Consider the following 125,427-nt stretch of genomic DNA (forward strand, 5'->3'; position numbering starts at 1 on the left):
TTTCTAAGTTTTAGCTATTGGATTTGTCCAGTCTTGTGGAAAATTTTAATTTCACCTGTGTTACAGCTCTTCCTAGTATCCAGCAGAGTAGGCAGTGGCAGGGCTTGGGAGGAACAGACATGACTCTTGTTATGCATAGGATGTAATTTCATTGTGTTCCTCCCAGAAATGTGATTGGAAACATGGTCCTCAAGCTGACACAATTGAGAGTTGTCACAAAACATGTAAGATCCTTAGTCCTGGCCATCTCTACAAAAGTATTTGCTAGACATAATTGTCAGTATCCACACCAGACAACCCCACCAACATGATTCCATTGGAATCTTTTTCCCTTGCTTCAGAGAGAACATAAGACACACTGCAGCCCTGTGCTTTGTATTCCTCTGTTTCCCATGTTCACAATCCTCTCAGCACCATGTTCTCATGTTTCTGCTAGGAGGACTGGGTTGGGGTTACAGGAAGGTGGCTAACACTAGGCATGCACCTTATCTCTCAGGAAAGCCACAAAAGGAGTTCCTGGTACTGGTAGATCAATCTTGGCACCTCCATGTTCGGTATTTTGTGTCTCTAGCACAAGAGGTCCCAAGACCATGCTGAGACTCAAGAATTTGCTGCAATGAGCCCCAAATCTCAAGAAAACTATTGCATATATCATAGATGGGATAAAGATTAGAACTAGTAATGAGACAGCTACAGAAACAGATCAGTCAGTAAAGAGTTTGCTGAGCAAGCACAAGAAACTGAATTTGATCCCATGTCAAAAGCTGAGTGCTGTTCCTGAATTCCCAGAGCTTGGAAGGAGGAGACAGAAGGATTTCTGTGGCTTACTGACTATCTAAGCCAGGGCCATTCAGAGACTATCTCAAAAGCAATTAGAAAAAAGACACCCAATGTCAGTATCTGGCCTAAACACAAACAGGCACATTCGGGGACACACACACACACACACACACACACACACACACACGTTGACAATATAAAAAGGCTCAGGGGTGGAATCTAGAAAGTTCCAGGCACAAACTTCCCATCATTTCCTTGCTCAGAGTTCTGTAGGCAATGATTATTATTCAATTGTGTAGAATATTACAAGGTAAATACACATGAGAGTTGATGGACAAGCTTTGTATAGAGGGTTGGTCATGGAGAATATGGATGGTTTTTACCTCCAATATCTCTAAATGTCAAGATTATAAGGCCATAGTTCCAATTATCAACCACAATAAGTACCTGTGCTGTGTATGTACACTGTACACATGTATGTGGAGGCCAGAGGTTGATGTCAGCTCTCTTCCATTATATTTATTTATACACCTCCATTTTAGTTATTCAGGCAGTTTCTTTAACTGAACCTGGCGCTCACCAGTTCCATAAGACCAACTGGTCAGTCACTTTCATGGATCCTCCTGTCTCCCTCACGCCCTGCACTAGGATTATCGGATTATCACGCTAGGATTATTGGTGTTCACAACCATGCCTGGCAGTAGCACTTCACCCATTCCACATCCACACACTCAGAATTCTTACTATAAAACTTGGGAGAAACTAAAGGCTTTCCACTCAGAACTGATCTCAGCCCATTCGTAGGCTCTGCAATGGTGCCCAGCCCATTCCGGTGTTTGAGAAAAGCATCTGCTTGCCATGTCACCTATAAGGAAAGGAGAATTCACTGCAGTTATCAGCCCAAACTAATCCATATAAACTGATACAAGAAGAAAAAGACAAGATGTGCTATACTGGTGATAGGAGCATCATGTAAATGCCCGAATACCCTGTGTCTGCAGCAAAGCAGAACATGTTTATGTTTCCTGGGAGACGGGTACCTGGGGCACTTACCAGGGCCCTGACATTAAACTAGCTAAGTGGATGCAAAGAGCAAGCATGTAACAGTCTCTGCCCTTGGGCTGTGCTTAGAATTATAAGCCACAGACGAGATAAGAGGAATAAGAAAACAAATTCATGTTCTAGACAAATATTCCAAGAGAAGTTAGGAGAAGTCAACACCACCAGAGGCAATGATATCTCAGAGGCAGTGATCCTGTTTTCTGCTTCTCATTTTCCTGTGAAACGAAGGCTAAGTACAGACTTTCTTCTCCGCTGCTCAAAACTGACAAATGCCCAGAATCCTCCAATAACTAATCCTTTTCTATTTTAAATTCACTTAACTGAACCCACAGCATCTCTACTTCAACTTTTCTTCCATATTTTTTTTCTGATCTCATATTTTCTGCAGACCCCTGACAATTTGCAGGCAGTGTCTATTAAACTGACTTCCAACTGGATCTCTACAAGTGGCATTTCTCCTGCAAGTTTTCATAAGCTGCACTTAGTTTATTTTGGACCATATACTTTCTCCAAAACAAAACGTTCTTTGGGGACTAGAGAGATGGCTCAACAGTTAAGAGCACTTGCTGCCCTTCCAGAGGTCCTGAGTTCAGTTCCAAGCACCCACATCATGTAGCTCACAACCACCTAAAACTCTAGTTCCACTGGATACTATACTTTCTCTTGACGTCTTCAGGCACTTTCACACAAAGGGCACACACACACACACACACACACAGAGAGAGAGAGAGAGACAGAGAGAGAGAGAGAGAGAGAGAGAGAGAGAGGGCACATGTGTTGTTTTTAATTTAATCTTCTAAAAATGTGTTCTCATCACTGCTAATCAAAAGAGTCAGTCAGAACTCTGAAAATTATTTTAAAGTATAGTCAAAGATACAAAGGTCTTGAGGATGAAAGTCAGATAGTAAATGCTTTCTTTGTATGAAGGAGTGAAGGAGGCCCTGGGTTCACTCCTTAGCACTGTCTAAACCTGGATGTTGGCACATTGATCTGTAACCCCAGCACTTCAGAGTTGAAAGCAAGAAGACTGGGAATTCAAGGTCATCTTGAGCATCATTCAGTCCCTGGACAGCCTGGAATACATGATTCTCTGTCTCAAACAACAGAAACAAAAGATCCAAAGGGCACTCTCAACTCAACACTATAAGAAGCTGCCATACAGGGAACACTATTTGCCGCTGGTATTTTACAATCTTCCTAAAGCAAGCCAGTTACTCAACAAATATCTATTGAAAGCCTATTCAATCTTAATGAGTAATCTGATTATTGGATATACATGAATAAAGCAAAGAGAGACTCTATTGTTGATGATGTCAATAGCTCCTCATTGAAGGGGTCAGAAAATAAGGTAAACAAGAAAATTCACCTCTAATAATAAGTCCTAATAAATGTCACAAAGCATGGTTGTATAATAGAGTTGACTGAGACATAGGACTGCCGCTAAAGGTCAGGCTTTGAAAAGAGCTGTCAGCGGACTCGGTCTCAAATAATGAGAAAACTTGGTGAGATGCTAACGTTGATATCATATCGATAGTGAATAGTGAAGTAATGTTCTTGCCATGGGGAAATTGAGTCTGAGCAAATGAAGTCAAAGCAACAAAGCCAGCAAGTGCAGGATCTACAGTGGAAAGGAGCCATTAAATCTAAGGGACAAAAACCCATTGTGTCTAGGACACATAGAACAAGAGGGTGGTGACATTACAAAGCAGGCAGAGGGGAAAAGGAGGTGGTTTGGTGGGTAAAGTGCTGGGCCCATAAGCATAGGTAGGGGCCAGTTACTCTAAGGCTCACAACTCAGGCCAGCTTAGCCAAACCAGTGAGGTCCAGGAGAGAGGCTTCCATCTCAAAAACTGAGAATGATTGAAGAAGACTTTAGATATCAACCTGTGGCCTCCATATGCACACTCATTCACATACATGCACACCTTTCACACACATCCACACACCCATATGAATACAAGCATACGAGAGGGAAGGGGAGGAGGAAGGGAGGAGGAGGGAAAGAGGGAAGAGAAAGACAGACAGATACACAGGGAGAGATTGAAAGAAAGACAGAGAGAGGGAGGCATGGAGGAAGGCAGAGAGAGAGAGAGAGAGAGAGAGAGAGAGAGAGAGAGAGAGAGAGAAAATAGGCAAAGACCACCTCACTGAGCCACCCATAGGAATTGGAATTTGTCTTTAGGTACAAAAGAACTTCAGTGGAGAGTACTGCACTGAGTACTTTTTTGGTTAAGTTCCCATTTTCTAAAGTAACTCTGTGGAAAACACAGCTTTGCATATTAGTAAACCCAGCAAAGTAGAAGGCAGAGACAGGAAGATAACAAGGTTTTTCTGGCTGCCAGCCTGGCTCCATGTTCAGTCAAAGATCTGTCTAGAGGAAATGGGATGAAAAGTGGTAGATCAGGACACAGGACACCCTCCTCTGCCCTCTTCACTCACACAAACATGTACATTCACACATATGTGCATACATTCATTATACACATGCTATACTGCATGCACAGATAAAAAGACTTGTGGGAGGGAGAATTTAGTTGGGCAAGAAATTAAACTGGAAAAGTGTTTTATTTTAATTTGGTCGTTTCACCTTTGGTGTTCATTTGTCATTGTAAATCTGAAATGTCAAAGAGATGACCAATGGGTGAGCCACAGACACATGGGTCAGCATCAGGCTGAGGAAAAGGGACATGAACTGAAGTGGTCCCAATGCAGACACTGCACTCAACAGCTGTGGGATGAAGCAGTACCTACTAGAGTGTGTGTGTGTGTGTGTGTGTGTGTGTGTGTGTGTGTGTGTGTGTTTGAAGGCCAACAAAGACCACCTTGGATGCCGTGTCTCAGGAGTCTTCCTATTAATCCTGATTAGTTTTAGATATGGTATTCTCACTGGAACTGGAAATATTGGATTTGGCTAAGCTACCTCGCCAGTGAGCATCAGAGATCTTCATGTGTCTACCTCACCAATGCTAGGGATTGCTCACACTTCCCACCACACCTGACTTCTTTACATGGGCTCTGTGGCTCACATCTAGGTCCTCATACTCATGTGACAAGGACTTTGTGTACTTTTTAGAACTATCATAATTTGTAATGAAGGCCTGGTGACAAGTCTCAGCAGATAAATATATTTATGAACGAGCCTCATGAATTGAGGTTGGTTCTTGAGATCTCCATGGTAAACAAACTGACTTGAAATTTTTCTTTCTGACCTCTTCATACATGTTGTAGCATGTCTCCCAAAACATACACACACACACACACACATACATACATACATACATACATACATATGTGAAAAATTTTTGAAAAGTCCCATAAACTTAAACTGCTTTCCAATTTTGATCATAAGACTTAGATAGGCTTTAGTCTGTTTTAAATCTTTGCTTATTGCCTTAAGTGATAGATGACATTTAAGTGAGAAAAGCAACAGAATTGGATCATCACAGACTAAGCCTTACAAGCTTTTCAACTTCTTAAAGTTTCACTAGTCTTATTGAGGCTTTCAAGTTTATGAGAGACAAAAAAATGAGACATTTTCATTAGCAGAATTACATTTTGAACTCAAATTCCCTTCAGTTTTATTCATGAGCCTTTCCTCATTACAGCAATGTTTGCATTTGAGGTTTGAGGAAATGTAACAACTGCCTTCCATACTCAAATTTATAAATCACTGGGAGATAGAAGCATGAAGCATGTGTTACAATGGATGTCAAGCATGTTCTAAAAGTCTTATCCCATTCATCTGTCTGTCTGTCTCTGTCTGTCTATGTCTCTCTCTCTCTCTCTCTCTCTCTCTCTCTCTCTCTCTCTCTCTCTCTGTGTGTGTGTGTGTGTGTGTGTGTGTGTGTGTGTGTGTGTGTGTGTGTGTGTTGTGTGTACTCAAATGCTGGTGGGGTTCAGGAGATGATGAGGGATCACTGAGCCTGTACCAAGGCTGACAACTAGCAATCTTCAAGAATCTTGTTTGTCTCAAGCCCTCAGAGTGCTGGGATCACAAATATATGTGACCATGCCTTGCTTTTTATACGGGTTCTGAGAATTCCAACTCAGGTCCTTATGCTTTTGTATCCAGTGCTCTTAACCACTGAGCCATCTCCCTAGCCAGATCACCATTCTTAAATATGAGGAACAGACGATGTGCCTATATGCTAAAGCTAATCTTTGTTAACCCAGTTGTATGGAGAAATGCATTAAAAGTTCAAAGAGGTATGTAGACTGTGTGTTATTTATTTCGCTGAATGATTTTTTGAGTTGTAGATAATAAAATTTTAATAAAACTTTAAAACATAAAAATAGAGAATCTGTCATATTGAAAGGTTTAAAATGATGTTTAGAGTTAAGGGCTATGAACTCAAGAGGCACATGTAGAATCCACAGACCATGAAGATAGAATGCAGTGTCTATATCTGGCCAAGAGCTCCAAGACCAATAGCTACACATATAATGATGGGCACTGTTTCCTGGAGTTATGCAAATGAGTGAAAGATTGTCTCAAAGTTTGGACACCCAAGAAGAAGGCATGTCTATCTGTAAAGAGAGGCTAAAACACAGCTTTAGAGAAGAGGTAAATTTGCTGCGTGGATAGCTGATTCTTAGCGTAAGGGGAATAAAGGGTTAAAAGCCTTCAGGAAGAAAGCAGGGATGCAGAAGGAAAAGGAAAATTGAAAGGTTTTCAAAATCTTCACAGGGGTTTGGGATAGATGAAACAGAGATGGGGGGGGGAAGAAACAGACTGTTTTTAGGTTCTAGATCACAAAGAATATTTGCATGTGATATGCCAAGGGTACAGTGTATCTGATGGGAACAGGACCAGTGGTGAACTTATTTTACAAACAGCTAAAACAAAAGACCCCATAAATGTAGCACTCTGCTTTAAGTTAATGCATTCAACAAAGATTAGTAAATATTTAGGACTGTCTTTGGCAAAGCCTACTACATACACAAGCTTCACAGGGAGAATAGTGTCCTAAAGTCATTGTCAATCCAGCTGCATCCTGCCCCATGCAGCATCCTCATGCAGACATATCAAGGGAATACACTCAGACCTTTCTTTGAGAGCGATTTAAGGTTCCTGGGTATCAGCCTGGTTGTTTTCACTTCATTCTTTTAGCCTGGCAGAAGTAACTGAACATATGGGAGAGATGATCACTAGGCATAAATACGTGAGGGAGCTGAGAACACTCCGTCAACCCACCTGGTCCATGGAGTCTTCTCATGTGAGTGGAATCTGGAAAGATTTATGAACCAGGGCAGAAAGGTGGCTCAGAAGATAGGAGGATAAAAGTGGAACTAGGCTTATCCCTCACTAAAGGGAGAAAAGGAATAAAATGCCTTGCTTTTACACTTTAATATGTTCGAAGGTGACTGGCCTACATAATTTCATTTGACCCTTACATTAACATTATGCAGGCCTCTTTCCATGCTTATTATTTAATTCATTCATTAATGAATATTTATGGAGTGACTGCTACACTCCAGGAAATGAGCCAGGCACTAAAGAGGAAACAATAACAAGAGCAGTGTGTTCCTGCCTCAGGGAGCCTTGCTACTTAGACAGGAAACGACACCAAGAATGGATTAACGGGTCACTAAGTTACTGTAATACAGTTATTATAACAACCACAAAGAGAAAGGAACCCTGAGATGGTGGTGTGTATATGGATATGGGAAAATACCCCTTTGAAGAGCTATGCTCGGGCAGGAATCTAGTAGAAAACTGGGCTGGAAAATGAGTCCTGTATAGGATTCTAAGTCAAGAGAACAGAACGTGCCAGAGTCCTAGCGTAAGTGTTAGGTTGAGGAGGGTCCAGGAAGTAAACATGGATCCATGTTCCTGTGAAGAAGAGTACAAAGAAGGGTCTGCACCATTGATTATGTTCAAAGCGTAAGGTACAGAAATGAAGATCAGTGGTGATATTTGCTATGTTTACATTTTTCCAAAGAAATAATAAAGGTGAAATTACCAGATAACCAGGAATATTTCAAAGTGATAAGTAAAATTTGATCTTAACAAGGACGAATGGCAAGAGAAGAAGAAAGGATGGGGTGGGAGCATGGAGATTGGAGTGAACAGAGAGGAGCTGTGGAGCGCAGAGTGAGAAGAGGGAGCTGATGAGACAGGGATGGAGCCAATGATCAGGACGTGCACAATGTGGCACACAAGAAAATTGGTCTGCATTTATCCATCATGCCATACTCTCGGGAAGGAATGCCTCCTTGGTGACAATAAAATATAGATAATTGTGAGCTACCTGTGTCCTCTGAAAGAGGAGTGAACACTGCTCAACCACTAAGCCATTTATCTGCCCATAAACAATTTCTTGATGACAGCTGAGACCCAAAGAGAAGCAAAAGCAAGTGAGAAATGGAGGCAAAAGTTCTATGACTCAACCAGGATTGTGTGGGCAACAGAAGGAGGCAGCTAAGACTAATCTGGGCATTACCATGTCAACTCAGCTACTCTTTGGACCACCCTAAACTTTACTGGAGAAACATCGCCATCTCCAGAAAGAAGCAGAGAGGTTGTATAAGCAAAATATGTCATTCTTTATGAGATGCTAATATATGTGGAAGTTCAGTGAGGACAAAGCCTCTTCACTTGTGTGTGTGTGTGTGTGTCTGTCTGTCTGTCTGTCTGTCTGTCTGTCTGTCTATTTTACTTTAGCAGTCTAGCTGGTGGTCATCCAGTTCGTCAAAGGGGAAACTGAGGCATAAAACATTGAATACTTAGCACTTCTGTGTTCTGAAAATTGTTTTTAGAAATAGGAACAATGATTGTTTGTGAAGGCTGCGCACTTGCCAACAAACAAAGTGGGTGAAATAAAATGTGAGGAAAATTAGTTTTGCTCTGCACCCTTGCCTGGTAATGAAATATCCAATTAAAAGAAATTATGAGTCTTTAAGGATGATTGCTCTTGCACAAAGTGAGCTGAAATGGAAATTCATAACCACACGCCATCTCCATCCTAGAAGCCTATTAATCGGAACGATTTTCATAAAAGCTTAGGTTGAACACTCTCATTAACAAGGCATACCTTTGTGGAGCAGTATCCAGCTTTGAGCTTAGAAAATGGTCTCAAGCTCTTTGTCCTTTAAGCCTTAGGATTCAGAATTACATTTCAGCAACTCATTGAAACAAACAGCTGAGCTTTCCAGGCCTGGTCCTATAATATTTCTGTAGATTTTTGTACCATGAACATATTGCTTTAAAGACCACAAGAAAGGAAATAAGGTGATACATGTCTATGTTTAGTAAATGCATTTTTAAATCTCTTTGTGTGTGCGCATGTGCCAATGCACGTGTGTGTGCACACAGGTGCATACCTGCCACAGCATATGTGTGGGAGTCAGAGAATAACCTGTGTGTGTGTGTGTGTGTGTGTGTGTGTGTGTGTGTGCATTGTGCATGTGTGCACACACACGCAGGTGCACACCTGCTGCAGCATATATGCAGGAGTCAGAGGATAACCCCAAGTATCAGTCCTAACCTTCTGCCTTCTTCAAACAGGGATGTTCTGTTGGTTTACTCCTATATACTCAAGGCCAGCTGGACCGCAAACTCCCAGAGTGTGATGACTAATCTTAGTTGTCAACTTGACACAACCCGGAAGAGAGAACCTCAACTGAGAAATTGCTTCCATCAGATCCCTCTGTGAGTTTGTCTGCAGAAGCACTTTCTTGATTAATGATTGAAGTAGGTGGGCCCTACTGTGGGAGTTACTATTCCTGAGCAAGTAGTCCGGGGCTGGGTACGAAAGTGAGTCAAGCATGAGCCAGAGAGCAAGCCTGCAAGCCGTGTTTCTCCATGGTTTCTGCTCCAGTTCCTGCCTCCAAATTCCTACCTTGAGTTCCTACCTCAGCTCCCCTTGATAATGGACTGCAATCTGTACACAAATAAACTATTTTCCCTCCAAGTGAATTTGGTCAGTGTTTTATCCCGGCAACAGAGAGGCAAAGTAGAATTCAGGGATTTCTGCCATCTCCACCTCCTATCTTTCCCTAGGACTCCTGAGATTACAGACAATGACGCCCAGTTTTATGTGAGTTCTGGGAAACTGAACCCAGGTGCTCACTCTTGTACCAAAAGTGTTAGTACCCACTGAGCCATCTTCACAGCCACAGTACATGCAATATAATCTCTGTCTCTGTCTCTCTCTGTACAGGACTTTCAGATAGATAGATAGATAGATAGATAGATAGATAGATAGATAGATAGATAGATAGATAGATAGATAGATATGCACAGCCTTAAAATAGTTCTGGATCAAAGTTTGCTAACACAATATCCACAAATAAGCCATGAAATTTCACTTGGAAGCTCTAATATGCTTCTGGAAATCAGTGAAAATGTAATCTCTGTTTTTGTTCACTGCAAGCAGGCAGGATGTCTGAAACAATATGGATACTGACCTTTAATCTTTCCACTCATTTTTCTGAGCACCATTTCTACATACAAATGGTATTTGGTAATTAATCACTAATCCAGACATTATTTGGAGAGGATTTTGATGTATTCTCCGGCAGCCAACAATGACAAGGGGAAAATGCATGCCTACTTCTAAGTGTGTGGACACTTGCTGGGGAGTGGCTCAGGTTAAAAAAAAACTGTACTTTAGTATTTACTTACTTAACTGAAGAAGAATGACTACAAGAAAGAATGGTAATTAACCACCATTTTTGGTGCTGATTGGTCACTATGATAGTTGAGATATAGATATAGATAGATAGATAGATAGATAGATAGAGATATAGATATAGATATAGATATATAGAGAGAGACAGACAGACAGACAGACAGACAGAATATATATATATATATATATATATATATATATATATATATATATATTGCTGCTTTCTGGAGCTGGGAAGATGGCTCAGAGTTTAAAGTATTTACTAAGCAAGCATGAGGATCTGGCATTAGAAGCCCAGCATCCACACATAAAGGAAAGCATGACAGCATTCACATGAAACACCAGTGCTCAAGGTCTGACACAGGAGGATCACTGAGGCTTGCTGACCAGCCAGTCTATATAAGTCAGTGAGCACCAGGTTCAGAAAGAAACCCTGTCTTCAAAAATAAGGTGAAGAAGCAACTGGAGAAGATACATGGCATCAATCTCTGGCCTCCATATTCACCTACATACATGTGCATGCATGTATACACTAACACGAACACCTACACACAAAATAAATGAATGATAGATGATACATAGATAGATGAGATAGATAGATAGATAGATAGATAGATAGATAGATAGATAGATAGAGATAAACAGAATAATTGATGCCCAACTCTTTCGGGAGCTCTTCTTACCTTGATATATATTTGTTAAAACTTCCTGGGGATTCAACATTTGCAAGATATTTACAGACAACCCACAAGCTCTGTTGCAGTTTCTGGCACTCATGAAGTTTATGGAGAAGTTGTAGAATCCATCCATTCTATTACTTACAGTACTGCAAAAGTGTAGCTTCCATGGTCACTGCTAATCCCAACTAGAGTTGGAAGAGAAATTTGCTACAGGGAATGGCCAAGAAGCACTTAAAGAAATATTCAAAGTCCTTGGTCATCAGGAAAATGCAAATCATAATGACCCTGAGATCCCACCTTACACCAATCAGAATGGTTAAGATCAAAAACTCAAGTTACTGTACATGCTGACAAGGATGTGGAGAAAGAGGAACACTGCTCCATTGCGGGTGGGATTGCAAACTGGTACAACCATTCTGAAAATCAATGTGGAGGTTTCTCAGAAAATTGGAAATAGTTCTACTTGAAGATCCAGCTATACCACTCTTGGGAATATGCCTAAAAGATGCTCCATCATACCACAAGGACATGTGTTCCACTGTGTTCATAGCAGCCACATTTGTAATATCCTGAAGCTGGAAAAAAAAAAAAAACCTAGGTGTCCCTCAACCAAAGAATAGATACAGAAAAATAAGTTCATTTACACAATGAAATACTATTCAGCTATTAAGAACAAAGAAATTTTGGATTTTGCAGGCAAGTGGATGGAATTAGAAAATATCATTCTGAGTGAGATAACTTAGATACAAAAGGACATGCATGGTGTGTACTAGCTGAGAAGTGGATATTAGTCATAAAGTACAAAATACCTAGGCTACAACCCACAGACCTTAAGAAGTGTAACAAGAAAAAAGTACCAAGTGAGGATACTTCAATCCCACTTAGAAGGGGGAAGAAAATAATCAAGAGAGGCAAAGAGAGGGGAGGACCTGGGTGGGATAGGGAAGGGAGTGTGGAAAAGGGGAACAGGATCAAGTATGGGGGGAGTGTGGAAAAGGGGAACAGGATCAAGTATGGGGGGAGTGTGGAAGAAGAGAAGCCCAGATGGCCAGAAGAATGAGTAGAAATATGCAACCTTTGGGGGTGGGAAATGGGGGACCTTCTAGAAAGTACCAGAGACCTGGGAGGTGAGAGACTCTTAGGATTCAATGGGGGTGACCTTAGCCAAAATGCTCTACAATAGGGAGAGGAAACTCAAAGAGTCCACTCCAGTCAATAGACAGGACCTCAAGTCAAGATACCCAACTATTGGGCTGAAGTCAGGGGCCCCTATGGTTGAATTAGGGAAAGGATTGAAGAAGCTGAAGGAGAAGGTGACCTCATAGGAAGACCAACAGTCTCAACCAACCTGAACTCCAGGGAGCTCCCAGAGACTGAGCAGCCAACTAGGCAGCATACATGGGCTGGTCTGAGCCTCACTCTAACCTCTGCCCTGGAAGATATATAGAAGAGAACTGCCTGGTCTAGCCTCAGTGGGAGGAGAGGCACCTAATCCTTGAGAGACTTGAAACCCCAGAGAAGGGGGGGGGGGGTATGGAGGAGGGGAACAACCTTTCAGAGGCAAGTGAAGGGGAGAAATGGGATGTGGAACTGTGGGAAGGGAACAGGAGGGGGCAATGGCTGGAATGTAAATAAATAAAATAATTAATTAGAATTATTTCTTCTTTAAAAAAAAAAAAGAACTTTCTCTACTAAGATCCTAAGTCTCAAGTAGCATTAAAATCTCACAGTGTACTTGCTAAATAGTTAATGTGCAATAGGGTGTCAGGGGCACTGGATTCTTGAGGAGCAGTGCCAGGATAAATGAGTTGAGCAATACATCTCCTCTTAGTGGACCTACACAATTCTTTATTTTAATCGACACACTTGTGCCTTGCTAATATTGAGTTCAGGAGCAACTTGTCAGGATGAACTTGCATCCCAGTACAGCAAACAGAACATGGGCACTCTCAAACCCCTTCCATGGAGGAGAGAAGAAAGTCTCATCTGTCTAACCAGGATGGAATGGTGAAAGACCTCCTGTGAAAAATTTTGTAAACAAGAATAAAGAGAGACTATTAAACCAACTCCTAATGACTTACCATCACACCCATAGATTAGGTGATGAATCAGAGAAAGATTTGACAGAATAGGCTCTGGCCAACTCTCATGAGAAGAGAGAGGAAAGGAAGTTATGTGAGAGAGCAGTGCTGAGAAGAAGGCAGTTTTACCAGGAGAGTTTTGCTGACACAGGTTACAGAGAGAACAAGCTAGACATAAGTGAAGACAGAACAAGCCAGAGAACAAGGAACTAGAAGATTATAACAGATTGCCAAAGTTAGTATGAGGCCAAGCAGAGCAATTCAGTCAGAAGCTGAGAGAAGCCAAATTGAATCAGTCAGCTTGGAGAGGAGTTTTAAACCAGACAGCTCATTTTTACCAGCCAGCCAGAGTTTGGAAAGAGCTAGAAAGTATGAGGTTATTCAACATTAACTCTCAGAAACTGGAAACATTCTAAGCCTACATTACATTAGAGGCTAAAAACTTCCAGGAGTAGACTGTAAGCCTCAGAGATGACAATTACATCAGAGGAATAAAAGTTACTTTTCCAAGCTTCCCCCTGCAACAAATGGGAACAAATACAGAGAACCACAGCCAGACCTTATGCAGAGAATAGAGCTTGGAACACTCAGCTCTAAGTGGGAGGCAACTGTCAACTCCTTGCCCTCAGGGCCCTGGGAACCCCTCTCAGAAGAGGAGGAAAAAAGAATTTGGAGATGTGAACTCTCAGCTATTACTTTTGGCATACCCTTGCTCTACCATCATGGATTCTAAACCCTCTGAAACTGTAAGGTCAATCAAGCACTTTATTTTATAATTTGCCTTGGTGATGGTGTTTTATCATAGCAATAGAAAAATAATGAAGGCAATATACCTAGATGCAATTTGACTAGCTGCCGGGGTGGGGGTGGGGGCTGTTACTGTGAATTCTCTCACAACAATGGACTATACCTTTGCTATGAGCTAAAACAAACCCTTTCCCCTTTGAGGATATTTTCTAAGAGTATATCACCCAAGCAACTAGAAGAAAAACTAAGAAACTGTTACTAGTCCTTATAAGTGGAGATCTTCTCAAATAACATATTAATATAAAGGTATATATTATTAAAAGCACATATTAATTGTGCAAAAAAGCAGGCATTATAAAAACTCTATTTTTCTTCTATATCTACACTGGAATTGGAATTAGGGTTTTGTGTGTGTTCCTACAATACATGTACATATGCTAACACATAGACACACATACATGTAGTAAAGGTATGCTTCTTTGTGTGCATTTCCAGGTCTTATGTTTCATTTTCAAACAATTTTAAAAAGTAGAAAGCTTCACAGTGACAAGGAGGTTATCACAGTGTCACAGGGTGGTACTGATGGGAGTGGAGGTTAAAAGTCAGGAGACATCCAAACACATGTGGGGAAAGATGCCCAGAGATCTGTCCTCTGCTGCACCTAACAGGTCCATAAACACATAAATCCCTGCTTAACCACCAGGCAGCACAGTGAGGTTGGAGGAAGACACCCAAAAGACCTGCCTACCAGCATGTTGTGGGGTATGGGCAGGGAAAGATGACCATAGACCTGCCTGAGATATCTAGATGCCCTCTTACCACTATGCCATGTGTTGTAGACAGGGAAGGTCACCCAACCATATGGCTTGCCTACAGAAGGAACCACTACAATCTTCAAATGTGTGGTGGCCAAATGGGGGAGAAAGAAAGGCAGAACAGTTTGAGCCTTGTGAAGGGAAATGAAACAGGAGAGAGGAGAATGAGACAAATAGCCTGTTTCAAGTAGCCAACAGGCCACCTGAGGTTATACTGAAGACCCATCCTAGTACATGCTGCCACTGAGGGCCTTGTCTGGGTTTGTAGCTATGGGACTGCAGGGGTTGGTATCAATGCCTGTTCCTCATATTACCACTAGAGACCATGAGGACATCACTGGTTTGGGCAGCTGCCTAGGACCATATGGATGTCCAGGTTCTGAGCAGAAGCAGAACTGGCCCCATCCTTCACTGGCTGTGGCACTTTGGAGAGATGGCCCCATATCTCACTACCAGCAACATTAGGGAGAGTGAGCCTTTGCCTCAACTGGGCAACACAGTAGAGCTTGCCCTGATGTTGAAGGCATGGTGAGCCAGTCTGTCTAGAGGGTGAGAGAGTGGGAGGGTGGCCCATCACCTCAGAGACAGCAGCACCTGGGAGAGTTGGCCCTGCACCTTGACTTGGCAGCACAGTGGAGATCACTGTGGATGCCTGGGTGTGGGTAAGCTGGCCCAAGGGCATGAGAGCAGAAGAGCTGACCCTGCCTCCTGCCGAAGGTAGCATTGGGTAGCCAAACTAGAACCGTGCTGGGGAGGTCATGCTGGTAGTGCCAATAAGGAAGATCCAGTGTGCTGACCAGCTCAGCTACCATCCAAGCCCAAACTGAGGGCTTTGAATTAGTCCACCCCACAATTGAGATCATCTGTGAACTCTTGGAGTATGTGAAAGGGCCAGTCCTGCTTATCCAAAGGTACAGGATCTCCATGACACAGGGGAACCATAGGATAACCAGGAAGAGTCCCAGTGAGGATCCAATATTAATGATGTCATAGAACACAGAGATCTTGAACAAGACCAATGACTCATTGAAATGAACATTTATAAGTGAAGATGTGTGGACAGAGAATACTCTGGGGCACACTGTGACACCCTACAGCTTCCACGATGAGATGTTTTCTATGCTTTGTTTTGTTTTGTTTATTTTGTTTGTGTTGTGGTTTTTTTTTTTTTTTGAGATGGTTGCAAAGGCAGAGGGCAGACATGAGGGGATGGGGAGTTGAATGATATTAGGGTGCATGATGTGAAACTCACAACGAAATAGTAAAAGGTTTTTTTCTTAAGATAGAAAACTTGATGGATGAATATAAAATGCTATTAAAGTTTAACTTTATAAGAATAAAAGTGTATTTACTCAATAAACTTCTCAGTTTGTCAACACATAGGTGACAGAGCAACAAAGCCACAGAATTCTGATGAAATGATGGTGACAACCAAAGGTGCTGTACCTAATGCTGTCCCCAAACTTTGCCTTTAATCTCTAAGCTCACGCTTGCTGAAGTATGGATTTCTCCCCATTCTCCCAGGCTTCCCTGCTCTATTAATCACCTTTCCTATAGCCACGTCAAAGTATCCGACAGAAGCAACTTAGGGAAGAAGGCCTTGCTTGACTCACAAGCCAAGAAGGGATGCAGTCCATCATGGTGGAGAAGGCCATAAGGCCACTGGTCATAACTGTACCTGCAGTGAGGAACACAGAACTGAATGCTTGATGGCACTCAGCTGGTTTGCTCCTTTTTCCCTTCTCAATCTGCCTGGAACCCCAGTCCCATACATGGGGTAGGTCTTTCAATTTCAGTTAAACCTCTATACAAATGCCCTCAAAGACATGCCCAGAGGTGTATCTCCTATGATGAAGCATCACACCCACCCTTTCAGCAGCAAGCCGGGAAGTCCTGCTAAGTGCAGGAGCTCCCTGCCTGATCTTCCTGTTGCTGTTTTGTCAGGTTAGTGATCAATGAATATTTATTTGTAGCCTTTCAGACTTCCTGATACATTATCTTCAGTTCTTATATAGAAGGAAGAGGACGCAACTGGCATTGTTATTCTCTTCTACAGATGTGCATGCTGTCGTGGTCAAATTCCCAGTGTAGCTTCTATCTGCATCTTCAATAAACCTGCAATGGCAGATTTTAAGTGAACAAAATTGTTTACCACTCCTCCCTTCGAGATGGCATCACACTCTCCTTTTTTCTTTCCTTTTCTTTCTTTCCCTATTTCTACATAACTTCTTTTCTTTCTCCCTTATTTTTGAGATAGGTCTCACTTTGTAGCCCTGGCTGGCCTAGAACTCTCTATATAGATCAGGCTGACCTTGAACTAACAGAGACTCTCCTACCTATGCCTCTCTGGTGCTGGGATTAAAGGTGTGTGCCACCACCATACCTAATTTCATTATCCCTTTCTTAAATCTGGCTGCCCTTAGTTACTTTATTGACAAAAAGGATTCTATAGGTATGACATTAGTGAATGTCTAAGCTAAAAAAAATCATTTAAAAACTATTATCATTATTATCACTATCATCATCATCCTCATCCTTATCATCATCCTCATCATCATCATGTTCTACTAAGTGTGTTGTATAAGAAGAACATATGTGTGTATACCAGAGGACAACTTTGTGGAGTTGATTCTCACTCCATCTTTACATGGATTCCAGGAATCGGACTCATGCTATGCTACTTGCATAGCATGTGCTTTAACCTGCTGAGGTGTCCTACTAACCACATTAAAAATTATAGTCACCCAATCACAAAAGAACACAGATGGTATTTACTCACTGATAAGTGGATATTAGCCCAAAAGCTTGAAATAGCCAAGACCACATGAAGCTCATGAAGAAGGAAGACCAAGTGTGGATACCTCAGTCCTACTTAGAAAGAGTAACAAAAATACTCAAGAGAGCATATATGGAGACAAAGTGTGGGACAGAAACTGAAGGAGGGGCTGTCTGGAGACCATTCCACCTGGGTATCCATCCCATGTGCAGTCACCAAAGGTAGACACTGATGTGAATGGCAGGAAGTGCATGCTGACAAGAGCCTGATATAGCTGTCTCCTTAGAGGTCAGCCAGAGTCTGACACATTCAGAGGCAGATGGTTATAGCTAACCACTGATCTGATCAAGGGTTTCTCAATGAAGAAGTTAGAGAGAAGACTGAAGGAGCTGAAAGGGTTTGTGGCCTCATGAGAAGAGCAACAATACCAACCAACCAGAGCTCCCCAGGGGCTAAACCAGCAGCCTGGGAGCACATAGGAAGGGACCCATGACTCCATCTGTACATGTAGGGGAGGATGGCCTTGTCAGGCATAGGTGGGAGAGGAAATCCTTGGTCCCATGAAAGCTGAACACCGAGTTGGGGGGGGGGATTCAAGAATGGGGAGGTGGGAGGTGGGGGGAGGTGGGGGCACATCCTCATAGAAGCATAAGGAAGGGGGATGGGATAGGAGATTCCTGGGTGGTGGGGGGAAGGGGGTAAGGGGATAAAATCTGAAATGTAAATATAATATCCAATAAAAAATTTAAAAAAACTATAGTACCCACTTGGATTCTCCAAATACATGTTTTTGAGATAAGATGTGACATATTATACAATGGCCACTATGATGCAGGAAGGACCAAGAAGCTGAATGCGGAAGCTGTACAAAGCTAGAGTTATGTCATCTATAGCAGCACAGGTGCCAGTATGCAGATGAGAAAATCATACAATTGGGACAATCATATCAGGTAGGATATGATCTACCAAAGAGTTAAGCTCGGGCTTTACCTCCATTGAGCCATCTCAGCTAACTTCAGGTGCCTAACTCCTCCCCTTCTCCTCTTCCTCCTCCTCCTCCTCCTCCTCCTCCTCCTCCTCCTCCTCCTTCCTCTCTCTCTCTCTCTCTCTCTCTCTCTCTCTCTCTCTCTCTCTCTCTCACACACACACACACACACACATATCCCCATATCCCACCTGACTGTTGAATAAAGGACAAGCCATCTCCCATGAGCTCTGCCCAACCTTCTTACCTACAAATTAGTAAGTATAATAAAATGGTTCTTTTACTCTGCCAGGTTTCAACTGTGGCTTGTTATGTAGAAACAAATAACGGAAACAAACCTCATCCTCATAAGCACACACATGGCTGTTTCTCAAAATGTTTAGAATTACCCATATTTCTGTGGAATCTCACCCATAGGTCTCCCACAAAGCATTGCATTGCCAGTAGATCTCCAAGCATCTACATTTGCACTCATAATTATCCATTTTGTAAATAATTTTTCCTTCACTGCATATACACAAAAGGAAAGAAATAGTCTACTGGCAAATGCCGCAACAGAAGTAGAATCCCTCAGTGGCATAAAAATGCCACCGATAAGACCATAAAGGGCTAAGACGGGGGCCACTGGATGGCAGGAACGTCTATTGGCAGACATCTAAGTGGAGGGTGGGGTCAGGTGAAAAAAGAATCTAAATTTCCAAAAGCTATAACTAAAGCAAATTGCCAGAGCATAATAGGTGGTTTGAGACCTAGCTATTTCCTGGGATTTTCTCTGTGCTTCGAGCAGAAAAACAACAATCTACTTTCTTGACCTCCTTGCCCAGTAAGTGGGTGTTTCTTTTCCAACTAGTCAAGGAAGCAGCTAAGTGCTCCAGGAAAAGTCATAAGAGAGAATATGTTCCTTTTAAGGTGCCATCGAAGCTGAAACTTCATTTTGAAAATTAAAAGCCAATTATGGAATAGTTTCTGACACACTGGAAATGTGACCTGGCTCTATGTTTTAGAGCATGTATAAAATAATAGAAATGATAATGCAATTAGGGAAGAGTGTAAAACTGGGTTATCTTGTGATCAGAATGTCAAGCAGCCCTTATATGCCCCCGTGTTTAAACACTTGGTCTCGGGTTAGGGGCGCTTTTGTGGAGCCCTGAGGAGGTAGAGCACAATTAAAGGAAGTAGGCCAGAAGGGAGTGGATTTTAAGGTTTTATAACTCGTCCCTGCTTCCTGTCCTACACTGCTTCCTGAGCTACACAAGTGTGAACAAGCAGCCCCACACCCATGCAGTTATAGCTGAGAGCCACATCATGCCTTCCCCACCAAAATGGTCTGTACCTTCAGGCTATAACTACAACAATCCCTCCCTCCTTTAATGGCTTCTTCTTGAGTATATAGTCATGGTAATGAAAAAATAATAATTAGTTATGATGATATTTCAATTATTTCTCTCTTTTTTCTATTTCTTTTTCAGGAATTTCTTTGCTGATTCTCATTTAAGGCAGAGAATTTATTGTGAGACTATGTGGATTTGGGATAAGGCTGAATAAATGTATGGCATGTAACATAAACTCCAATGAACTTGGCCAAGAAATGGTAAGTACCAGCTGGGCAGCAGTTTGGATATCTGATTTTCCTTGGCTAATATTAGTAAGCTTATACCAGACTTCAAGAGCAATGACACATGGTTGTCTGGCATTGGACAAAATGTTAGGCCACCCTGCTGGCTATTTGAACACAATCATGGCAGGACAACAGCCCCCAGTCTGACAAAGAGCAGGCTCCTGACTAGTCAGTGAGTGGGTAGCATAGACAGCATGGAAAAGGGATAATTCACATTCCTGGTTGGATCTGGACGATAATGTGAGACTTCATCTCACAACATACAGGGCTGTGAAGTATAAAACTGACAGCATCCATGTTTCTGAAACTTTCTATTTACCCTTTTGGCCACATATAACTGCATAGTGGTTGCCAGATGGTTGGTGTTGAGGAAAATTTTGGAACTAAGTCTGATACCTAGCAAGGGTCACCATGTGTTTCTGGTTGTCTCCCTTTGGGTAATCACCCAGGCTTTATTTCCAAACAGATATCTGTCCCTGAAGAGAACAGTGGTCTCTCCCATTCTAGCCTCTGCTTTATTGTTTAGATAGACAGATGGTTTTTATGTTTTTGTTTTTTGTTTTTTGAAATTGTATGGGTTCTTTTTCACTTTACAAGAGCAATATATATTAAACTTTATTTGTATTTCTTGTTTTCATTTTATTACTTTAGGAGCTGTTACAGTTCAGATGGAAATGTCCTCCAGAGGCTCATGTGTTTGAATACTTGGTACACTTATAGTAGAGCAACAGAAAGAAAACAGAAGCATTCCTCTAATTATCTAAGGACACCATACTAGGTTTCACTTCTCAAAAGCCTCACAATCCTCTACTGGTGCTAAACTATTGACCATAAGTCTTGATGCTTGATGGGCATTCAAGTTCTGCATCTTAACATGCTGCCCCAGATCTCTCTCTCTCTCTCTCTCTCTCTCTCTCTCTCTCTCTCTCTCTCTCTCTCTCGGTTTTTCAAGACAGGCTTTCTCTGTGTAGCCCTGGCTATCCTGGAACTCACTCTGTAGACCAGGCTGGCCTCGAACTCAGAAATTCGCCTGCCTCTTGCCCCAGATCTCAAAAGGTTCATGTCCACATCACCATACAAAATATATCCATTCCATCTCAAGGGTCAAAAAGTCACATTGTCCCAGCCTTGCTCAAACTCACATTCCTGGTAGGATCTGGTAAGATAATGTGAGACTTCATCTCACAATATATAGGGCTGTGAAATGTAAAACTGTCCAAATTCAAAGTCTGTTTTGAAAGCAGGTAAAAGTCAACTGTAAACCATCACAGAAATTAAAAAAAAAAAAATGTTATTCCCACAATGCAATGGTGTCACAGTATAGAATATATATTCCCATTCCAAAAGGAAGGAACAAAAGACTTACAGGCCCAAGATAAAGTCAAAACCAAGCAAGCAATTTCCATGTCAGGTATTCAGAACATTCTATACCGTTGGATGTTGACTCCCCAGCCCCAGATTAGGTAACCCTACACCCTGTAGCCTTGTTGGTCACAACTAATGTGGCTACTCTATTAAGCTGGGCAGGTGTTGCATGCTTCTTATCTCTCGCTCTCTTTCTGGAATCTCCATGGTGGCTTCAGCTTCTCTCAACAATTCCAGGCATAGCCTCATCAAGGGTTTCTTGCAAAGACCCACACTTTATGACATGCAGCCTATTTTTCCAGGCTTTTCTGTGAGATCTTGGTAGGCACCTTCCTGACCCTGTCACTCTAGCAGTTCTCTTTCCCAAGGCCTTCTAAGAAATCAGAAGCCATGTTAGAGATTTCTGAACACTTAATGTCACAGAATTCACCTGTCTTTGATCAGGTCTAAAGCATTGATAAGTTCCAGAGAGAAACTTCTTCAGGCTGTTCTTTGTTCTTCTTCTTTTTTATCACACATTCTGTCTACTAGAAACTTCTTTAGAGGAAACTCAAGTGTGTATTTTCCAGTTATAGAATCTGCCTATATAGAATTTCTTTAAGAACCCAGAAAAAGGAAATAATGTTCAATTCCATAGTTTCAAAAATCTTATCATGTTCAGGAATAGACTGGGTCTACTTAACAAAGTTTGTTTAAACAAATAAACACAAAAATTAGACTGAAGACCACTGAAATCCAGCCTATGAACATTCTCAAAGACAAAATAAAATCATGAATGAGAACATCCAATAGCAGAAAGATGAATGGATGACACAGAGAAAAAAATAATTTTATGTGCAACTGTTTCTCAACACTTGGTTTGCATAACTCTTGACCCATCTAAAACAAAAGTAGGAGTGGGATTTTATCAATTCCCCTAAACTAATAATTTTCTCCAGGCTGCTCTGGGTATTCTTTGTGTCTCTGGGACCTGAATGTTTTCCTTAGAGAAAGCCTTGACTTGCTTTATATTTTGTAGACAGATTGTATTACCTGTTGGAGTCTGCTTGAGCATCGACACCTATTGAATCAATCCTGAGCTGCTCTACAAGGTTTATTAAACATTAATTTGTAACCACTTGACAGTCTCTCTGTTCATGATATACCCTGAGATTCATTTCTACATTAATTCTCATTTGTAAACTACATTCGTCTTTCCTGAAGGCAAGAATAGATTGGGGAATCTAATGTGTTTGTGATTTAATGGACTTTATAATAAAGAGAAACTGTATACAGGGTTGTGGCAGGTCAGAGAGTATATTCCCAGAGAGAAAGAGGAAAAAGGAAATTAGAATGCAGCCAATACTGAATTCAACTCTTTCACCACAGTGAAGTGAGATGGTGACAGGTAGCAGCTAACACAGAGTAACAACAGAAACTCAAAGACATCCAATGATGCTGAGCCTACATGAGTTTGCTGGGCTCTTCTTAAAGGCATATGATAAACTATGCATGCCACATTTAAAGATGGACATTTCAATGCCCCAGGAGACTATGAAGAAATGAATTGCCATCCTAAATGTCCACCTAAAGCAAAGAGAAAAGTATTATGAGGTAAAATGTGTCTCCTCCCTTACCATGAGTCACAGGAAGTACCAGGGCTTTACTACAATACTGGTTAAGTGATGAAGAAAGATGGTATCTGGTTGGGAAGGACCCATGAGAAATGCAAGATCATAAAACAAAGAATTTTGATTAAATATCAGGGATTTCTTGTGTGCCTTAAAAAAGTAGACAAATAAAAAGTGGCTTTAGAAGCCAGAGGGCTGGCTCACTGACTAAAGGTGCTTGTTGCTAATACTGGCCAATCTTAGTTCAATACCTGTGCCAGAAATAAAAGAATCAGCTCCTGAGATCTTCTGATTTGCATGAATAAGGTCTCCAAATGATGAGGTGTGGAGGGGCAGGACCTAGGATGAGAAATAAAGTAGACAAAAGCAAAAGCTATGCAATTTGATAGCTTATGCCAAGCAAGTTTATTAAGAAGTACAACACACACACACACACACACACACACACACACACGTTGTTTGTAGAGAGGAGATAGGCCAACATCAACAGAAAGCTAAACCAAGCACTGTTGGCAATGAACACAGGATACCTCACATGCAGCTGCCGTAGAACTGATAACCACAACCCTTCAGAGGAGAAATCCAGGATCCCTGGAGCCAAAACTTTTAACTCCTCAAGGACCTGACCCCAGACACATGCCAGACATTTTGAAATCTGCCCCTGAGCAAGGATACAGAACTAACATACTCTGTGACCTTTTTCAGGGCCTCTGAGAAAGCCTTGGGTCAGTCTGACTCTCAACACTCTGACCTCCATATGTGTGTGCACACAAAATAAATATGTAATAAAAACCTTAGTGGCTTCTGTTTGAAAACCTCAGATTTCATCCTTTAGAAAGAACCCTGTAACAGTGTATGTGACTTTCTGCTCAGGTGATCGTGTTGGGATATAAAAGGAAAATAAGCTAGCTACATCCATGCCAGAATCTGGCATATGTAACATATTTTATTTGTTTCAATTTTGTTAATTCTCTAGCCACAAGGGAAAATTGCATCTGAAAGCCCTGTTGGTTCTTCTGACTGAGGACACAGTGAGCCCCTGTGTTTAGTGACACTTGTGTTAGCAGCTTATCTCATTGCTTTGGTCAAACACTTGGCCAGAATCATGTCAGGGAAGGATTGATTTTGACTCATGATTTGGGTGTACAGCATTAGGACATAGAAGAGGCTCCAGGTTCAGTCAGAGGCATAACATTTACTTTCTTTATCCTATTCCTATGGACTATGAAGTAGATAGTTTTTCACTTAGAAAAACTCAGGGTTCACCCTCTGGAGCTTGTGTCCTCCAACAGTTACACAACACATGCACAGTCATAGAGATCCCGTCTCCTTTGCCAAAGGCAGCACTATCTGTAGTGAATTTATAACCTCCTTGTTCCTCCTAATCCAGCAGCACAGTGTGAATGTGGGCACAATGAAAACCAAATACACACAGTGATGGGGTAGGCAAAGTGAAAACTAGTGTAAATGACCAGGTTCAACAATTACAAAAAAAAAAAAAAAAAAAAAAAATGCACCACACAAGCAGAGATTCCACAAGGAACAGGAGGGGAAAAAACTAAAACAAAAACAAAAAAAACAACAACAAACAAACAAACAAACAAACAAAAAACTTCCTAATTCTTTTTGTCAGATACATTTCAGAGAGCTTTCTACTTGTAGATGAAAATCCGGGACTCATGAAACAGGGTGGATGAGGAGCCAGCACTCATGGGCCAAAGCAGACCAAGAACAAACACCCATGGAACAAGGTGGACCAAGAGCCCATGGCTCAAGTGGACCAAGAGCAAGTACCCTTGTAGAAAAGTAGACCAAGAGCAAGTACCCATGGACCAAACTGGACCAAAAGCAAGCACATTTGGAGCAAGGTGGAGCAAAAGTGCAACCACTCATAGAGCAGGATGAACCAAGAGCAAGCACCCACGAAGCAAGATGAGCCTAGAACAAGGGGAACCGGATGTTGATGAATATTGCTGGAAGATGAATAACATACATGGCAAAATGAGTATTTTAAGAAAGATCTAGTTCAAGAGAATGTTGAATGGCGAAGTATTACAGGATTTGACACAGAAACTGGAATGTAAACATGAATAGTTCCCTGAGAATGTGGAAGAGAGGTGTGGTTATGGTGCCTTAGAGGTTGTAACAACACAAGTTATCAAATGTCCTGTCTTTTTAGATCCTTTTTATGAATCTGTTGAGTTTTGAAATCAGCAGTGATATTTTCTCCCTGAGGATGTGCTATCTTTTGCTTATACATTTATATTATCTTTAACAACAACCCTCAAAATCAATCTTCAGGCTGGGGATGTGGCTCAGCTGATAGAGCACTTGCCCAGCTTGCACAGAGCCCCAGGTTCCATCCCCAGAGTCACATAATCCCAACACTACAGAGGTAGAGGCAAGAGAATCGTGCTTGGTGGGTTACAGAGTAAAGGCAAGGCCAGACCATTGCACCTGAAATCTAGTCTCAAAAAAAAAAAAAAAAAAAAACAATTTTTATGAAAGTGTATTTTTCTTAGCTTGATTATCATTTTTCCTTCAGTAAGAAATGGAAATGGAGACAGAGATCAACATAAAGGGTAACAAACACAGAAAGGTAAAAATGCATGAAGATTGTGTATGTGTGTGTATGTGTGTGAATCAGATAGATAGATAGATAGATAGATAGATAGATAGATAGATAGATACATACATACATACATACATACATACATACATAGTTACTTAGATACATAGATAGATACATAGATAGACAGATGATAGATACATAGATACATAGATACATAGATAGACAGATGATAGATAGATAGATACATAGATAGATACATAGATAGATACATAGATAGACAGATGATAGATAGATACATAGATACATAGATACATAGATAGATAGGCACATGCAACACAGGTGTGTGTGTGTGTGTGTGTGCATAAATCTATATGGGTTATTGCTTTTCTTCTGCTGACTCCACATGCTAACAAATGCAGGTGTGCTGTGCTGTGTACACATGTGTGGTTTCCAAAGGAAGTAAAGAAACTCAGTGAGACTCTAAACACTAGAGATAAAATTTCAGTCCTCTGAATGTATTGCTGGACTTAGGAAGGGCATCTACAGTTAGAAATGACCCTCCTCCACCTGCTAGTTCATACCTAAGAGCTTATCATAAAGGTATTCATTGAGATATTATTAATGAAAATGAAAGGATATTCTCGCTAAATACACGAGAAGAGGATGTTTCTTGAACAGCCATGCCAAGGAGGTACTGCTATGCAGCCGACTCAAAAGGACAGGGCTGGTAAATGATGCAAAAACGAGTGTACATTTTATTTAACAGAACACACTGCAGAATAAATAGAATGGTTTTTATATTAAAGTATTGGAGTTCTTAAGGTTTTAAATTTCTCTTTAATTTATTTTATGCATATGGGTGTTTCCCATTCATGCATGTCTGTATATTGTATGTGTGCCTGGTGCCTGCAGAGGGAGGCCAGAAGAAGGATTGGATCCCTTGTAACAGGAGCTACAGACAGTGGAGTAACACCCTCTGGGCGCTGAGAATCAAACCTGGATCTTCCGGATGGACAGCCACTGAGCCATGTCTCCAGAATCTTTTTTAAAAAATTATGTTATATGCATGTGTGCATGAGTACACTGCTCTCAGAGGCCAGGCAAGGGCATCAGATGCCCTTGGAGCTGGTTGTGAACTCCATGACATGGGTGCTAGCAACTGAATTCAAGGCCTCTGCAATAGCAGAAAGCACTCTTAACCACTGAGCCATCTCTCCACCCTACTTCGTAGTATTTATATATGTGTATTATACATAGATGTGCACAGGTAATATTAAAAAGATAGAAATATTTTATTGTCATTTTCTCTGAGAACTAAGGTTCAATGTATCTATGTTTCTTTTTGTTCCTTCATTTTTAATTTCTAATTTCACTACAATGTATTTGTCTTTCTTTTTAAAACAGGATCTTGTAGATCCTCAGCTGGACTCAAACTTGTTATGCGGCCACAGATGACCTTGAACTTCTGATCCTTTTACTGCCTGCTACTGTTGGGAGCCGACTTTACCAGAAAGCGGCTAGATCAACTTTGCAGCCATCTGGAACCATATACCCTGATGAAAGACTTGGTTTTCAAAAGCCTATAACAGCTGAAGCACACTCTGATAGATATATTGTTTATCCCACATAGCTTGTTTTGCTATTTAGTGACCTCAGCTGTATGGTGCACATGGTAAAGTGTTTTCACCTGTGTTCTCCTGCTTGTGTATATAAATACCTCAGAATTCCCTTCAATAAAAGAGACTTGAGAAAGAGAGACTTGGTAAGAGACTTGGTCACACCCTGTCTTGTCTCCATTCTTCTCGTCTCCTGCCCCTGCAGCCCCACGCTCTCTCTTGACCAGAGCACTTAGCCCTAAAGCGTTGAGGCAGAGCACGGGCTGCAACATGCTACCTCCTGAGTACTGGAATGACACTTGTCTATCTCCAATGCATGCTACACCTAAGCCATACCCTCAACACACACACACACTCTATCTATCTATCTATCTATCTATCTATCTATCTATCTATCTATCTATCTAAATTTGCTCTAGGAATACAAAGTGTTCAAAGGTACAAACACTACCATGGACAAAAGGCTGGACTCCTGTGTCCTGCTATGTTTCGTCGGAACAGTCAGGCCCCATCCCCCTTCCCTACTCTGAAGGGCAGCAAGGCGAAGCAGGGAAGACGCGAGCTTTTTCGAATTCTTTTCAATGTAACTTTTTCTTTTCTTCTTGACACAGGTGCTTTGTGCCGCTGTCTAAGAGTAAGCAAACATTTTTGTTCTTGCCAATTTTATCTTTCCTTCCCACTTCAAAAGTCACGGGAACTAAGACTTAAGAGTCGCTGGTTGTCATGTGTTGTTTTCTTGAGTGTCCCCCTCCACCCCCGAATTCCACTGTTCTGATCATATCCAGCAGAGCCTCTCAAAGACATCTTATATAATTCAAAAGCCTCATGCGACTCAGACGTCAACACAGCTTCTCCATAAGCCCTCAGCAAACCAGTGTCAAACACGCTGGCGCCGCAGGATAGAGAGTAAATGATTTTTACATGTTGCCTGCGCTTTCATTCCGTAACAAAAGCTAAGAGAGGAGACCATTTCCTCTCCTTCCCCTCTCCCCTTCCCCAGACATTTTTCTCTTTCTTCTGCCTCCAGTGCCCTTGAAAGCTGTATTGAACCTGACAAAGGATAGACTAGCGGGGAGTGGAAGAAACTAAAGATACCAAGGGGGTTCTGACTCCCTGTCTGAAAGTCTGTTTAGACAGCACCTGGGTCACCCTCTTCTGATGGACTTTACTCTGCGTGTTATTGTGTTTATGTCATAAGGGGGGAAGAAAAGGCTACTCCCTTGCTATGGAGTGCTGCTCTATTGAGTTCCAGTGCATTCCCTTTCCTCTAGCTAGCTCATTTTGTTTGAAGGGACTGCCTTTCCAGTTTCATCTGTGATCGCCCAGAACAGTCTCCCCTTTGTTCACACAGTGACCTTTCCGTTTGAGGAAGGGTGAGACGTGTCTTGAAACCTAAACTAACTTTGGCAGAGAGGTCTTTAACAACAACAACAAAATAAAAAGGAGCAGAGGCCTCCCTGCACAGAAATAAATACTGCTGGTTTCATTGTGATGCGCTGCGTGTTTCACTTTGCATTCTGCTTGGGGATTTCAAAGGACAATGCCAGTGTTGAGAAATGAATGCGACATCACAGGCTGGAGCTTCCCTGGGGTACTGTGGCAGTCCAAGCCTGGCCTTGGAGTTATTTTTATTTCTTGGAAGAGGGTTGGGTTAAGAGGGAGGCTTTCGATCCTGCCAACATCAAGTGGTTTCAAGAGTGAGCAGCTGGACAGTCACCTTGGGAGCAAAGGAGGACAACAGTTTGGCCCTGAGACTCGATCGTGAGGACGCAAAGCTTACCAGCATATCACATACCTAGAGGAACCCCCCCCCCCCGCCCTTCCCAGCCTTATGCTGAAGCTCAACCCTAAAAGAAAGAATAAGGATGTTCAGAACAGAGAATTAGAACCCTTTTAAACAATGGAAAACCCTTCCTTTTCCAAAAGTCCCTTATCATCGCCACTACACACACCGCATGCCCCGGTAGAGACAGCACAAATTGGTTGTGGATGGACGGTCAAAGGGGGGGACTTTCAAGGTTTTCAGCAATGAAATTTGAAAGGGCAGCTACAAAGTCTGACACTTCCTCCCACCTTTGCTCCCTGCAGGGAAGCTCTCAGATGTCACCCTGGGCTAGGACTTGGCCTTTGGATGGGTTCCTTTCTTCCCAGGAGCATAAGGAGACAACTTGCTGAGCACCCCATGAGTTAAAATAAAACATTCTATTGAGGATGTTAAAAGCATGTATTGAGATTGCTAGTCAAAGGAAAATATAAATCAAGATGGCTCTATAAAAACCACTCCAGTGTATGCATAATAGAGCGCTCTGAATAGCATTGAGAAAATGTATTGTTAGATGTCTTTCCACCTCAAATGAGCAAATTCCACCACACGAAGAAGAGCCATCTAAAAATATAATTCTTTTGTTAAGTTCTACAGTTTTCTGTGAATACAGAACTATTTGGTGTTTAACATGTGCCCCAAAAATAACAAAAAAAAAAGTCAAATCAACATAACAGGTAGCCCTCAAAGTTCAAGTGCCATAAGAATTGTAGCGCTCAGTGTAGAACACATGTGCCCCATATTGGTCATCATCATCACCATGGTTTCACAGGGATATAAAGGGGCCTGGAGAAAGATGAGGGAGTAGGACTTCTCCATTCTGAAGATGGAAATCAAGGACTCAAGACAGGGTTATTGTATCTGCTCTGGGGCCCAAGTGATCACCTCTTTCAACACTTTTCAAAATAACTTACACGAAAATCAAAGCATCTCAAACACTGCAACTGAGGCCTTCTGAGACACCATGTAAGTGGAAAAAGGTTCTGGATTATAACCAAAGCATAAACTAAACAGCATAAACCTCCACTGAGATAAATAAATGGTTGTACAAACAAAAAAAAAAACAAGAGAGGTCAGCAAAATCTTCCATGTAGATGCACCACAAATAGTATAGGAAAAACTCCCCACTTCTGAAGAATGGACTCTCTATAGTTCTCTTTCAAGAACACTGTAGAGAAGCAGACATGGGGGATTGTGGCTAGGCTGGAAATGCAGAAAGTTCCTCCAGGTGGGAAGTTAGGTGCTGCAGCTGTGGCTACAGCAGCTCATTAAAGGCCTTCTCCAAGGTTCCTCACAGCAGAGCCCCAATGATAGGAGAAAGTCCATGAGTTTTACAGGCTTTATTTTCATGGCAGATGGTAGCTGGATCTGGATGCACACCCCCCTCCCCTGTGAAACTCGGGGGCAGACCTGAGTTAAATAGGGAGGGAGAAAATGGGGAGGATCTGGGAAAGAATGCTTAATTGGCTATGGCCTATGGCCTTCAGGTATCTCATTAGTATGTAAATATCTTGAGGCTGAGGCCTGTAGTCATGCCCTCTAGGGAGGGGCTGTATTGCCCTATGTGACTGGACAGTGCAAGTTAATGGAGTTCTATGCCACGTGTTAGGAGCCTGGATTCTGGGAGCTCAGTGGAATAGATGCCTGTCCCTTGCAGGGTCTCCAGGCTACTTCCAGCCAGTGCTTCTACCAAAAACCAAGACCCCTTTCACGGCCCTACAGGGGATGGGTTACTTGGTGGGGATATAAGGGAGATACCACTTCAGCCAACCAGGTCATCATCCATAGGACTGAGTCATGCTGGTAGCATGTACAGCTAGCTCTATATGTTACAAATATACAAATAACATATGGCTTCTTCTCATGCTTTACCCACAATCTTTTAACTCCAGTGTAACCATGAGAAAAACCCATCTGATAAATCTCATTTGAAGTTAACAGCAGGACAGCTCAGCAGGTTGAGGTATTTGTCACCAAGCCTGACAAGCTGACTTCTGTGAGTTGTCCTCTGACTTTGACATGCATATTTTGGCACCCCCCCCCCCAACACACACACACACACAATGAATAAGTAAATAAGTGTAATTTCAGTTTTTAAACCTCAGATCAGAAGTTATCTGCAACATATCTGAGCAATACCATCCAAAAGCAAGGATTATAATGACTTTAGCAGTGTAGCAGAGCTAAGGAAAAGTAACACCTGGGTGCACTGTGATACCCTAGATACCCTGGAACACAAGGGGTCCATCCTGGGCAAATAGGAAGGAAATCAAATGATAAGTGTTGGAACATTTTTAAAGGATTTTCATAGGTCCCCAAAGTAATTTTTGTGTTCACGCTAACCATTTTCATTTCAGAGAAGCTTCTATCTTACTCGGTTGCATAAGTCCTTTTGATGAGAGGCTTCTATGACCTAATGGTGTTACCATTTCCATGAAGACTCTACCTGGTGAATGAGAGGCCACGTCCACAATGAATTCAAGTTTCAGAGATTTTATCATTGCTAAAAATTATTATTCAATTTTTTTCATATTAGCAGGCAAAAAGTCATTTTTCACAGCTGTTTTAATGTAAGTGCCTGGTTGTAAATAAAGCTAAGCATTTACGTCTTCTATTTGGGGCATTTTCTAGTCTTTGTTGTGGAATTACTTATGTGAGTCTTTGTTCGTTTTTCTTCTGCTCATTTACATTAGCTCATATTTTTAGGAGACTTTTTATGTTTCAGTGCAGATTAAACTATTATATATGCTGCAGTTTTGCAGAAAATATTTTAGTATATGGGTATTGAATTTTACATATAATTACAACATTTTGTCTATGTGCTTTAGTTTTATTTATCTGTGGAGTTCATTAGCAGGCTAAACTTTTATAATATGTAGTTGATCCATTAAACTTTGCCCTGAGGGTTTCTGTCTTTGATGTAGGTTTAAAAACCAATCAATAAAAAATTCTCTGTTGTATATATTGCTGTGGGCTCCTTATAAAAGACAGGAAGAAAGGCTGGGGTGATGGATAGAGAGGCAGCAATGTAAGAAGAGGTCAAAGGACAGAGAAAAGGGGGTACATAAGGATGCAACAGTTGGTTTTGAAATGACATGGCCAAATAATGCTTCCAAAAGAAAAAGGCATATAAATTCCAGAGAGAGTATATATAGTCCTCAAAAACCACAGTGACCTTTTTACCTAAGAACCATAAGGTAATACATTTGTGTTGTGTTAAGTCACTAAATTCTTTGTAATCTGATTGCGCAAATATGAGAAATTAAATAAATAGATGAATGACAAGACACATAGATGACAGGTAATAAAAATATGATAGGTAAAAATATGCATAGATAGTAGATAAATGATGTATGGATAGATTGATGCTATATAGACCACAGTGAAACAATAGGTGGTGTATGAATAAATAATAGGTAATACATATGTTGATACATGAATAGATAATACATATATAGATGATAGATGATTGATTAATAATAGATAGATGATAGAACACAAATAGGTGATAGACAACAGACAAATAGTACACAGATAGATGATAGATAGATAGATAGATAGATAGATAGATGATTGATTGATATAGACAGTATACATTGATAGTAAGTACACAGATAGGTGATAGATAACAGAGAGATAGACATTACACCCTACACAGATAAATGGACAGATAGACAGATACATATATGATAGATAGTACATAGACAGGTGATAGAGAATAAACAGTAGACAGATGGTGATGTTAGATAGGTAATCAGATAGATAGATAGATAGATAGATAGATAGATAGATAGATGATAGATAGTAAATAAATAATAAGCCATAGATATATCATAAATATATAAAAATATGACAAATGTATAGATAGATGCTATAAAAGTATAGATTACAGGCAATGAATGAATAGATGATATAGAATGTAATGATAGATATATAATATACATATAGGTAATTGATAGTGTGAGAGACAGATGTGCCAAGGTGTATAAATGTCAAATTGAAGAAGCAGGGGTGAGGTTTTCAGAGAGATTTAACTGATGAGTAAAGACCATGGGATGGGATTCCTGACTGAATAAAAAACTAGAAGAGAGAGTGTGGAGCTGCAACACAGCTGTCTGACTAGAAGCAATGTGACAGCAACCTCACATTCCTACCCGTGCCTCCCCCTGCATGATAGACAGACCAGCAAGCTGTGAGCCAAAATAAGCTTTTCCTCCTTACATTGCCTTCTGTCTGGTATTTTGTTAGGGATATGAATCAATTAACTGAGATAGTACCTAAGAGTTATCTGTTGTGACTGTGTGGTGGTTTGAATAGGAATGGCCCACAGAGAGTCATGTGTTTCAGGGCAGCAGTCATAGGAAGTGGGATTAGGAGGCATGGCCTCATTGGAGGAAGTATCTACTATAGGAGCAAACTTTGAGGTCGTATATGGTCAAACTACACCAAATGTGGCACATAGTCTCCTTCTGCTGCCTGCTGATCCAGATGTAGAATTCTCAGCTTCTTCTCCATCACCATTCTCTGTCTGCAGACCACCATGATGATATGGACTAAACCTCAACCTGTTAGCCAGTCTTATTAAATGTTGTCACTTATAAGAGTTGCTGGTCCTGGTGTCTGTTCATAGAAAAAAAAAAAAAAAAACCTAACTAAGACAGGATTTATTATATTTTCTTTAAAACGCATTTCCCAACTTTTCTACAAGAGTTTTTGATAACAGGTTGAGTAATGAGCTAAAAAGTCCCAGAATTTATAAATGTCATTTGTTGGGAAAGGGAATATAATTACCTGCACAAGACTAGACCCATTGGTGTTTCAGCATAAATAGAGAAGAGACCCATGAGGACCCACCTCCCTGAAGAACAGTTACTGATTGCTGGCTGCTGAGGCATTCCTAGTCATGTTCACTAACGATGTCGCTGTTGGAAAGCTGCCACTGTTCTCATAGATAACTCCCACCCATGTTCCTGTAAGCAACGTTAAATAAATGCAGTGGGCCACAAAAAAAAGACATGAAGGTAAAGGGGGTACGTGTTGGCAGGAGGAAGGGGTCAGGTGGGAGATTTGGCACCGAGATAAGAGTGGCTAAAGTGGGAAATACAAAAATAAATATAGTATATACATCTGAAATTGTAAAAGATTCCAAACGTTAAACGAATCTCGAGGAGACAGGTTTTTTATTCTCTAGATGGGCATGAGACACCACCACACATATCCTTATAAAAAGGACAAGGAGAAACACGTGGAATAAGATACAGAACTCTCAGCTCGGAGGCAGATAAGGCAGTGGTGAGCCTGCAAGCCACAGAACACCTGGTAGCACCAGAGACCAAGAGATCAGAAACAAATCCTCCCCTGTAGCTTCCAAAGAGAATGTTGCCCTGGGTACCCTGTCTTCCAATCTGAGTACCCAGAACTGTGATAAAGAACCTTTGTTGCTGTGAGCCATGGGGGTCACGGTGATCTGCTGGCAGAAGTCTTACTAGACACACAACAAATGATATTGAAACCAAAGAATTTGACAGCTGTTTTAAGTCCCTGTTTGTGTTGTTATATGAAATTATACTCAAGGCTCTTAAAAATTTCAGTGTGTCTTTAAATTATTCCAATGCATTTATTTTCCATTTATTGTTAATTATCTTTCAGTTTGCTGCTGCAATTAGGTGATGTTTATAACCCTTATAATTTCTAACTAGTTATTAATGGTATAAAAAGTTATTGACTTTTATATATTTGTTTTATAACATACCATCTTAATAAGCTCTCTTTGGGATTCTAACAGCTTTTCAATTTATTTTCATGACTTTTCCAGGTACAGGACATGTCACTCACAATTTAAAATAACCTGCTGTCTTTACAATATTTATACTCTTTCTTTGCTTTCATTGTCTTGTTCAAAAAGACCAAAGCAACAGAGGTAACTATATTAGCCATCTTTGCTTATTCTTGGATGCTTTTTTGAGAGTAATCAAGGATTCCATTGACTGAAGCTTTTAGATGCTTTTAAATTCCCTTTCCTGAGACTCTAGAATTTTTCTTCTTTTTAATTTTGAAAATTTGTTTTTATTTTATAGGTGTTTTGCCAGCATGCTTGTCTGTACAACAAATTTATGCAGTACCCACAAATGCCAAAAGATAGCATCAGACTCCCTGGAACAGTAGTAACAGACGATTGAGAGCTGAGATGTGAGTGCTGGGAACTGAACCTGGGTTCTGTGGAGAAAGAGGGTGCTGTGCTCTTGGCTGCCGAGCCAACCATCTCTCCAGACCCTAAATTTTTTCTTTCAATACATAGTGTATGTCTAATCTCTTCTCTTTACAGAAAAGACTGAAGATTTGTTTCTTCTTTCATTACTTTTTCCTCGTTTCCTACATTAAACTCATCTTGGCCACCAAAATAAGAAGCAATTTGTATTGTTAATATTTTACTTTGAACTCGTATCACTAGCGAGGGTATATATGTAGTTATCCAACTGAAAGGATTTAAAAGGTTTTATTTTTTTAATATCAGAGGGTATTTAATCTTCTCCAGGCCTCCAGAACATTTTGTATTTATTTCCTTCTTTCTAGCTATTTTTATGTTTATCAGACAATGAAGTATATAACCAGAATATGGAAATTTTTCTTAAAGGTGTCTAAGGAAATGAAATATTTTTTTCTAGTGAGAAATTTGGTATCCTTTATGCCCAGTTCTACTCTCAGCTTTCTTAATGTTTTTCTTTTCTGCTGTTTATCTTGGCAATCCCATATAACTGTTGATTCTGTTCCTCTTTAGTTCACCAAACATAGACATCATTTCTAAACTTCACATTAGGAGAAATTCCTTTTGCACAATGCTTTGCAAAACTTTGCCTTTCTTTACACCCTCAGTAGAATTGGTTGTTTAAAGTAATAAGTTATGATCGTGTACAACTGGGAATATCCTGTGATCTTGCTTACTTTCTGCTGTAATCTTTCCTATTATCAAAACAGAGTTCTCACGACAACAAGATGATGCACTAGTAAAGCCTTTTGGTCCCCAGCCTTAAAGTAGAAGGAGACAACTGATTCTCATGAACTGTCCCCTGATTTCCACACACATGTCATGTCATATACACAAGTCTGAATACACATGAACAGACAGACAAATTAATCAATCAAAGTAATAAAAGATACCTGAACTACGTTTTTCATTAGTAGAGCCCAGCTCTGTGCTTTCTGCTGTTCCCACTGACTCTCTATTTTCCAGGACCTCTGACAATGTCAGATCTCAAATGAGGACACTATACCGTTTTCTCTTTGCCTATGGTTAGCAGCTCAACACAGCCTCCATGACATACAACATAAATACCTGCATTAGGCAAGGTGTCCAAAGCCACACTCCTTTTGAAGGCCATAGGGGAAAATTTGTTCCTAGACACTGCTGGCTTCTGGTGATGCCAGGTGTTCTGTAGCTTGTGTGTACATCACTGAAATACCCACTTTCCTAGAGAGTTCCTTTGGTTTTCTATGTTTTTTCTGTTGGTCTCTTTCATGAAAACATGCTTTTAGTATATCATGGTTCCTCATTTTAATGCATCCTTGTGTTGATATTTTGTCCTCTGTCTTTATACTTTCTCTTTTGATGTAGACAGTAGTCAGAACATCCATCTATCACTGAATTTGAGTACCATTTACTTCTAAGGTTTTATTTAAATTATTCACTAACCTTTGTTTAATTACTTAACTTTGAGTCATGATTCCATTATAACAACTAGGAAGGTGGCTCAGTGGGTAAGAATGAGTAATGAGAAACCTTGAGAACTTAAGTACAAAACCCAGCAGGTAGAACAACAAGCATAGGGGGTATAGGGGGAGGGATGGCAAGGATTAATTGGTGATGAGAAATTGTCAGGAAACTCTAATGCCGAAGTCTGGCATAACCAGAAAGCCCGGAGCTCTGTGCAAAATGACAGAGACCCTTTATCATCGGGACTTCCTCTTCTCTACCTGGAGATCCCAAAATCCCCACACCTTCTTGGTGAGATTATGGGTTCACCTTCATTTCTCCCTATAAGAACCTGCCCAGCAAGCACTTGAGGTTCCTAGAATGCCTCCCCCATGCTAATGAGGCATCTCAGTACCTTAGCCTTCAGCCAATGACTTTGCCCACCCTGGATATTCCTAAACCCTTAACTCACCCAAAATAAAGTTACTGTGTCTCCCTGCAGCTGATCCCACAGTGTCTTCATCTCAATCATACTCACAGGCCGTCCAGAACTCTGTGCAACTCTGCTTTCTTCATCCTCATTGGCCAGTGGCCAACAACCCCATGGAGAAGGGAGGACCACAAGGGATGGATTTTACCAAAACTAAATTAATTCATACAAAAAGATTAAAATTTTAAGTTATCTTAGCTGACATGTGCATACATGCAACACCAGAGCTACAGAGGGTGGAGACAGGAGGATCCAGGAGTGTGCTGCCAGCTGATCGTGTTCAGTGAGAGATCCTGTTCAAAGAGTAAAATGTGTATGTGTGTGTATATATATACATATGATATATATTGATATATATCACATATATTGATATATATCACATATATATGATATATATCATGTATATTGATATATATCATATATATTCATATATATATATATATATATATATATATATATATATACACATATATACATATATGATAGAGCAAGACATTGGTGTCCTCCCCTTTCTCTATCCACAGGCTTAAGCAAATATGCCACACATATAAACCACACACACATACAGAGAGACACATACACACATGTTCCATTGTCCTCCTAGATCCCTGTGGTTTTCTGTCTCATGGATATTCAGTAATAACCTCGGTAGCTACTGGGATCACCTTGCTGACACACCATAATCACACCTTTTTACTAAACCATGCCTAATAGTTCCTAATAGAGTTCTCAGTGGGTTACTCAGGGAAAACTTATTGGCCTTTGTTTCTCTACAGAAGGAAGACAGGGACCAGACGCCATGTTTGTAAGAGAGTTCTTGCATAATATTCCTGACTTCAGAAGCTTCTAACAAATGCTCTGCTTTCTAAAGAAACTTCAAGAGAATAATCCAGTAACCTCTTACATCATGAGATATGAAATCCATTTTTGTACTATTTTTATTGATTATTTGGAAATTTCACATCATGAACCCAGAGCTCACGCTTCCCAATTCTCCCAGGCTTGTCTCCAACACTTGTGACCTACACACACACACACACACACACACACCAAAAAGAAGAAAAGGGGAAAAAAACAATATTGCCCATATAATCACTGGAATATGGTCAAACTCCCAGTGGCCAGCCCCTTGAAGAAAACTGAGTCTTTCTCCACCTCAACCCCCACCAGAAGGCATCAGTTGTGGAGAGCTACATGTCAGCACCCTTATCACAATTTTTAAGTGTTCTCTTCTGTGGCTTTCTGTCTAAGCTGTTATTTGGGGAAAGGGGTGTCAAAAAAGCATATCTCCCTCTATCATAACTGTGAGTCTGCAATCATCAATATGATGGCAAAAGTAGCTTCCTTGCCTTTTGCAGTCAGCAGGATCAGGGATCATAGACTTACACTTCATGTGGTTTCTAGAAACACCACAGACATCCACATAGTCTCTGGAGTGAGCACGTGCCCTGGACCTCAGCATGGTGTCCAGTGGCAGTACAGACCACAGACATCAACATGCCCCACTATACTGTGGAGCACGGATTGCATATGAGATTGGCCAGTTGTCTAGGGTCACAATGATACACCAAAGTTATTTTCTTTCAACTGCAAAGACTGTTGAATTCTGGAGCACAGTACTCCTTCTGAAAATGTCATTTGATTGTCATTTATGTATTTATGGCTTCTTTTCAAAAGGAGTCTAAGCTTTCTTTTTTAAACCACTGTTATTTTCACTTTGTGTTTTTCAAGACAAAGTTTCTCTGTGTAGTCCTGGCTGTCATGGAACTGGTTCTATAGATCAGGCTGGCCTCAAAGTCAGAGATCCATCTGTCTCTCTGCCTTGTAAATGCTGGGATTAAAGGCATGTGCCACCACACCCAACTAGCCACTGCTATTCTCAACTGTCATGGTAAGAGGCCTCAGAAAACCAGACTTGTTGCTTTGAGGGAACGCTACCCAGTTCTCTCTTGTCCCTTCTCCTCAGATTGTCCTGCTATCAGCTTGTTGGACCACCACCTCCTCCTCCTCCTCTTCCTCCTCATCATCATCCTCTTCTTCCTCCTCTTTCTCCTCCTCTCCTTCTCCTCCTCCTCTTCCTCCTCTTCCTCTTCTCCTTCCTCCTCCTCCCCCTCCTCTTCCTCCCCTCCTCCTCCTTCTCCTCCTCTCCTTCTCCTCCTCTTCTTCCTCCTCCTCTTCCTCTTCTTCCTCCTCCTCTTCCTCTTCTTTCTCCTCCTCTTTCTTTTTCTCCTCCTCCCTTTTTCCTTCTCCTGCTCTTCCTCCTCCTCCTCCTCCTTGTCTTCTTTTTTTTTCTTCTTCATCTTTTTATTTCTCTTTTTCCTGGACCACTAAAAAGTCATTTTCTTGTCAGGGCCTCCAGCTGGCAGGCTTGTTTTGTATGCAGCCTGAGAGCCTGTGTTTCTTGTGTGCCATCTTCTCTCCTCATCATTCCTGTACCTCTGAGCATGCTAATGGATGTCTGTGCTTTGGAAGGTCAGCTCCAATTTCTTCTGCTCCCCACCACACTCTTTCATTTCCTCAAAAACTCTTTTTCCTAATTCGCTTCCATGTTTCTATTGATCTGTACTTAATATTGAATCTGTCCTCCAAACATTTGATATTGATTGTCTTGTCTAGAATACATGAGCCAATTAAAAGTTAGACTACAACTGCTGAAGATACGGGTGGGTTTATTGAGTGATGCTCATTAAAGCACTGGTTCTTTCCATTGAGAGACTCCGTAGGCTTTCTCTGGAAGGAGTCTAGTTCTCTAAAGGAGAGTTGTGCTGTTGTGCTGTCTCTGGTTTGAAGAGTGGAAGGTGAGCATCTGCCTGACTGTGTCTGAAGATGAAGGGGGCTGAGGAGGTAGGGAGCAGAGGTGGGAGAGGAAATAATCCCTCTGCACCTGTCCTGTTCATGATTATAAATTTTCTCTCCTAGTTGACACCATCCCCAGTGGTCTGGAGTCCACTATGTCTCTGGTTCGACTCCTCAGAACATGGTTTATAGCCTGGAAGTCGTAATGAGATTTCAAGTGGGCAAGAGCCTCAAAAATCTTGAAACTACCCTGAGTGAGGACTTTCACCCAAGTAACACACTTTCAGTTCTGTGTCCTGTGGTGCATCTCCTAAGTCCTGCTGCACAAATCTCTGAGCCTCTCTGACATAGCCTCCCATGCTAGTCTGCAGAACCCAGCTTTTCTCGGCAGCTCCCCTCCCCAAGGCATGCAGGCTTCATCTTCTATGTTTCATCTATCCCTTGTTCTTCTTCCTAATTTACATACATTAATAGTAACAAAATTTTGGTTTCTCTTTAACACTAGAGTTATGTATAAACAGGTTGCTATTATAATTGTCAAATTTAAAAATAAAAAGTTGAAGAATTAAAATTTAAAAGTGCTTTAATTGACACCTTCTTAACTACCTATAATTTTATTATGTGGTACTCAGAGACTGTGGTTCCATGACTCCTGATTTGAGCCTTATTTTAAGACTTTCTTCATGGTCCTGTACCTGTGTGCTGGGATTGGGAGGAAGCAGAAGATACAACAGCAGGCAGTCGACCCCTTACCTTAAGCTAAAATCCCCTGGAACATTTTTAAACACTATTAACAAAAGGCCTGTCTTGGAATGTTTGATAGAAATTACCCACAATGTCATTTATGCATTTAGGCCAAATAGTTTTTTAGAACTAGCTACAATTTTTCCCCCATTCTATTCCTTTTATACATTTAGTTTTTATTCCTTAAATTATAGCCTAGTTGTTAACATTTTCCTAGAACATCTATTTCTTCAATGTTTGAAGTTTTTACTAAAGCACTGAATGCAACCTTGGCTGTCCAGGAACTTTGTATTTTTGCAGGTGGTCTTTGCCCACTTTCACTTTTGTCCCACGATGGTTCTGACACCTTTTAAATACTCCAGCATCCTTCTGCACACTATTGTCCTCTCTCATCTCCTTTTTTGTTGTTGTTTGTTTGTTTGTTTGTTTGTTTCGAGACAGGGTTTCTCTGTATAGCCCTGGCTGTCCTGAAACTCACTCTGTAGACCAGGCTGGCCTCAAACTCAGAAATCCGCCTGCCTCTGCCTCCCAAGTGTTAGGATTAAAGGCGTGTGCCACCACTGCCCAGCATCTCATTTCCTTTTATTCCACATTATTTTTATTAGCTCTCAGGAATGCATGTTTTTACTGAATGTATTAAATAGCTAGGATATATATATATATATATATATACATATATGTATATATATGTATATATATATATATATATATATATATACATTCTTTTGAATTAGCCTAAGTCGTTGTTACTTTTTCCTACATTTTATATGCTTGTTTTATTGCAATCTTCATAACCTCATTAGTAAAATGTACAATAAGGTGGGTACCTTATTACCTCTGAATTTATACAACACCACCTGCACTTCCATATGTCATTTATATCCTCAATAGGGTACAGAGGAAATTTGGGGTTCTCCTTGATCTGGCAGTTACCTGTGAAAAAGCTATTTATTTTTGTTGTTATTATTTTATTCTTTTGAAGTTTTAACCATTAGGGTTCTTTAATGAATGCATTCTTAGGTACCTATAATTTTGTCATGTGATGATGGACAGAGATGGTGGTCTTCATGATTTCTGACTTTGGAATCATTTTAAGTACTTTCTCTGTAATCCCAAAATAGAGAGAGGGCTTTCTAAGTCTTCTATAGGAGCTAAATATACGTCCTTTCTTCGTAAGGTCTATACTTAGATGTATTTATTAAGTCACCCCATTGCTTTGCTCTATAATTTTGCTAAAATACGTGCACCAGTAGCCTCGTGAGAATAAAAGCAATGAAAGGAGACATGTTGGGTGTCTTAGTGTCTAAAAACAGCCTTATTTTCACACTTGATTGGTGACTGGGTTAGATAGACAATTATATATCGGGAATTATTTGAAAGCCCTGCTCCACTGTGTTCTGGTACCCACAGTCATTTATGTGCTCTGCATGCAGATTTATATTTGTCTTCTTTATTTGGCAATGACCCAGAGAGGTTTTACAGTCTCTCCAGATATTGCGTTTCTGTCAAATTATCCTTGTATGCACAACATTTTCTCTGTGTGTGTTTCACTGTAATCTTATTTGCAGAATAAAGGTTCATGCAGCTTCATTTATCATGAAGTCTCCTCTTTATTATAAAATAACACTCACTGTCCTACTTAGCATTTTTTTCTGTAAATGTTATCTTTGTGTTTGAATTTTTTCACTTGCATTTACCTAACATAACTTTGAGCACTGACTGGAAATATTCTGCATCATCTTGTTTTAGCAATATCCTTTCCTGTGAGGAAGAGATGGTTCAATTTTGTTCTGCAAGCAAAGAAAATATATTTTTTCATGGATGAGCTTTTCTTTTTTCTGCCTGTTGTTCCTTTATATTTGGTGCCTTCTCTGAGTCGATTTTAGTTAAAATGATTACAGCTTTTGCATCTTAATATTTCTTTGCTGTGTTAAATCTCATTCCTTTGCCTTTTCTGCTGTAAGCATTTAATATTCACTTAACTAATACTAAACTTGAATATGGCTATTCTCTTAAAATTGTGCACATGTGCATGTGTGCATCCCGAAGAGGCCATCTGGTCTCCAGGAGCTGAAGTTAGAGGTGATTGCAAAGCACCCCATGTGGGTACTAAGAATTCAATCTTGATCTTTTTCAAGAAGGGTGAGCCTTCTTCTTAACTACTAAGCCATCTCTCCTACCCCAGAAAATTCTTCCTCTTAAGACTCTAAGTAACTTTTAACTTTTACTTCATTACTTAATTTTGAGTTGGAGATAAAAATTATTCCATTTCTCTCTTATGTAGTTTTATACTTCTAATATTATATAAAAATCTTATTTAGCCACAGCCATCACGCCACAGATGCACCCCAAGTCCCTGCTGAACACATGCTGACAGCTGCTGAAATCCTCACCACTGGGCTACACTGCTAGAAAAACCATTAAGTGCCACTTTATTGAGCTTTCTCTCTTTCTTCATAGAATAAAAACTATAAAATGATGGCAGGTTGTTGGGAGCCGACTTTAGTAGAAAGCGGCTAGATCAACTTTGCAGCCATCTGGAACCATATACCCTGATGAAAGACTTGGTTGTCAAAAGCCTATAACAGCTGAAGCACACTCTGATAAATATATTGTTTATCCCACATAGCTTGTTTTGCTGTTTAATGACCTCAGCTGTATGGTGCACGTGGTAAAATGTTTTCACCTGTGTTCTCCTGCTTGTGTATATAAATACCTCAGAATTCCCTTCAATGAGGGAGACTTGAGAAAATAGAAGAGACTGAATCACACCCTGTCTTGTCTCCATTCTTCGCGTCTCTTGCCCCAAGAGCCACACTCTCTCTTGACCAGAGCACTTAGCCCCCAAAGCGTTGAGGCAAAGTGTTGAGGCAGAGTGTGGGCCTCAACAGCAGGTTTTACAACACACGCATTTACTTAAGTATCTGGGCCTGATTTAAGTCAAATATCAGTGCCCTGTTTTCATCGCAGATAATTTTCACTAGAAAATTATTCATACTTGCCCCAGAACATTTCATTGTTTTTCATTGATGATTTATTCGTGTGTCTGTGTCACACATGCACTTTAAAAGTTGGTAGGCCATAATTTCAATCATCTGAGGACGTCATTTAAACCAGGCCTAACATTAGCAATAGTGAGTACCACTGCTCTGAGAGAGGGCTTTTCTTCTTGGAAATGTATGTACCTTCAACTCTTTATATAACATGAATAGCCTTTATTACAAGAAATTGGCGCACAAGGTCATGAGAATTTTTTTAAGCTTAGTGTTTATTTTTTTTATTTGTGTGACTGTGTGTAAATCTATGTCAGGTGTATTAGTGCCCGAGGAGTCCAGAACAGGACAGCAAATCCCACAGAGCTGGAGTCACAGGTGGGTCAAGTCACTTGACACAGCACTGGGACCTGAACTTGGATTGTCCATAAGCAGAAAGAGCTCTTAATGCTTGGGCCTTTTCTCCAGCCCTCTGTGACAGGTTGTTTGTTTGTTTGTTTGTTTTTATTTGTTTTATTTTATGTGTGGGAATGTGCTATCTGCATGAATATATGTGCACCCTGTATGTGGCTGGTGTCTGTGGAGGTCAAAAGAGTGTAACGTTTATGAACCATCACTTGGGTGCTGGGGACTAGATCCCTGTCCTCTGCAAAAGCAACAAGTAATCTTAATTCTAAACTATCTCTCCACCACCCACCCAGTCCTGTATGGTCAATTTTAGTGCATCATGGATTCAAAGGGCAGTTTGAGACTGGAGAACAAGATTTTTTTTCATTCAGTCTAAGTTAAAGCTAACAAAAGTTTCCTCTTGATTCTAACCTCATGCTGATAAACTAGAGAAAATGGATAAATACAAAAAAAAAAACTTTGAGTTGATTCTGGCTTCTAGATATGATGGTGATACAACTTTATCAGGCTTTCTCTCATTCCATTGTATAAAACCTACAAAATGGTGCCAAGTTTTTCAACAAAATCACTTGTCTAATACTTGTGCCTGACCTAAGTCATTAATCAGTGCCCTGATTCATCACAGATAATTTTCACTGGAAAATTATTTATATTTACTTATCAACATTTCAAGCTTATATTCCTGTTAAGAAAATCTGGATGAAATGTTTACAAGTTTTTTTTTTTTTTTTTTAAAAGAAAGTCTATTTAAAGAATCAGGGAACTGTAAAGACAGCCAGATCAGACAAAGCCAAAATAACAAAAGCAGGAGCTAGACATTATGGGGACATTGGATGATCCAGGTTTTTTAATTATTCAAGGGGAGAGTGTTAGGGATTTTCCTTCCTTCAAAACTTGGCAGATTATGGGTAGCACAGAATTAACAAGTATAGAAATAGGCCAGGCGCAGGTCTGTGGCTACATGGAATGAGAGCCTAGTTTCACATCACCAAAGAGAAAAGGTTGGCACCCCTCTGACGAGATGCCCAAGACTTCAGGAGCCAAGATCCCATTCAAAGAGCAATCTCAGCACAAGCAGACTGACTCTAGTTGCTGTTCTCTTCCGAGTTAGCAGGGTTCTCAAGATGAACAGCTGATGATGCTGGGGAGAAGCTGTTCCAGAGAGCCGGTTCTGAGATCTCATCACAGATCTGAAGGAGTAAAGATTAGAGTTCAGAACACTCCCAAGGAGGCCAGCTGTGGTTCCTGGAGGATTAGCTAAAAAACAAAAACAAAACCACAAACTGTCAGTTAATAGAGATGTACAAAGGCAACATCTCAGCCTCCAGTCAAGTCAATTCTTACAAATCCAGATGTAGAACATGTGACCCTACACCCACCTGTGACAACAGTTCTCTTGAAGGAAGATATTACCACCCCGAAATTCTATACAATGTCCACACAGTGTTTGGCATCCCACCAAAAAAACAAGGAAATGAAAAATTAGACAATAAAAATGGATTCACAGATGGCTTAATATCTGCCCAAAACAAATAGGTACTTAAAAGCAACTGTGGACCCAACAAGATGGCTCAGTGGGTAAAGATGCTGCCAATCAAGATGACATGAGTTCAATATCCAAAACCTCACAGTGGGAAGAGAAAACTAAAACCTGCAAGTTAGTTGCCCTCTGGTTTCCACATGGGTTCATGGCACACACAAAAAAATAAATAAAAATATCATTAAATTTAAAAATGAAAATAAAAGCAACTGTGGAGATCAGGATGTAGTATAGTTGGTAGAGTGATACCTAACATGTATGAAATCCTATTCTTCAACCCTAGCACTACATAAAACTGTATATGTAACGTGGTACCTGTCATCCCAACACCTGGGAGGTGGAGGCAGAAGGATAAGTGCAGGATGATCCTCAGATATCCAGTGAGGTTGACGCCAACCTAGGATATATGAAACCCTGTCTCAGAATAAAATTTAAAAAAATAAATGAGTAACTAAATAATAGGCAACTTGAAGTAATATGATCAATAATGAAGAAAATGGATAGGAAAAATTATTTCAACTGATAATCAAATTAAAATCTGTAAGTAAAAAAATAAATAAAAGTGAGCATTGAACTGATAATCAGGAGAACAGATCACACCCATCATTTAAAAAAAAAAAAGGCAAGAACTAAGAATGTGTGAAATGAGGAGATAGGCATTTAGTAATTATTTGAATCATCCGTGAATCAAAACTAAGTGTTCGTTCACTCAGGCAGAGTACACATATATATTAGCACATCACACTGGTCAGTACACCATAGCCTCTGAGCTTAAGTATACTTTGAAATGTCAACACAATGACAAAGATACCTCAGAGGAATACCCAATGTTTGATAAGCATGGTTATCCATAAAATGTCTCAGCTAAAGTTTAGAGAGGAAGATACAGAAAAGAATATAGTAAGATACTCAAACCTCAAATTGGAGTATCAGAAAAAAAAAAGACAGGGTGCCATTCGTGAAGAGAGAAGGGTACTGGAAAAAGGTGAAGAGTAAACACTTCCCATGCAAAGGACTCAGGGTTGGTTCCCAACTTTCATACCCAGTGGCTCCCAACCTCTTGTAAATCCAGCTCCAGATATAATGTTCTCTTCTGGTCTTGTAAGCATTACACTCATATGCATATACTCACACACAAACATACATACATATACATGATTTACAAATAAAATACATCTCTAAAAAAAAAGAGACAACTATTTAAAGGTTTCTAAGCCTAATTAAAGAAAGGAATCCATAGGCAACTCTTTATTGAAATCCTACATGTGTTTCCAGGGACATTTGAAGTCATGCTGAAGATTCTTGATCAAGCCAGAATAGAATGAGCTACACGTAGATTAACTACTGAGTTTTGTGTCAATGTAGCTAATGAGTACACACCAAGACAGAAGCGATAACAGCTTGTCATTGTTGCTTTAGAAGTGTACATATATGTTGGGAGCCGACTTTAGCAGAAAGTGGCTAGATCAACTTTGCAGCCATCTGGAACCATATACCCTGTTAAGAGATTTGGTTTTCAATAGCCTACAACAGCTGAAGCACACTCTGATATCCCACATATTTTGTGTTGCTGTTTACTGCCCCCAGCTGCAAGGTGCACGTGGTAGTCACGCCTGCAAGGCATGCAGTTCACGTGCTGTCCACGTGCTATCTACACCATACATGCTCATAAGGCACACGTGCTATCCACGCCTGCAAGGCATTGCGGTGCACGTGCTGTCCACGCTATAGACGCCTGTAAGGCTTACGTCATATCAACACCTGCAAGGCACGTGGTATCCACGCGCCTACAAGGCACGTGGCAAAAGCCTATAAATAGCTCAGAATTCCCTTCAATAAATGAGACTTGATCAGAATCTCTGTCTTGTCTCCATTCTTCGCGTCTCTTCCCCTTTATCCCCACTCTCTCTCTCTCGCTAGACCCTGACCCTCGGACCGGAACGGGCAGTACGGGCTGCAACAGTTTGGCGTCCAACATCGGGCTCCAGTAAGCGCACATATAGAAGCAGGGTGTGGTGGCGCACATCTGTAATCCTGGTACTACGAAGGAAGAGGCAGCAGCATCAGGAGTTCAAAGCCAGTGTTGGCTACACAGCAACTTTAAGTAGTCTACATGAAACCTTGTCTCAATAAAAGGAAAAAAAGTTAATAAATATGGCCAGCAAGATGGGTAAAGGGCCCCTTCAGCAAAATCTGAGCAACCTTCCCTGATATCCATGTCTAGGTAAAAAGAAAGAATAAGTTCCACAAAATTTTCCTCTGATTTCTACATGGCACGACACGTGTACACATATATACGATAACAAATAAATTTCAATGCACAGATTACTGGAATGGTTTCTGTAATGTCCTTAAGAACAAGGCCTGGTTTTGAATCTCATCACATAGCCTTGCTCCAGCTATGGTTTGTGAGCCAAGGGAGACTCAAATGAGACTGTGGCTTCTCTGAAATCATTTGAGGCTGAGATCAAGGCCAACCTTATAACTGAAGCAGGACTCCCAATTTGGGGATGGAAAAAGTGGGCATCCTGTTGATACAGGATCACCAGGGCCTGCTGCTTCCTTCCATCCTGTCTCAAATCAGTCTTTCTGTGAGTGTGAGCACCCTTCGGTTCACACAATCCACAAAATCAAAACATACTTTTCAAAAAGCCCCTCAAATCCCCAGTAGTATAGATTTATTTTAAAAGACAGCTTGACACACTGTAGAAAGACTACTGAACACTGGACACAGAGCATAGATCTTCATTGCCCAGAGGTAGGGAGATGAGTCTGAGAGGCTTTTAGCCAGCTTGTGCTTGCCAAATTGTCTCTAGTGGTCTTATGAGGTTTGCACATTTTAATGAAAAAATGTAAATGAGTACTAGTGTGTTTCCGTGCAAACATTTGCTTTCTAGCCTCTATGTCTCAATCTCCAGTGTGCATACAGACACACACACACACACATCTCTTTTTATTAATATTACCTAAGATAAGGTCCAGTTTTTTACTTAGGAAAATGCTCAATATTTCAGGTCTGACTATTCCCATTTCTCTCTCCCCAACAGTGTGGGTGCCTGATACAAGAAGGGAACAGAACCATCCTGAGAGTTACCGAAAGACTGTTAACAAAGGAACCCTTAGATGCCTTGGTTCTCTGTTTCCTTCCTAGTTTCTGCTAAGAGTGCAAGACACTTGGCCTCATCTTCAAAGGTTATATTGAAGCCTTTGTTCTGAAGAGGGGCCCCAGATCTCAAAGAAGAGGGAAATTTATCAAAATATGAAGACAGTAATGGGAGAAAAAAAAAAACTCCCCTAATGATTCCTTCCTGGTGTTAGGGTAGACAGATCCTTAGTGGATGACAATATTTGTCGTATAAACATGAGAATATGAGTTCAAATTCTACCACCCGAGTAGAAAGTTAGTAATAGTTTACCAGTAACCCAAATATTGGAGGGGTCTAAGACAGGCAGATCCTGGAGCTCCTTGCCCAGCCAGACTAGACAATGTAATGATTTTTCTAGTTCAGCAAAAGACTCTGTCTCAAGACAATCAGTTGGAAGCAACAGAGGACATGACATGATGAACTACTCTGGCCTCTGAATGAGTGTACATGGGCAGGCACACCTGCACACTCACATGCATATAACACACACAAACAAGGCAGCACACACAGAGACAATATTTTAAAAGCAGCCTTCACCAGCTTTAGCTTATGTGATAAGATGGTAGCGTGTTCAGAGTCTCAACAACCACATGCTTTTATAATCTTATAGGTAGCCACAGATTTATGGCTGACTTCATTACTGAATTATGATCATGAGATGCAATACCCACACATTTATGAACTTCTGTGAGACTGGTTTCTATAGACACTGTGGTTACAGATTCTTCTCTTTCCAAACAAGAGCAACACCGCCTCTTCTTTAACCATTTAAAACCCCACATCCTGAGCCTCTGCAAATTATTGAGAAAATATCTTTTCCATACTGTAGTTTTTAAAGGTATTCTTTCTTCAGTCATGTTTATTAGCTCTACGTGAAGCAATAATCAAACCTTCACAGGTGAAGAGCAAAGAAGACCTTTCTTTTTGAAAGTTAACTTCTCTGACAGTTTCCTGTGTGTTTGTAATGAATTTTTGCCATTTTCAAACATGGCCACATTCCCCTCTTCTTGCTCCTTTTGCTAAAACCCTTCTTCTCAAACTCTCAACCCCTGAGCTCAGTAGGTATTGCTTACGTGACCATGGCTGAGAGGTTATGTACCAGAGCATGGACAATTTACAGATGGCTACACCACTGAAGAAAGTGATTCCTCCTTCCCCAGCAACCACTAACCTCAGGAAACGTGGGATCTTATCAGCCCCTCCTCCACCCATGATGAAATGTTAATTGGCCCAGTCTGGTGCTGGTCTTATATTGGTAACCATAGCGATTCTGACTTCACGAGTGCAGCAGCCATCTCACACGTAGACGATGCCTTTTTGCAAAACATCTTCCTACCCCCAAGGCTTCCATTCTTCCTTCCCCGTCTATGATGCTCCCTGAGTGTCTTAGTTACTTTTCCATTGCTGTTATAAAATACCATGATCAAGGCAAACTTACAGAATAAAGGGTCTATTAGGTCTTACTATTCCAGAGGGATAAGAGCTCATTACTATCACACAAGGAAAATATGCTATCAGGGTAGAAAGGTTTCCATCTTGAATTACAAGCAGGCCATGAAACACTCTCAAAATCCACCCTCAATGACATGCTTCACCCAGCGAAGCCACTCCTCTTAAACTGCCCAAACAGTGCCACCAACTGGGGACAAAGTGTTTAAAATGTCTGAGACTGTGGGGGACATCTCATTCAAACTACCACACCAAACAAGACAAATCTAGGGTACTTGACCCCAACCCCACTAATTATGAAATTGCTATATATGTACAAAACAAATAAAAACTTGACTCTGTGATGCAGGAAGATAGAATGAGCCTAGGAATCCATATGTTCTTTATCCCATGATGCAGGAGGCTGGGATGCTTCTGTTGAGCGGCCAGAATGACTAACCACTATCCTGCCACAGCAATAGCTTTTTAACAATAACACTGAAGCACCAGGCCAAGAAAGGACAATGGTTTCTATACTGTCTGATTGATTATTTTTTACTCACCTTAGATGTTTGGTAGAGGTCCACTCTCCTTGATGACATTATTTTGTGTCTTGAGATATGTGCATGCCTACATCCGTGTGTGCATGTGTGTGTGTGTGTGTGTACATGCGTGTGCATGTGTGTATTTGTGTGTATGCACATGTGTACACATGTGTGTGCTTGCAAGTATGGTGCACACCTGTATGGAGACCTAAGGACAACCTCCAATGGCTTATTTTGAGACAGAGCATATCATTGGACTGGGGTTCAAAGAGTACCAGCCCTCCTTCTATCTCCATCTCCCCAGTACCCAGAGGACAAGCACTTGCCAATACAGTCACCATTTTTTTAACAAAAGTTCTGGCTATCCAAACTCAGACAAGCACTTGACTGAGCCATTTACCCAGCCTTGATGAAACTCTTAAGATATAAAATGATACATTAAAAACTAAACTAATTCTTTTCTTTGTGAGAGAATGATCCTCAGCCTCAGACATTGGCAGCATCACTGGGAGGGGGTGGGGAAACCGGCATGTAGACAATCCTGAACTGACAGGTAACACTTTGGGTTTAGAAAAAGCAGAAAGCAGTCTGTCTGACCGTTTTAACTTGTATTATGGTAGATGGAGAGATGGCTCACAGGCTAAGAATAAGACTGCTCTTCCAGAAGATCCAAGTTCAGTTTGCAGTACCCATATGGGGCACTGTATGTACGTGCACTGATATGATGAGGCCCACAGGAGGCGCACTGGAGGCTTCCTTAGCAAAGGCTGACTTTAGAACATATAGGACTGGGTTATAAGACGTCATGTACTCTTCTTTTTAAATAATACCTCTATTTATCCTTCAGAAATTTCCAACATTTATATATTTCCTTTATCACATTGTTCACGCACACTCTCTGCAGTGTGACAGCTAATCTTGGCTGTGAACATGGCCTACCTGGAAAGAAGAAAGCTCATCTGAGAGATTGCTTCCACGGACTAGCCTGTGGCCATGTCTGTGGGGCATTTTCTTGATTGTTAATTGATGGGGGTTGGGAGCAACACATGCTGGGCTGATTAGGCCAACTGTATAAGAATGATAGCCGGAAATGTGGGCCAGGGAACAAGCCAGTAAGCAGTGTTCCCCTATGGTCTCTGCTTCGGTTGCTGCTTGAGTCTCTGATTTTCCTCAAAGATGTATTTGGGCTGGGAAGTGTAAGATGAAATAAGCCCTTCCCCACCAAACTTGCTTTTTTTGATCATGGTTTTTATTACAGCAACAACAACAAAAAAAAAAAACCAAAGTAGAACATGGCCCTTCATTTCTCCCTGGCACCTCACTCAACACACCTCCCTCCTGACTTCCTGTTTTTTTTTTTTTTAAATTAAGTAATATTTATTTTTTTAACTCACTGAGGCCAACTAGTGCTCCCCATATGTGCATTAGTGTGAGGTCATCCACCCTGACAAGTGCAATTTACCAGTGGTAATTGCCCCGTCCCCCCCACCCAAAAAAAGGTTCTCCCTCTGTAAGAAACCACAAACTCTTCTTGGTTAAATAAATAAATAAAGGTTGCTTTGTGTACTTTAACCTGTATGTTAAAGTTTTAAAATCGTACTTGAAGATTGCTTTTTTTTATGTCTGACACTTTGAAACACTAAGTAGCATTTGGGGGAAACTAGCTTTAAAAATATATTTAAGCTAATAAGTCCAATACGCTCAAGCAGTAATTATAAGTTGAGAGGGGCATGTGAGCAAAGGATTAAAAAGAAAGACTTTCAAAAGTTCCCTTATCCACAAAAGCAACCAGACAGCTGGCAAGGGTCAGCCTCAGCTGGTTCAGGAGTGGGGCAATCCACGGAAGGTGTGCAGCATTCCCGAGAGCATTGGTTCCACAAAATCACAGCTGAATCTACACATTTTAATTGTCCCACTCTCGTGCCTACTTCTCCAATTCTGAAACCGCCTGGAAAGCCAATTGTCTGGCAGTTTCCTTGGGGTACAAAATGAAGCTGGAGTTCACACGAGGCTTCCAGAAGAAGCCATGTGTAGGAGTCTCTTTATCTGCCTGAGCTGGGAGCTCACCCAGTGTGAAAAGGCTTTCCCCTGGAGGCATCTGCGGGGAAGAATTCTGCTAATTGTTTAACTTCAAGGCTGCCTGTGGTGGTGGATGATGCTGAAGCAAAACCAAACTAATCTAAAGGTTTAAAAAAGGAAAAGCTGAGGAAAGAGGAGCGTACAGTAGCTTTGAACAGCCTAACTCTAAGGAATTCTAGGAGAACCATAGAGCCTCACAGATGCCAGAGGCTAGGAGGCCCCAGGAAAGATATGAGAAGACTTCAAATGCTATTTACTGTTGGGGGCCGACTTTTAGCAGAAAGCAGCTATCAGCTTTGCAGCCATCTTGAGCCATATACCCTGACATGAGACTTGGATTACAATAGCCTACAACAGCTGAGAACACTCCGATAATCTTGGTTTAGATACCTTGGGTGTGTGAGATTAAAGGTGTGTGAGATTAAAGGTGTGTGAGATTAAAGGTGTGTGAGATTAAAGGTTTGTGACTTAAGAGTGTGACCTAGAGGTCAGATTTAGAGACAAGACCTAAGGGCATGATTAAAGGTGTAACTTAGAGGCGTGGCTTAGAAGTGAGACATATAAAAGGCAGAGGCAGACAGAGAAAGCAACAGATTACTTGACATTAGTTAGAAGACACTTGGCTCTAGAGAGAATAATCAGACACTTTTAGGAGACACTTAGAGGAAGAAAGACTGAAGAATAAACGGGATTGAAACACAATGTCTGGACTCCATTCTTCGAGTCTGTCTTCACTCTCTCTCTTGCTGAACCCCGACCCGAGGAGCGGAGTGGCAGCTTGGACCAGGATACAGTGGCCGCCAAACGCAGGGCAGCCCGGGCCTCAACATTTTGCTCGGGCCACGACATTTTAGGCCACCCAAAGTGGGGCAGCCTAGGCCCCAACAATTTACAGATGACCTTCAGGTGAAGGCGGGAGGAGTGGCTCACAGTTAAAATGAGCATTGCTCTTGCAGAGGCTTAAGTTCAGTCCCCAGCACCCACTTCAGGCATTTTACAATGGGCTGGAACTGCAGCTTTGAGGATACAGTGACCTCTTCTGCTCTCCTCAGGCAACTGTATTCACATGTACACTGTTATGCACACACATATGCATAATTAGAAAACCAATTCCTTTTTTAAACGAGATAAAATAATCTGTAATCATTTCTAACCATTAAGCATAAAAGAACACGAATCTCCGCGGCCATGCACGGGGAAGATTACCGACTGAATATAAGGAGCTCAGAAAAGCTGCTAAGCAAAAAGCCATCAGCAATCCACCTTGGTGAAGAGACATTTATGCTGCCCCACAATGACAATTACTATTAAAGTTACCAACAAAGATTACAAGACACGCAAAGAACCAAGAAAGAGTGGCCCTGGAGACCTGACACTGCTAGGAATGGCACAGAGCTGGGGTTCCCTCCCTGACTGGAGTAGGCACAAACCACACCCAAACACCTGTTTGCACAGAGAGATCCTTTATTAAGCAGGGAAAAAATGTTAAAGTGGCTTTACGTGTAGCCACTGCACTTAAGGAGAGAAAAGGGGAGTCTGTATTAGAATGGGCTAGCATATGATGGTATATTTTGATTGGGCATTTAAATAGGTGAACCAAGGTAGGCTTTTTGATTGCTGGACTTCAAAACTTTCATAGGTGGACCTTAGTAGTCAGCCTCAGGAGAGAGTGGCCAAATAAGGGAATGAACTTTGGTGGCTAGCTTTAGAAATGTAATCTAATGGTTTTCAGCAAGGCAGAGGGAATATGGGAGAAGGGCAAGACCTGCCAGGCCAAAGTCCTGTCAGGCATACACCTGCAGTCCTGGCACTCTGGAGGCTGAGGTAGAAACATTGTGAGTTCAAAGCCAACCTGAGTAAGAGCTTTTCAAAAACGAAGGAAGAAAGGAGGGAGGAGGGAAGATGGCAGGGAGGGAGGGAAGTAGCGAGGAACTAGATCCGAGAAATAGAGAGCAAAATAGAATCTGAAGAAACTGAGACAATGAGCTTAAATACATCACTTTAAACCGATTAAAATTTCTAACTTTTTTTGTTTTAATGAATACTAAATAATTCTACTTAATATTTAATAATATAATATAAATATATAAATAATAAAAATAAATAATATTTAATTATTTAATAAGATAATCACTTTATTCAAACAACTGACGGTAAACATCAAGACAGTGCCTCATCAAATAAGAATATCAGTATACAGGAGGCAAATGGTTTTCTAAAGAACCACTGGAAAAATAAGTGTTGAAAGTATAACCAAAATGAAAAATCCACTAGAGTCGCTGACCAGCAAGATGAACTTCAACAAACTCAAGCAAATATCAATGGAGACCATCAGTCTAAAGAACAGGAAGAAGGAAGAACTAAGAAAAATTAGTAACATCTCAATGGTATCAACATGCACCATAGGAGTCCCAGACAAGTGTTAGGAGAAGACAGACAAGAGATGTGTGGTGCTGGGGGATGGGAGTTAATTAAAGGGCCCCAGACACTGTTTCTATTTGTGGAGCCAGGAAAGCTATGGCAAACCCCTCGCCCCTGTTTTCGTGATAAAGTCTCAATTTTTAAAATAACACCACGACTCAATCTTAAGGCAACAGACAAACTTTAAGCATCTCAAAAAAGGGTAAGAGACTGGGAGTTCGAATCCATTCAGAGAAAACATGAGGAAGAAGGTAGATTGTAAGCTCGCCAATGCAGAGATGGTGATGTAAGCAAGAATGCGCAAGAAAGACACAGTAACAAACCCAGGCACCTCGGCTATCTCCACCTGTCAAGACTAGTCCTGCCTCCACCTGCACGCTTTCTCTTTTACAAACCTTCCCATTTTTAGAAAAGTCAAATTCTTTGATAATGAATAGTAATACATGGTATGTCAAACTAACATCAGACACTAACGAGATAATAGTCGTCATTCACTAGGCTGATTCTCAATACACAGCTGTTTGGGGGTAAAATGATTTTTTCACGTCAACAATGATGGGAGAAATCATTTGATTTCCCAAGGAGAACTTTACCTTAAAAGAGTTCTCCCTCCTCTACATGCAAGTAAAGTGTCTTGGATTCCGTGCATCCGACGGTGATAGACAGGCACTCTGTTACAAGGTCACACTGCGTGTGTACTCCATAGATCTGGAGAGAGCCATACTCCATTCCTATTCTCGCTTTGATAAATCTTGCTTGTTGCCTCTTTCTTTGTGTCTTCCGGAGTTCTTGTTGAAGAGGGCATAAAAGCCAAGAGATACCAGAAACAAAACAAAGATACAAAACGCAGGAGGAATATTTGAAGAAATTATGTTTCAAACATTAGGAAAAGCTTCTTCACTATACAACTGAGAAGTTCAGTGAAGAGAAGGTGGATTAATCTCAGAGTCACGAGCTTCAACACAATCATGAGCTGTTAATTGTCCAAAGCAAAAGGAGGGTGTTGCAGATAGCAAGAGGGAATGCAGACACTGACTCCATACATCGTTATACAATGCAGTCAACACTGGCCATTAACTCCTCATAGAGATCTTACAAAATTTCCTTGGAGAAAAAAAAAAATAGACTTTTCAACAAATAGTACCAGAACCAATGGATAGTTCCACAAAAGAATTAAGACAGTCTTTGGTCATACACAATACATAATATTTTGAGTCTAAATGGATCAAAACCCTAATTTAAAGATTTACAACTACAAAAGACTTTAAAGAAAATGGAAGTATAAATCCTTGTTGACTTTGGGTTAGAAAATGACATTTATTTATTACCATGAGATGCACTAAGGAAAAAAGTAGATAAATATACCCCCCAAAAAAGATAAATACAAAGAAAAACATAATTTTACAAAGAAAATAGTTGTTAAACATTAAAACTTTTTGTGCTTCAGAAGACACTATCAAAAAATTAAATCTTCCTGCCATTTTCCCATGCTACCAATGGCAAGCACAAATGCCCAGGCGGATGCTCTCTGGAGTACCAACAAAGCTGAGAAGGAGGTCCATGCCAGCTCCTTTATCCAGCCTTGCTCCACAACAGTAGCTCTCCACTGATGTGAGGGGTCTTAGGAACCTCCCAACCATAAATTTCCTCTCATCACTACTTCATAACTTTAATTTTGCTACTGAGTTGTGTCTCAGTGTTGGGAACAGATAAAAGAACTCGCCCTAAATACTGCCATTTTGACTTCAGACTCCATTTTACCTATAGCATGAACAAAGTTCAAGTTCACAGGCCCCGGGGAAGCTGAGGACTTTCAGGAAGCACTTCTAATCGACAATAGTTCCCTAAAACATAGTGCCTGTTCCAAACAACAGAAAGAACAAATGAATTTGATTGGTTGGGTAGAAACAATTACATTCAATGTCAGTTGACAATGATGGAACACTCGGGGAAGTCCCTAATGCCTGAGTTCTGATTTATAACTGTAACTTAGCTCTGATGCTCACGGGTTCTTGTGCTTATAAAGCCTGCTTCAGCCCCTGCTTAGAGCTGCCATAAGAACCAAGGCTCCAGGTCCTTGTTTGGTAGCCCGGATGAATCAGCGATTCTGCCTATGTGGTGAGAATAGTAGCAAAAATCTGCTGTTTCATGAGCTCACTGGTGTTTTTGCTACCCTTCCTTGTGTCACAGAATGAACACAGTGTGTCAACAGTTTCTAAGCCCCTCAGAAATACGCATTTTCCAAAGGTCACATCCCATAGACTGAAAACAGCTGCTCCAAAGTCATTGCCCAATTTTAACTGTAATGATGAAGCATGAATACATTGGTAAATTTTAAACCACTGCTGATCACACATTTGAGAAAATCACCACAAACCTCTCAGGCAGGTTAAAGAATTGTGGGGTAATGAGTCCCAGACCAAAGATCTAGAAAAATGCCCAGGTGATCTGCCGCCATCTTACTGATTTCTTTTATTGTTCTGACAGCCTCAGTGCTAACATGGAGCATGAAGAAGCAAGACAAAAACACACAGGAAAAAATTCCTGTGATTTTTTTTTTCTGAGGATATGAAACATATGTGTAAATGAAGTGCCTCAATGGGGAAAAAAAAGAAAGCAAAAAGATAATCCACAGAATGGAAGAAAACGTGCAAATTGTACAGTTGACGAGTCTAACATCTAACATGTAGATTATTATACAAAGAACTACCACCACTTGACAGTGTTAAAAGAAATTATTGGATACAAAAATGAGTAAAAGATCTAGACACTTCTACAAGAAGATAAAGAAAATGGCCAAATAAGGACATGAGAAGAGGCATTCACCCCATTCTTTATGGAAACTGAATCAAAACTACAGTGAGCTACCGATTCAAACCACCAAGATGCTCTAATCACAGAAATGGCCAATGTGGGGAAATTGGAATTGTCATTCTCTGCTGGAGAGGATGGAAAATGGTGATAGCTGGTTTGCAAAATACTGAGGCACTTCTTTAAAAAGTTGAATGCGTGGTGAATGTAAGATCCAGCAATTCCATGCACAGAATGAATATATATTTGTATTCATGTAACTAAAGTATGTTCATAACAGCGTAAGATATAGAATAGTTAGCATGATCCTAATGTCATCAGTTGGTAAATGAGTCTACAAGCTGATGTTTGTGTGTTCACATAAAGTAGAATAATATTCAGCCATAAAAAGCCTTTGGACCATTGATGAACTTGGAAAGTTTTCTGTTAACTGAATAAAGACAGGCAAAAGGATATTCAATGTATGTATTCTTTTACATGCAGTGTGCCTGCTAGTAAACCCATAGAGGCAGAAAGTAGACTAAAGGTAGCCATGAGGGGGGAAAGGTCATCATAAGAGGAATGTAGCTTCTTCTGAGGACAAAGAAATGTTGTGGATCAGAACAGAAGGCAGTGATGTTTGCACAGCCATTTGGCTATATGAAAAATATTGATCGCAGGCTTCAAAAGAACAAATGTTATCCTATGTTGTTGCAGGAGATATTTAAAACGGTGACACTCAATCTTGTATTATGGAGCAACCATGTTCCTGACTAGGCTAGGCCTGAAGCCATGAGTGAGCAGCAGAGGTGTGATCTCTCAGGTGGCCAGAGATACCAGCCCTGCCACCCACGAGTAGATGGCTCTGCCAATCTTCCATGCTGTCTCTACAAGGCTAGGTTGTGCCCAGGCCATCCTGCCATCCATGCGGGCCTGGTAAGAAATAAGACTCTAATGCTTAAATAATAATCAAAGGCTTTATATGTTTTGTAATGCTCAATAACAATATGCCCATACAATTAGAGTTGTTTCCCAATTAGCTAACCTAAATACAAGTTTTTACCCGTGACTGCTCTCCATACCTGTGTGTTCCTTCATCCTCCTGCATCTCTGCTCTCTCTAGCTCCTCCTCTTCCTTTTCCTCTTCCTCTCCTTACTCCTCCCACCTTAGCTCCTCCTATACTTTGTGTTTTAGCTAAATGAATAGAATAAAAGTTGAGTATCTGCGTTTTATTTTAGTCACGGTTATAGACACTTGGGTTTCAGCTAGGATAGTTTCCGTCTGATATGTGTGTGTGTGTGTGTGTGTGTGTGTGTGTGTGTAGACTTTCTTCACCACATGCTGGCCCTTGAGCAGATGTGTGTCCTCATTCTAAATGTTCCTCCTGGGAGTTGCAGAGCAGTTCTGGAAGACATTTACATAATAATCTCCTAGCTTCAGAAGAAAAGAAAAAAGAAAGGCTGAACTTGTGTGTACGAAGCTTAGCCTGCCCTGGCCCAGGGAGTCTTATATGGAATAAATAACAGGTCAGTAAAAGAGATGGAGACTTCTTTCTTCATCATCCAAGAATAAAAAGAGCCCAGAGTGGTACCAACTGCCTGTAAGGTAGAAGCAGGAGGATCAGGAGTTTAATGCTCTCCTTGACTACACGGTAAGTTTAAGTAAGGTCAGCCTGACATACAGAAAACCAATCCTGAAAAACGGGGCAGGGTGGAGGATATAAAACCACCATGCTTCTTTCTGCACCGTTTGTTAAAATCTTGAAGTATAGTAATAATCCTCACATGAACTTCTAGGGAAACCATGAGGCAAGACTTCAAGAATCAGCAGGGGAGACAGTGGAGTCCATCCTTGGAAAGCAGGCATCAAGGTCGATGGGTTAAGAGGAGACAAGACCAGCCTCAGTCAGTGAATCTAGGCCAGAAGATGTTGTGGTTACCATTTTGTGAGTGTGCTGCTGCTGCTGCTGCTGCTGCTGCTGCTGCTGCTGCTGCTGCTGCTGCTGTCTTGGCCTAGCACCTCAGATGAGGCTTAAGCCATTTGAAGGCACTCTCAAGAACACTTGAGAAAGGGTTCCTGCAGGGTGGCTGATTAGCTCTGGAACCTCTGAGGGAAGGACTTCCCAGCTAGGCAAGACAGCAGCATGTTCTGGAACAGAGTGACAATGAGTAGAGAGGGTCAGTAAGCCAGAGCAATGACAATTGGTTGTGGGATTTTTTTTTTTTTTTTTACATTGAATCCCTTAAGTTTTCTCTGGCCTTAATACAAAACCAAACCAAACAACAACAACAAACTCTTTATTAAAGGTTAACCATGGCCTTCTCATTTCATGCAAACTAATAAAAATATGTCTGTTTCATTCTGTCAATAATTAGTGAAATTATTATTGGTAACTAGTGTCCAGACCCCTGGTATCATGGTGGGTAGGGATGGGACAGATATGCTTGGAGTTCTTTCCACAAGGAGAACGCTCCATGGCTGAACTGGACCGTCCAGTCTTATTTTGCTGATGGAACCAATTGGTTTTCCTATGGAAACAATTGAAAACAAGAAATCCAAGAGGGGATTAAAGATATGGCTCAGTGGGTAAGAACACTGATGTTTAAGCTTAGGGACTGCAGTTCAGGTCCTAACATTCACATAACAACCTAAATATAACAAAGCGTACCTGTTACCACCAGCTTAGCCCCAGTTTCAGTAGGAGATGCTATCTCAAATAGGAAGCAGAAATTCATAGAGGAGATTATCCAACACAAAACACACATAGAGAGAAAGAGACAGAGAGAGAGACAGACAGAGAGAGAGAGAGAGAGAGAGAGAGAGAGAGATATTCAGGAACATGCTAAGATACTTGCTAACACCAGAAAATGAAAATTTCCCCAGGAAATGGCATTTTAAGCATGCTTAATTTCTTTTCTTCACACCCCCAAATATACATGCTAAATGAACGTTTAAGTCCCAATCTTGACATGTATAATGAAACCAGGTGTCAATCACATAGCATCTCCACCTGCCACCAACTCAGTTGTACTATGGATCCTTGCCCCCAATCACCTGTTATACTTCGATGGTCTCAAGATGGGGAGGAGCTGAGGAGGAGCTGAGGAGGAGCTGGGGAGGAGCTGGGGAGGAGCTGGGGAGGAGCTGGGGAGGAGCTGAGGAGGAGCTGGGGAGGAGCTGAGGAGGAGCTGGGGAGGAGCTGGGTGAATACAGTAGGTACACTGTGTCAGAGGACAATTGAGTTAGGGGAGAGAGAAGAGAAAGGATGAGGGGGAAGTGCTACCGTGGGGTTGGGAACTTTCCAAGCAAATCAGCTAGATTAGACTGCCAGTGGCATGATTTCCAAGAAGCCAGTTCTCTGGCTGGGAAGCAGAAGTTTAACTGGCTTTATCACGATGCGGCCTTCGTCTCTATAGAGTTGAGTAGGCCCAAGCCTGATTTGAGTAGGGAGCAGCCCCATTCCTGCTGTGCTCTCTGGGTATGGGCAGCACTCTGATCAACTGGATCAGAACCCCAGAGAGTAGTCCAGAGAACTATTCCACTGTGTTTATAACACATTTGTTAAGCCCTTTCTACTTCCAGAAAGTAACCAAGCCAGCCTCGGCCATCTCCCTTTTTCTTCTATTTTTGTCCTCGGGATCATGGCCAAAAGCCTAAGCAGGCTTTCCCTAACATTTCACTTTCTCACTTTTCTCTGAAGTCTTGACTCCTTGCACCGTGAGGTTGCTTGTCCACCTCCATACCTAACTGAAAAAGCATGAATTTTTCTCCATCTCTCTCCTCCAGGCAGCTGCCAAGATTTGAAACATATCTACCCTGTTAGTTTTCTCTCTGATGCTAATAAAATGGTCCTTGGGCTTCAGAAAATAAAAAAACAAAACCAAGATATTTAGAAAAAAAACCTCAAGGGTGTGGTTGTCCACACTCAGCCCAAGTTCTACTTTTACATCCAACAAAATAAGCTTGAGGACCCTCCTGGTCAAGGACTTAGCACTGAGCACAAAATGTCTGTTATTTATAAAATTGCAAAACTGAGGAGATGAGACAAGGGGTTCTCAAAGGATGTCACCAATCCCAACATCCAAAGAGTCTCATGAGCACTCAAGTCAGTGATGCGCCATCTTCATGAGGCATTTTATAAGATAGGTGGCCACTCATCTGCATATAAGGAGAATGCCATTATTTATGGTGCACATAGAGTCTAAGCTCCAAATCAGTATTAATATGTTGCCTAATGATTTAATTATGTAGATATCTACATTAAGCAGCTCGCCTACCACACTTTGTCCATTAAGGAGATAGAGAGGCATCTGATCTCTGTAGTAACCTCTACTCCAAGGGCATGGGGAAACAGCAAATCTCAGAATGGCTGTGTTCAAACGATACAGGGACAAGCCATATGCTGTGAAAACAACAAGAGTGGGTAATTCTAATATGCTCCAGATTGGGGTTTACATGTATTATTTCATTTCCTAATGATAACCAGGCTTTCTCTTTAGCTAAAGAGTGCTAATATCTTTGCTTCTCTCTTTTCTTTCATTTTTTAGCCTTGCTTTGCCACTCTGTTTCCCTTGTCTTCGTCACTGAGTATTTCCTCATTAAACCTACATAAGTTTAGTTCTCGTGCATTGTTCTGTGTTAGTTTTTGCTACTTTCTGTTTTATGCTCACTGGTGATTTCTTAGTAAAGTCTAATCAGTGTAAGTATATTTCTATATCTGTAGCTTGATGTTGCTTCAGTTACAGGCATTTGTTTTCTTTTCTTTTAGTGGTGTCTGGGACTGAACCCCCAAGAAGCAGTAGATACACACAGTCGTAGATGAATGCCTCAACACAGAAGCTCAGTGAACATGGAAAATCCCAGCAATCTGACTCCTCCAAAAGAGTGTAACTCCTCAACTACAGAACTGAAAGGTGATGACTTCAGAAGTGCACTAGTGAAAATGATCAGTGTCCTCGAAGAGAACACAAACAAGCAGATGATCTCAGTGCAGGATCTGGAGAGGAAGCTGACAGCAAGAACAAAAGCTAAGCAAAGTGGATGGGAAGATCAACAACACATAAGAAAAAATCAGCAAGAAAATTGAGAATCTGAACAAAATAGAAGTTATGGAAATGAAAAGGTTAGTGAGTAAATCAAGCTTTAAATACAGAGAGAGACAGAGAGAGAGAGAAAGAGAGAGAGAGAGAGAAAGAAAGAGAGAGAGAGAGAGAGAATAAAACCATCATCAGGAGTCAAGTTTTACAAAAGAAATGGAGGACAATATCAAAGAAATGCTATATTCAGATATTCATAAAGGAAAAAATAGGTAAAGAGTATGACCATACTGCCCAAGAACATTACAGTGTGGTCAAGAGTCTAAACCCAAGATGCTAAAAAGTAGAAAGAACATAGATTAAAAACTAAAGCACAGAGAAACTATTTCATAAATTTATAGCAGAAAATTCATGGAGGTAACCAACCACTCTCATGATTGGATTGAAGGCCCACCCCCACAAGTTGAAACCTATATTTGACACTGTCATGGGGCCAGATCTTGTATCTAGACAAGTCACAATCTCCGGGAGAGAATCTAGTACCACTCTACGAAATGGACGTACTACTAAATCAGTCACTAATAACATCACTTTATACACAGAATAGTATCTCTCAGCCTTCACCAGAGAAACTTCTTTTTGTACTGGATGGCAGTTAACTCAGAGACCCCAAACTGATCAAGGTACAGAGAATTAGAGAGGAATTTATCTGTATCACACACACAGGCACACACACACACACCCACAAACACACACACAAACATCAAGGCTCAGGGGTAGTATGGTTGTAAGAGCCATACGAGATGGATGACTATAAGTAAACTGTTTTCTGGACATAGAAAAGCAGCTGAACATGAACTCACAGCAGTTGAGACAGCATGCACAAGACCTGTGCAAACTCAACTGAGACAAACTGCAGACAAAATTCCATCATGGAGAGAGTGAGGTGAGCACCAAGTCCCACCTCTAAGAAGCTTATTGGCAATTGCTTCTTAGAGAATAGAAGCAAATTTTCCTTAAGGATGTGGACCCTGGAAGTCTGACATACTCCAGTGGAAGGCCTGTGGTGGTATGAATGAGAATGGTCTCCCATTAGCTCAGTCTTCAATTGGTGGAAATGTTGGAGGAGGTGTATCACTGAGGGTGAAGTTTGAGGTTTCAAAAGACTTCTTTGTTCTTAGAGTGTTCTCTCCTCTCTCTCTCTCTCTCTCTCTCTCTCTCTCTCTCTCTCTCTTTCTCTCTCTCTCTCTCTGCCTCATAGTTGTGACTCTACATATGAGTTCCTGGGTGTTCCTTCACTCCATCATCAAAGTTAAAGGAATACCAGATAGAAAACTGAACAGACATGGCAGATGAGGAAAGAGATGTGCTGACTGTTGACAATGTCTATGGTCAAAAGAAAAACAAAGTCATGTGAAAGGCATGCGATCAAATGGAAGAAAAGTGATGTGCATGAACTTGATCTGATTGCAATTTTCTGGACATTATCTAGATGACAGGGTTTGGTCATATGATATGTCACATTGTGGTACTAACCCAGTAGGAGATAGTAAGACAGCTAAAGAGCTGTGATCGTGTGAGAGAGGCTGGTGTGTGGGCAAGCAAAACTCTTTTCGTTGCACTCTAACCAAACATAAATTTAGATGTCCTAAGCTTGACTCCCTGTAAATTCCAACAAGTAGAAACTGTAACAGCTCTCTCCAAGAAACACATGGGGAAAAGAAAAGGAAAAAATAACATGTTTCCCGTCATCTCCACTTTGAATTTATCTTATGTGCTCCTGTGGAGCAACTGAAGATATAATTAGCAATGCCTGGAAACTTACATAATTAGCAAAAGATCTTACACTTTTGTTTTTAGTGCCTCTTAAGCCAGCCTTTCATTTTCCTTAAAATAAATGCTATTGTCTTCTTGTTACAAAAATAATTCATGAATTTTAGCTGTTCTAGCCTCTATTTTAAAATATGGTTGGCTTAAACAACATAAATTTAATTTCTCATGGTTTAGAGGCTAAAGTCAAGGTCAAAGGTCAGGACTCTATCGGGATTAAGTAAGGTCTGTCTTTCTGACTTGCAGATAGCTGCCTTCGTACTCTATCTATATGGAGGTAAAAAAGGAATTGAGTACCCCATGTCCCCTTCTTATAAGGGCACTAATCTGATTGGGACCCATCCTTATGACCTCAGCTAACCTTAATTAGTTCCTTCTCTGTGTATAGTGGCATTGTGGGTTAGCACTTCAAAATAGAAACTTAGTGTGGTGTGCAAAGTTTCAGCTTCCAGCATTGTGTTCACTTTGGAAAATGTAAGAAGCATGAATAAGCAGAAGACTATAAAAACTTCCTTCTTAGTCCCCACAGCCGACTACCATCAACACTCTGCTATGTCCCTTCCGGGTCTCTTTTTAACCTATAGAAAAATAAAGCTATTAATTGTACTCCATTAATGGCAGTGTCTCCTAAGTGCTTATTTTTTATTAGTAATTCTGAGAATTTTTAGCATGGAAAATGGTGTAGACATGACCTAAACGGAAGGAGTCAATGCACTAACCAGGGTCAGTTCTTGGATTCATGCGCCATGTGCTTCCAAGTTAAAGTCACGGGAGGGAGGGCATGTGTTAGAAAACCTACCAATCAAAACACTGACTCAAGGAGGTCTGTTGGTCTGATGTTTGACAATGGGCACAAAAAATTTAGTGGGAAAGAGATAGCTACATTAGTCCATATAAAGAGGGTCTCTCTCTCTCTCTCTCTCTCTCTCTCTCTCTCTCTCCTCCCCCTCCTCACAAAATCTATTGCAAGCATCCTATGGTTGAATGTTGACAAGGCAGGAGAGACTTCCTATGGAAAAAGATAAAGCCAAAAGTCATAATCAGTTATCCCATTATATTGTAAGTCTTGAGACTAAACCTTTGGTTCAATGCTACACACCCAGGCCCACTGGCTGGCCCCGCCTTTAGGTCCCACAAGTGCAGTGGTCTTTCCTCTCAGCCTTTCATGGCAACTTGAACTTCTGAACCTGAAAAGATGATGCACCTTCTGAAAACCATGAGGCAGGGCACCTTCTGGAGTCATGGCAGCACTCCCAACCTCAAAGCCTCCTCCAAAGTTATTCTTCCCCTCCTTCTGAAGGGCAGCATCTTTACACTGGGTAGCTCTATTGACTAATCCAATAGACTCCAAGAAATCTGTGAGCCTTCCTCCATGTTATTTCTTCAGACATGAAACCCTCAGAAACACATTGACTTTTGAATGTAATACTGGGTAGCCAAGCCATCAGACAGGTCTTCTGCAGTCCTTCCCTGAGACCTGCTAAGGTTTTCAAATAAATTCATGAATTACCCCCTTTTTGCATATTGCTCAATACTGAAAGGTTAAGAACATTCTAAGTCTTTTGAGTTCTCATTCTTTTGTACTTAAAAATATATATGTTTTGAATTTCTTTCTTTCTGCTTACATGTTTCTGTCGGTAGTAAGGGGAAAATTAGGACACACCTTCAATACTGATTAGAAATTTACTCACAAAGGGTGTGTGTTCAAAAACCTCTAAGTCTGACCACAGAATAACTTACATATCCATGGTTACCACTGTGCTACAATAGCTGAGACATGGAATTACCCTAAATGCCAGCAAATATATGACTAGTCAAAAAACATTTGGAGCACATAGACTATAGCATTTTCTTGAGGTATAAAGAAAAATAATTATTTTCAGAAAAATAAATTCAACTGGAAAAATGTACTAAGCAAAAGAGGCTAAAAACAGCAAGCAAATGTTATATTTTCTTTTATGTATGGAATCCTAGATTTTAATTTTACTTATATGTATGTGTGTGTGTGTGTGTGTGTGTGTGTGTGTGTGTATGTGTGTGTGTGAAATGAGAACATGAAATACAAGAAATGAGGACATGAAAGGTGAAGAAGGATAGGAGAGAAGCAAGGTAAGGAAACACATGAAAGTGGATGGAAAGCCAACTGGGGACAGAAATTCAGCAGAAGAAAGGCAACCATGGGGAAGAACCCACTACTGTTACTCTGCTTGACAGTTATGTAGGCAAGTTGACCTCTAAATATTTATATTTATACAAATAGTCTTGGGTTGCTCTCTGTTCTAGTCAAATAAGCTTCTTTTTGGAGTGGGCAGCCGTCAGTGGAGAAGTGAATATCTGGTCATAGTGCTACAAGGAGACTCAATGCTCACCTCTAAATTAGATATCCTTCTAACTCCTGACTCTCAATCGGACATCTGTATCATCCCCATCACCCCATGCCAAGTTTTGGGGAACATCTCAGAAGTGGAGATAGGGAAAATTTAAGAGTTGGAGGACTGGGGAAAGCGCTGCAAAATGCTGTCCTCTGGATATGGCAGAATCACTATGGTCATGAGCTCACAGCAGCTGTGGTTATCTGCATAAGACATGAATAGATCAAGCCACACAAACTAACAGCATAGATGGGGTAGATCTTTTTCAGACCCCACACCTTACTTGGGTATCTTTAGGTAGCTTCTCGCTGCTGGGGGAGGGAGAAAATTTTACCACTGATAGACATCCCACAATCTGGTGGATGACCTCAGACTCATACACATATAAGCAGCACTAACTGAATTTAGTAAGCTATCAATGAAAAAAAAAAAAAGACGAGGAGGAGGAGGAATTGGAAAAGAACTCTGTTAGGGAAACATGGGAAGAATTGAGAGGTGATCATGGGAGATAGATATACTTTATTGAATATGTGTATGAAATTCTCAAGAATAAAGAAAGTTATTTAACACAAGTGAAGGAGAGATGAGCAAAGAGTACCAATAAAAACAAAGTAATATGAAAAATCCATAAAGAAATTCATCCCCATTTGTGTGAGGGGTGTGTGTGTGTGTGTGTGAACATAGTTGTTTACCACTTCTTCATAACAAACTTTGTCTGGAATTTCAAACAACAAAAGCCTGTACATAAAATTCCTAGCAATCCCATACACAAACACGGACACAATCCAAGTGCCTTTTAGCAACTAAATAGGTAAACAAACTGTGTTGCATCCACACCACGGGACACTGACCTTCGATATCGAGGAATGGACTGATGATGGACATCCACTTTAATGAAGTTCAAGGCATTAAAGAAGGGAGATCTTAGCAGTTGCATATTATAAGCTTTTACTTATATGAGACAAAATACAAAATGATTCTGCAACTCACAGAAGCTGTGGCTACCTACACAAGACCTGTATCGGCATCCCATGATGGATAGGGAAGGAGATCAGGAGGCCCCACCACTGCCTTGGAAGCTATTGGTAGTTAATGGTTGCTGAGGAAGGCGGAGTTGTTTCCTCCAATGGTGTAGTGGCGTCTAAGCTGCCTGTGCTATAGTAAATGACACCCCCCCACACACACACACACACCGCAGGCTCCTATAAGCAACCTTGATTAAACTCAGTAGTTTACAAAAAAAAAAAAAAAAAAAAAAAAAAGACATGGAAATGGGAGAAAGGCTTGCAGGGGTGGGGATGAAGGGTATGGGGAGTGAGGGGGTGATGGGGGGTGAAAGTGTCAAAATCCATGACATAGTTGCATGAAATTTTCAAAGAGTGATATTTAAAAAAAAATAGAGTGATCTTCGCTGTCAGGGCTTAAGGTGCAGAAGTGTCTGCTAGGAAGGACTGCCCTAAAGGCGTTTCCTGGGGTGACAGAATTAATGATTCTGGGCTCTGGCTTTGCCGATGGCTACAGGGATATATTTATATATCACAAAGCACAGGATGACACGCAAGAAAAGAAATCCATTTGACTGTATACTACCTTTAAAAATAAAGCTGTCAACATTTTCGAAAGAACTTAATCTCTTATGGTCAATAGTTCTAACCCTCCTGTATGGAAACTAGGCTCTCCACAACAAAATTCTCAACATAGGTATGATCACAGATAAACCCCACTGAGACTGACAGCATCCGACAGGTTGCCGAATTCTAACCTTTCAAGGTCTTAATGAAAATTAATATCAGAGGCATATGCCCAAGAGGAGCAAGGCTGTCACCAGACACACCCGTGCATGAAGTGCCATGAGGAGGAGGATATATTGAAGATGTAAACAAAAACCCACTTAAAGGGACCATTTCAGTGGCTTATCATCACTAATTCTTACATTTGGGTCTAAAACTGAATTACCATTTCTTGATGTGAGTTCTGCTCAGAATCCTGAAGGCTGTTTCTCTGGAGGTCAAACATAAGGGCTCACTGACTGGATCAGGAAAAAAAAGCAACTGTGCCACAGGATTGAGTAGGAAAGAGTGTCTTCCAGTAACTGGTAAATCACATGGCAGCCTTGCAGAAGCTTTGCTTTCACCTGCTTTACTCCTGTGCTGCCTGCCTCCCTCCTTTATTTGGGCTCAAGATAAGTTCATTATGCCCCCCTCCCTTGTCCTTTGCCCTGTCTTTTCTCTTTTTTTATGTTAAACTCTCTGAGCTGCTTCTTCCTCATGTCTCAATGCAAATAGCTGCCAAAACTGAATTTGTTACACAAGTTTCAGGTCTCCCTGCTCGGTGTCCTCCAATCACATGTAAACTCCAAATGGTACTGTGCCCCATGGCTTCACCCAACAGCACATTCCCTTCTGAAGCAAGAATAGGGTGACCACTAACCCTGATCTAAGAGAGGGTCTGCCCTTCAAATTGAAACAGTCTCTTATGAGAGGGAGCAGAGGGTTGGGGGATGTTCACAAGAGTCAGGAAGTTCTTGAAACTCAAGAGATTCAGTGTTATCCTCAAGGTTATGCAAGCTGTAAACACGTGCAAGAGAGGAAGAGGTGCTCTTCTGTGGAGCTGCCTGTGAGCTGGGCAGCTTCTGTGAGCCATCTCCACCTCTGCTGGGTGGGTCTCTCAGTGATACAGCTGCCTTTGAGCAGCCCATGTTACTTAAGTGACTCCTCACTCATCCTCCCATAAGCAATCTGAATGCACTCATTGGCTCATCAAGCTACACTTGGGTGGACCTGTTTCTCTGGCCTCTCCCTGGTGCTCTATGTGGGGTAAAAAGACAATTGTTCATACCTCCCCATGGAAAGTGGCTAAAGACTAACACATTCTAAGTGAACCTTAGGACACCACAACTAATGCTAACATCTCCCAGAGCCAAAGAACGTAAGAAATGCTGGAGACTGAGACATGGTGTCTTTCATTACATCTAAGATGTTTGTCCTCCACTATGAGACTAATTAAACCACAAAGCAGCAAATGGTCCTGAGTTTCAACCTGTGGTCATGAACAATCCACTTATGTACCCCCAGTGTGAGCCCCAGGGTCCCTCTCTTGCACGTGCAGTTGAGATGACATCACCACCCATCCCTGCTCCTCATCTTTCTCTAAATGCCTAATGCATTCATTCAGTGGGAAGGGCCTGAGATGTTGGATAGCCCACATTACAAAAGGGTTTCTATTCTGGATAGGAACTCACAAACAGGACTCCTTGTCCTTAAGTGTATTGCTGACTCCCATCCAGAAATGCCAAAGACGTGTTGGATAGTAGTTTTCTTGGTTATACATACAAACATGTGTCAGATAGTCTGATTGGTTATATATACGTAAACATGCCTGATGGCGGCACAAACACAGACCAGTACGTGTAGTGTCTACCGTTCACTTCCTGTGCATAAATGTAGTGATTCGTGTTCTACTGCAACACTAAGATACTCTCACTATTAAACACTAATATTATAGGAATCTTTTTACAATTATACATCTTTCCTGATTATTTCATTTTGGGCATTTTTGAGGTAGGCCTGATATACAACATCCAGTTGTTAAAAATTTAAAAGGAGATATTTTTGGGGTTTTCCAGAAAAAAAAAAAATTCTAATTGTCTTTCTGCCAACAATAAAAGACAGTCACCTAGAACCAGGAATTATCATTCATTTTTAATCACTGGCCCGTGAAGAAAGAAATACTGCTGACTCTCTTTCAACAATTTCTGTTTTAATGATTATTCATTAGTATGGATCCAATATAAATTTTATGTGCCATCAGTCACTTTTATTTTATTATTGGCGTAATTTGTGATGGTGTGTGTGTGTGTGTGTGTGTGTGTGTGTGTATCTGTGTGTGTATGTGTGAGTATGTATGTGTGTGTATCTGTGTGTGTGTGTGTGTGTATCTGTGTGTGTATGTGTGAGTGTGTATGTGTGTGTATCTCTCTCTCTCTCTCTCTCTCTCTCTGTGTGTGTGTGTGTGTGTGTGTGTGTGTGTGTGTGTGTGTGTGTGTGTGATATGCATCTGTGTGAGTGTGGACACTCTCACCACAGAGTGCAGCTGGTAGTCAGAGAAAACCTTTTGGGAGTTGCCTCTCTCCTTCACTCAAAGGGTCAAGGGATTAAACCCAGGTCACCAGGCTTGGGCAGCACTAAGACTCCTGAGCTGTCTTGACCCCCTCCATCAGTCTTTTGATTGCTCCTCAGTTAGCTGATCTATACACATACTTTACATGCTTTTTTATTATTCAGAATGACAGCTTTGCATATGTTAATGAGAGTAAGTATAACTTTACAAACTGCACACTAAACTTTCAATCTCAATCAAAACTTGGTGGTAATGTCTATGGAAGTTAATATCCTAATGGTAAAATTAATCTGGAAGAATAAACGTATAGAGCTGGAATATTTTCCATAAAGCAGAATGCTCTTCCCTACTGAGTATATACCATGCAACAGCCTTTTAAACACTGCCCGGAAGACCAGCGTCTTCCTTCTTTTACAGGATGTAACAACAAAAACAGTAGCACCAATGAGAATTACAGTTAAAAATGGAAATCTGAACTAAAAACAACCTCAAGTGATAGAGAGACTTTAATTAAACGTGTACTTTTAAATCATTTTAGGTTTATAAAAATGTTTCATATGTTCATATATGTGTGTAGATATATGTAGAGAGAAAGACAAATAGAGAAAACCCTGTCAAATCCTCGTCTAGTTTTTTTTAATGTTAATATCTGTTGTAATTCAAGAAATTAGTGAAATGTTGGTATGAGATCACTAACTAGCCATGAGATTAACTCAGGTTTTTACTGGTTTTCCACTGTTGCCTATTTGTTTTGTATGATGGAAAATCTTAAGATGTTGGGATCTTTTGCTGAGGAAGACATGAAATGCAGTCACCATAAGGACTGTGCTTTAGGTAGATACTCTTTTTTTTTTTTCTATCTGGAAACCCCTTTGTGGGTAGTAACAAGTCCATAAAAAATGACCAACCAGGAAAGCTTGCATACGCACACCTCTCACCACATGTCCCTGCCCATCCTCTATCTAAATCTAAAGTTCATATCAATACTTCAGCAATGGAGTTAAACACCACTCTTCTGTGTGCATTCCTCTTTTGAATGTGACCTTATATATTCTTTCTGATTTTGTCAATTATTCATGCATTTGATTGACATAGCAGAACATCAGATGGAATCTGGGGTTCCAGACTTTTGTGCTAAACACATCCTTTATCACTGTTCTATAAATGAAATTATATGTACATTCCCTATATTAAATAGTAACATAGTGCATATTATGATTTAAAAAAAATACATGCTTCCTAATGTGTAATATTAGTGACCAAGAACATGATCACAATTTCTGGAGCACAGAAATGAGTGTTCTAACTCATTGTTGCTAAGCAACAGACAGTAGCTCTAGAGAAGGAAGAAAGTGACAGAATGCCAGTTCATGAGGACCTACAGAAAACTGGACTGTTATCAATGAACAAGGTGTTAATGGAAGTAAAAGATCTCAGATATAAGAAAGAAGAAGCCTGTTCGCATGTGTCAGGGTGGAAGCAGTGTTCCAGACACAAAGCCTGTGTTCACACAACTAACAAGATGAGACAATGTAAGAGTTCCATCCCAGTTGAAATAGGTTGTGCTTTGAATCTGAATTTTTCTTGCCAGCTCATATGTTGGAGGGTTTAAAAGAGAGTGGGCAGTGCTATTTGGGGAGGTTCTAGAAATGTCAGTAGGTAGGGCTTCTAAGAAGTAGATTTCTGGGAGACTGTCCTTTTTAGATTTTTAATTTTTTATACTATTTATGTGTGGGTGTATTTGTCTGTGTGTGTGCTTGTAAGTACAGTGCCCACAGAGGCCAGAAGAAGACATCAGATTCTCTGGGACTAGACTTGGGTCTTCTGAAAGATCAGCAAGTGCTCTTAAGTCCTGAGCCATTGCTCCATCTCTGAGAGAGCTTTTGAAGTGTGAATCTCATCCCTGGACCCTTGCTCTAGTCTCCTCTCTGCTTCCTGCCCATATAAAGTGTGCTGCCATGTTCTACGAAGTGTTCTCACTACGAACCTCACCTCACCACAGGCCCACAGCAATGGAGATAACTGACCTAGCTGACCATGGACTGAAGCCTCTGAAACCACCCACCCCTTTAAAATTATTTTCTCCAAAATATATCCAAGACTATATAACAAACTCAAGAAGCTAACCACCGAAAAAACAAACAACCCAATCAAAAAATGAAGTATAGAACTAAACAGAGTTCACAATAAAGGAATCTCAACTGGCTGAGAAGCACCTAAAGAAATGTTCAAAGTCCTTAGTGATCAAGGAAATGCAAATCAAAACGACTCTGAGATTTCACCTTACACCAATAAGAATGGTTAAGATCAAAACCTCAGGTGTCAGCACATGTTGGTGAGGATGTGGAGAAAGAGGAACACTTCTCTATTGCTGGTGGGATTGCAATCTGGTACAACCACTCTGAAGATCAATCTGGGGGTTTCTCAGTAAATTGGAAATAGATCTACCTGAAGACCCAACTATACCACTCTTGGGAATATAACCAAAAGATCCCCCACCATGCCACAGGGGCATGTGTTCCACTACATTCATAGTGGCCTTGTTTGTGATATCCAGAAGCTGGAAACAACCCAAATGTCCCACTACAAGAACCAATAAAATTTATTAGGGCACCGAATTGGATTTTGGTTATACCTGTACTTTGGTTTGTTGTGGGGTCCCTATCTGGAGTAAACATATACATATATACATATACATATATATATATGTATCTCCCAAGAAAAAATTTTGTTACACAACAAAGATCTAAGAGGTAACGGAGGACAGAGAAGAGCCTGAGAGAGTCAGTATTGGCTTTCTTAGTTTGACTTCTGTTTTATTTTACATTGACTTTATTGAACATATGATGGGCTAGAATATAATATTCCTGATATGCACAGCATCCACAAAAACAATATTATAAGCAACTATGAGGAAAATATTGATTAAACCTAACTAAGATTCTTTGGTTTCCCAGGGAAAAATAAGGGACAATATTTTTTCTCTTCCTTTTCCTTAGAGTATTTTCTTTAGAATGCTTGCAGTGGAAAGGTCCTTTCTCCCCTTTTTGAAATGTGTATAAATCCTTCTGAAAACCAGATAGGCCTTTTGTCAGGTTTATGTCCCAGGCACATCTTTCTCAAGGACCTGGAAGCCATCCTTTTGCAATGTAATCATCAAGGCAGATAGAACACCGGTTTCCACCGACAGCTACAAGTTTAACTGTTGGGCATCTTGCTCAAGTTTTAAAGCGGTCTTTTTGTGAAGCTGTGTTTGTTTCCCTTTTGGATACAACCAGTACAGATGAACACCTCAATTAGCCAGTGAATCTGGCTGAATTTGATATGACAAATGCTACCTTTAGATCTTATTACTTGAAGGGTAGTTATTGTTCAGCTCGAATACATGAATTCAATGGGTTGCATCTGTTTGCTTACAGGGAATGCTAAAAATGTCTCCTCTTAGTCAATTGCCTGTGGCATGCATCACCTCAGGTTTAATGCTTATTCACTAGGAAAACTGTCTCTTTTCTTCTGCTACCTTTACAGAGTGGTTTTCTGGGCTGGGAAAAGCTTTTGTTTCTAATTTTCTTTCTCCAACACAGCCAATATAAAGTGGTTGCTATACAGCAGGCGTCTGATGTATTTAGCTTAAGGTGTGATTATGACTCAGGTTATTGATAAAAAATGTAAATCTATAGTCAACATGAAACAACCCAGTGATACAAGACAAAAGAACATCCATATGCAAATAACAGAAGAGAAAAAGATTACCTGGAAGGCTTCACAGTCTTTCTAGTGAGGAGAGATGCAACCAGGGACCAGGGGGAAAGCATGAGGACCTGAGCTGGAAAGGAACTCTAGGAATTAAGGCAGCCATGTTAGTTACTCTTCTCTGAGTAACAAATCCCTGACAAGACAACTTAAGTGAAGTGCATTAGTTACATTTCTGTTGCCGTGACCAGAAGACACTTATAGAAGAAATAAAGTTTTAGTTGATGGTTACAGATGAGGAGTCCAAGACGGTCAGGGAGGCAGGACAAGAGATGGTGAGATGGTCGGAGAAGGAAGCTGAGAGAGCACATCTTCAACCACAAACACAAAATGGAGGGAGCAAATTGGAAGTGAGGTGAGGCTGTAAACTCTCAAGTCCCACCAGTGACGTTCTTCCTCCTGCAAGGTTCCACCTCCTAAAGGCACCACAACCTCCCCAAAAGAGCTGCCAACCAGGGCCAGTGTTGAAATACATGAGCCTACTGGGGACAATCTTCATTCAAATGACCACAGAAGGGTTTATTTTATCTTGCAGTTCCAAGGTAGGGAAGTCATGGCAACAGCATCTTGAAGCAGCTGGTGACACTGCATCCACACTGCAATAGTTGGGGGTTACTGTGGCTTGATGAAACACCATGACCAAAGGCAAGTTGGGGAGGAAAAGATTTGTTTCGCTTATACTTCAATTTCACTGCTCAGCATTGAAAGAAGTCAGGGCAGGAACTCAAACAGAGAAAGAATCTAGAGGCAAGAACTGATGCAGAGGCCATGGAGGGTGCTGCTTACTGGTTTACTCCTCATGGCTTGCTCAGCCTGCTTTCTTATAGAACCCGGGACTATCAGCCCAAGGGTGGCTTCTCCCACAGTTTACTAAATCCTTCCACATCAATCACTAATTGACAAAAATTTTCTACAGGACTGCCTGAGCTTATGAAATTATTTTCTCAATTGAGGTTTCTTCCTTTCAGATATCTATATCTTCTACCATGTTGACATAAAACTAGCCAGGACACAGTCAGGAAGCAGAGGGAGATAACGCCTGGTATGCTCAGCTTGATTTCTACTTTTTATTGATTTCAGTCTATTGGCTAGTGTCTCTCCTAGTTAGAGTGTCTTCCTACTCTAGTTAACCAAATCTAGATAATTCCTTACATGCATGCTCAGATGTTTGATTCATCATTCCAGACCCTGTCAACTTGATAACACTAACAAGCATCAGTAAGGACAAATAACCAGATAGATGGGTATATTTTCTATTTTGAGCCTTAACAAAGAAAGGGGAAGATATGGTTGGAGGCAACTGTAAAAGCAAAAGTGCCATTGCTGCATGTTTCAAAATCTAGAGGAAGCCTCCCAAACTACTCTCCTGATCTACCCAGGATATAACCTCATAACCAGTTGGAAGCTTATCCATCTGAAGAATTAGCATTTTCAACCCACTTTCAAGTACCAGGTAGTACACACTAAGTTATTAATCATGATATTTACTACCACATAAGATGCTAGCTAGCCTTGGAACAGAAACTGGGAAGAAATATCCCCAATAACCTTCTGAAGGAAGCAGCATGCGTACAAGGGCCTGCAGCCAACAAAATCTGAAAACTAAGACATAGTGTTCTTTCCATTGATGTGATAAATATCATGACTAAAAACAACTTGGCAAGGAAGGGGCTTGTTTGGACTATACTTCTAGGTCACAATCCATCACTGAGGAAAATCAAGACAGGAACTCATGGCAGGAGCAGGAAACAGAAACCAGGAAACGAATGTACTTTCTGGCTCCTTCAGTTACTAACTCCTGCTCAGCTAGTTTTCTTCTACAGTCTAGAACCACCTAATGAGGTCCATCCATTGTTCACTAGACCCTCCTACATCAATCTTCAATCAAGATAATGCCCCAAGGACATGTCCATGAGCCATTTTGAATAGAACAACTCCATTGAGGTTTCTCTTTCCAGGTAACTCTACATTGGTACTGCCACATTGACAATAAAAACTAACCAAGATGGCCATGAATATCACTGAGCTCTTACCACTCCAAGAGAGAAAAATATTTGTAATATCAGCGGGATATTCCAACCAGCTATAAATATCAGCAGGGCAAGAGCCTGTCAGCCACTCCACCTGCAAAACTTGCCTGACTTCCAAGCCCCACAATGCAATTTGAAAACGCCTATATGCATGGCCTTACCCCAGAAACTCCATTCTTAGGACATCTGCCCTACAGAAATCCTTGTACACGTGCATAAAACATTTCAAAGTAGAATTGTCTACCAATCTGAATTGGGAAGAAATATAACTCCCAAACAGAGAAAAGTAGAAATCAGTACAGCAAAATATCAATTTGCAAATATTATACACAAAATAACTTGATTGTCATAAAAAGTTTTGTTTATTCTTTTTAATTTTTAAGGAATTTATGTATATTTTGTATGAGTCAGGGTTTGGGTCAGAGGTCAGCCTCACGTTTCTTTCATCTATCATTCTTCGGCTTCCTTTTTATGCAGGATCTCTCATTGAATCTAGAACTCACTAACTGGCTAGTAAACTCCAGGGATCCTTTTGTCTTCACTGTGGGAACAGGATGGGGGAGGGGAATGAGAGGTGATGGAGTCACATGAGGAATCCGGGGAATCACATGACACATCCCACACTCTGGAGACCAACATCAGAGTGCAGATTTCAGTTTATTGCACAGCATATAAGCTTACATATAGTGCTTGAGCCAGTCCCAAGCCCCAAAGAAAGCCCTGCCTGATGAGGTTATCCAGAAGGAGTTGGGGGAGCATCATCACCTGTTAGGACTTCCAGGAAGATGGGAGAAGCAGCCACCACGCTGGCTTCAGTTCCTGTTTGCTGGATCACTGGTGTTCTGGGAACCATCTTACATTTAAGGCTATGCACTGCAGATCAGGACTCTGAGGAGTTACGAGAGCCTGTGGTGCCTTGCTCTCTATCCCACTTTTCCCTTCACAAAGTTCACCTCCACATCCCCCAGACTTTGCCCCCATGGGCTTAGAGGTATGCACTAGCATGTCTGGCTTTTATGTTCATGCTGAGGATTCGAACTCAGGTCCTCATACTTTCACAGCAGGCACTTATCTTACTGAGCCATCTTCCCAACCCAACAGTGACATGGTTAGGTTGCATTTTTTTTTTTTATGGACGTGAATGGCTGACGCTGTGTGCAGTGTGATGAAGTTTTTCTTCCTTCTCTACTACTAACATATGTCAGGGCAAAGCTACTCTGTTGTAATAAAAATAGTAGAACAAACAACAAAAACGAGTGCCACTATGACTTAAGAAGGAATAGTCCAGGGTCAACAATACGGTGAGCGATACGGCCGTGCTCCTCACTAAGCAAAGTGAGGTTTCTTCCAAGACACTGTCTCCCATCCACCTGAGCATGGCTGCATCTTACAGTTCAGCTGTGTAAGGTCCTTGTCCAAAAGGGCATGTCTGATGTCCTAAGTGGCAGTCTTTGGAGTGGAAACTATCATTCTGTCTGAGAAAGCACTCTCGTGCCCACACATATCAGTGTCTGCCGAGGGTAGCCTCAGCAGGTGCCTATGAACGTAGCCTCAATTCCATCTCCATGGTACATCAAATGAACTGTAGTGGGCAATGAGGGATACCACACATACCTCACGGCTTTTACAGCATTGAGCTATAGCACTTTTAAATATATTACAATTCCCTCCACTGTGCTTCTGTTTCTAATCAGAGTCATCGCAATAACATTCGTTCTTTACCGTGTTTTCCTGGCTGTTTCTTGCAGACGTTTTGTTTTGTCTCTCTCGTTTCGGGAATTCTTCATTTCAATTTCTCAGCCAGTTCCAAATATCTCCTTGATTTATATTTTCAGGTACAGCACTTTGGTAATTTGCTTTCTGGTTTCTTCCACGTCTGAAAATGCCTCTCCGAGGCTCTTGCACATGAATTATCTTTGGCAGGTATGCAGTACTGGGGTCACAATTATTGTTGCTGCAATTCTTCATTGTCTGCTGGAGCTGACGAGTTCCAAGGGGAAGTTTGATTGTCAGCAGGAGAACATCCTACCTGGAGAAAGAAACCTCAACATATCTAAATTCAGATCCCTTTCATCAATATCACCCTTCAGATAATTCTGCATTTTTTTTCCTATACTCATTTCATGCTTGGGCGTTGGATTCTCTTATGTTTGACCTCCTACATATGCTCATCATAGTTATTTTCAATCCCAGCTATCATTTATGCATCATTGTTCACTCCCATCTCAGTCCTGGGGCTCACCTTTACCCTTCTTCTATAGAAAGCAGTTTCTGCAAATACACAGCCTCATAGGTGGGGAAGAAACTGTTTTTATTTTGTTAAAATCCAAAGAATAGAAGAGATCCAATATGGTATTTTTGTAGTATAAAGCATGAATCTGTACTTTTTAGTATTCTTTTCTTTATCTGAATGTGTTTCCTCTTTTTAGGTGCAATACCTTTTTATGTGTTTGTAAAAATACAAAATAAAGTTTCTGAAGTTCCCTGGCTCCACTTAGTAAGTTGGCTTCCTGGGGAGGGTTGGCTCCTGCTCCCTTATTTCAAATCCCTTTCTGATGAAGAAGTGAGATGTTTTTATCCGTCTGTTGATTCTTCTCTGTTTTCTCAGTCTTAAAATGTAAGTGACTGTTGGTGGCTAGGGGTGGGTGGGGATCATGCATTGTCCAGAAGTTGGAAAGAAGATGTTTTTGAAAGATTGCCTTAGCCCCTTTGTCAATACTTTGTGGCCATGCAAGAGAAAGGCAACAGCATTGGGCATCGCTGTGTTCTCTATCCACAGAGCAGAGCAGAACTGTGAGTTAGGAGAGAAAGAAAAAATGGAGACAAAGCGAGCAGGCCCTCAGACTCTGTCTGTCACAGAGTTTCTTTCCCAAGTCCTCCCTTAAGTCACAAAATAAGTACAAAAAGTTCCTGGCTCCATTTGCCCTATGAGGAGCAGGCCCTAGGCAGGGCTGTGTGCCAGCTTCATTCACTATTACAGGGATCGTCCAGAAAAGACCAAAAGGTGTAACACCTTCTCCTTGGTGTCCTCTGAGAAGTGTCTGTTTGCCTCAAGAAATGATACATTTACGTTTCTTTGTGTGATATACTTTTCTTTTTATATAAATGTGTTGTCCCGATGTAAGTCAGGTAAGGCATTGCATGGGACACTGTTAAAGCAGTGTGTGAAGACCACGCTGTGTTAGTCAGGGTTTTATAGAATAAAAGAGAACTCTCTCTCTCTCTCTCTCTCTCTCTCTCTCTCTCTCTCTCTCTCTCTCACACACACACACACACACACACACACACACACACACACAAAACATGTGTGTGTGTGTGGAGAGACAGACAGTCAGAGAGAGAGAGACAGACACACAGACACACAGACAGACACACAGACAGACACACAGACATAGAGAAAGAGAGAAAGAAAGAAAGAGAGAGAGAGACAGAGACAGGGAGATATTAGAATGACTTACAGGCTGTGTTTCCAATAATCAAACAATGACTGGCTATGAATAGATAGTCCAAGAAGCTGCTCAGTTCACAAGGCTGTATCAGCTGGTCTTCAATAGACACTAGAATCCCAAAGATGTAGGCTCTAATGCTTATGAAGTAATGGACTTGCTAGCAAGGCAAGAGCAATAAGGTGAAGGGAAAAGTTTCCTTCTCCCGAGTCCTTATATGGGCTTTCAACAAAAGATGTGGCCCAGGTTAAAGGTGTGTCTTCCTACCTCAAGAACCAGATTAAAGTCCTGTGTCTTCCTGCCTTAAGATCCACATTAAAAGCAGATCTTCCTACTTCAAATTAAGCAAGATATCCATCACTTGTGTGCTCCTCCTGTAGCCCCCTCCTGTAGTGGTATGAAGTTAATCCACTCTGAGCTCCAGGCAGTGCACACACGTCCCCCACACCCACCAGAGTTCTTTGGATTCTCAAATAAAAAGACACACACACACACTCACACACTCACACACATTTTATATTTTAATATGCCTTAGCTAACTCAATGTCTGGGCCACTCCTGAACCTCCAAATGGCTACCTCACTCCCCTCTAACATTTCCAAGTCAACACTCGCTAAATCTATACTCCCAGACCCAATCAAGGGATCCCAGATTCTTACATGGTAGCAGGCTCTTAAGTCTGATCTCTCTGTTTCCCTGTCATGAGAACTCTACTCCTTCTCTCCTCTGTGTTTCTTGCACAAGAATCCTAAAACTCCTGCCTCTGTCCCCCTTCCCAGATATTGACTGCTGGCTCTTTATTGATCAATCAAAAACCAACTGGGGACAGGGATCCTCAGCATCTGGACATGTAGATTCCTGTGTGATTCTGGGAACCGAATCAAGACAAAGCATTAGAACCAATCCCCAACACCCTTCACTTTTGTATTTTAGTTAATTCCAGACATAGTCAAATTGTCAGACAAGAATAGCCATCATTCTCCACTGACTGGGCAGTTATTTCCCTCTCTCATAAGGGTAACTCGGTGCCACTCAGGAAGTAAAGGAAACTCAGAGCTCTCAAGAAGCTCCTGAAATTTACAGAATTCACAACCCTGGATTAGCCCTACCTGTCCCCCATGTTATATAAACTGTAATAATCACTGTGTAGAGAAGACCCTCCAATAGTCCAGCAGGCTGCAGGGCATGCAGAGAGCTCTAAGATGCAACTTTCATGCTGGGGTGAGCTTTTTAATGCAGCAATTTTCTTTGAGTTTTACATGCTCCTATGGTGACCTCAAGAAACTAACTGGTTATGCAATCTGGACTTGGTTAGAATGATTTATTTGGTCTGCCATCTATGTTCTATCTAGAGTGGACAGACCTTTGCCCACATCTCCAAAATAAGTCGCCATCCCTGCCTGCTTTATTTCTAATACTAGAAATCTGGTAGGTGTTGGATTCTTTATGGATTGAACAGGAAGTTCGACTTGTGTTTAAATCCAATGAGATACAACTGAGCAGGTACAATGGGCCCTTATCTGAGAAGAGGAGTGGGGAGTGAGCTTTGAATGTCTGTGAGATGTTGGCTTCAGCCAAATCTATACACTATGCCCTGAGCAGGTGCTAAGATCAGAGCAATGCTTTAAACTTTTCAAAGTGCAGCCCAGCTCACTGGGACTGAGCCACAGAACTGGATGCTCCTCCACTTACCCCCAACCCAGGCACTCCTTTCACAGAGTAAGAATGCATACCTCTGGGGTAAAGAACCTTGATGGGGGTTAAAAAAAATCCTCACCTTTATGCTGAGGATGGTGAAGAATGAAAATCTTCCTGGGAGCGATAGTGCATATCTCAGAACGGTGAAAAGGGAATCAACTCTGAATCTCCACATTCTCACTCAGAATTACATACATGTGTTGAATGTATGGCCCAGACCTAAGGGACCAAAGATCCCCACTGTTTGCAGCTCCTTGACGGCATCCATTCAGCATCAAATATTTGGACATGGATAAGGAGACATCTCCATTGCTAAAACACTTGCCTGGCAAGTATAAGGACCTGCGTTTGATCCCCAGAACCTACATACAAAGTGGGGTGCAGTGACAGTGGCATGTGCTTGTGATCCCAGCAATGGTTAGACGGACATGGGGGGACAAGTGAATCCCTAGTTCTCACAGGCCAGATAACTTAGCCTACTTGATAAAGATCCAAGTCAATGAGAGACCCTGTATTTAAAAAAAAAAAAAAAAAGTGAAAGATTTTCTTTCCTGAACGAATATTTAACATTACTCTCTGACCTCTAGACACACAGGTATACACCACAGACAGACATACACAAATATGCATGCTCACATGTGTGTGTGTGTCTGTGTGTCTGTGTCTGTGTGTGTGTGCACACACAGACACAGACACACACACACATACTGAGAATACAATTAGGTGTCTGCCAGTGTTTGTTGACACTTCATACCTCACAGCTTGTCTCAGGATCTTGCTCCAATTTTCATCTGTCACAGCTTGTGTGTGGCGCTCTGTTCAGGGTTACACTCACATCAGTTCTGGCTCCTACATAGGTTCCCTGCTGACTGGGACTCCTTCTGCAGCTTGTCTACACTGCTTCTCGCTGAGATGCCTCTGGCAGATGGAGGGCACCCCTCCTTATTCTGCAACTTATACAGAATTGTTTTCATGCTTTTCTAGTCTCTTGACTACGTCTGGGAAATTTAGGATGGGAGCAGGGATTAAAAGCACGGGGTCAGTCCACTTTCTTGACTCAGACTTCTGAACATTTATTTTAAACTCTCGTCCTGTGGATCCTGACAGCCCATTTACAGTGTGTTAAGTGCGGGTGTTTGGCAGTCAGCATTTGTATTGTGGCTCCTGGGCCTGATTTACTGAAGACACTATGAAGCTGAGATAGAGAGAATATAAAAGCTGGTGTTTCACAGAACCGGGAATTAAAAAACCTGAGTTCCTGTCTTTGATACCGTGTGGGCCCATAACTCAAGGACAATGTCTTTATCTCTTCATCTTGGCTTTGTTGCCTGTGAACAGGAGAATGCACAGCCCAGTTGTAGAGAACATCTTCAGGCAAGCAGCTGTGGTAGACAGGAGTCTGTGAATTCCCATGAGCACTTATGTCAGCAAAGGCCTCTTTCGTGCAGCCTTATAGGCCCCTATAAGTGTGGAAAAGCCTACTCACCATCTGGCACAAAGACAGCTTGCCACCTGGATGAAGAAGTGAAATTTTTAAATGTTTTCTCTCATCCTCAAACTTCTGTCATGATTAATACCTCGATCTGATAGACACAACACACTCTTATCGATCTGTGTATTATTTTTCCAACTTCCATCCTTCTGAAAAAGACCTATAACAACATTCAATGGTTCAGAAGCACACCCTTGTTATTGATCACATGGTTCAAATCCCAGAGGAATGTTAAAGGTAAAGCATAATTCTGGAATTAGAAATCTGATTCCTCTCTTGGTTTGAGGGCAAAACCACCAAGCAACAGTTTCCCACATGGCCGGCTCCTGTCTGCTGTGATGACCCCCTCAGAGGCCGGAGAAGAAATGGAGCCTACCTTTCTTCCCTGATAACGCATCTTGGCTACAGTGTAGCCTTGTTATTTACTACTTTCCTGTCAGCCGCATTCATGTATATTTATGTGGAGTCCAAAAATACCCAGCAACAGTTATTGCCAATGATCATCTGTGTTAATCAGAAGCACTAATCAGAAAACACATAACACACTCAAATCCCATTGTGTACGATAACCAAGACTCATCCACGGTGCAGATGGATGGGGTGGGGAAACCTGTACTGAGACATGCTCTTCAAAGATTCCCCCAGTGGTTTTGTCCATGAAAGGAGAAAATAAAGACCATTTGCTGCTGATCTCTGAAGTCTGAAAGCAAGGAACATGAAAAACAGGTCCTCTACCAGACCTGCCAGCCATAGAGAAGACAGCATCTGACTGTTAATTTAGATACAGATTTTGTTTCCCTGTTTTCAACCCTGAAAGTTAAATGCAGAGAGTCTCAGAGCCTTTCTTTTGTCCATGAATACCAGCTTCAAAATGATGGCCCAAATTCAAAAGAGTGATTCAACCGTTCTAAGGCATGTTCACTGCTGCTGACAGGAGCCTTGATAACCCAAGGGTTTTCCTGACAAATCTAACTCAAAGGGGAAAATGTTTGAAAAGAAGAATTATGGAGTTTTATTTGTGAAAATCTAACTGACTGGATTTTTTAACCTGCAAAGCAATTTGGTTTGTTTCCTTTGGCAGATGATTGCTGAGAATACCCTTTTACATGCTGCTTCTCTGAGTGTTGACAAATGGTCCCAGTTGGCCTTCCATCCTCAGCATCCAACATGGAAACATCTGTCCTAGTGCCAGCACCCTACCACCTCCTCAGGCTCCTGCTCCTGCCTACCCCACCCACTCCCATTCAGCCATCTGGAAACTATAGCTTCAAATTGTCTTCTTATGATCTGGCATCCAGGTAGAAGTTTGGGGACTTTTTGTTGTAGATGTGGTATATTGGTTACTTTTCTCAGTATCACAAAATACCTAAGAAAAGCAACTTTAGGGGGAAAAAGTTTGTTTTGGCTCACAGTTTGAAGATACTCTCCATCACAGCAGGAAAGGCATGGTAACAGGAGCTTGAAGCTGCTGGCCACATTGCATCCTAAGTCAGGAAGCAGAGAGAGAGATAAATGCTACTTTCCAAATCACTTTCTCCTTTTTATTCAGTTTAGGACACCAGACCACAGTATGGTGCCACTCTCATCATGTAGGGTAGGCCTTCCTACCTCAGTTAATTCAGTCTAGACACTAAAGAGTTGTTCTCAGGGATTTGTCTCTTGGATGATTCTAGACTAGACGCTGTCAAGTTCAAAATCAGCATTAGCCATCACATATGTGAATTCAAAGTGGTTGCTTGCACAACAAACCCCGTGGCCTCATTATTCTGTATGCCTAGTCACTTCATTAACAGGAGATACCTTTAGAGTAGTAGAGTGTTCATGAGGGATTCTATTTGAGCAATACTGCATTGTATTTACCAGGAGTTATGCTATGGACGATCATATTTAGCAAACAAATGAAAAAAAAGTGATTCCTCGTCAAGCTGACTGCCTGGAGCTCACTTGGGTGGCTCACCTCTTAGCCAATCCAGTGATAAGAATTGGAATTCTGATTTTCACTGTTTCACAATAAATATTTGTCATGATAGGACAAGAGAATCATAAAATTATGGAAAACATGTGAAGTTGAAAACGAGATAAATTCAGCCCCATGAATACCAACATTAGTCACTGTGTGATGCCTGGAAGAGATGGAGGAGCCTAGCAAAACCTCCACGTGGCTCAGTTTCACATCTGAAAACCTGTTTCTGTAATTTTATTTCTCCCATTGATCAGGAGCTATGTAAAACCATTAATGTGAGGTCAGCCCTTTTGTGGTGAGTCAGAAAACAACCTCTTCATCTAACATTTGTAACAATCTCCCTCATTCCCCAAAGAATGTCATTGCTTGTGACCCTCCATTAGTACCTTGTAGTGTACCTCCAGTAGCTACAGACTCTCTGAAATAATTTCATGTTTATAATACAAATAAATTTGGAAAATAAAAGTATTATCTAAAATATTACATATGATTTCCATTTGAAACGACAACTACTCAAGAAAAAATTATTAGAGGAATAGACAAATGGGATGTTTTCTCTTGTGAAAGAGATCTGGGTTTAATAAAGATATTTTAATATAAATTTTTCATAATATAATCTTAACATAGGCTTAAGCACAAGGATTGTGAAGAAGGCAAAGGCACTCAGGAGAAGGCAAGACATAAGAGCAAGGGTTTGAGCTTCTCAAAGCAGAGTCATGGAAAATAGAACCAAGCCAAGTATAAACAAAACTCCTCGGGAAAGGCAGTCTTTTTGGATGGGAAATGGTTAGAAGGTAGGACCCCACCTACATGAGGAAGCTGAGCAATTAGATTGTATAATGTTATGAAAAGAGAAAAAGGAGCAGAATATGTCCCGGAGAGTACACCACCAAGAAACATGCTTGATTTCACAGTTTGCTTTGGTCTAATTCTCTAAGTAAAGCAGAGAATTCTGTTTGCTCAGTTGCTTAATTAGTTGGTATTTGTTGATGGAATCTCCACAGCCCAAACTTTCGGAGTAAGCATCCAGTAAGTATCTCTGGTGAGATGCAGACACCTCTGAGCATGCACACAGCTTATTCGGGGAGCAGTCGGCTGTGGCTGCACAGGTAGGTGAGGTAGGCAAAGTTAGAGATGAGAAAGCAACAGAAGACACCCTACAGTAACTGCTGCAAATAATGTTTCAATGTTGGGTTTGAACCATGTTCTCAGACACCTGAGTGTGTGGTCTTTCAAAGTAGACCAGAAAGTCGACCATGTCTTGTGCTCACTACAACTGTCTTCATCATGGTTGAAGATGTCTGAAAATACAGTCTTACAGGCCTGACAAAGGTATGTTTTATATGCTGGCATCTCCAAGGCAGCAGAAAACAAAACCCTAATTCAAATATGGCTACACATTCATGATTTATTCTAGCCAAAGGGGCTTCTTAGAACATTCATGATAGGACAGTTAGGGCTGACCAATTCTTCTTGAATCTGGAGGAGTCTGTAGCCCGGTGGCAGAATATGTCTTTAGCAAGCACATGGCCCTAGATGTACTCTCCAGTGCCAATAACATGAAAACAATTTGGAGAGATTCTGCCCAAGAGTCACTTACTCAAGATGCTCCCGTCCATGTGATAATATACTCAATATTGTAAGAAACAGCCTAAGAAGCAAACAGAGTGTGTATCTGGAGCAGAAAGGATGAGTGTTACAGAAAAGGCAATTTCTTCCCTTTATGGCTACTACCAACTGCAAATACAGAAAGCCTAATGTGCAATCAGTCATTGAAATGAGTGTCTCCTCCTTCAGGAGCACAAGAAATTTCAAAGTACAGAGCGCTGTGGCAGCTGCTCACAGATTTCATGGAGGACCTGGTTATTGTCCCTGCTCTTCCATCCCTAGTACATGGGCTCTGGTCCTACATATATCACCATTCAGTGATTACAAAACTTCAACTTTGACCATTCCATTGTATCCAGATAGTAATGAAGAAAAGAGAGAAAGAAATAGCCCCAGGTACCCTCTTCTGAGAAACACCATCATTGTCTCAAGTGCTGGGCACAATGCCATATGATGGCTGGCTTCAGCAACAGAACTCCTCTTTCAGATGTCTGGAAACTCACTTCAAGGCTTATAGCCAGCCATTTTTACTCCTCTCACTATGCAGCCTCACGGTCTTGCCTCTGTACATGGGGCACGCTTGCAGATGAATCAATAAATGTCTCTCTCCAGGTCTTCATAAGAGCACCAATCCCACCATGAGAGCTGCACCTCATGACCTCACCTAAGCCTAATTATCTTTCCAAAGTCTCTCTTCCAGACTGTCACCCTGCAGGGCTGGAGGTGCAGTTTGTGGACTTGGCAGATAGCATTCGCCTCTCACTCAGGAAGAAGAAAAACAACCTGGGAACAAGCAGTGGAATTCAGCTTCATCTCAATAATAAGGACAGGTTCCATTGAACCCACAGTGAAAGGCAGGAGGGAAAGAGTTAATGGGCCGTGGTCCAGCCCTCCGCAATCTTAGGGCCATAATCGTGTAGAAATAAGAAAGGAAAATAGAACCATGTAGATAAGGAGCAATGTATGTACCCTTGCCCAAGTCAACTTATTAACCACTACTGCAACCTCTTGACACTACTGATACTGATTATAATTATAATGTCCTAAAAGCTTGAAAGGATGAAGAGCTGGGAAGATGGCTCAGTTGGAAGAATAAGTGACCAGCATGCACAAAAACCCAAAAGCCTGGCCTGGTGATGATACACACCTGTAGTCCAGCACTCAGGAGGTGAAGACTCAGGATCAGAAGACACGGTCATCCTCATAAACACAGAAAGCTCAGAGCTAACTGGAAATGCTTGAAACCTTGTCTAAAACACACTGAGAGACAACATCAATGAAAATTAGAATGACTTTAAAAGATCCCAAGACAGGACAGGAAATAATCTTGGAGCTACTAAATCCACTCCACAGCACAGTATTCCCTCTCAGTAAACTTTATCCCGAACTGTGGCGGTTCTTTCTCAGAGACTCAGTAACAACACAAACACTTATTGGTCTTAAAATTGATTAAGGAGTCTTAATGACTTCAGTTTGGCATTAGCTCGTGGGATTTACAAACTTACATCAAGAGGCAGAGGTGCTATTTAATAAAATGATATATTTCAGGGAAGCAATATAATATTTATCATGAGAAGAGTAGTGTTGAAACCACAGCTAGCATCGGTTCTTTCTCACTTGTATTTAAACTCTACAACCAGGACTTCCGGACAGGGAATCCCAGAAACATACTTTTCCCATCCTAATCAAGAGTTCTGTGGGGCTGTTATTATGTGTAGCTGATATGTCTCAGGGGCTGGAGTGAAGCGGCCCTGTATCTCAATATAGATAATAAGAGGCTGCTTTATGATAGTACTCTATTCCACTCTGATTTTAAAATAATGCTTGGAAAGAAATTAAAAATAAATCTCAAAACTGGAGTAAAGAAAGCAGATCCTGTCATGCTTGCCAAAGCAGAGCAGAGTGCACAGCTATGCATGAGTCTGCCCGGAACATACCTTCGCGTTAGCCCTGCCAAGTCTGAGCCACAGGAGGGCTTGTTAGATCAAAGTTCTCCTGAGCACTTGTAGCTTCAGAACACCAAATCTCTCCATTCTGTCTATTCACTGATACATCAGGTTTTTTTATGCAGAAAGCACCTACAGTGTAGTCACTGAGCAGCAGCTCAATGATGCTGCTGAGACACAGAGATAAGTCAGACATCATGTTCAAGGCCAATGGGACAACAGACACATGGCCTCTGTCCAGCCATAGCCTTTCAGTGATTCAGCCAAGTTCTCTGACACACAGCTAACTATCTCCCGATATGATGGCTTTCCAGGAAAAGTCCAGCCCTACTGTCTCTAAGGAAGGACTACCATTCCAAAAACTCCCTGATGCTAGCGATGAGGCTGGAGGTTAGGAATGCTGGCTGCTCTTGCAGAGTGACTGTATTTGGTTCCTCACACCCACATGGTATTTCACAGACATCTGTAATTCCAGTTCCAAGGAATTTAACACTCTCTTTTCTGTAGGCAATGGACACACATATAGTATACAGACATACACACAAGCAAAACATTTATAAAATATGAAATCTATTTTTAATTAAAAAATAAGTTCATAATATATCCTAAATGATATCCAATGCTACTCAGGTAGTGTTCTGTCAAATCTTACATTTTGCTAGCTACTTCCCCTAGTAATAACACTCACCAAAATTCCTAAGTCTCGGTATTCTGTTTAATATTAGCCTATAAATAAATACAAGGTCATCCACTGTAGTGGTTTAAATAGGAATGGACCCATAAACTCATGTGTTTGAATGCTTGGCCCATTAGAAGTAGCACTATTATGAGGTGTGGTTTTGTTGGAGGAAATGTGTCACTGCAGGGGGACTTTGAGTTCTCCTGGGCTCAAGCTAGGTCCAGAGTGGTACAGTTACCTTCTGCTGCCTGCTGATCCCGATGGAGAACTCTCAGCTCCTTTCTCAGCACCATGTTGCCTGTACCCTGGGATGCTTCCCATCTTGATAATAAGGGACTGCCTCAGAAACTATAAGCCAGCCCCAATTAAATGGGTTTTTTTTTTTTTCTTTAGAAGAGTTGCTGTGGTCATGGTGTCTCTTCATAGCAATAGAAACTCTGATGACAATACCCACTTTACTGTGACATAGGTTGAATGAAGGCCAAATTCCCCTTGAAAGAGAATTTTTCACATTTCCTTCACAGTTAGCATTCTGTATGGTTACCTTACTCATTTACTTATTTACTTTGGTATTTATTAATTTTAATTTCTTATTTTTTTCCCTGTGTATCTGTGTGTGCTGTGTGTTCATGTGTATGGATGTTTGCATGTGTTGGGGCACATGTGTGTATGCTAAGATACATATTTGTACTTATTTATGTAGAGGCCCAAAGATGACATCAGGTGTCTTTGCTAATAGCTCTCTTCTTTGTTTACTAAGGCAGAGTATCTTAGTTGAACCTAGAACTAGCCCATTACCTACTTTGTCTAACCCTAGGCCCTTGTCTTTGTCTCCAAAGTGTTGGGATTATGGACAATACCAGAGAGGAATAAGAAATGACAGAGAAAGACTTTGAGGGTTGAAATGGAACAAAATTTACAGAAGAGCTCAAAAGGACGCTCCAGACAAGCCCCTAGGACAAATGCCTTTCCTTCTTGCAGAGTCACCACAGAGCAATGATTGATATGACAACCTAACTTATTTTATTATGGAATCTAGGGATCCAAACTCTGGGCTTTACATTCATAAAACAAACACTCTCCTCACTGAACTATCTCTGGCCCCAGATTTTATATCCCCTGTCTGAGGAACATCATTTCTCTAACTCAATTGTGGAGTAGAAGAAGAAAGGGCAAGAAATAGAAATAGAAACAAGTTTAGTGTGCTGAAATTGAAAAAAAAGGCAAGGAAAAGACCAAGTGATGAGCACTTTTTTAAAAAATACGCATAAGAAAAGGCAGTATAGTCTCAGTTGAGGTAGCTCACTTATACAAAGAACCTCAATTTTACAGAATAAACTCAAGAAAAGAACAAAGAAGCAAAAGTGTCAGTTTATAGTTGGGGGGGGGGGCGGGGGCGGGACTACTTAAGTCATGTGTCTCTGGCCTTCACTGTGCCCTTAAAACCCACCTCTAAGATGTAACTCTGCCATACTTGTTTGTCTGACTTTGTAGTCACAGGACGTCAGAGAATAACTTGGAAGTGGGTGGCAGCATCCAGCTGAGAAGGGCAGTAACAGAAAGAAAAATGAGAAGTGACAGCTGAGTGTTGACGAACATGAGGACTGAAGACTGATCAAAAATAGACAGAAGAGCTCAAAAGAACACTCCAGATGGGGACCCAGGACAAACACCCTTCACTCTCACAGAGTCCCTGTAGGGCTATGATTCATATGACAGTCTGGCTTATCAAGAACAGCTTGAAAAATATTTAATACTTTGTTAACATGGGGGTATATGACAATGCAGATAAAAAAAGGCTTTGAAATATTATAAAAATAAGGAAAATGTCATGTGACAATGGAGGGGGACATGGGTTTGAGTTAAGTTTCTGCTCTGCCCTCCAGTGACTTGGGACAAGTTAAGTAACCCTATGAACTCTAGTCTTTTCTCTGCCAGCCTAAATTAGCATATCAATAGTTGGTTCTTACAGCTATTAAAGAACCAAATAAATCAAGGCTAATTACAACCCTAACACCAGGCCTCATAATGGGGTTCTCTTCACTTCCTTTAAAAGAATCAGCTTCGGTGACCTAGGAAGGGCATCCTTCTGAGAAGACCTGACCCCTTAAAATCCCTCTTCAAACCACTCAGTGTTCATAGAAAGATTTACATAAAATATCCAATTAACCAAAAACAGTCCAAAATGATGGACAGTCTGAGGCAGGAGAGTCTGAGTGATGAGCACCACCATCCTTGGGCTGAAGGCCTGAACAAAAAAAAAAAAAAAAAAACAAAAAAAAAAAAAAAAGAAAGAAAGGAAGAAAGGAAGAAAGAAAGGAAGGGCGGGAGGGAGGGAGGGAGGAAAGGAAGGAAGGCAGGCAGGCAGGCAGGCAGGCAGGCAGAAAGAAAGAAAGAAAGAAAGAAAGAAAGAAAGAAAGAAAGAAAGAAAGAAAGAAAGAAAGAAAGAAAGAAAGAAAGAAAGAACAGTTGAAAGTTAGAGTTCGTCACTTTCTGATTCCTGGCTGCAGACACAAAGTGACTTAACTCCTGCTGCCAGGTTCCCTTCCATGATAGACTGTATCCATGATAGCACTACGAGGGGAAGAAAACCAAACCAGAAAAACAAATTAAAAATACCCCCACCCAAAAAAAAAAAAAAAACAAAAAAAACAAAGCAAAGCAAGCAGCCTATTAAATAAGCCTATTTTTTTTTATCTACTTCAGAGCCTTGCATATGCTAGGCAGAAGCTTTACCACTGAGATGTATTCCATGCCTGATAAACCCATTTGTAAGTCCATGGATGATCACCCCAGCTTGCTACTTCAAGTGTTTCATTGTCTTCACTCAAGGTTGACCATCTTCCATCAAGCTCTTGTGATTTGCAAAAACAAAACAAAAACAAAAACCTGAGCAATGACTTAAGAAAGATGTCCTTCCATTTGGGAGATTCCATCTTGTTCCCTGGACATGATAGTTCTACAAAGGCAGCTTTTCAGCATCTCTCTACCTTCTCATTCCAGAGGCACAGCAGTGAGCTTACTTCCTTGCATGTGGAAGCTGGTGTGAATGTAGACTTTGCACAATTTTTAGAAACAAAGAACCTGGAATGGAGAGAAGTCCATACTCACCTGTCAGCAGCAGAACATTCTGCACTCCAATGTGATTTGTAAAGGACTGAACACTCAAGCTAATCCGCTCACTTCAGAGAAAAACGGTGCTCTCTTATCACCCCCTTATGAATACTGGGTTCAGCATTTTATTACTGTTGAGCTAGCGTGGGATTCTCTATCTCTCACACAGGCAAATGATGACCTTCACTCCAAATCCAACCAAACGCCTATTAGAAAATGGTCACATCTCTGTTTATACGTTGAATATAGACGTTTTGAGTATACATTAGTTAGGATTTCCACTGCTGTGAAGAGACACCATGACACCACAACAACTCTTATAAAAAGAAGACGTTTAATTGAGGCTGGCTTACAGTTTCAGAATAACTGTTAGAAAAAAAAAAAAAAGTACTAGAAAAACCAAAAGAAGAGTAGACAGTACCTAAAGCTAGAAATATATATGCCCCGACTCTTCATGGAGAATGTATACTGACCTATGTTCCTATCCATAGCTCACTTAGATATTATCACACCCAAATGAGCAGGAGTGGAGACTTCCAAGAAAAGGTGCAGGTCCATGCAAAGCAATCCAGATGGTCCCACTGTGGTCTTATTTAAAAGCTCAAAAGCCAGGCTGGGGACATGACTCTGAAGAAAGAGTGCCATACAAGCCTATGTTCCTGATTTTTGACTCCTACATGGTTGTAACCCCAGTGCTGTGGAGACAGACTAGTGGACCTGAGGCTTACTGGCCAGACAGCCTAGAGAAATCAGTGAGTTCCAGGCCAGGGAAGTTTGAGAGCCTATCTCAAAATACAAGATGAACAACAAATAACACTCAAGGATGGTCTCCGGCCTCCACATATTTGCATGTGTATGTGCACACACACACACACACACATGTGCTCACACATGTGCTCACAAGCTCACACACACATGAGAAGGAAACAAAAACTAGCATCTCAAATTCAATCTTGGAACTGAAGAGATAATCCAGCTTGGAAAATTCTGGCCATTCTATTTCTATTTATAGCCCTCCAACCTCAGAGAAACTAAAGAAATTTATAACTATTCAGCACATGTACTTGTTCGGGATGTTTGTTGTTTGTCTGTAAGTGTGACAATTGTCTTGATATAATGGTAAAGAGTCCGGAAGGAAAAATAAGGGTCTGCAGATGGGGAGGCTGACCAGTCACCTCTCCTGGTCCCTCTCCAAACTTGTTGACACCATACATTCTATGTGGACTAATTAAGTGGATTTAAGAATCTTATTATGTATCCAAATCAACTCTTACAAAGGAGACAAGTCACTTTGAAAGATCTCTGCAAAGAAACTACAAACAAAATTCTAGTCACGGGAGCTCGGGAGACTAACAAGGACACTTCCTGCTTCTACAGTAAGAACCCCTGCAGTGTGCTACTAAGTGAAACAATGGTCACCTAAATGGCTTTGACAAAAAGTCAGCTCAGATCAGTCCAAAGTCCTAAAGAGCCTATGTGAAATACAAATTTGCATCTTCAGTCATCTCTAATATAAGTCACTGCATGTAGAGTGTGCTAAGAAAACTAGGAAATTATTATAGTCTGAAACCACGACGCTTACCAAAATGTTGGAAGATACAAAGCTCGTTTCATTTACTCTCAGCCTCTTACTGAGAGTTTGGGGTCATATAATGTACAATATATGTCAAATATGCACAAAATATGCATATACATAATACACAAACCTAATGAAGAAGATGAAAGCAAATGAGTCCCTTGCTTCCCCCCCCTTTACCCACTCTTTCACTTTCTAAGATTTGAGTTACCTGGCAGTCTGAAATAGTCAAAGAAATGTTTTAGAAATAAATAATTTTTACATTTTAGAATATACTTCCTCCCAGTTATAGTTACATACCACCTTCTCACTCAGTCTCAGCCGGGACGCAGGGCCTCCCTTGATCCAGCATGTCCGTGCCCTGTGCACTATCCTCCCTCTGTCCGTTGCTACCAGCCATCTTGAGTATTAGCTAAGCTAGCCTGGTACCAAGTACTTGTATTCAAATAGCCACTTATGCATGACCCCAAAGTGCAAGGTGAGCAGTGCAGACAAGGAACCAGAGCAAGAAACATGGATGGACAGATGCAGTCTAGTGGCTTGTGGCAACCACTGAGCAGTATAGGAAAATTCACTGTATATCTAGGACTCACCGTCCCCCATGGTTTCAGTCACCCATGCCAAGTCTTGCAAAAATCCACCATATACGAATAAGAAGAGACTCCTGTAAACAGATAGATAAAAAAATAAATAATAATTTTCTTTTCTTTTCTTTTTCTTTTGCACTGTCAGGATACATAATCAAAGAGTTCCTATAACAAACACTGACAAAGGTAAAAGCACATACAGAGAGACTCACTCTAGATACCTGTTATTAATTTTTCAAAAACCCTGAGAACTCTACCAGACGTACCTAAAAGGAGGTCGGCCAAAGCCAGAAACACACAAGCAAGGTGCCGCTTCTCTTCCTGAAACAAGGTAACTGGAGTCTTTCTTCCTCTTGAGTTTTCTTCTTTGCATAGCCAAAGGGGTAAAGGAGTTGCCTGGGTCTCAGATTTAATCATGTATTACCTGCAAAAGAGAATTACATTTTGAAAACCAAGAATATTAAACACAGCTGAAAACACACTGTGCAGGGCTGAGTTTCTGAGGCATTCTGAAGCTCAGTATATTGAGTTAAAGCTGAGCTCTAGAGGAGAGATGGTAGCAAGGCCACAGTGGAAGCTCACTCACACTTAAAACTTACCCCTCCTAGGCCACAGCCGTGGCCAAAATGCCATGGCACTAAAAAAACAAATGTTGGGGTTGTTGTTGTTTTCCTGCACAAAACCAAAATATCTTTGTGGATAGATTATATTGAGAACAAATGCTGAAGCAGAAAACACTCACACACACACACACACACACACACACACACACACGTTGAATACCTTCTGTGTGTCTGTGATCCTGCAAATTTCAGGTCTCATGTTCATCAAATCTATGATACACAGATGAAAGGCTAAGGCTAAGGCTGATGAAAGGCCAAGGTCACACAACTGAAGTTCTCATGGAGGTCTGAGAACCCCAAGATGGTGTGCAAGTATGGTTGTGCTCAAGCAGAGGGGTGTGTGTGTGTGTGTGTGTCTGTGTCTGTGTGTGTGTCTGTGTGTGTGTGTGTGTGTGTGTGTCCGTGTCTGTGTGTGTATGTGCACATGTATGTGCATGCTGGTACACACCTTAGAATGAAGAGCAGAGCCTCAGGGTCATTTCTTGGTTGCTGTCACCTTTTGCTTTTTAAGTCTTTCATCAAGTACCCTAGGTTGTCTGGCCACTGACCCCCAGAAACCCCCTATTTCCTCCTCCCAGTGGTGGGATTACAACCAGAGAGACTCTAGCCAGCCCTAGCATGGCAAGCATGGCTCTAGCAGGCCTTACCCTTCTCCTCTATTCTTTCTGCCTTGCTAAAAACCATTACATTACATTTCTAAAGCTAGCCACGCAGTTCCTTATTCGGCCACTTCGGCTCCCTGAGGCTGACTCCCAACGCCCAGCTCTCAAAGCATTGAAATCCAGCATTCAAAAACCCCCTTCCTGGCTCCCCCAGTTAACCTGTCCAATCAAAATTAAACACCTCATCTTATCCCTCGGTTTCCCTGCTTACCTTTATAAATTACCGTTTGCCTACCGATAAACCACATCTGTCTCCTCTCTCTCCAGAAGGAATCCTTTGTGTCTGCTCCCCCCCCACACACACACACACACATCTCCTGGGACAAACACCTATTCCCCCTTTCCCTTGTTTTCTTCCCCTTCTCCCTTGTCCTCTAAGAACTTGGCCTTGCGGTCCTGTCAGTTGATACCAGTCCCCTCAACAGCACTGAGCCATTGTGCTTGACTTTTTTAGGTGGGTTCTAGGGATAGAACTGAGATGGTCATGGCTGCAAAACAAACACTTAGCAATAAGCCACCTCCCTGACTCCTATTCAGAACCTTTGTCGCTGACCGCCCTGCCCCATGCTTGGGGGCCAAAATGTCGGACCGATCTGTCAATGTTGTAACCTGCACTGCCAAAAGCCTTGGGGCTAAGTTGTTAGAGCCTGCACTGCCCCAAGCTACTCCCATTCACGGGTCAGCATTCAGCAAGAGAGAGAGTGAGGACAGACTCAAAGAATGGAGAACAGACAGAGTGTGATTCAATCCCGTATATTCTTCAGTCTCTCTTCTTCTCTCCAAGTCCCTAGTTCCTACTGCCAAGTTCCAAGTCCCTAGTTCCTAGTACCAATTCTCAGGTCCTAATCCTAGTTCCTTGTCCCTAGTTCCTAGTACCAAGTTGCTAGTCTCCTTCCCAGTCACTAGTCTTTTTCCAAGTTACCTTCTTCTGTCTGCCTCTCACCTTTTATATGTCTCACTTCTAAGTCACGCCTTTAAGTCACGCCCTTAAGTCTTATCTCTAAATCACACCTTTAAGTCACTACTTTAAGTCTCACACCTTTAAGTCTCACACACCCAAGGGAAGATCCTGGGTATCTAAAACAAAATGTTATCAGAGTGTGCTCAGCTGTTGTAGGCTGTTGTAAACAAGTCTCTTGTCAGGGTATATGGCTGCAAGGATAATAGCTGCCTTCTGTCGGCTTCCCACATTTGTTGGGCTTTTTCCTCTGAAACAGAAGTCTCTGTTAAGACTGACCAAGACAACTCTATTTAACTCCTTGCATATTTGAACAATGAAAGCAAGTATTTGCTCTTTGCCAAGCATAGAGCTACTATCTCTACATGTGTTAGTATTCAATTCTCATAGCTACTTCAAGATATGTGAACTAACAGTTTTCTTATTTCACCCTAAGTGGTAACAAAATGAAATAAGCCTGTGTTTTCATTTACTGTTTCAAGTCCCCACTGAGTCTTCTATCTTCTACTAGAAACTGTTGCATAGAATTCCCATTCCTTGAAGTGAATAAAACAAAACTATCCTGAGCTTGACCTACATCATATATGACAAAGAGCCTTAATCTTACCTCCAACAAAGTCCTTTTGTGCTTTACAGTTTATGTGTGTGTGTGTGTGTGTGTGTGTGTGTGTGTGTATGTGTGTGTATGTGTGTATGTGTTTGTGAGGGGTACCTATGTGTGTGTGTGTGTGTGTGTGTGTGTGTGTGTGTGTGTGTGTAGACCAGAAGTCAATCTCAAATATGGTCAGTAGACATCGTATACTTTGTCTTGGAAATAAAGTCTTTTATTGGCATGAAGTTCAAGCAGGCTAATTTGGCTAGCTAGCCAGGAAGTCCCAGAGGTTCTCCTATCCCCTCACCAGCACAGGGATTACAGTCTCACACTGCTGGGAACAAGCAAAGGAAACTTATTCTAAGTATACCGTTTCGTTTTCAGACTCCATTTAATCATGGGGGGGGGGGGGGACTAAATTCAAGGTCCCAGGCCCTAGAGGATCTGAGGACTTCGATGTTGCTGAACAGCTTCTGTTGTAAATGGTTGTCTGAGTCCAGCCATCTTAAGGACAACCTAACCGTCTTGCTGGCAGGATTCAAACACATTCATGTTCTCAAGCCTAGTAACGACTCACTCCTTTGTCCCCTTATCATTCAGACCTCCAGACCTAGGAGAATAAATTAAGGACCTTGAAGCCAAATACCCTGGATACAGCCCAGTCTCCAATGGGTACACTCTGGTTTAACTCATAATGTCAAAATACAATTGGATAAACACTGCAGCTCCTCCTATCCCCCTCTATTTTTGTTCCCAACCTATAAAAATATTGTACAATCTCCCCTCAAGGATGAGGTTCAGTTCCTGAACTGGCCATCTCCCTGAGCACTCAGAAAATAAGGCTTTTATTTTTAAGCTTCTGTCTCTAACGTGAGTTTTCCAGGTTTCCACCTTGAACCAAACACCATATGTGGCTCCTTTTTCTTTGTTTAAACTTGGGTTGGAGGTAGGGATATAACTCAGGTCCATGTCAACTAAGCTATCTCTCTAGCCCTACTAGTAGAAACTGGACTGAAAAAGTGAACAAGTCAACATACAGGAAACCCCACTCTCCCACCCCACCCACAGATGGTGCCAGCTCACACACCGGTGCTGGAAATTTACCCCATCCCTCAGGCCCCTCCCCCCACCAAGCAGGGCAGATGTGTTTCCTGAGAAACATCAGCTAGCACTGTGTTTCTCTCAGAAGGCTTCTGTCTTCCTGAAACTCCTGGATATCTGATTTCCACCTATTCTTCTTAATTAGTGTTTTAGATTTAATTCAATCCTTCTTTTGTTTAATTTACAAACTATTTTTTTTCCTTTCAAAGTTTTGACAGCCTGACATTTTGAGCAGCTTTATGCGTTTTTAATTTCCTTTGATCTGTACAAAATTGTCCAGTCCCTCTGAAGAAAGCACACGGAGGCACAACAATAAATAGACTTGTATGTTTCCTCAAATGTCTTGGGCTTTTTCCACTTTCATCTTTCACAACAATCTTGTCATTTGGACAGCTAATACTTTAGAACTTGTAATTATAACCATGCTTTTGAAACTGACAGAGTAAGATTAAGTAAACCAGAGCACTTTGCAGGTAGAACAAATTGAAAAGGGGGAAAAAAAAAAACCCAGCAATTTAATTCCTTCCCTCCAGCTTAAGCCTTAATTCAGCATGTTTGGTACACCTACTTGAGGTTAAGTATTTATTCCTAGTGGAAACTGTGACCTGATAACTAAACCTGAGGAAAATACAAGGAAGGGGGGCAGAGGACAAGGGGGAGGGACTGATGACAGGAATCCAGTCTAGAGGAGAAGACCATATGAACTTCTGCCTCTTCAACCCTTAACCTGTAGTTTTAAATCCTTCCACATAAAGTTCCATTGAGTAAGATAGCCTGTCTTAAAAATATCATGTGAACAGGGCTAGGGAGATGACTCAATGGTTAAGAACACTTCTTACTCTTGAAGAGGATCTGAGATCAATTCCCAACCCTCACATAGCAGCTCACATCTGCCTGTAACTCTAGTTTCATGACACACTCTTTGGGTCTCTGAGAATACTAGGTGTGTGTGTGTGTGTGTGTGTGTGTGTGTGTGTGTGTGTGCATGAGCTCTTGGTACCACCTCAGGGATATCAGCAAGAATATTTGACATTGGGCTAGGACAAGGAAGTAGGCTCAAGATAAATACAACTGAGTAATGTGTTCCTTGTATCTTGATCATCTTGATAAGTCCCAGGATACAGTAATCATGAAACTTTTGTTTGTGCCTTGTTTGTTCCTTGACCTAGAACTGACCCTATTCTTTGCATGTACTTAGAATGGTATAAAAGCAGCTTAGGGGAAAAATAAACTTGCTTCATTGCTTGCTAGAGTCATTCTACCCTATTGTCTAATTGTCTTTTTACTCCCTCCCTCAAGACCCTATTGACTGACTCAGCGAGCTTAGTCACAGATACATAAACTAAAAATAATAATTTTTAACTATACACAGCATAATTAACAACACCCAAAACTGTACTCTGACCTTAACATACGTTCGCGCATATCTGTATATACACATGTACATACATATGTTTACATATATTCCCAATGCTGCAGATACAGAGACTGCTGGCTCATTGGAGCTCCTTGGCCAGCCACTAGTCTAACCTATTTGGTAAGTTCTAGGCCAGTAAAAACCCTTATCTGAGAAAAAAAGAACATAGATGGTGCATGATGAACAAGCACTAAGACACAAGTATGCATATGTACTCACAATGCACAAACATACACACCCAACGTAGGTACAGGTGTATTCCTGAGACTTGTTGGTTAGCCAGACTATCTTACTTGGTAACTTCCATGCCAGGGAGAAACTGAGTCTCAAAACAGATATGTACAGTACCTAGGGAATGACAATGAAGTTGGCCTCTGGCCTACACATGAATGGAAATACATTCATATCCACACATGCACACACATGCATACACAAAGACACACAACTCTGGCAGACTGCCATCTAACAGTGTAAGTCCACAACCTTCAGAATAGCGTTCCTCTCACCAGTAGACTGAAACTAGGCTCTTCTGATTTCATATTAACTTTTCTGATCAAATAAAATCACAATGTACAAACATTCTCATTCTTAGAAATCTCTTGTCTGGTGCCTTTTACAGAACAAAGTAAGCAACCTTACATATCTTTTTGTCCTGAAATCCTCAAAGAAAACTTTTTCAACTTCTGATGAAATGGAGCGAGCAATTGATCATTTCTGTGTATCCTCACATTTAAATGAGTTTAAAATGAAAGTCTCCAGAAGACGATATAATTAGCTGTTCTTTCTCCTTAATGAAGAACCATTTATGTCTCAGGTTCTGGACATTTTTCCCTTTACTCATAGAATAAAGTAGTGGGGAACTAAAATGGTTTGCAGTACTTCTAAAGATGTTCTGGCTCTGTTTCCCAGAATCCCTTGATGCTTCTATCTTCCAAAATCATAGAGAGTTTATCATTATTTTTTTATTCTACAGAAAAAAATAGCCCCTACATTTGCATATGCATGAGCATGCTCTCGAGATAAATACGTGCAGTGAGCTCCTAGTATGTCCTCTAACCACACACATGCATGGATATAGTAAGCCAAGGCCAAATGCATGTGTGGGTGGAAACACTTACAGTTTCTTCCTCTCTCGAGTCATAATTAGATGACAGAATAATTTACTAACCTCCTTAAGAACTTTAGGTTTCCAAAACTTTACCATGTGTAAGAATTGCCCTATATCCTCAATAACTAGAAATGGCCAGGGTCCCACCAAGGAAAATTCAAAACTTTTTTTTAACCTCTGGGACACTGCACAAATGAATGTCACATATGGCTTTTGGATAAACCACCAAGGCATTTCCTCCTTGTTTTCAAAGCTGATTATAAGAAGGAAAGGCTGTTATGTGAAGGAAAACAAGGTTTGGAGGTTTTTATTGTTTCCTTGTTTTGTGGTGGGAGGGATTGGATCTAGAGTTTTGCGTGTTTTAGATAAGTGTTTTATCTATAGCCTACATATCCAGATATATTTATTTTTTTGTCTTGAGACATTTACGTTGAACTCACTAGTCCAGGAAGACCTTGCCCTTAAAATCCTTGTGCCTCAGCCTTGGGGGCACCACTTTTCTCTACATGGAGAATATATCTGAAAAGCCCTATTCAGTCCTCAAGTTCAGTCCAAATATAGGGAGGCAGATGAGGCAATAAAGTGCTTGCCACACAAACATGAGGGCCTGAGTTCCATCCCCAGAAGCCATGTTTTCAAAAGCTCACCATGATAGCAGATATTTGTGATCCCAAGGCTGGGATCACTTGAGAGAGGCAGAGGTGGAGGCCAAGGTGGAGATAGAAAAATTCCCAGGGCTCACTAGCCAGCCAGTCTAAACTACTTGGCTAGTTCTAGGCCAGCAAATGATTCCATCTCAAAAAGAAAGGTAAGATATTAGACACTCTGAGCTCCTTCTCTGATTAATTGTTTTCTGAACTGCACAGTACTGCCACACCCAAGTCCCATCCAAACATTACAAATATGCCAGTTGAAAGAATATAGCTCATAGAAGTGAATCCAAGCAAAGAATTAATACAGATGTTTAAATCTCAATGCAGTAGCTTACATAACAAAAACACAACAACAAACAGTATAACTCCTCCAAACAGTATTAATCCCATAATGGCATCTAGTGAGATAGAGTTGGATGAAACCCCAGACAGAGAACTAAAAATGATGATTATATGTTCAAACACACAAACACCTGAATAAATTGAGAAAGGCAATGCATGGCATGAGATAGGAATCCAACAGAGACAGAAATACTGCAGAAAAAAGCAGTCTGAAATGCTGGAAATAAAAAAAAAAAAAAACAGTAAAGTCAAATAAAAACTTCCAGGAAAAGTATCAACAGTAGAGTGGCTCAGGAGAAGACAGAATATCTGAGCTTGAAAACAAGGTAGGAAAACTGGACAACTCAACAAAGGTACAAAGTCAGAAGTACACTAACTGGAAGGTACCCATGGGAATGTTAAGATAATAGAACAATTTGAAAAGACAAACATTGTGAGTTATAGGCATAAAAGAAGTAGAATATTGTTCTAAAAGCATTGAATACTGTTTCAAAAGAACTGTACAAAAAAAAAAAAAAAAAAAAAAAAAAAACATTTTCCCAGTTAGGAAAAAAGCATGCCAATCCAGACACAGGATTTAAGACATGAAGCAGCCAAGTTCAGAAAAGAACCTTAGTTCTCAGATTGCAATTAAAATATGAAGTATAAAAAATGATACAGAAAATATATTAGAAGCAGCAAGAGGGAAACACCAAGTCACATATGAAGGCAGGCACATCAGAAGAATACCAAATTACTCTACTGGAATGATGTACTTCAAGTTCTGATCAATGCCAACCCAAAATACCCTACCCAGCAAAGCTATCTGTCATCATTGAAGGAAAATGTAGAGCTTTCTATAAGAAGCAAGACAGAGGGGATGTATGACCACCAAGACAGTTCTATGGAAGACCTAACTCCAGGCTGAAAAGAACAGTCCACTCACCAGACCACAGGAAAGAAGAAACCACACTAGGGCAGCGCTCAGCACGAGAGGAAATGGAAGAAAGCAGAGCAGTGAGCACTACAAAAGCAGCAAATGTCAGGAATCTGCCATGCACAACTCTGAATGTTGGTGTGCTCAGTTCCCCCCAAAAAAACACATCCTAGCATATATGGGCAAAAAGCAGGAACCATCTATTTGTTGCCCCTAAGAAATGCACCTCACCATGAACGGCAAAAACTGCATTCATCTAAATGAGTGCAAAAATATCTAATACTTTTACAAGCAAAAGGAAATAGGAAACAAGCAGCTGTTGATTTTGTAATATCTGATAGGACAGACTTCAAACCAAAGTTAGTGATAAGGGATAACAATGATCAATTAAAGGAATAATCTATCCAGAGGACATTGCTGTTCTAAATATATATGCTCCAAACACAAAGATCAGTGTGACCCTCATGTTTCACCAGAGGAACTTTGCTCTGCAGTGGTCAACAGTTAGTGCAGAGACTTACAACTTCTCAACACACTGAAAAGTGTTTACTAAGAGATCAGCTCTAAATGAAACTTTTATATCACCCCCAACCCCGAAGGCTCGGGCAACATCATGGAAGAGGGAGAGCAAGAAAGTAGGGACCACAGAATGGAGAGAAGAGCATCAGAACTGAGACTCACAGCTGTTGAGCTCACACAACAAACTTAGAGGATGGTTAATTAGTCAAGATGTTCCTATAAGCTAAATACTAATAGCTGGGCTCTCTACATAACTATTACTTGATCTGTATACATTTTAAAACTTTATCTGGAGTAGAACCTCTGAGAAGTTGATACATCTTAGTTTGTTCTATCTTAATCCCATTCAAAAATCCAGAGCCTCCTGATTAGAGTAAAAGACTAGCCTTTCAGGGCTAGAAAGATGGGATGATCCAGTGGTTAAGAGCCCTTCCTTCTCTTGCAGAAGACTTAGGTTTGGTTCCCAGCACCCACGTGGCAGCTCACAACCATCTGTAACTCCAGTTCCAGATCCTATGCCATCTTCTGATTTTCGAGGGCATGCATGTGGTACACATGCATACATACAGGAGACAAAACACACATATGTATAAAACAATGATAAATAAATATTTTTTTTTTAAAAAAAAAGTACAAGCCCTCTTTTTGAGAAGGGCCCTTTTCAACTGGCCTGTTGGATCTTTAGACACCTTCTGTTGACTTTGCCACTTCTTTATCATGTTGTCTTAACAGTCACGTTAAGCAAATGACAAAACCTACCATTTCTCTCTACCATTATTAAAAAGACCAATGGGACACTGGGAAGCCACTCAAACCTGTTGCAACTAGAAGTCAAGCCAGCAATATGGCTCAGCAGGTAAAGGTGTGTGCTGACAAGCCTAATGACCCACATATGGAAGGAAAAAACCAAGTCCTACAAATTGTCTTCTGACGTCCACATGTGCACCATGGTATGCACCTGCACACACATGGTGATTGCCTCCTTGTTTAACTCCTCTACTTAATAAGCCCAGAGTCTTGGGTGTTATCGCAAATATAATGAAATAGCAACTTTACTTTTAAATGTTAAACAATAAATATGTAGACTACTTCCTGGATAGTGTCCCATTGGTTTTTACTATAATGCCCTTTGTTCTGCTGATCAGAAACAGTAGATTTTGTCATTTGCTTAACATGACTGTCGAGATAGCATGACCAAGAACTGAAGAAGTCAACAAGCATAAGGTAGTCTGAAGACCCAACAGGCCCACCTGGGAACAGGCCAAGGCCAAAGCTCTGTCTACAGCCTGGTGTTCCTGAGTGCCTTCTGGTCAGATGGGTGATTGGAACGTGTTGAATGCATTGATATTTGCACAGGTTACTAGCCTTGGGTAACACAGCAAAAATAGTAGCATATCTTCCTGATACACCTGTGGATGGTGTTTGCTGATTTCCATCCTAGTTCAGACTTTTAATCTAGACTTGATCATTTTGACATTTCTCAGGTCACAATGGTCCACAGTGGCTGGCTGAGGCTCACCTCAGAGTGTTCCAACAACAGCTTTTCTGCCTTTCACTTTCACACTCAAATCTCTATGGAATCGTACCCGTAAGAGCCCATGAGAATTCACTGGGAATGCTCGGCTAATTCAGGATTATTATTTCTTTTAGTGTCAACGTGTGTTGCCTCTGCTACCTCCATTCCCATTTACCACAGAAGGTAATATAGTCACTGTGTTTGAGGATATAGACGTGCCCATCTTTGGCAGGCAGATCTCCTGTACGCAACAGAACCTCATAACCTAGGAAACCCAACATGATGTTTAAAGATTTTGTGGCAAATTAAGAATGCCTTAGGAAGGTCTGGAAAGTCAAGATTAGAGAATGAAGACAAAAATTCCCTGGGATTTTGGAGTAAGGCCTTGTTTTCTCTTTCTCTTTCTCCTGAGCACCTGGCTTGCTGTAAAGCCTGCTGCAGACAGAATGTCTGAGCAAAGGCTTACACAGTCATATGGGTTCACATAAAGGATCCAGTGCTGTCTGAGTCACAGAAATGACCAAGTTGGGCATGCGCAGCATATCCCAGCCCCAACTGGGAGTCGTGCTGAAAAGGAGCAACACTTAAGGCACAATTAAGCTTTCCAAAGCACCTTCTGCGCCGTTGCTTCTCTCAGCCCACAAACACTGCCTTCTGGGGTATTCCATGCTACCAGTTGGCTCAGCAAGAAATATCTTTGGTCTGGTTCACAGATGGAGCTATGTGACATGCTGGCACATACAGGAAGTAGAGTGCTACTATATAGTAGTTTTTGAAAGACAGTGGGGGCGTGAAATGCTCCTAAGTGGGAAGAACTTCAAAAAGTCTATCTGAATGTCCATCACATAGGCAGAGAGAAAGGCCTGCTGTGCGGTTTGACCAATTCCAGGACCAGTGAGTGATCCCTTAATGGCTGGACAGGAGGTCAGAGATTTTGATGACTTAAGCTAATCTAGCTGGTGATAATTAGATGATAAGAAAAGATGTATAGCTCAGAATGGGCACAGAGCAAAACGTGGGTCTCCTGTTCATTGTCACTAAAGGGGCCGTACCCCAGAACAGGCTCTTGCTAAGCAGAAAGACACTGGTATGTGAACTTTTCCTGAACAAGCTGTACTGTCACCCCAGAGAAGGCATGGAAGAAACATGTCCACCCAAGTAGCTTGATAATAAATGAGTATAACTGTGGTTGTTTACAGGAACACAGACAATTGAGAGCAGCTACACCACTAAAGAAAATGTCGCGAGGGACAAGCTTCATGGAACTCCCCCCTCTCCTCCCCTCTCCCCTTTTTACTCTCCCCTTCTTCCTCTCCTCTTAACCCACTCCCCTCTCCACTTTTTGAGATGAAAATAAAGATTGACCCAACTTTGTGCAGGTCCCCTGTGGGTAATCACAGCCCCTGCTAATTCCAGAGGGCACTGGCCATGCATGCCCAGAGGACACCATTTTTCAATGGATATGATCAAACAATCTGTAATACCTTTCAGACCCTTTTCTTATACATTACAAGACTGTAACAAGAAAAGCAGAGCCAAGACTAAAGCCCTCCCTTCTCGGAAGCTAACCAAGTACACTGCTGAACACTCCACCTACCAACACCAGATGACTATGTGGATGCTTCAGCAGAGTCAGCTAGACACGTGGTATACAGACTGGGGGTTGGGGCGTGATGGATTCTCTCCAACATGGTTCGTTTATCACAGATCTTGCCTGGAGTACACTATATAGCAGAAACAAGAAAGACCCTCCCCCAACAAGGAAGAAGGCAAGCAACAAATGTAAACAGTTATCCTCAAACCTTCACACATATGGGTAGTGGTATGTATATACCTGCCAACATGTACTTGCATGTGGATATGTGCACACACACATATATGCAAACATACAAATACATACATACATATATACATACATACATACATACATATATACATACATATTTGAAGCTTTCTCTAAACATGGGGTGTGTACTGGTTAGGCTTTGTTTGTTTTGCACCCACAGTTTGACGCAAACTGGGTCATCTGGCAAGAGACTGAGGAACCACCTTCATTAGTCTAGCCTATAGGCAAGTCTGTGGAGCATTTTCTTAATTGGTGACTAATTTCAGAGAAGCCAACCCACTAGGCAGTGTCACTCCTGGGCTAAGGCTGCGTAGCATAAGAATGCAAACTGAGCAAGCCATGGGAAACAAGCCAGCAGTGTTGGCCATCTCTGCTCCAGGTTCCTGCCTGGCTTCCTGCCTTGGCTTCCCTCAGTTATGGACTATGAGCTATAAACCAAGTAAACCTTTTCTTCCACAAATTGCTTTTCATTGGGGTGTTTGTCACCAAAAAAAGCAAACTAGAACAAAAGGAGGAGCATTTTGCTTATGTCTCCATGTGAAGCTAAAGTTGATCAATGATGGTAATCAATGAGGCCAAGAATAGTCTAATTACATATCAGCCTATCCTCTGACATCATGACCCAGGCCTCTTCCACCTGCTGAACTTAAGATAAATTTTTTCATATAAGTTACCCTATCAGGTGTTTTGTTATCACTTGTAATTTGTAGGTTTTTAATGGGTATTTGTCTCCTGTTCATTTATACCATTTTTATAACTAAAATATTAAATGGCCACAATAAGGCAAGGTATGGGCTTATGATTAATTTATAGCTGTATGTCTTTCTTTCAACTACACACAGTCTTTGTTTAACTGTAAGATGATTTTCCAATAAAACATAACATAATTTTAAAAGAAAACACATTGAAAATTATTTCAAACTCTGGATACTACAAGCTTGACAGCTTATATGATAAAATTATGTCTCCATGGAACCGATATGTGGATAAATGTGTACTGAGTGGCATTGCTTTGGGAAGAAAGAAACAGAGCAGGCACATCCTGTTAGCACAACGGATGTAATTACAGTAGCCATCACAGGCATTACCCAAACCTCACCTGCCATCCTACACCATCCTCTCAAGAACCATCGCAGGTTGCTTTCCCTTGTATCCTCAGGATAACTATGCAGGAAGAAAATGGTCTCAAAATAGGGAATCAGAGAGATGACTCCAGAAGGGAAGTGCTGGCTACAGAGACCTGATTACCTGAGGTTTATATCTAGAAACCATATTTTAAAAAAAATATGGACATAGCAACATGCAACTCAACACGTTTGGGAGATCACAACAGGAGAGCCATCTAGAGTCTCATGTCCTAACAAAGCTTGAGCCCACCAGCCTCAGATATGCTGCTCAACAGAAACAAGAGAACCCCTCATCCAGACAGAGAGAATGGGCCAAGTCCTATGGGCCTCCAACTGCATGCAATCTTCAAACATTTTTAAAATAAATCTTTCCAAAATTCTAGTAGTTTTCATTGCATTTCCATGAAGACAATTTATCCAAATAATTTTTTTGAAATAGAAGTTATTAAAGTAAACAGATTGATAGCAGATGAAGATAAATGTGAAAACCATGTCTCCCATCTCTGGAAAGAAGCAAGTCAAAAGAGATGGGAGTAAAAAGAGATGGGAGATGAGAGATGCTGTCCTGGTATCTTTTTTGGTTCTGTGGGTCTTTGCTTTGATCTTGGCCAAAAGGCCAACATTTGATGAATGGTTGTGTATCTTCTGGCAAGACCTAGATTATGGAGAGTATTGTCGTGGGTCAGAAGGTCAGGCAACTCACACTCTCACCCTTTTTCAGGTCTGTATAATAGTTTAACAAGCTTTAATAACACAAGGAGTATTGAGCATGGTGCCACATGCTTTTAATCCCATCACCCAGGAAGTAGAAGCAGGTAACTTCAAAGCTACCCTGGTCTACATAATGAGTTACAGGTCAGCCAGGGCTCCACAGCTGAGACCCTACATCAAGAAAAAAAAAATAGTAAGAATCCTGTGGTCCTGATGGAAGGGTAATTTTTCCTTTGAAACTAACAGTATTAATTTTTCAGTGGCCATTTCAGTTCTGATGATTTGTTTCTTATTACAGTTCTTTATGGTATGTTTAATATTCTGGGCATGGTATTCCCATTGGTTATGATGATATATAAGAAGAACTGGGTTGGCCATGATGGTCAGCCAAGATGAACTGCCATTTCTTGCTGTCCTGCTATCTTTTTTGGTTCTGTGTTACTCTCCCCAACATGTGATGAAGTCTACATAAAAAATTTCATGACTGGGAAAACTGCACAGATAATCCTGTTTACTAAACACAATACAAATGTTCAACTTTCTTTGTGCAGTTGTGTGTGTGTGTGTGTGTGTGTGTGTGTGTGTGTGTACGCAAGTAGGTGTATATAATTGTGTATTTGTGTACTCGTGTGTGTGCATATACATGCACATATGAGCACATGAAAGCCAGAGAGTAATCTCAGGTGTCATTCCTCAGAAGCCACCACCTCCTATTTTAAAACAGGGTCTCTCACTGGCCTATAGCTCACTGGATCACACTAGACTGGCTAGTGAGCCATACACTACCTGTCTCCACCTCTCTAGAACTGGGATGACAAGTAAACTATGATGCCCATCTTTTCATGTGGTCCATGGGATCAAACCCGAATTCTCATGCTTCCATGGCAAGTGGGTTTCTGACTGAGTCACATCCCCAGCCCCTAAATGCCGAACTTTATAATTCCTTCTCTCCAAAGATGAAATCAGACATGAAAATGTTTAATCAAAACATAATAAATGCCAGATACTTTCTACCCTTGTGTGTTGAAGATTAAACATTTCAGGATAGCAAAGAATTTAGAGGGGGAAAAAGCTAGAATTTCTAGGGTAAAGGGTAGCTTGTTTTCAACTGCTTTACCCTGGTTCCTTCTACAAAGCTTACTGAAACACAAAGAAATACACCCCTTGTTGAATTGGAAACAGCCCTGAATTAACATCATCATAAAAGAAGAGTTCAGCACACAGTGGAAGTACTTCACAACTCTCCATCCTGAGACAGTATCCGTACTTCAGCATCTTCTCTTATTAGGAATGATTCTAGCAGTGCACTCCCATGAGCATCCTTAATTTGAACACTCAAACTCTGAGCTAAGAACAAGTCCTGGGACTAATGAGAAGCAGAGCGACTCTCTCAAAGCTCACAAACCCTCCTACAGAGCCTATGCAAATAGAAAACAGAGAAGAAAACCATAAAAGAACATGAGGCCATCCAGAACACTCCTCCCAGAAGAGTGCTACAATCCAGAATACAATGGCTGCAGGTTTTTCAGAAAACTTCCTCCTTCTAGCCTAGCCATCCTGTAAGCAATGGCTGAGCTGTCTCTACAGAACCTGTTTCGGTGATTCCAATCCCCGGTTCAATTAGTGCTGCCCATATGGCATGGACGTGACCTTCATCACCTCACACCTGGACTTTCCATATACCAGAGTATCTCAGACCACTTTTTTCATGTGAAATTATTTTTCTTCAGTATCACTTCCTCCAGGACCCTATCATCCATCTTTTCCATGTCAGGAAACTGGGCATTTCTAAATTACTCTGTGAGTGTTTCTAGAATATCTGGAAAGTCAGTTTGGGTCTACATCCCCACAGATGGGCAGTCCTTATATTCCACATGTTGGACCTACATGCTGACTCCATTACTGTCACTTTGGGATTTTCCTGGCTACACTTTCACCTCTGTTAGCTGAGTCATTACCTCAACTACTCAGTATGGTATAAATGTCCCCATGCTGTTATCAATGAAAGACAAGACACCAGCTTTATAAGAAAGAAGAGAGGGGCTCCATGATCATGCCCAGCTCATGTGAACTTTTGATGAACTCAAATGTAAAGTGATCAGCTACCTAATCCCTGGAGTGATATCTCAGAACATTCAGACTTAAAATCCTGTTGTACACATAGACAGGATGCCATGAAAGGAGCCTTCACAACCATAATTATTTCATGTGAATACTTCACACTTTATCAAACCCTACCAGAATGTCTTGACAACAACTTTAAAATATATTAATCTTCAGGTATAATTACACAAGGAAATTCTATGGGCAGCACAAATAGGACTCAATGTTCATTTTGTTTTGTTTGGGGTTTTTTTTTTTTTTTTAAGGAGGACACAAAGTTGGATGCGTAGGAAAATAGGGTGGGCTGGGGAGAGTTGGGTGAGAGTAAATATAACCAAAATACGTTGTGTGGAATTCTCAAAGAACTAATAAAAGGCAAGGGGGAAAGACACTCAACCTCAGAAACAGGCATGGGACAAAAATGTACTGAAGTCAAAATTTAAGGTTTACTAGCAAGCTGTTCAAAATGCCCTTCCTATCAATCAAACCAATGCAGTTAATTAAATAAAAATAAGTTTCTCTATTGTCTAAAGAGAAATGGAATAATTCTGAATATATTGCCTCCTGTAGTTAAACATGTTTACACAAAGTCCTTGCTCATTGCCCATGAAGGTACAATTTGTGAGAGTCTAGGAACAGCAGCTGGCTATCTCTAAAGGCGTTAAAAATGCATAGGGGCCCTGGAAAGACACTTCAGCAGTTAAGACTACTTGCTGCCCTTGCAGAGGACCAAGGTTTAGTTCTTCAGCATCCACATCTGGAGGCTTAGACAGCCCTCTGCAGTCTAAGCTGTAAGATCACACCTCTCTGGAGCTCTACTTTTAGGATTCTAACATCTCCTGGCCTCCACTCTCACTGTATACACATGTTGTACATGTGCAGACGCACGCGCCCGCACAAACACACACACACACACATACACATATCCTCACACTGAACATCTACCCATCTGCTAAGCCAAAAGTCAATCAAGAGTTTGTATTAGCTCTCTCCATCAGCCACCATGCCCAGATCATTGGCACTCAAACAACTTTCTAAAATGCTCATTTTACCTCGTGCTAACTCCTTTACCCCCAAACTACTGCCACATTGCTCCTATACTCCACAGTAGCTTCCTTAACCTGTCCCAATCTACCCCAAAGCCCTAGCAGCCTCTATAAGGAAGCTTTGGGGCCTTATAATCAAGGAGAAATTGAAGGAATTTCAAGCAAAGTTAGGTCTAAATGGTTGGCCTTTCTGCCCTTCCATAAGGTAGGGCAGAGAGAGGAGAGTGTGCTACTGATTGGGATACCTGGGCCAGCCTTGCCAGGATGCAGATTAGAAGAAAACACATCTACCTTATCATCAGAATGTGCAGACTGGCTTTTGCCTCATTAACTCAAGCACTTTCGTAAGCCTTTGTTCTCCGACAATAGACTGCTTAAGCAACAATAGCAGTTTGCAGCCCATGCCTGCAGTACTAGCTTGGTAAATGATCTTTGCCAGGTCTTCCCACTTCCTTCTATACAATGTGGTCAGTTGTGGGTCTCCTGTGCTCCCAGACCATACTGAGCTCTAAGTCCCCGGTAAGCACCATTTCTGTGTCGGATAATGCCTACTCTCCCCCATTAACAGTAATAGTGTGAATGACCATAAGCCATTAATTTTGATGAGATCGGGTTGGATCACCTCAGAGAATCAACGGAAGCCATGGGAGACGCGGAAATAGTCCCACTTTGCTTGTTTTAATGAATAAAAACTTGAAAGCCGTTACAGCCCACCTGACACCACAGGCCTAAGGAAAAGTTCACCCTGTCAGCAGCTACAAGAGAAAAGTGCCAAGGAATTACAGCATTAGCTCGGCTAGAGTCTAAAAGCCAAAAGATAGGGGTAAAAAATTGCTGAACACACCAGGCAGAAATGACAAAGTCCCAAAAAGGCTTTTTTTTTTGGGGGGGGGAATTTTATTTCTTAAGCATTCAACAATATGAAACAAATTATTGTTCTCAGGAGTCTGCAATCATCGTGGAAAACATATCAGGATGCCAGGTCTCACTTGACCACCTTGTGGGCAGCTCTTCTCAAAGTGACATAGGGCGAGAAAATGTACAAGATGCTGTCATAACCATAAGCATACGTCCTGCTTCACTCCTCACTGATGCTCAGCCTGGTTCTATCTTCTGTAGATATCCATGGCAACCTAACACTTAATTTGGGGTGTCTGCATGAACTTGCTTGAGTGCAAGGGTCTCTGCCCTGACAAAAGGTGAGATTTACGGAGTCCCTCCTGCTCTTCCCCCACCACACACACACACACACACACACACACACACACACACACACACACACAAGGAGGGGAAGAGGAAGGCAATGATTTTTGCCTTTCTGACTTGCAAATATCTTGTAAGGGGGAAAGTCATAATTCACAGCCCTGTATATACAAAACGCCTCCAACGGGTTTCAGCTTGGAAGTGTAAGCAATGAATTTTCTGCTAAATACAGCAAATCCAGTCACTATATTTATAAAACAAAATGCATTTCGATTCTGAATGCGGAATGTAATCCTCTGGGTATAGCAACTTCCAAATTGGCATTTAAAAAGTTATTCGGGCTGGGAGGTTGCTTAGTGGTTAGCACTACATGCACAAACTCAGCTTGAAAAGCAAAGTACCTTGATGTCTCTATAAAAAGCTGTGAGGAACAGCAAGGTCATTTCCCCAGTAAAGAAACCTGCTGCCAAGACTTACAAACTGTTTGATCCCTGGGACCCTATGGTGGTCAAAGAGAATTGGCTCCTACAAGTTGTACTGTGACCTACACACACACACACACACACACACACACAAGATAGATACATATAAAATGAAAAGAAAAGCTCTTTGGTAGGTAAAGAAGACGCTAGGGTAAATATTATATTATATATATTTATATTGTTTAATATATTTATATTATTATTATACATTCTTAGTACTATATAACAGAAACTCATTCAATCTAGCTTTAAATAGCAAATCATGCCAAAAAAAAAAAAAATCCTAATCATGATTCTGTCACTCTAAAAAATAAAGAGAAAGAAAAAAGAGAAAGTCCAAGGGAGAAAAAAAGTCACCTCAGTTTTAAAGAATTTGTCTTCAGCTAGTGGAAACAGTGGCCCCTGCCCAAAGACTTTTTCCAGATTATATCCAGAGTATTTCAGAAGAAAGGACTCTGATCTAGTTACAGTGGTTGAGTTCGGTCCGAGGGTGATTACATTTGGCTATCAGTAAGCTGGTTAGTTCTTTTTAAACTTGATACAAACTAGTCTCCTGGGAAGAGAGAACCTTGACTGAAGGACGGCTCAGATCAGGCTGGACTATAGCCAAAGTCTGTGGGGAATTCTCTTGAATAATTAATGATTGATGTGGAAGTGCCACCCCTAGACAGGTGTTCTTGTGTGGGAACAGCAGACGAGGAAACCACAGAGCAAGCCAATAAGAAACATTCCTCAGTGTCCTCTACTTCAGTTCCTGCCTTGAGTTCTTACTCTGATTTCTCCTCACAATAATATATGTCTGTGTATGTGTATGTGTATGTGCGTGTGTGTATGTGTGCAGAGAGAGAGAATAGACTAAAACAAACGTCAGAAAGTGTCATGGGTCACCTGTGACAAGCATTCCACTCTCTTGTATTCTGGAAAATTTTCAATCAAAGCGTAATCACCACTAAGAAGACTATGAAATGTTAAATCTGGAACCAAAGACAGAAGCAATACACCAAACAGCCATGCTTCAGCCTTAAAAACAGAACAGATTCTTATGGGAAGAGAAAAGATTACACACACACACAGACACAGACACACACACACACAGAGAGAAAGAGAAAGAGAGAGAGAGAGAGAGAGAGAGAGAGAGTTAGTTTTGAGTTCGTTTAATGTGAATAGCTTAGCAATTCAACTCCAGAATCTCAAAGATCTGCCTTCTCAGCATCATAAACTGGATTCTGCATCTTCATCCATTGTATCTATAATTCAGGCAGGAAGACAGTAGAAAGGGAAGACCTGCTGCTGGGAACAAGAAGGCAAAGGTATCTGTATACAAAACAAACACTAGTCCATAACTTCACAGCACATACAAAAAATGAACCTCAAGTGTACTAAGAACTGTCCTAGTTTGTTTTAACTAATTGACACAACCAAGGATCTCCTCCCAAAAACCTCTCGGTTGAATAATTGTCTTTATCAGGTTGGTCTGTGCTCATGTTTGTATAGAGTTGTCTTGATTGTTCATTTATGTAGGAAGACAGCCCACTATGGGTGATACAATCCTCTGGACAGGTGGTCCTGGGCTGTATAAGAAAGGTAGACTAGTCATGGGCATGATGGTGACCAGTAAGCACTGTCCATGGTTTCTGCTTCAAGCTCCTGCTTGAGTTCTGGCCCTTACTTCCCTCAATGATGGACTGAGATCTAATAATATATAAGGCAGGACAAGGTACTTTAACACTGCAACAAAGAGGAAACCAGAGCAAAGACCTAACTGTAAGCGTTCAAACTGCAGCGCTCTCAGCAAACACAAATATAAATCTTTGTGACCTTGGATTAGGCCACCGTTTGTCTTAGATATGATACCCAAAACGCTACCAAGCAAAGAAAATTAAATTGAATTTTATTAAAGTTACATGCTTTCAGGACATGACAGGGAGAAAGAGAGAGTATCACAGAGCAGGAGAAAACACATAAATCTCATCTTGTAAACGCATAGAGTCTGGAATAGAAAATGTTAGAACCATCACAACTCAACAATATACATAAAATAAAAATGTTGGCACAGTACCTAGATATACATTTCTCCAAACAAGATATAAAATGCACTTAGTGGGAGTCTGGTGGGACTCAGTAGTTACGAACATAAACTGCTCCCCCAGAGGATCAGGTCCTAGCACCCACATCAGGCAGCTAAAACTGCCTCTAAATGCAGCTCTATTGTATTCAACACCCTCTTCTGGCCTCAGTGGGCACCTGCACTTATACATCCTCATATTTGACACAGATACACACGTACACACATAATTAAAAATAAAATAAACCTTTAAAAATAGTCAATAAACATCCAAGAAGTTTCATATCTTGCTCCTAACTGGGACCACAGATCAAAGTACAGCACTGAGCAATGTGTGGAGAGTAAGAGACTTCGGAGCCCTCAGTCCTACTGGGATTTTACCAAAGCCCTCCTTCCAGGCTCAGAAAACCCTGTAGAAAGAGAGGCAAAATGATTGTAAGCACCAGAGGGGATGGATGACTCTAAGGATCCAGACCCAAGGGTGATGTACATATCAATTCACAGAGCCTGTGACAGCCACAGAAGACCTGCATAGGCTCAAACTAGACAGGATCCCAGCAAGAAGCAGGGGAGGTGGACACGAAGCCCTATCTCTAACCAGGAAGCTATTTGCACTTGATACCTGCTGGGAAAGAAAAAAACGGCTTTCTCCCACGGTTTATCCACCATATTCCAGGGTAGGCCCTTCTGCCCTGGAACAGTCGGCTAACACAAAATAGATTCCATGGTAGGTTTTGCTGGGTGTTTTGAAATGTGTTTGTTTGTTTGTTTGTTTGTCTGTCTGTTTTTTTGACAGGGGAGGGTGTTGATATATTTTGTCTTACTTTATTTTATTTGCTAATTTTTAGTTTGTTTAGTCTTTGGTTTGTCGGTTTTTACTGATGGTTTCCCTGGTTTGATGGTTTGTTTTTGCTGTCGTTTGGTTTGGTCTTAGGAGAGAGTGAACATGAAACTGGGTAGATAGAAAGGTGCGGAGAATTTGGGAGAAGTTGAGGATGGGAAAAAATATGAACACAATGAATTATGTACACCCAGAGGATGCACATAAGATGTGGGCTGGAAGGATGTCTCATCATAACTCCTGGCCTCACAAGCTTAAGCACCTGAGTTCAAATCCCTAGCACCAACGTAAGGTAATCACCAATGTAATCTCAAAGCTGGAGAGGCAGGAGACATCCCAGACACACTGAGCTGATGGGCTCCGAGCTCAGTGAGAGACCTGCTTCAAAAAATCAGGTGTTGGCCTCTGGCCTTCACACACACGTGTGTGTGGAAACACAGGAAAACACACACAGAGAGAAAAAGATACAGAATGGAAGTTGGGGCAAGAGCGTAGTGACCTCGGGAGTCTCGCCCCTTGCTTCCAGCTCTGCTGCTTTGGAGGGCACCGTAACAAACAATTCCTCCAAAAGCTGGGACCGTTTAATATTTGATCCTGAAACCCCAGCCCAGATGTATACACAACAGGATTGGGAACAAATGTTCAGGCTCTGCCTCTTCTGTGAACATCACAGCAACATCCTTCAAAATAGCACATGAAGCGTGTGTCATTCAAAGGTCAGCTGAAGAATGAATAAACAAAAGGTGGAACCTTGAGAGGTGAAACCTAGTGGCAGAGTAACCGGGGATGTGCCCTCCCCTAGGATATTAGGATCCCCACCCTTTCGTGTTCTGATTACTCCCAGCCACTGAACAGAGGACTGATTCCTCCACCATGCACCCCCTAACTTCAACACAAGCCTGGAGACTACAGGGACAACAGATCAGATCTCAAACCATGAACCAAATGAACCATTTCTCTCTCTCATCTCTTCTCTATCTCTCTCACTGTCTGTTTCTCTCTCTCATCTCTTCTCTATCTCTCTCACTGTCTGTCTGTTTCTCTCTCTCTCATCTCTTCTCTATCTCTATCTCTCTCACTGTCTGTCTGTTTCTCTTTCTCTCTCTCTCTCTCTCACTGTCTGTCTGTCTGTCTGTCTATCTGTTTCTCACTCTGTGTGTGTGTGTGTGTGTGTGTGTGTGTGTGTGTGTGTGTGTGTGTGTGTGACACACATGATCATGTGGAGATCACAGGTGAGCCTCAGGTATGCTTCCCCAAGAGCGTCTACCTTTTTTGTTTGAGACAGGGTCTTTCATTGGTCTGGAATTATAAGTGCTTCCCAACAGGCTCAGCTTTTAGAATATAGGTTCTAGGGTTCAAATTCAGGCCCTCTTGATTGTGCAGCAAGTACTTTACTGGCCAAGCTGTGTCCTCAGCCTGCCATTTTTATTTTCATCATTATTATTATTATTATTATTATTATTATTATTATTATTATTATTTTATTATTATTCATTTGTTTTAACTGTAGATACACAGAACATCAGTACTAGATGCAATCCAGGGGCACCAAACACAAACACTACTGACTCTATAATCTCTCTATGATTGCAATTAGACCTGACTTAACAACCAGGCTAAATTTCAAACACCTTACAGCAGACAAGGCTCTAAATCCCATTCCAAAGGTTGGAACATGCTGCCTCACATTGTGTACTGGAAGTGTTTCACCTGGTGGCAGAAGGCAGTGAGCTTCTGTTTCAGGCAGGTGACATGAGCAGAGATTTTAATCAGCCCCCAAGGAGGTCTTCCTAACAACACTGAAGCTTCTGGTACTGGGAAAAGCACTGTGGTCATCAAACTGGCACTTCCCTAAGGAAGAGCATCTCATAAAATAACATGATACACACATTTGCACATACACATGCTCATGTGCACACACACACATAATATATACATACATATATACAAACATGCATGCATTGTATTGTATATATACACAATATATAATAATATATTGTTTATATTGTGTGTATGTATATATGTATATGTGTGTGTTAATTTTAAACAGATGAAAAATGCATGACAGTTGGACTCACCCAAGCATGAATCATCTAGCACGGCATGTCAGTCAGCAAGCACCACCATGACACAAGGAAAGTCTGAGGACAAGGTAAACACCTGTCAACGGCTGCCTTGCTTGGATACAATGCAGGGCCAGGGAGCAGCTGCGCTTTGTACACGGGTGTCCCAGGAGGCTGAGCGATGCTCCCTAAGCAAACTCCCCCAGCGAGCCAGGGAAAGCAGTGGTTGCATCTGGATGAAAGGAATGACTCCTACCCTCACCCACGTTCTGTTCAACACTCAGGTGGCCCTCATCACCCTGGCCCTCCACAGCTCACCCTCCACCAGGAACAGGAGGGTCCTTTCTATGCTTGCTTCAGCTCATTCCACACTGCAATGGATTCCTGCCCCACATGGCACAAAGTCCAAAATCCTTACCAGGATCAATTGACTCCAGTTTAACCAGACAGACTCTAGGCCCCTTGGCCTCTGTTGCTCTGGAGTGGTGACTACCCCAGTGTTTATGTCACAGCTCTGTTGTACTTGATTGTCTCCTCTACTGTCACCTCTTCAAGGAAGCCCACTACCCAGAATCTGGTGTTCTACAAGTTGGTTTCTTTTTTTGCTTGCTTGCTTGCTTGCTTGCTTGCTTGCTTGCTTGCTTTTTTTCCCCAAGGACTGAACCCAGGGCATTGAGATTAGTGGGCAAGTCCTCTAGCACTGAGCTAATTCCCAACCCCTCGATTTGTTTTTTACCATGGAATTTATATTTCATGAGGATGAAGACTTTGGCCTCTGTATCTCCACTGTCAAGAACTGTGCTTTCTGGAGACAGACCCCGACTGTACTGGAACTCACAATATAGCCAAGGATGGTCTGACATTATGACACTTAAATTATGCAGTGCCACGGATCGAACTCAAGACCTTATGCATGATAAAGCACACAGATCGAACCCAAGACCTTATGGACCTTATGCATGGTAGACAAGCACACAACAAACTGAACTACAGACTAAATCCAGCATTTCACATTTGAAATAAAGAAATAATTGCATGAATAAATTCAGTGAGTGCATGTTACATGCCAGGCAACTGTAGTCAACAGTAAATCCAATGATTTGAAAAAAAAAAAAAGTTCAAATCAAAAATGTCCCCTAGAGGACATTTGAACACTAGGTCCCCAGTGGATGACATTGTTTGAGAAGGTTCTAGAACTTTGAACGGGTGGAGCTTTGTAAGGGAGTCTATCACTACAGGTAGGATTTGGAGGTTTGTAGCCTGGCCCTACTTCCTATGCTCTCTGCTTCATATGTGTAGATGAACTGTGATCTCTCTGCTTCCTAACTGCTAGGTCAGACCATTCTCCTGCCACCATGTCTTCCTCCTATGATGGACTCTGTCCTTCTGGAACACCCAGCCAAAATAAACTTTCCCTTCTTTAGCAGTTTTTGCTAGAATCTTTTACTACAGGGGGAAAAAAAGAGTAATGAACATACAGCCTTACTCCAAGTTGTCCCACTGTGCCCCGGCCAACAGGAGGAAGACCTGCTCCCTCAGTAATCCACATCACAGTCTAAAAGACTCCCAGCAACCAGAGGCCACTGCCCTTGCTGTGAATACCTAGAGGAAACAACTTGCAGAGAAATCATTTGGAGAATTCGTATGACTAAGTCATTGCCAAGGAGCGATGCTGAGGGAGAGTTACTCCAATAAAGCCTACAGCTCAGGCTGCCAGAGCTTCTGTCCCAGGACTGTCAGTATAACCTGTTCCTTTCAAACCTAACCTCTGGACTCTGGACTTCCCAGATTGTGACAAATGTGACATTTAGCATCTTGTTCCATAGTGTCTCAAACTTTCTACCTGGAATCACCTGTTTCCTAGGTATGCTAGGACTCTGAAGTTTCTTGTGAAAGAACGACCATGGGACCTAGGGAATTCATGTAGGCTGTCTCCATGGAGAGTTTTTCTGGGTGTCAGGCAGGTACAAATTGTCCTGTTATGACATACAACATATTTGGAAGCCAGCAGAGAACAAAATGGGAACGAAACAGATTGGAGAAAAGGGTTATTGGATGGAGACTATGGTAAGAGTGGGAGTTTGTGTGGCATGGGTGAGCTACAGGTGTCAGAGCAAGCTCATGCAATGAAAACACAGATTACCGTGGGAAGGTGAAGAGAAAATGATGCCAGGGCATGTGGAGCAGCTTGAACCTTGTTCTGAGGACAAGGGGAATGTGGAAGAGAGTTCTGAGTTACAAGCTAGTGAAGCAGGAATTGATCTGAAAGGAATTGTCCATCTTTCAAATGAAGGAAGGACTTGCAGTCAACAGTACTGGATGTGGAACCAGTTAGCACAAGCCAGGTCGTTTAGACAACAGCTTGTAATGCCCTGCGCCAAGAGGACTTTTAAAAAGTCTTCTGAAAAGAAGGTGTGGAAAACCCAAGGTTCAAGGTCATCCTCAGCTACATAACAGGTTCAATACTTTCTCACAAAAGAAAAAGGGTGGGGAGGAGAGGGAGGAGAAAGAAGAAAGGGAGAAGGAGGGGAAGGAATGAAAGGAGGGAGAAAAAGAAGATGGGAAGAGAGAAGTTTTATGGGAAATGCTCATGTCGCAGATCGTAGAAACTGAAAGAAGGGAAGTGTGGACAGAGAGAGAAGTGTGGTATTAATTCTCTGCCTTGAGACGCTATGTACAAAGAGTAGGCACACACATATCACTCATAATCACACAACTGTCTGCAATACACATATGTACACAGATAGTCACAGAGACCAAACTCAACTCGTACACATACCCACAAAAATCAGTGTTAGAGTGAACTATTGAAATCTGTGTGTTTATTCCAATCCTGACTCCTCATGTCGAACTACAGAGCTATGACTCACTGAACAGAAGAGCCAACCTTTTTTTTTCCAAACGATGATGTGACCTTGAAACTCAAGTTTATCTGAAGGGATAGACTGCTGAACTAACTCAGGGAACCGAGGCAGCTTTACACACTACACTGAAAAAGTATCCAAGGCAGGGTCTAAAATTATCAAGAGAATCTTGCACTATATCGCCAGTGTATGGCATGGGCAGGAAGATAGGAATGTTAATCATTTACCATTTCTGAACTCCTGGGTTAGAACATACTTGACCCAATGAGTGGATTATCATCCTGCCATTCGTCAGGACGTTGGCCAGTAGCCATGCTTACTCCTTACTGAGTCAGAACACCATTATCTTTAACTATGGAAATGGGATCTACCATCGCTACTTCTGTGGATTTCTTTCCAAACATACAGGTGTTTGTTTCTGTTTATCTTTCTAATTGGGTTCCATAACCAGTGATATACATCATTGGTTATAAAAACTACCTCCATATATTTGGATACTCGCTATTTAATGACTACATCAGGGTTGAACTGTCCACAACATTGTAAACTGGGGCAAAACTCATTTCCTTTTTTAATATAATATTTTCATTAATCCCTAAAGAATTTCATGCATGTATACAAAGTACTTTGAACATACTCACCGCTGTTTCTTCCCTTAATTCCTCTCAGATCTAATCCCCTCCCAAGTTTATGTCTTTTTTTTTTTTAGTAACTAACTAAGTCCAATTTGTACTGCCCATGCACATAGGGATGCAAGTTCAACCACTGGAACACAGCTGGCCACTTAGGAGCCACACCTTTAAGTATTACTCTCTTTTCTCCAGCAGCCATCAACTGTCAGAGGTACCACAACTAGGAGTGAGGACTCTGGATCCCCTCCCCACTCCATGCTGGAATACTAACTGGCTTGTCTCATGCAGTTCTTACACAGGCAACCACAGCTGCTCACATTCATGTATACAGTAGACCTATCCTGTCCAGTGGACACACACTCTGGTGTTCCTCAACCTCTGGCTCTGAATCTTTCTACTCCCTTGGACTCATTTTCAAGCCATGTATGTTGATTGTTTCGCTGGACTCAAGTAAGCATCTCTAACCTCTCAAACCCATCCTTTAATCAGAATCTATTGGCGTCCAGGCTCCATCACAAAAATGTCCAACAAGCAGCTCCAAACTCAGTATCTCAGCCACATTTACAGTCTCAAGGACTCTGCTATTCTAATTGGTTTCCATAAATACAGTGCTGTGCACCCTACCCCTGACCTTAACAAGTGACATTTCTACCTGCTGGCCTTGTGACTCTGCTAATATCATCTGCCCATGGTTCAGGGGCTCAAATAAATTATAACTGAAAGTACTTATGGATGGTGTCATTAATGTGCCTATAAATGGTATTGTGGCTATTGTTAATCTCCTCACTAATATAAAGGTTCTAAATAAAGATGAGGCCATTTTATGACCACATGTGAGACTAGCACACGGTCCAAGGACCAGAAAGGGAATCCTTAAGACCTTAAGCAACACATCTTCCGTCTAATTCATAAAAATCAGGGCCAAGTAAATGACTCAGTGGGTAGGACCACTCTCTGAACAAGCACACGGGCCTGGATTTGCTATTCCCAGCACCTACATAAAAAGCCAGGATGCACATGTAGCTTTAATTCCACATCTTATTGTGTTTCTGTTGCTCTGATAAAACATTACGACTAAAAGCATCTTGGAGAGGAAAGGGTTTATTTCAGCTTACAACTCTCAGGTCACACATACTTTGTCACTGAGAGATATCAGCGCAGGAACTTAAGGCAGAAGTCTGAAGTCAGGAACTGAGGCAGAAGCCATAGAGTAGTGCTTCTTACTAACTTGTTCCTCAGAGCTTACTAAGGTTGTTTTCTTATATAACTCAGAACCAGAGGCCCAGGGATGGCGTTGCCCACAGCCACATAGGCCTTCCAATACCAATCATTAACCAAGAATATGCCCTACCTACGGGGGCCATTTTCCCAAGTGAGGATTCCTCTTCTCAAATGACTCTAGTCTGCGTGAAGTTGACAAAAGGCCAACCAGGACCCCCAGCTCTGTGGATGAACAGTAGAGACAGAAGAATTGCTGGGGCTTGCTGGCTGTCCACCTATCTCTGAGTTCAATAAAAGACCCTGTCTGAGAGGAGAATGGTGGAGAGTGACAGAGCAAAACACAAAGCATCTTCCTCCAGTTTCTTAATGTTGCACACAGGTATGTGTGCCCAGGGCACATACTTATACACTGTGACACAGAGATAATATGACCGTATTATCACATATATGCACAAAGAGAGACAAATATCAAATGTTTTCTTTTATGTGCTGTCTTAGTTAATTTTTCATTACTATGAAGACACCATGACAAAAGTAACTTACAGAAGAGAGAGTTTATACTGGGACTTATAGTTTCAAGAGGAGGGTCTATGACCATCATACCAGGGAGCACGACAGCAGGCAGGCAGACATGGTGGTAGAGCAGTAGTGAGAGCTTATATCGTCATCCTCAAGGAGGTGACAAAGAAAGCTAACTGGGAATAGCATGGGCTTTTGAAACCCTGAGAAGTCCAACCCCAAGGGCACACGTCCTCCAACAAGGCCACACCTCCTAATCCTTCCCAAACAGTTCCACCACCTAGAGACCAAGCATTCAAACATATGTGCCTATGGAGTCCATTCTCATTCAAACAATCACGCATGTGAATCCTGGTGTGATATAAGTTTATTTTAAGTAAACTATACATAAAAGTATACATACCTATGACATGAAAGAGGAAGCAAGGCTGTTGGAGGGAAGGAAGGGGACTGGGGAGAAGGAGAAGAAAAGGGAACAGATGTGGTCAAAGTGTCTGATGTAGTGGAATGTAAGAGGTGAGCAAAAATGTCCCCATGTAGCCCACCACTGCACAACAGCAACAACAACAACAAAAAAAAACTTCCAAATTCCCAAGGCAGTGAGACAGTGAGCTTTGCCATTAATATACAACATACTAGTGGCAACCATTTTTTTCCCAGAGGTTTGCTTCAGTGAACCTTTGCTGCCCCCACTGCTTCTGTCTCTCCACTCCCTCTGCACCCCTTCTGCCATGTGCCTGTACCACCAGGTGATGGTCTGTTAACGGAGGCTGTTGTGCTTTCTGAGGCTGCACAGGTTTGCCTGTCCCTCTCCT

General features: G+C 41.3%; 1 long non-coding RNA gene across 1 annotated transcript; it reads right to left on the minus strand.

The window, feature by feature from the left end:
- Window positions 1-43,932: 43,932 nt before the first annotated feature.
- Window positions 43,933-119,493, minus strand: LOC143443620 (uncharacterized). The gene is made up of 5 exons (XR_013112754.1): window positions 119,392-119,493; window positions 95,749-95,906; window positions 95,489-95,559; window positions 46,139-46,220; window positions 43,933-45,540 (listed from the first exon to the last, which is right to left on the minus strand). It is a non-coding gene; the product is annotated as an uncharacterized LOC143443620 (long non-coding RNA).
- Between the last annotated feature and the right edge of the window lie 5,934 nt (window positions 119,494-125,427).

The sequence above is a fragment of the Arvicanthis niloticus genome, chromosome 9 (genome assembly GCF_011762505.2).
Source record: "Arvicanthis niloticus isolate mArvNil1 chromosome 9, mArvNil1.pat.X, whole genome shotgun sequence".
NCBI lineage: Eukaryota > Metazoa > Chordata > Mammalia > Rodentia > Muridae > Arvicanthis > Arvicanthis niloticus.